The 144,179-nt window shown below is 41.7% G+C and overlaps 1 protein-coding gene and 1 pseudogene across 10 annotated transcripts; one reads left to right on the forward strand and one right to left on the reverse strand.

Moving 5' to 3' along the window:
- Positions 1 to 5,031: 5,031 nt before the first annotated feature.
- TRAF3 (TNF receptor associated factor 3) lies at positions 5,032 to 103,801 on the reverse strand. Of its 10 annotated transcripts, XM_075926521.2 has the most exons (15): positions 103,683 to 103,752; positions 103,184 to 103,250; positions 97,449 to 97,574; positions 84,405 to 84,548; positions 59,902 to 60,015; positions 52,196 to 52,451; positions 49,734 to 49,785; positions 46,234 to 46,338; positions 44,941 to 45,108; positions 39,558 to 39,638; positions 35,012 to 35,086; positions 33,113 to 33,205; positions 27,325 to 27,465; positions 16,180 to 16,354; positions 5,033 to 14,868 (listed from the first exon to the last, which is right to left on the reverse strand). In XM_075926521.2, exons 6-15 carry the CDS (start codon positions 52,432 to 52,434, stop codon positions 14,297 to 14,299), a joined length of 1,701 nt encoding a protein of 566 aa, XP_075782636.1. In that variant the 5' UTR covers positions 52,435 to 52,451; positions 59,902 to 60,015; positions 84,405 to 84,548; positions 97,449 to 97,574; positions 103,184 to 103,250; positions 103,683 to 103,752; the 3' UTR covers positions 5,033 to 14,296. The 10 variants fall into 10 exon arrangements, with proteins under 10 accessions (XP_075782645.1, XP_075782636.1, XP_075782635.1 ...); XM_075926520.2 differs by lacking the exon at positions 97,449 to 97,574 and having other exon boundaries at positions 103,683 to 103,755; XM_075926522.2 differs by lacking the exon at positions 103,683 to 103,752 and having other exon boundaries at positions 97,449 to 97,514; positions 103,184 to 103,239.
- A 36,412-nt stretch (positions 103,802 to 140,213) lies between these two features.
- The window catches only part of LOC149524296 (uncharacterized), a 7,022-nt pseudogene continuing 3,056 nt past the window's right edge, over positions 140,214 to 144,179 (forward strand).

Below are 144,179 nucleotides of genomic sequence, written 5' to 3' on the forward strand. Positions count from 1 at the left end.
GCTACGAACTCTGCATTTTGTCCCAAGTTTTTCTTTTTTTACCCCCTTTGTTTGGCTGGCCTCTCCGTGATAGAAACCCTTTCCTTGGTTGTCTGGCCATCGCAGGAGCTGTGGCTATGGGGGGGTGGGGGGGGTGAAGGGAGGGAGAGGGTGAGTCACTTCTTATTCATACTCCAGACTGGTCATCGTAGTGGGTTTTTTAAAATTATGGATGTAGAACTTTACCTCTGAGATTCTTCCCGTTCTTGGTGGCATCTGAGAGTCGTCTGCCTGTGAGAAGCATGCCAGTGGCATTGGGATGTCTGTCTGCTGATTGTGCTGTTAGGAAGGTTGGGGAGATGGGTTGGAATTATGGTCCATGTGTGGTTTTGCCATTTTGTTAGTGTATTGGAGATATTTCTGGGGTGTCAGAGAAGTGAAGGAGGGAGGCAAGCTGGACAACAGTCGTCTTTAGGCTGTCCTGATTCTCAACAACATTATAGTGAGACAGGTATTGTATGATATTCTTATTGATAAACTAGGCAAATATAACTTAGATAGGGCCACGATAAGGTGGGTGCATAATTGGCTGGATAACCATAGTCAGAGAGTTGTTGTTAACGGTGCTAAATCCTGCTGGAAAGGGATAGCAAGTGGAGTTCCGCAAGGGTCTGTTTTGGGACCCATACTGTTCAATATCTTCATCAATGATGTAGATATTGGGTTAGAGAGTACGCTTATTAAGTTTGCAGATGACACCAAACTGGGTGGGGTTGCAACTTCTTTGGAGGATAGGGTCATAATTCAAAATGACCTTAGCAAGTTAGAGAAATGGTCAGAGGTAAACAGGATGAGGTTTAATAAAGAGAAATGCAAAGTGCTCCACTTAGGAAGGAACAATCAGTTCCATATATACAAGATGGGAAGCGACTGTCTAGCAAGGAGCATGGCGGAAAGGGATCTAGGGGTCATAGTGGACCACAAGTTGAATATGAGTCAACAGTGTGATGCTGTTGCAAAAAAAGCAAATATGATTCTAGGTTGTATCAACAGGTGTGTTGTAAGCAAAACTCGTGAAGTCATTCTGCTGCTCTACTCTTCACTAGTTAGGCCTCAGCTGGAGTACTGTGTCCAGTTCTGGGCGCCACATTTCAAGAAAGATGTGGAGAAATTGGAAAGGGTACAGAGAAGAGCGACAAGAATGATTAAAGGCCTAGAGAACATGACCTATGAAGCCAGGCTTCTTGAACTGGGCTTGTTTAGTTTGGAAAAAAGAAGATTAAGGGGGGACATGATAGTGGTTTTCAAATATCTAAAAGGGTGTCACAAGGAGGAAGGAGAAAATTTGTTCCTCTTGGTTTCTGAGGACAGGACATGGAGTAATGGGCTTAAAGTGCAGCAGGGGAGGTTTAGATTGGACATTAGGAAAAAATTCCAGGCTACGTCTACATTGGCCCCTTTTCCGGAAGGGGCATGGTAATTTTTGAAATTGCAATAGGGAAATGCACGGGGGATTTAAATATCCCCGCGGCATTTAAATAAAAATGTCCGCCGCTTTTTTCCGGCTTTTAGAAAAGCCGGAAAAGAGCGTCTACGCTGGCCCCGATCCTCCGGAAAAAGCGCCCTTTTCCGGAGGATCTTATTCAAAGTAGGAATAAGATCCTCCGGAAAAGGGCGCTTTTTCCGGAGGATCGGGGCCAGTGTAGACGCTCTTTTCCGGCTTTTCTAAAAGCCGGAAAAAAGCAGCGGACATTTTTATTTAAATGCCGCGGGGGATATTTAAATCTCCCGCGGATTTCCTTGCCCCTTTCGGAAAAGGGGCCAATGTAGACAAGCCCTCTGGGTGGTCAAATATTGGAATAAATTGCCAAGGGAGGTGGTGGAATCTCCCTCTCTGGAGATATTTAAGAACAGGTTAGATAGACATCTGTCAGGGATGGTGTAGACGGAGCTTGGTCCTGCCTTGAGGGCGGGGGGCTGGACTCCATGACCTCTTGAGGTCCCCTTCCAGTCCTATTATTCTATGATTCTAGGTGGCTAGAAGGCAGAGAACAGGCAAAGAAAAAGAGAAAGAGCAACCTAATAAGTCAATTATTCATCAGGATGGTCCCCCAGAAATGCCACTGAAATAGAAAAAGCCTGCATGTTATAACTAACGGGTGGAGCGGCATGTTGCTACTCTGTGACAACAGAAACAAAATCTAGTGATTTCTCAGTCTTCAGTTCTGTTCTAGCTCCTCTGCAGGCATGCAGAGGAAAATACATAGGATCTTATAGAGATTGTGACCTACCATGTGTATTACAGGGTGTTCGCACCTCGGCAGATGAGTACTGTCTGTGACTTAATAGGGTAGGCAGTATACATTTATAGCAAGGCTATCAATTAATTAAAAACTAATTGTGATTAATTGCACTGTTAAAATAGTTGAATATATGATATTCTGATAGAAATGTAGCCTTGTTAGTCTGGTGTAGCTGAAGCAAAATACAGGACTATGTAGCACTTTAAAGACTAACAAGATGGTTTATTAGATGATGAGCTTTCGTGGGCCAGACCCACTTCCTCAGATCAAATAGTGGAAGAAAATAGTCACAACCATATATATGGTATATATTTTCATATATTTTCTTCCACTATGGTATATATATGGTTGTGACTATTTTCTTCCACTATTTGATCTGAGGAAGTGGGTCTGGCCCACGAAAGCTCATCATCTAATAAACCATCTTGTTAGTCTTTAAAGTGCTACATAGTCCTGTATTTTGCATATGATATTCTGTTATCTTGGATGTTTTCTACATTTTCAAGTGTATTGAAATCAATACAACACAGAATATAAAGTGTGCAGTGCTCACTTTCCATGTTTTGAGACAGTTGCACTCTAAAAAAAGAAGTGTTTGTTTCATTTAATGCAACTATTGTAGTGCAATCTTTTTATCATGAAAATTGAACTTACAAATATATAATTATGTACAAAAATAACTGCATTCTAATACAAAACAACGTAGAAACTTTAGAGCCTACAAGTCCACTTAGTCCTACTTTTTGTTCAGCCAATCACTTAAACATATAGCTATCTTTGGAAATTTTCATTGGTACCTTCTTTATGGTTTTTCAAATCTGAGTGAAAGTGTTCTTTAAAAAAAAAAAAGCCTGCTGGCTCATCATCAGAGACTGCTATAACATGAAATATATGGCAGAATATGGGTAAAAAAGCAAGCCAGGAAAAAATAGAATTCTCTCTCTGAGGAGTTCAGTCACAAATGTAATTAACACATTTAAAAAAAAAAAAAAAGTAGAAAGCATGTCCCCTGGAATATTTTGAAAATGTACAAAAACATCCAAAATATTTAAATGTCAATTAGCATTCTATTAACAGTGGATTTAAAACAGCAATTAATCAATTTTTTTAACCATATGAGTTAACTGATTAATCCACTGCCCTAATTTATACCGCACACACTGTGAACACAAAGAATACTTTTCCTGTATCCCCAGTGCAGTAAACTGTTGAATTTTGCATCAGTGACTGCTTTTGTTATTTGGATCTTCTAGGTGAGGTAGCAGGTCAGGCAGCGAAGAGATTGCAGCTCTGCCAAGCTGGTGGTTGCCATTTTGAGACAGCAAAAGAGGGCCAGATGGAGTTGCCACCAGTCAGGAGAGATGAGATAATGGTGTAAGTGCTGGAACTAGAGGTGCTACCACATCCCCTGGCTTGAAGTAGTTTTCATTATACAGGGTTTACTGTTTGGCTTAATGATTTTCAGCAGCCCCATTACACAGTTCCAGAGAAGGGGAAAGGAAAAGTAGCAGATAGGCAAGGTCCCTCCATACCATGGCCCAGCAAAGCATGTTGTGTGGCTTCCACAGTGCTATTGTGCTTGTATTACAAAAGTGATGCACTGTAATCCAGCAGCAAATGGGAAAAATCTGGCCCTGCACCAGCTTTTAAAAGGGTCATCTTGGGAACTTGACACTAAAACATGGAAGAGCACACATGTACACAGACAAGTCGAAACAGCAAAGCACTGTGGGATAGCCCTTGGGAGCATGCAAGTAGTGAGCAACAATTGTGTCCTCACAATTAGACCAGACTCATTCACTTAGAGTGTGCCTAGACTACGGGGTTGTTGGGTTTTTTTTCCCGGAAAAAAGTGGCCTTTTTCGAAAAAACTTTGCCGGCGTCTAGACTGCTGCTGCGTTCTTTCAAAAGTAAATCAAAAGAATGCAGCCGTTTTTTTCGACCGCGGAAAACCTCATTTTACGAGGAATAACGCCTTTTCTCAGCAGTACTCTTTTCAAAAAAGGCGCTATGTAATGCAAACTGTACTTTTTCAAGAGCGAGCATGCAGACTGCCTGGGTGCTCTCTTTCGAAAAAGCAGCTTGCTTTTTCGAAAGTACTGGTTGTAGTCTAAACGCTCTTTTTCGAAAGAGGCTTTTTCGAAAGTATCTTTCGCAAAAGCCTCTTTCTAAAGAGGCTTGCGGTCTAGACATAACCTTAGAAGCAAAAATACTCCACTTTGCAAGAGGACTCCAGAGTTCGCAATAAACGAGGAGTTAATGTGCAGCAATGAATCTGTGACATTGGTATACTTTCAAATTGGATTAACTTGATGTGATCAGGTTTAAAACCCCAGATTGTCAAGCCCCAAGTTCCACTGAAAGTCAATGAGACTTAGGGTATGTCTACACTACCCCGCTAGTTCGAACTAGTGGGTTAATGTAGGCATACCGCACTTGCAAATGAAGCCCGGGATTTGAATTTCCCAGGCTTCATTTGCATAAGCGGAGAACCACCATTTTTAAAACCCCGCTGGTTCGAACCCCGTGCAGCGCGGCTACACGGGGCACGAACTAGGTAGTTCGAACTAGGCTTCCTAGTTCAAACTACCGTTACTCCTCGTGAAATGAGCCGCGCTGCACGGGGTTCGAACCAGCGGGGTTTAAAAATGGCGGCTCCCCGCTTATGCAAATGAAGCCCGGGAAATTCAAATCCCGGGCTTCATTTGCAAGTGCGGTATGCCTACATTACCCTCCTAGTTCGAACTAGCGGGGTAGTGTAGACATACTCTTAGGGAGTGAAGTACTTTTGAAACTGTTGCCCAAAATCTTTTAGACAAGACCACAGACCAAGTTATTAACAACTTCCTAATAACTCTTACAGGAAGAGGGAATGATTCCCTGGCCCAATTCCAATGGAACAACAGCGTGCACCCTGTGTGTAAAAATGAAGATACTCTTAGTTTCCTTTTCTAAACTATAGTGTTTAACATTTATTAAAGAATTTAAGAGTATCCAAAGGGGTATCATCAAAGTGCACTGGACGCCTGTAATCTAGCCCTCACAGCAAGGGAAACACTTTATAGCTAAGCACATTGCAAATGTTCAAAAAGGTTAATACTTTCACCCGCCTCCTCAGACACGTTCATCCATCCCAACAATGTGTCCTTTCAAAATGAGCTTTGTTTAAGAGATCTTTAATAAGGGACTCTACCCCCAGATGGAGCACTTAGTCATACCTGTCATACTGATGATGCATCTGACCAGCCTGTTAAACTCCAGGATGTTTAAAAGGCTGATCTGTTAAAAGTCTCCTGGATTTGACATGGGTCACTCAATTTCAGGTGCCACTTACTTGGATCCTGAGCATCCACTTCATACTCTTGGATTGGGAGAGCTAGAGTCATGGGGGGAAGCTTTCTAGTCACCATATAGGACAGGAGGAGCAAGAGAGATGGATGCAGCCTAAAGCACAGCCCTACCACCAGAAATGTAACTAGACACACATTGGACAGTGAAACAGGGTATCATTCTACCCATATTTCTACAAGCAGAGGCAAACCTGAGGACTAGGCTAACAAAAGTGAAAAGAAAATTGGAAGATGGAGAAAGAAGGGAGTGGAGAAAACTGGAGGCCAGGAGACAGAAGAGCTAATTGCAGTTTAAGAAGTTTGCATGGTTGACAAAAATCACATGCTATACCTCTCACTGTTGGTAAACATAATTCCCTCTCTCATTCAATTGAAACCCATGTGTGAATGAGCAACACCATAATTTACATGATTTTGAGAGAGCATGATACTTTGTATGGACTATCTAAATGAATTACAATATTTACATGTCCGTAGGGTACATCTCTGCTTTTCTTTTGGTTACACGTTTAGAACTCAAAACTGTTGTTAGGATGGGAAACAATTTTCTGGAAATTCAAGCCATGCACTCTACCTTCAGTAACCTCCTGGGGAGGCACATTCATATAAAATGTATGAAAACTCATCTTAATTGTTCCTACCCTATCTGCCAGGAAACTATGCTATTGTTTTGATGTCAGACTGAATACTAATTTCCTACTTAATTCTACTTATGACTCATCACATGGAAGTTGGGATTCTATTAAAATCAAAGCAACACATCTTGTGGATGAACAAGGTAAATGTTGTAATAATAATGTGATACAGGTCTATCAACTGTAATCATAGAGCCCTAACTAATCATATACATGGATACAAAGGAGGTGAAAGGTAACATTTTTACTCTGTAAATAAGTTCCAGCCATTCAAACTCCAATACACCAACTTGTTTTTAAAAATATGGTTTCCTACTTATTTATTTTTCCTTTAATAACAGACAGTTTAGCATTTCATAGTTTCGCATTCTATACACTCTTATACACACTGTCCTTGTATTAGCATTAAAACACAAAAGACATAGCAAGACCTCCAAACACAAATAAATACCAAAACACACAGTATACAACAAACTGAAGTACAACATATAATAATGCTACTGGAAAATTAAGACATGTTGCTTCATTATTATTATTATTAACAACAACAACATGGTTATTGCTGAGCAATAAATTATACATTTTTAAAGTCTGTCTCCCCACCCTTAAAAAAGTACGAATACCACTGGTTACCAGATCACTTGCACTTTATCCTTACAGCTATTTATAATTAAGACAGGCAGAATATACACAATCAAATGAGGTTGGCCTTCTTTGGTCTTTGTTTTTGGATCACAGAACTGAACATAACAGGTGTACCATTCACTGAAGAGTATGAGATAAAATGTAAGTTACAAAAGTTTTGTAAACATTAATTTGTACACTTCTTGAATACTCATGTATTTTCTACAGATATTTCTTAAGAGAATTTCTTGGAAATGTCAGCTTTTAGTTTTTCCAATTTGCAGAATGTTTTGTGTGTGTTTCAAAGGTTATCCTACTTGTCTGAGAGGAATGGACCTACCTACAGCCCATTGTTTCTGAATAGGATATTAACATCCACTAAAAAGTTATTCGGGAGCTTTATCTCTCCTAAGAAATCCTGAATTTTCCCCTTTATTCCCCTGTGAAACTGAAAAGTTATATTAATCCCTAAACACAACAGCTACAAGGAAAATAAGTGTGTGAATCACATGGTGCATCAGCAATGATGGAAGCTTGAACTTTTCCATTCCACAAGTGCAGATTATACAACTCTCTGCCAGTGAGACAGGTCATAGTTGGTAAATGTGTCCTTTCAAAAACGAGCTACAACTGAATGCAAAGCTCAGAACACTCTATGCAGGAGAATGACCTTTACGTGTGGCACTGCTGGTTTATCTCAGTAACCCTTACACAGAGTCAAATTTCTCACTACGCATCCCACTGCTAGCAATGGTGCGAGTGAACACTGGCATTGATAAGAAGTTAAAAAGTCCTCGTGGAACTGGCTACCAAATTAACAATTTAGTTCCAAAGGACCAAAAGGTAAAAAAAACCACCACGAATAACAAGCCATTGCTTAAGAGATGATGAACCAAAACCACAGTTAGGATCCTGATCTGGAGGTTGGATCAGGTGTATCTCTGTGAAATTTAGATATGAACCTTAGGAACTAATACTAACTTGGAGAAAATGTGGCCTAATATAGACACTAAGATCATGAAATGGAAGACAAAAAGCTACAGTCTTGCCAATAAATTAGAAGAGAAATAGGATTAAACAGATCCCTTGTGTGCTGTATCTCTCAACTCTTCCAAAATTTAAGAATGCCTTTGAATGTGCACCCAAAATTTCTCCTTTGACCTTCCTCCATTTGGCACTGTCTTGAAGGCTCAGATTAAAAGGCAGGAAGTAACACAGTTAAGCCCTCAATTTTGCTGCTCAGCTAAACTGATTAAGAAAGGGTCACAGTAAAGGTTGCCAAAACTCAAATCAATCCACTTCTGTTTTTGGTCCCCCTGCCTAAACGAGCCCTTAAAATCTACCCCCAAAACCAGGGCATCATAAAAGGATCAACTGAAAAGTACTTTGATTGGTGACCTGTGCGCGGTCATATGCACGCCCCCAAATCATGACAGCTCATATTTTTAATTCTAACCCTTACAGGCTTGACTGTGGGTTTTAAAAATTTCATTTCTTTTGTTTTTCAGTTTCTTCAAGGGATAAGCACATGAAAAGTTGAGGTCCAGTGGTTTGAACATAGGACTAAGAGATAGGAACCTCTTTTCTAACCTTGATTCCAGCACAGGCTCCTTTTGTGGCTCTGGGCAAAGTCATTTAACCTCTCTACCTCCGTTCTCCTGTCTATAAAATGTGAACACTTCTTGTGAGGATTAGTTCTTGTTTGTAAAACACTTTGTAAATGAAAAGCACCGGGTCTATACAGAAAGCACCAGGCCCACCGTTGGGAGGGGGGAAGAAAGGGGTAGTTGCCCCAGGGCCCAGTGATTCAAAGCAGTGACAGCACTCAGAGCTCTGAGCCCTTTAAATTGCCGCACTACATGCTCCAGGCAGCTCGCAAGGCTGCCTGGAGAGGCGGGGGTGCAGTGCAGTGCACTCCAGGCAGCACTGGAGGGGGGAGCATGCACTATAGTCCAAGTACGCCATGGTTTAAATGCCCTCAGCTCTGCTTCTTCCACTTGAAGCTGAGGCATCCCCCCATACCTTGTCCAGGGGCCCGGCATGGCTGTTGGCTCCCCTGGTAAGCACTAAGAATCACTATCAAATACACCACAGACCAGGGTAGATTTTTTTTTTTTGAAGTTACCATTTCGAGGTCAACAGAAGTTGAGAGGTATTGAAGAAGCTACAGGAACGGCAGGAAGAGGCGGGCAGAAGACTAGTTGTTTTTCCATTTTCTTATCTTAAAAAAAAACCACTGTAATCTTTTGCCCCACCTCTTTGTTCTGAGCTGCCCAGCACCAACTGTTTTTTTTTAAACCCTGAATCTCCTGATTAGCTGAGTGAAAGGATATGTGAACTAGATGCCACTCCATGAAGCATCCATATAGTTTTTAGAAGGATCCAGCAAGCTACCCACTTTCTATGAGACAAAGCAGTTTGTGTGTGCAGTGTGCTGAGTCTTCATACCTGGAGTGTGGGAATTTAGGGCTTGCTACTATCCATGAATCTCCCTTAACGGTAGCAAAAAACCCATTTGCACTCGTCAACCAAGACTGATTTGGGGGCTGGGGTTATTTTGATAATTTCCATATGGTCAAACAATTCTTTGTCTGACAACAAACTCAGAATAAACATAGAACGTTGTAACAGTGAAAACTCTGATACTAGGTTTGTAACTAAAATTCATTAGCTAAGATTATTTTTCTCCCTCCACCTATTAATATATTTGCATAGTTAAACATCAAGGCATCAAGACTGCAGTAACATTTGATATAGTCAGGAGGTGCAGAATACTTCTCTTATCATTGCCTACAGGCATTTCTGGCTTGCACCCAGAGCACCAATGTTATCAGAAACTGCATTGTTGGTGAAATGCCTATTCAGCATGATGGACTATAGTTTACAAATAGGTGGATTTTAAACTCAGTTGCAACATGCCATAATCAGGGCAAGTTGGTAGCAACTTGAGCAGTATAATCGTACCCTAACATTCATGGGTTCAATACTTTAGAACTACAACTAAAACAGATCTCCATTACCTTGCATTGAGAGATTCATCAGGCACATTTCACATCTTAGGGTTTGTCTCCACTTACCAGGAGATCGATGCTGCAGAGACAGATCTTCTGAGGTTCGATATAGCAGGTCTAGTAAGGGCCTACTAAATCGACTGCTGATGGCAACCCCATAGACTCCAGTACTCCACCGGGTCATGAGGAGTAAGAGAAGTTGATGGGGAAGTTTCTCCTGTCGAACTCCCGCAATGGGGACCACAGAAATTCGACCTAAGGAACGTCGACTCCAGCTATGTTATTCTTGTAGCTGGAGTTGTGCATCTTAGGTCAGCTTTCTTCCCCAGTATAGACCAATTATTAAACTTTCCTTTTCCAAGTAGGAAAACCAATTTGGAAGAGGAATTAAACTGCATTTTAATCTTATTTTAAAAAGATAGCTAGCATGTTACCCATTACATTTCATTATCATTTGAGCTACCCCCTTTCTGTTTTCCTATTGCACATTCTCTTTGAGAAGAACAAATTTACAGTAAAAGGCTGAAATCAACATTGCATATAAAAAGTCAGCAGTTGATGTAAGTTGTGAATGTGTACATGTAGACAATAGCTGAACAAGATCCCTTTAAGATCAACAGAGAAGTAATACAGACGCGGTCATGCATAAGGATCACAGATTGGTCGTTAAATGCTGAAAAATAGTTTCATCCTGTTTAGAATTTGAGACTTTTTAAAAACAACAAATACACACCCCTACTGTACGTATTGTGTACAACAGACAAGATCCACCTTCTGGTAGACTGGAATCTTTTTGCTAGATGTACCAACTGAGGAGGAGATACATATACATACAGTTAGAGGGTCACTACTGTGAAACAAACTGCAAGAGCATATGGCTATACAATGCCAATGAATACTAAATAGCAATTACAAGGCTCTAGTATGTTTATGGTAATAATTAGCATTAACTCAAATAGCATTGGCCTGCCACTGCATTCATGCAACTCCACTGAGACTCATGGGGTTTCATGGGTATGCCCTATGAGTTACTTTTATAGTCTCCAGAAAAGTTCTGAAATACCTGGGAAGAAAAAAACCTCAGTGTTTGAAAAAAGAATGTTTAATAACATTACCTAATCCATAAAACAGTAAAACACAAGGAACCTTTACCGTAAATTTGGATGACATTTCATAACATTTCTCTAAATGCTACATAGTTTCATTGCTGGGATGCTAAGGGAACCCAGTTACACATAGCAAAAATCTCACAGTCTAGGGATATTTGGTGAGTTTGGCAGAGGTGAATATTATAATTCAGGCTTCATGTACTCCATTGCAGGATTTAGTTAAATTTCGCATAAGATTGTGGGATTCTGCAGAATTTAGAGGAGCAAACTGGAAACTGTTGTAGCTTCCCATTATTTTTAAAATGAAATTATAGTCAATATCACCTTGCATATTGATTTGCCATTAAAATCAATGTATATGCCAAAATATTTTTGTATTGACAATACATTCCTGTGTTCTAGAAGCTAATCAGAATAAATCTAGAGGTTTGAGTAGCTAGGGCTTCTGGAGTCTAAGTACGGAAGGCAGTTTGGAGAATTATGGATTAAATACATTAGTTGATGTTTCTGGTTAACTAATCAAACTACTGTTGACATTTAAATTTTCATCAAGAGGTTTCAGAGTTAACACCACATTGATATGAATTGGTGATTCAGGCACCCCAGACCTATTATTAACTCTATGCAGACTCAAGAGGACTATGCTGTAAATTTATACTTTTTCTTACTTCATTTTTTGTTTAAGAGCTTGGATTCAGAAGCACAATTCTGCTGCAAGACCTGGAGTCTGCAGCTATAGAACTGCAAAACACATGGGGACTGATGATAATAAACTCTTACCTAAATTAGTCCCAGATTCAAACAGGATAAAAACCGTTCTTACGTGACCATACATTTTTCACAATACATATATTAGCAATGGGAGCAGAGCCCTTTGGACATTTCCACTTGGGAATCCTGTTTTCAGTAAAATTCTGTGATGCACATACACAAAAGCTCAGCTGCCTACATTCATGACTATTAGAATGGTATGCAAGTTGAGTGAACCTTTGCCCTAAAGCATAAGTGATGGGTTTACTTAGGCTACCTGCATAAAACTGCAAGTGCCATATAGATCTTCTGCAGGAAGTCCTCCTTCTGTGCTAGAAGTGAAACATTAGCACATGCCTCCTTACAAAAGTTGCATCTGTTGTCACCCATGTACCATGAAAGGAATATAGTACCTGGACAGTGGGAAGGCAAGAACAGGAAGACTGATTGCTATGGAATGGCTTGGATGCCAAGAAGCCGGCAGAATTCTAGCAGGTGCCTGGAAAACCCATGAGGACCACTTAGCATGCACTGTATATTTGTAACAGGAAAATACTTCTTGCAGGCACAGTTTGTGAAGGCACAGCCATAAAAGACAATGGCAACAGAGACAAGCTGAACTATAAAGGCATGAATTCAACTGAGCCCTAGGTAAATACTGTGGCTATGCCCCCAAAAGTAGGAAACTGAATGGGCACCACCTGACAATCAAGAAGAGGGGTTCAATACCCTCTCAGGTGCACAAAGTTGTACTAATTAGCTTCTCTCATTAATTCTAAGCAGCACTCAGATTTTAAGTAGCACCCAGATGGCTGGTATATAGTTAAGCTACGCCATTGGACTCAATATTTCCAGACTATCAAGCAGAAGTAGATAAACACAGTGGGTTGCAATCAGCATGTTTCAGGGTTGGGAAATGCTTTCTGCTGTAGCGCAGGCAGTTATAACAAAGAAACCTGTGCATTTCCACGTTGGGATGCTTGTCACTCGGCCTTGAACAGATACCCGTGAGAATATACAGCAGAATTCTCAAATTAGTCAATTTAAAGCGCTGCCCCCTTCCATACATAGGATTGGGAGGAAGCAGGACTCCTTCCTTCATTTTAGCCTAGAGGCACTGTCAAAGTCCATGCTCCATAGGAGCAGTGTGCATACAATTTTGGCACCTGAACATGATGGATTCCATGATAATCAAAGCATAGAAGCTCTTGCAGCCAAACCTGGACTTCAGATTCTGTTCTGCATGTTGCTAACTAACTAACTAAGGGCTCTGAAGACGAGTCTACACACTTTGCCTGAAGTCCAGTTAAAACTACCATTTTGGATATTATAATTAATCTAAATACAAAGCTATGGTTTATAAGCAGCACATCACATTTAAGGCACATGTATGCATGCAAGCCACCATCATCTTTCCATTGCTTTCTGATCATATCTCCTTAATAAGATGCAATGATCGCTAGTACAGAATGAACTCAGGGGATCATGACTGGCTGTGTTTCAGCACTAATCCTCCTCCCCTATGCTGAAAATATTAGGTGTTGCACATTTATGCTGTCAGCAATATATATAGCTTGATTGGAAAGCATGAGGCAGAACTTTAAAAGCGTACAGGATTCCGTTTAGAACTCCAAAGTTCAACAAATGCCCTATTTTAGGGTGAAAACAATTATAAATCTGATAATGATGCACAGCATCCATGAGTGATTTTTCCTAATTTTGAAATAGTGTCATTAACTACGACATATATTGTAGGTTTACATTTCTAAAGAGAAATAACATCAATAGTTGAATAATTTCTTTTTTATCACAAGTGATAACCAGTGTTTGATATCTTCTATTTTTCTTCCAAGAAATATCAGTCTATCAACGGCTTTAAAATAAAATGTTTTTTTCTGTAACAATTATTAATAGAACTTTAAATAAAAATATGATTCTGATATAGATACTTTCAAGAAGACCTGGATATTTCAAGGTCTTCTGACAAAGTAATTATTAAAACAGAGACCAGATGAGGCCTTAAAAAGACAATATACTGTATTTCAGACACGATTGCACTTAGTTTTTCAAAGTAATTATATCATAGTTGCAACATTACTTCATCATTTCTTCTTTTACTTAACATGCTGACAGTTTCCAGCTAACCCACAGATGAACTTTTTTGTATTCTAGTCTAAATGAAGAAAAGTCAGGTAAAATTTATTCAGCACATACTTTACATGTCTTTTCACCTCCAATTGACTAGATCACTAATAAGTTAAAAAAACCTCTCTGACTGTAATCATTATCCACATGAGGGATAAATAACTCTTCAGAGTTTAAGTGTTACTAGTTTTATTAGAAAATATACCATGGTATGATTTCTTAAATGTGTTGCTACTTTCACCATTGGACCCTATGAAGTTATGCCTTCAAACTCTTCCTTCTGTTCCACAAGGTGGTCCTTTGTGCTTTAGGACCTCTGATTGAAGACAAACTGATAGAAAACCCCCAAATGGAGTTGTCTTCTGTTTAATCTGTCTCCCCATTTGTATGTCAGGGGTCCGGTAGATCCGATGTATCCACTATGACTTTAATAAAAATAGTATCATCTTTAATATACGTTCCATTTTCTAGAACTGTTTGAGCCACAAAGACTGGGCAGCCAGATGCAATGTTCATTTCTCCAGTAGGCTTCTTGAAACTACTGCTGTTTGGATCTGGTTTGAAAGCATCGCCTAAGTGACGCCGCGAAGGTCCCTGATCCATTAGCATCAGAGTCACTTTCTGTTTAAATGGCCAGGGAAGTAAGGCATCATATTCTCCACGCATTATGACGAAAAACAATGACAAGTGCGTCCCTTTTCCCATGCCATCTCCATTAAGGTAAACTCTGGCACACATCTTATAGCCAAAGTATCCAGTATAAAAGGGCTGGCTGTACAATGACAGAGTTTTCCCCATGACGGCCTCTTGTTTCCGACGTTTATAATCTCGAATTTTCCAAATTAATACACCATTGTAACTGGCAGTTTCTAACACCTGGAATCGGAGGTCCATGTCAGCCAGCCGAATATCATGAACACTGAGCATTTGATCGTGTCTACTTAGCTGTGTCTCTAGTATGGCTAGTAGAAAACAGAGAGAGGTTTGTGGGGGGAAAAAAAGAATAATTTAACTTTTTAAGAATATATGCACAATAGATACTCAACAGCACAAAATAAATACATACCTCAAAATGCAATAAAGTTAAGAACCAAGTAACATCGAGCCATACACAATTTCCACTGCCAAAAAGTAGTTATATTCACTGGCTTTTGTATACAGCTGATATTTTACTATGTTTAGAGAAAACTGTGAATTGTACTACATTTGGTAGAAATTTCAAGCACTCAAAAAAATCTAACAAATATTGTTCAAATCACAATGCGACAGAGCCATAGTTAAACAAAATCTGCCTAATCAGCTGTTTGCCAAGGGTCTAACAATATTAACTCTAGATTTCTCATTGTGGAAGCCTTTGAAAATGATGACTGAAGCCAGGATATCCCATTTAAAGCATCTTGGGTTATTTCAGAATCTTCCTCTTTTGGTGCTGCTGCTCCCTTATGAAGGATCACGCAACATATTATGAGTAAAAGCTGAAAATTCAAGCTACATCTTATTACAGGACGAAGTATTCCCTCCACCCCAAGGTTCTGTTTATTTTTAATGGGTCCTTTCTTCCATGAGAGGGGAAGGTAATAGTCATCACTTTATTCCTTTGTATTTCGCACTTTGGCAACAACAACAAAAATTAGGCAGCCTGGAGTAGTAGAGGTACTAACAAACGGCTTTTTAGCTAAAATTATCTTTACATAGTAATTTGCCTTTGAACAAAACAATATTTCCTGAACCCTTAAGAATGGTCTATGCTGTACTGCTAATTTGTGTTTTATCATCATTTTATTCAATGTGTGAACAAACATCTCATTGTTTTCTTCACGTCAAACATTCTTCTCTACTAGACATAAAAGACAGTAAACTGACATCTTGGAAACACATTTTCAAGCAAGTAAAAGTGACTGATCTGTTCTCGGAGGCAATATAACTCCCAAAAGACTTGTTGATGCACTGAAAATATTTTATAAAGAAGCTACTGGAATCGATTAGCTTTCTAAGACCATCTGAGAAAATATTTGTAATTAAATTTCAGTGTAATTAATACTATATTCCTTGAGAACAAAGAAAGATAAGAATCAAGTCTAAGGGACAGGAAGGCAGAGAAGTGTAATTCCATTAACAAAAAGATTCAACTCCTAATTTCCTCTTCAGGAAACGGAAGTGTCACTTATGTTTTTAAAGGAAAATCACAATGGGAGTTGCATTCAAAATAGCTTATTTGGCTTTTTTTACCTAAAAAAGTGGGTGGTATTTTACTCCATAGTGCTTACACTCACCTGTATTTCGAGCTCCTTGTCCTCCAGTTTTATCAACACTTTCCAGCTCACTCACTCTATTCTGCAGGGACTCCACACTGCTCTTCATGATATCTGCCTCCTCCCAATTCTGTCGGAAGGGGCGGATCTCTTTGTCCAGCTCTTTCAATTTCTCTGCTTGATTATCTATTACTCGCTTTATAAAACAGCAAAATTTAGTTAAAATTAACCAAACTAAATTTGGTAAAAAAAGACAACCACCTGGAAGAGCTGGAAATATGAATGTTATACACGGATTGTGTCTGTGACAAAAACCATTTAAAATAAACTCACATCAGTTAACTGAACCTTAGTGGTAGTGTAACCTAGAGGAACAAGGATGGGACTAAAACCAGAATGGCTTTATTACTGATTCTGTCTCACTGATCTTCCTGGGAGGCTTTGGGTAGGACACTTAAACTCTCAATTTCCACCACGTGTGAAACAGATAACTACTTAAGCAAGGGTTTTGTGACAAATGAACATCTGAATAGCATTTTTAAATCAGAAAGTCCTCTATCTGTGCTAAATATTATGACTGAAGGACAATCAGGATCTCCAGTTTAAAAAAAAAAAGTTTATAAAATTATATTTTGTTTGTTGATTACAACAGTTTGCTTCAGTATAAGATCTTACAATGAAAGTTGTATTCATTTGTTGAGTTTCATTTGGAAAGTGTCTAAGTGATTTAAGCACCAAAACTCAGTAGAACACATGTTTCTGCTCACTCAAGCACCCTTTGCTTCTAAATTTAAACAGGTCATGTATCCTGAAGGTGCTCCCAGGTTCAGCTTTATTTTTACAGCTATTCATCATTTTAAAAAGCCATCTCATCTCTGAAGCAGGCACAATCACTTCATTTCTCACTGCTCTATTTCAATAAAAAAAATTATACTAGGAAAGAAAAGTGCACCCACCAGATTGCTTCAAATCTAATACAAAAAATATGGAACGTTTTACACTGTCACAGTTAATTTAGAACAGCAGGAATTTTAGCCAGAACCATATATTCAATTATAGAGTTCAAATGATAGTGAAACCATTTGAGACAAGAAACTACTTGGCTACCAGCTACAGTTAAATTCCAGATCTCAACCGACACTTTCATATAATTTGCCTTAGCAAATTTCAAAATGTTTTATTTATTTATATTTTGTATTTTAATACAAAAACAAGTTCAATTTATTCTGTGTCTGCTTGCTGGGCAGATAGGCCAAATAATCAATATTCTTCATGGGGATGACTCGAATGTGTCTCACTTTATTCACTTCCCTTCTGATTGTGTATTTTAATCATTAGATTTCATTACATACTAGAAATCTATAACAATTAAATGAAGACTTCAAGTTTGACAGTCTGCTGGTACAATTATCGTATTCTATAGGTGTGTTTTATCTTGCGATAGCTAAGAAATTCTAAGCAAAATGGTAAATTTCACAAATATTCATTACTTTTTTTTTACACTGATGCTTCAAAATAAGTATGCGTGAAACCTGAAATGTGAAACAAAGCTCTGCACTAAATCAAATATATGGATTTGTGCTATCAAATAGATTAATGTTACTGTGCATTGTGATGCTAATCACAAAATACCAATAAAAAAAACCCTATTTCACTCTCACCTCTGGGGCAAAAGACAACAGAGGAGAATAAAGCAAAGAACGGCCTTCAGTTGTATAGGTAAAAGGAGCACAACAAGAGATGACCTAAACCAATTGTATAAGAGCATATCAGCTAACTGGAACCAGGAGATCACAGATTCAGAAGCACACAAAATTTAAAGTACTCCCATAAGGTGACACTTGACTTGTATTCATAACACTAGACTGCAAGCTCAGTGAGGCAGCAGCATCTTTTTGTCAAGTTTTGTATAGTGCCTCACACAATAGGGTCCTGATCTGTGACCAACACAAAGAAAAAAATTAATTTTCAGATGAACCAGGAAGTGCCACTATGGAAAAAAATATGGAAAAAGTTTGGGCCAGATTTTTCTTTGGAACAATGGTGGCAATATGGGTAAAATTATTAGACTATTTTTAAGACCAATTTTTCTCTACATCAAGCCATATTTAACACAATACATCTTAATACTGTGTTTGATGATAAAGCATACAAGTTTTACAAAGAGTTTTGTTTGTTGTCCGAAAGTGTATTATTTTATCCTTCATGGGTTGTAATCTATTGAAAAGTAGGCACTGGGACCTTATGCCTCTTCCCCTACAGGCAAGCAGAGGACGTTCACACTGAGAATACAGGCAGTCCCCGAGTTACGCGGATCTGACTTACGGTGGATCCTCAGAGCAAAGCCGCAGAGGATGCGGGCGGGACCGCGGCGTGTCTCGGCGGTCCCGCCACCTGCATCTCCCTGGTCTGCTGGGGGGCGGGGGTACGCGCAGCTAGTGTGCCCCCCCTCCCAAGCAGACCAGGCTTTTCTCGCCGCCGACGCCTGGGGTACAGCAGCTGGGGTGCTGCCAGGTTGGTCCCGCAGTGCCACTCTCGGTGCTACTGGACCAACCCGGCAGCACCCCAGCTGCTCTGCCCCCAGGCGTCCCCAAGTCAGCCGCTGCTGAAACTGACCAGCGGCTGACTACAGGAAGCCCGAGGCAGAGTTGCTCTGCCCTGGACTTCCTGGAATCAGCCGCTGATCAGTTTCAGCAGTGGCTGACTTGGGGACACCTGGGGTGCTGCCGGGTTGGTCCCCGCAGTGCTGAGTGCGGCTCTGCGGAGACCTACCTGGCAGCGCCCCAGCTGCTCTGTCCGAGGCGTCCAAATTCAGCCGCTGTTGAAACTGATCAGTGGCTGATTCCAGGAAGCCCGGGGCAGAGCAACTCTGCCTCGGGCTTCCAGTAGTCAGCCGCTGGTCAGTTTCAGCAGCGGCTGAATCTGGACGCCAGTTCCAACTTACATACAAATTCAACTTAAGAACAAACCTACAGTCCCTATCTTGTACGTAACCCGGGGACTGCCTGTACTGACAAACTAACCCTGAATTTAATATAGCAGTGGAGAATTATATTTTCTCTAATTATGTCATTAGTCACCATGCAGATGTCTCACATTGTACTCATAAATTTTCAAACAGACATGAATTTTCTATTTATGACTTTCTATTTCAGCCACTGACTTCTCCAGATTATTAACACACACAGCTCTATGACTGCATTAAGCCACACATGCCTTTTCTGGATACTGAAATGGGTGATTTTTAATCTTTCTGAAGGCAGATACTCATTTGTTATATTTTATCCATTTATAAAAATTGTACACATTATTTCAGGACAAGTCCTGGCTAGTAAAACTAAGCCTTCTCCAGAACTTAGACAGTAGAACTCCAAAAGGATCTCAGCAGCTTTCAGGAAGGAAGGAAGGGATAGACAATGTGGGCAAGGCAAAGTCTTTTATTGGACCAACTTTTATTGGTGACACACACAAGCTTTAGGACTGCACAGCGTTCTTCCTCTAGTTTGGAAGATATTGCGTGCCACTGCTAACTACTAGGTGCAACAAATAGTTTAGCATAGCACATATTCTAAGGACAGAACTATACTATACTTACCGGGATATTGACACTGTGGCAATCAAGCTGGGAGGGATTGCAAGGGATTTAGAGAGTCATAATTCAAAATGATCTGGACAAACTGGAGAAATGGTCTGAGGTAAATAGGATAATGTTCAAGAAGGACAAATGCAAAGTACTCCAGTTAGGGAGGAACAATCAGTTTCATACATACAAAATGGGAAGTGACTACCTAGGAAGGAGTACTGTAGAAAGGGACCTGGGGGTTATAGTGGACCACAAGCTAAATATGAGTCAACAGTGTGACACTGCTGCAAAAAAGCAAACATGATTCTGGGATGCATTAATAGGTTTGTTGTGAGCAAGACATGAGAAGCCATTCTTCCACTCTACTCTGCACTGATGAGGAGCAGTGTGTCCAATTTGGGGCACCACATTTCTAGAAAGATGTGGAAAAATTGGCAAGAGTCTAGAGAAGAGCAACAAAAAATATGAAAGGTCTAGAAAACATGACCTATGAAGGAAGATTGTGTTTGTTTAGTTTAGAAAAGAGAAGACAGAGAGGACATGATAGCAGCTTTCAAATACCTAAAAGAGTCCTACTAGGAGCAGGGAGAAAAACTATTCTCCTTAACCTCCGATGATAGAACAAAAAGAAAAAGGCTTAATTGCAGGAAGGGAGGTTTAGGTTGGACATTAGGAAAAACTTCCTGTCAGGATGGTTAAGCAATGAAATAAATTGTTTAAGGAAGTTATATATCTCCAATGATGTAGATTCCACAAAAGCAAGTTAGATTAACATCTATCAGGGATGATCTAGATGGCGCTTGTTCCTGCCGTGAGGGCAGGGGACTGGACTTGCTGATTTCTTGGGGTCCCTTCCAGTTCTAGTATTTTATGATTCTATGAGAATCCCTGCAAGTTGATTTAGCAAGTCCAGTAAAGATCCGCTAAATTGACTGCTGATCACTTGTCATCAACTTTGGTACTCCACCAGAATGAGACTCATAAGGGAAGTTGATGGGACAGTTTCTCCTGTCGACCCCTTGGAGTGTAGACCCTGCAGCAACTTGACCTAAGGTAACTCCAGTTACATGGTCCGAGTTGTGCACCTTACATAGACATTGTCCTGTAGTGTAGAGCTACACCCAGGGACCATTCAAGGGTGAAGTGGTCTGTTAACACCCTAGTAATTACAGAACAAAAAGAAGAGTTAGCAGGCTACAACTGTTGTAATAAGCCACATTAAGCTTTATTAAGACCATGATTTTCAGTATTTAGCAAAGTTATGCATTTAAGATGCCAGTCAATCATATCAAGAAGCAATAAATGGTTCCTTCAGGATAACTCTTCTTTTCCTTGGATAATACTCTGGGTGCGGGTTAGAGGCTAAAAGGAAGTACTCTGTACACGTAATGATCCTGACCAAGGGAAAACCTGAGGAACTGTCTATGGAGGAATTGTCTACAGGCTGGATCAATATATTCAAGTAAAAGCAACAAGGAGTCCTGTGGCACCTTATAGACTAATAGATGTATTGGAGCATAAGCTTTCGTGGGCAAAGACCCACTTCGTCGGATACATGTAGTGGAAATTCCAGAGGCAGGTATAAATATACAGGCATAAGAAAAGAGTACCAATCAAGAGTAAGGCTAGAGATAATGAGGTCAATTCAGTCAGGGAGGATGAGGCCCAGTTCTAGTAGCTGATGTGGAGGTGTGAACACCAAGAGAGGAGAAACTGCTTTGGTAATTGGCTAGCCATTCACAGTCTTTGTTTAATCATAAACTGATGGTATCAAATTTGCAGATGAACTGTAGCTCAGCAGTTTCTCTTTGAAGTCTGATCTTGAAGTTTTGGTAATATACAAAAACCTGTAGGAGAACACTTCAATCTCCCAGGACACACAGTAGCAGATTTAAAGGTAGCCATCCTGCAACAAAAAAACTTCAAGACCAGACTTCAAAGAGAAACTGCTGAGCTACAATCCATCTGCAAATTTGACACCATCAGTTTGTTTAATTCTAAAGACTGAATGGCTAGCCAACTACAAAAGCAGTTTCTCCTCTCTTGGTGTTCTACACCTCCACATCAGCTGCTAGAAGTGGGCCTCATCCTCCCTGACTGAATTGACCTCATTATCTCTAGTCTTACTCTTGATTCGTACTCTTTTCTTATACCTGCATATTTATACCTGCCTCTGGAATTTCCACTACATGCATCAGACGAAGTGGGTCTATGCCCACGAAAGCTTATGCTCCAAAAAAATCTGTTAGTCTATAAGATACTACAGGACTCCTCATTGCTTCTGCAGATTCAGACTAACACGGCTACCCCTCTGATACTTATATTCAAGTAAGCATCCTGGATGTCAAAGATTGAGAACCAATCTCCTTGCTCTAGAGATGGAATAATTGCTACTAGCGTGACCATCTTGAATTATCAGGAGGGAGGGATAGCTCAGTGGTTTGAGCATTGGCCTGCTAAACCCAGGGTTGTGAGTTCAATCCTTGTGGAGGCCATTTAGGGATTTGGGGCAAAAGTTTGTCAGGGATGGTACTTGGTCCTGCTGTGAAGACAGAGGACTGGACTCAATGACCTTCAAGGTCCCTTCCAGTTCTAGGAGATAGGCAATCTCCATTAATTTATAACTTGTTTAGTACTCTTAGATCTAGTATGGTGTTCCAACCTCCTTTTCGCTTGAAAACCAGGAAACTTTGGGAATAAAAGCCTTTTCATTCGAAGTGCACAGGAACAGGTTCTTTGGCTCCTAAGGAGATGATCTATTTCCTCTCTTAATAGTCTTGCGAGAAAAGGTCCCTGAAAAGGGATGGGGTGGGAGAGCAGTAAACTGGACAGAAGAACCTTGGAAATTACCACCACAACCCATCTGTTGGAAACTAAGTACTCTAGCACTGGAGGAAAAGAAAGAGGTGACATCCAAAGGAATGTGAAATCCATGTAGGTTTCAGCTGTTGTGGGGAGTGGTCTTTCAGGGCCTCAAACCAAGGCATTCAAACTGCTGTTTCAAAGTGGAAGGCTGATGTACCAAGGACTGAGCAGTGGTTTAATGCCTTTGAATACTAGACCTCTTTTGCTGTGGCTCATAGTAATGCTGTGAGGGCAGGTATTGGAGTGGTCGGTACCTATGGGATTATGAAGAACTGAATTTCCACTCTTTTTCCTGGTGTGGAGATCTGTAGTGAATGCAGTGTGGCACCGGAGTCCTTAAGAGTTTGGAGTGAGTCTTGTCTGACAAAAGTTTGGAGCCTTGACCATTCCTGTACCTCTTCCGTCACTCTTGAGAAGTGACACCACAATGCCCATCACATCACCACCACCGATATCACGCAAACTGCTGTATCCATCTTCCTGCTACTGACTGGTCCTTGAAACTGTTCCTATAGTGCTTCTGGAAAATGGTCAATAAATATATTAAGTTTAGCATAGTTCATGTGGTCATGCTTTCCCATTAAGACTTGATAATATGCAATCTTGAAGTATGCCTTCCTACCAAATAAATCAAGTCTCTTCTAGTCTCTCATAAGGGGTGGATTTAGTATGATGCTGTTGATGGGAATTCACAGCAGCCATAATGATGAAGATAGGCGAAGGTTCTGGAAAAAGGAATTCTGCATCCTTGGAAGGCACACAGTACTTTTTATTGGTCCTTTTACATGCTGTTGTGATAGAGGATGGCCTCTTGCTCCTCAAAAGTTTCCTCTTAAAGTTCTGGGGCTCTGGCAACAGAGGCTGAAGGAGACGATCTTATCAATTTTTGGTAGGAAACACCAGATGTCCAAGAAATATGATGTTTATAGGCTACCTATGGGTCTTAATATGGCTACTGGGGTGGGAGAAAGGGCATGGGTGGTGGAATCCACCAGTGGTGATAACAGGAGCGTTGAGGCTCAGACCAATGATGTACAGGGAGTGCCCTGGTTGATGTAGATATGAGCCATGTGTGAGGGTTATGAGAGGATAGCATCATGGTCATTATTTAAGTTCTTGCTGTATAGTAGTGAAGGAGACAAGAAAAGGTGAGCATGTCAGCACTAGCAGTGATTCTAGGGATCAAGATGGGTTAGGTACTGGGGCCCTGGCACCAAAGCAGCTGGGACACTGGAGTCTCAGCCACCATGAAATCTCAAAAAAAATTTAACTCCTGTGGTACCGCAGTGATCGGTGCTGAAAGGGCTTGTCCACGCTGACGTGCCAGTACCGAGGAAACTGGCAGAGATCTTGTGCGGGATGACTGTGGGCTGTTTGGAAATAGTCTGTACCACAGATTTCCACTTCAGCAGCATTTTTGCGGAGATGGTATTATCTTTCCTTTTGCCTTTGACAGTGAGTTTGACAGTGCTGTTTCAGAGTTTGTGCCCTGCAGATTTTTAGGTTTATAGGCAGCGTCTGCAGTAGAGGACCCATCTGTCCTATGAGTACCGTGTTTTGGAGCAACTGGTGCAGAGGTGAACAAGTATGCTGGGGATCTCCACCAGCCCGAGAGCTCAGTTTGAGGGCTTGCAGCCCTCTTTTTGGCAAATTTGTGAGGGAAATCAGAAGATTTTCTCCTTAGCTCAACCTTAGAGGCTGACAGATCTGTGAACAATCTTCACCACAGAGGGGATATGGGACTGGGGTCAGACATCAATTTAAGAGCACCTTCCATAGGAGGGGTTTCAACTTTAATACCTAGTTCTTTTGGGATCTAGCCTTCCATTGTTGCCAGAAGGTACACTTTTATGGAACATATGAGCCTCTAAGGCAGAGAGCACAGCAGCAGTGTTCATCTTAACCGGTATTGCCTCCCTGCAGAAGAGATATCATTTAAATCCAGAATAGACACAAACATACCTACAGTGTAGCACCCATAGGGACACTACTCAAAGTAGTTGTTTAAAGTTCTAGGAAAGACATAGCTTTTCTAGAGCATTACCATCCATTGATAATGGAGATTTACCAATACATACCCAGTCTGCTTCTATGAAATGGTGGGTAAGAAAACAGTTTGTGGCCTCCTTGTCAAGGTTATGAAACTCAATCAAAGAAAGTAATAAAGTTTACCTTAGAGACTAGGACAGAGAAAATCAGTCTGAACAAAAAAGGTCTCAAGTGCTGAGGTTCCTGCCAGCACCCGCTTGTCTTTTAATGCCTTTATACTCAGAACTGTTAAGATCACTGTTGCCAAAGTGTCTTGCAAAGCAGACAACAATTAACAATTGTAATCAATGAAACAGCTGTACCCAATACAAAGGAAGCTTGCACGGAAGCTAATACTGATAGCCTACTGGAAGTTATCAGTATGCATAGGACTTTCATGCTGAGCAATTAATGCCTGTTCAAACAAACTATGCAGCACTATACTACAACTATTAGTGGCTTTGGTACTTCAACAACGTAAGAAAAGTTATTTACTTACTTATTCCCACAGTGTAAGAACTAGGGGTCACCAAATAAAATTAATAGGGAGCAGGTTAAAACAAGGAAAAAGAAGTTTTTCTTCACTTAGCGCACAGTCAACCTGTGGAACTCCTTGCCAGAGGATGCAGAGAAGGCTAGAACTTAACAGGGTTCAAAAAAAGAGATAGATGGATTCATGGAGGTTAGGTCCATCAATGGCTAGTAGCCAGGATGTGTAAAAATGGTGTCCCTAGCCTCTGTTTGTCTGCAAGTGGGAGATGGGACGATCACGTGAGGATTACCTGTTGTGATCTTTCCCTCTGGGGCATCTGGTATTGACCACTGTTGGCAGACAGGATAATCACCTAGATGGACCTTTGTTCTGACCCAGTATGACCATTCTTATGTTCTTTACATGGTCTGGAAAAAGAGCAGCTCACAATAGATAATTAATACTTTCTGTCATCCAACAGGTGTTGAGACTGGCCAAACAGTTCATAGGAAATCAAAATATATATTCACAGACTGCCCTTGCAAATCTGATAGAGACCGTGATTTCAGCACATGAGAGAAATCAGACTGAAGTAACATTAAGGGCACTATTTGGTTTGGAATAATGTATGTAGGAGACGGAGATAAATAAACGATGGGGGGACAAACCTCTTCAATCCCCATCTGCCATCAAAGGGACATCTATTTCCTTCTGATTAAAATGTGTTAAAATATGTTCTTATGTTCCAAATAGAAGCAGAACACCACCATGGCTTAAACAAGTTAAAAAAATTATAGTAAGTTGCCAGTACCTCATTAAACATTGTTCTCTCTTTTCTTATATTTCCTTTCCCACCATTAGTGATTAAAAGAGAGAACTGGATGTGAAAAATTTTCAAGATAACTTACTTCAAGCTAAGTTCATTCGTTCAATGAATACAGAGGCACACAAACGTAAAGCACACCCTTAAGTTTGTTATGTTTGGACAGCGTTTCACATAATGGGGCCCTGATCTTTGATTGGGGTCCAGAAACAGAATGCAAAGAAAAATAATAATCTTCAGATGAACCAGGAAGTGCCAAGATACAGAAAAAAATATGCTGCTACCCTGAACTACTTTTACAGTGCTGGAATGCAACATTGCAAGCATGCTACCATATCTTAGACCACCACCTATGCAGGGTTTGTCACCATCACAACTTGAATAGGAAAGGCCAAGAAACAGATGCTATGGAGTTAGTTCTGATGTTTCAAATACATGGGACTTCTAGATGACACTGAAGTAACAGCCCCAGCATACTAGTTTTGGGATACAGTTCTGCTGAACATGCCAACTTTTAGAAGGACAAAACTGAACCCATGTTATACTTTTGTTTGGGTAGTGACATACTGCTTAAAATACCTGCATTTCTCCTGCAACATCAACTGAAGAGGACACTGTTACTTACATCCTTTTGAAAACTGATGTATACTACTTCAGCATACTGTTAAAGCTGCTTATGTTTCACTCGAGAGATGGAGATGTCTAGATGTGTCAGAATGTTGTTTGCAACAATACCTTTATAACTTATAAAGAAATTTTTGAGGGTGAAAAGTTCTATATAAGCATATGGTACTATTTTCTCTGAAAAAATCAGGCATAAAGTCACTAGATATATAGGAGAAAAATATATACTCAAATGCAGTGCAGAGACTCATGCTGACTCTGTATAAGGGTGAATTTCAACCATGATGAATACCTTCATTCGTAAGTACCAAAAAGGAGAAAGAAAATACAGAGTGAGCATAAGACAATTTAATGGGATTTAACTGGCCTTTGCTTCTAACTTGGCAGTGGTCTGGTTAAGCAGACTTTTTATTTATAAAGCAACAAAAAGGAATTACATTCTTAGGATTACAAGTACTTTTCTGACCAGGTACAATTTAGCTTTACACTTTTTTTAAAAAAAAATAGGCTTTTCGGGCAAGTCAGTTTTTTTAAAATAGTCCAATTAACATTTTAGTGAAAACTTTTAAAATCCATCAAAAGATTTACATATGAAAAACCAGCTGCTGAGCAAGAAAAAGGGTACATTTAAAAGCTTTGTTTTATACACTTCTTTTTTAGTATAATGGTTTGTTGTTTTTTAACTAGACCCCCTCACTTAGCAAGTGTAAAGGCACAGAACAGAAGCTACTGTCATTTTTTGTTTTAATGGGGAGAGTCTAAAATTCTTACCTGTAAATGATGTATTTTAGATTCATTATTCCGCAGCATTTCCTTCTGTCTTTCAATTTCTATTTCAAAGCTACAAATCTGATTATGTAAAGTTTGTATACTCTTGTTCTTTTCCAAACTTTCATTCTGGAGCATGGCCACCTGGAAAAAATTCTACAATTACTCCTGCCAAAACTGATGAAAATACCTATAACTTCATTTTTTAAAACTGTCCTACAGATTTCCCCTTAAATTCAGAAGAAAGATCCTAGCAAAATCTCTTTCCATAACTACCAGAAAAATCTGAAACTTCTAATGGCTTTTTTGTCCTCCTCCCACATAATTGTATTGATACCTCTTGGCCTAAGAAACGAGAAAAAGGGATATGCAAAGGCAGCAATAAATATTATCTCTAAACACAACTGTTTAATTGGATTCGTATTTAATAGGTCAGTGTCCAGGCTTTCAACTGACTCCCTAGCATGGAGTTGGTTAGAAGTTCAGAGGAAGCAGCCTATTTAGCTCCAGACTGGGTTTGGTTTACTAATTTTACTTAGAGAAATGCCAAAGAAAAGTAGCATTAAAAAGTTCTATGTAGGAAGGATGAAGTTTAGTAAATACTATTCCCCCATGCTAAATCCTAATCTAAACAAATTAATCAAGTATGGTAATTCAGTGGGATTGGGATGGCTGGGCACTAAAGAAAGGTGGTCAAAGTAGCTGAAATCTGTGAAGCCAGAGAAAATCCAAAAGGGTAGACTAGCACGCAAAGAGGATGCTAATGAGGATAATCTTTGTCTGTAGGGACACACCTTTTTATACATACTATTCATTTGTGACTGGTTGTGATTTTTAAACCATCAGCCATGTCATTGGAATACTGTGTGGAACATCTTTCAGGAGCCACAAAAAGCTTTTACATAATTTCCTTCTGGCAAAAAGCACGCATTGTCCCTATGAGCAAGACACAGTGGGTGAAGTAATATCCTGGGACCAACATGGCTACAACTATTGGTATGTTCTTCAACAATAAAACTAAAAGTATTTGACATCTAGACAAGGTTTGACTCATTACATCTCAGCAGTGCTTCTGACAGAGAATACAAAACACCATTTTTGATCCAATAAAACAAATGGGAAAGTCCCTCAGACTAATTAATTATAACAAATTTAAACAACAGAACTAAGCAACGCCAAGACAACTTTTTGTGCAGAGGTCACCAACCAGTAAATCAGGATCAACTAGTTTATCTTTGAGCCTCTGACAGGTGATCCTAACTGGTTTGGCTGGGAGGCTATCAAGTGCCAGCACTTCAGCTATCCCTCCCCCCCACTGCTTTTCCTGCCCCGCTGCCTTAGAGCTGCCGCCAGGAGCATCCTGCTTGCTGTGCAATATGGGGGAGGAAGAAGTGGGGGAAACTGATGTCAGGGTGTCCTCAACCCCACCACCTCTATACCCCATCTCCACAGAGAGGGGGAATACGACAGGGTTCGGGATGGAAGGAGCTTGATGGCAGCTGCTCCTATGTCTGAACATGCTCAGCATCCTCAAAGGAGAATCTCTCTCATTCTCCTGGAAGTAGCTGGCATGTCCCTGTAGCCCCTGGAGGAGGCAGGGCATGGAGTTACACATGCTGCCTTGGCCTGCCAGCGCCACCCCTGTAGCTCTCCTTGGCCAGGAATGGGTAACCATGGCTATTGGGAAGTGTAAGGGTGGTGCCTAAGGATGGGGGACAGCATGTGGAGTCACTTGCTCCTCTGCCCCAGGAGGGCTGCTGCACATGCTAGCCACTATCAGGAGTAGTGCAGGGCCAGGGTGGGGCTGAGCCTACCTTACCCTAGTGCACCACCGCCTGCGAGCCAACTGAGGTAAATAGTATCCAGCCGGAGCCCACATTATGAACCCCTGCTCCAGTCCTGAGCTACTCCTGCTCCCCTAGCCTGAAGCCCCTCCCACACTCCGAACCCCTTGGCCAAAGACCAGAGCCTACATGCCAAATCCCTGTCTTTGCATAGTGAAAGTGAGTGAAGATGTGGAAGGGAGGGGGAGGAAGTGAGCAGGGCAGGGCTGCAGAGAAGAGATCAGGTGGGACGGAGCCTTGGAGAAGGGGCAGGGAAGAAGGCAGGGCAAGAGTACTTGGGTTTGAGATAGATCCTGGATTACACTTAAATTCAAGACATGATCTTGTGCTTAAAAAAAAGCTGGAAACAACTGCTTTAACGCTTATCTGATTACGACAACCTTGACTTATAGCGAAGTAGGCACAACTCTTGGTGCACCATCATTTTTGCTGTTTTAAAACCTTGCTCAGTATTTTCTGTGTTGTTACTTCACTGCCAGTATCAGAGTCAAGAACGAGATCTTTACAAGGTAAGGTTAAGGAGTAGTGATTTCCATCCCCGCAAAGTGCAATCGCTGAATACCCAGACAAATTAAGAGTGCTCAACAGCACTAAAAACTTAAGGGGACATGATCGCACCACAAGCAGATCATATACCTCATTTCTAGTATAACACAATAGAAGAGGGTCTAGTAGAAATAAGGCATGAAGCTGATTTTTTTCTTGCATTACAGAGGGATAAAACTGCCACCACTGAAGAAAAGCATACCAAGTGTATTGGGGATATTGTTCAAGAACAGTTAAACCATGTGAAAGATTTCCTTCTGAATAAAATCAGACCTTCTGGGTAGCTACTCTAAATTGTGCATCCAACTTTTCCTTAATGAATCAGAGTTTTTACTTGATTGTGAAATTTGCCATTCTCTTTCTCTCATTATTTTCCTCTCCATGTCTCCTGATCACAAGCCAGCTGCATCTGTGCTGCAGATATTATATTTCCATTTTTAGGTAAGCTACATTGTATGGCCTGCCTTGTATTGGAATTTTCTATGCAGTTATAGGGCCATATCCTATGATCCTTAGGTCAGACAAAATGCTACATTTGGGTGTGAGAACAATGAATCTAAAAGTAACTCATGCAGGAATAGAGATAAATAGACAGGAATCACATTTCATTTGTCTGAATTTGATTACATTAATCAGAAAAGGGAGCACAAAAGGAAACAAAACTATTATCAGCATTTTATGTACTGTACCTGAAATCAAATAAATAATTTCTTCACTTGCTTGCCATATTTCAGTGTTATTATGTTGTTGTGTTCCAAAAGCATTTAACGAATAAAGGCATTATTTTGCAATTTCAGAATTCTATTTTAGGAAACCAATTCACACTTCCAGATAAGAAATGAAAACATTTCTCATCCCCTACAAGATTGGATTAAATAGTCAATCTCCACATTTAAATCATATGGCATGGCTTTGTATTTAAACATACATAGCAGGACTTAGAGAAGTTACACAATTTTGAGTGAGTCACGATTCCCAGCCTCCCAAAATCCCAGAGTATTTTGATTCAGGCTTCTATAGTTTGAGCCACTACAAAGAATGATTTAAATCATGAAATTCAGATTCCCCAACATCCAAAGTTTTCATTGGCTATACATTTGTTTCATCTCCTTACTTTTCTGTCAACAACAATATTCACTCACTGATGTTATCATTTAGCAAATACTTTGGAAGTGACAACAGACAGCAAGCCTGAAGGTTTTCAGTTAGTACACCATTTAGGTGTTATGTGACATCAAAAATTTATTCTGAATGGGAGCAGTTAACTTCTTTTATTTCCCTCCATACCAACCCAGTTAAGTACACAGGATGAACTTCTGGCCTCACTTAAGTCAGTGGCTAAACTCCTGTTGGCTTCAGTGTGGTCAAGATTTCACTTATATTCTTCAGAAGTTCTCTCTTCACCCTAATGCATTCAGTGCCATGAATTACTTCAACTGGAAGAAGGTCCTTAGGCTTTGTTTACATGCCTAAAAGTAAAGCACAGCTGTGGCAGTGTTTTAAAGCAAAAGTCTGACCATGGCAGGAGTGCTGGGAAGTTGTTCTCCTATCACTCTATGTAAGCCACCCGTGTGAGGGGAGTAATTAACAGAACTGGAAACTTGTTTACACTGGTGCTTTACAGAGCTGTAACTTGTGCTCAGGGACAGGAGTGGAGTGTTTTTTCAGAACCCTGAGCCAGAAAGCTGAAAGGCAGTAAAATGGCAGTGCAGACTTGGCCTAAGTCACAATCCAATTTGTAACATCTCTTGACAATAAAAATCACTGACATGTGATATGTGGTTAGCTATTCTGGTAACTTGGTACTGTCCTGGGATTTCCAGTGATTCAACTCATTCATTATGAATAGGAAGAAGTCTACAAAGCAGGAAGTGCAAAAAGACAACTGTGATAAACACGTATGCTCTACAACTTGGTGAAAAAAAATCATACCAAGGCTTTAATTTTCTTACTACTAAAAACAATAAAGAGAGACAGAATTTCTCAACAGCTTTTGAATGATAACATGCGTATCAGGGCAATTATTTTTAAGTGCAATATGTAAGAAAAATATACTGTAAATCAATGGAAGAGGTTTCTTTTAATTATGTAAAATAAATGTTATATCTTGACTCAAATTAGGAAGAGAGAAAATCAGAATATAAAACTGAATCTGTTAAAGCTGAAGCATTTTGGTATCTACATTACCACTAAAATTATGGGAGTTTCTTAGATCGAAAAGGTGAGGGTAAACTGAGATGCTGTTCTTCTTTGCAGCGAAACTAAAATTTACACAAAGAAATACATCTGACTAAAACACATTAGAGTCCTCCAGAACAGGAAAAATTGTTTTCTGAACTTCTGAGGGGAAAAAAATGCTAGCACAGCAGAGAAATTGCTCTCCACCTAGTTCAGTGAAATAAACTTCTGTAGATTGACTAAAATCATAGGATTATGTCTCTATTTGCCAATGGGCTCACATGTGAATTGCTTTATGTTGCGCGTTATTTTAATATATATATGCCTTCACTTGACACTGCCCACCTCCTCCAAAACAGGCTAATGATTCTGCAGACTTTTCTACTTTTAGATTTAGGAGAATTTGTTAAGAAACACCAGATTAAAAGTAATTTGATATTTGGTTAAGCTATCAAAATAATGCTTTATATAAAACACTGACCCTTTTAAGACCTGTCACTTTAAAATATGTTGACTCATTACACTATTGATCGGGTGCAGCACTGAAACATATCGTAAAGTTGAAGACTACGAAAGTCTGCTTTTTAAACACAACCTAAATGCCCTAAAGGACTTGTAGCTGTTAGTGAGGTGATCTGCAATGATTGGTCTCACAATAAATTCCCCCAATATCCCAAAACTCTTTAAAGACAAGAGTTCCAAGGGAGCACTGTAGTATGTGAACTTCAAACAGACCCAGCATCAGAACAGAAACCAGCTGGCCTGAGAGTAACAGCATGTTGATTAATAAAAGTCTCTTCAGGCCAAGAAGCTTGGAGGGCTCTTGATAAATTTAAAATAAAAATGAAGCCGGTTCAGTATGTGCAGTTTTCCAGGATCTGATCTCCAGAAAAATACACAGGTAGATGCAGCTCCTAACACCACAGTACTTTCCCTAACAGCACTTTCATAAGAAAAAAGACTGAAGGGAAAATTTAATGATTGCTGGTTTAATAAATTAAATATTTAACACTAAATTCATAGTAGCAAGTTAATAAAAATTTACATATTTACATGTGAAGCCAATTTTATTTTCTTGTAATACAAATGTTACACTAATTTACAGGGTTTTGAACCTAGGGGTGCTTTAGCTGTATTTCAAAACAGCTTCTGAACAAGTCTTTTTCTCTGTTTTTATAGAATTTAAAGAAATCCATGAAAATTAAAGTTAGTAGAAGATATACCTTATTCTCTAGAGAATTACTCCACTCTTTCAATAAGTTAACATGCTGCACTGCTGAGCTGGCTTCATGTGCTTTAATTTGCTGATTTGTTCCCTGTGACAACAAAGAATTTATACATTTTAGCCAATTTCACTTTAAAAAAAAACCCAATAATATAACACAAGAATATAAAACCAACACTACATATATTTTGGTACACGAATGTACTTTGCAAAAATATAGAGGGGAAATCTACTTGGGAACTTATAAAAAAGTGAGAAATACATTTAGTAGAGCTTTTTAATCCAATTGCTGTATATGTCCAATGTGCTTATTTTATCAGATGCAATAAAAATGGAGAAAAGACGTACAAAATGAATGGTTTTAAAACCATTTCTATAACTTTTATCATAAAAAATAATAAAACTCAAGTCATGTAACTCAAACATCTGATTCCACAAATAGTTTAACCATTTTATAAATTACTGTAAAATTACTGTAAAATTTCCATTGATGTAAATATAAAAGAGAAATAGTAAAGGTAAATTTATCATCACTGGAAACTGCCAACTGTGTAGAATCTGTTAACTAAAACAGTTTAGAGTGGCTAATTTATAGGAAGTTAGAAAGACATATCCACTGTTGCTTTATGATGTTCAGATTTCCTGTCCCTGCGCAGTCTGCAAATGTTGGTACAAATAACCACTTTAAGTTTACAAAACACACATAGATAGTATACAGAGTACATAAGATGCAGATCATGTTATCTTTTACTTCACGCCATACTTCAGCAACTGTTTGCAAGGCAATTTATATTTATTTTGAATCTAGATATGTTGCCAGCAACTGGAAAAATTTCAATGATCTTCAATGTATATACTCTATATAAAATATTCAAAAATATATATGTGGATATATGTACATATATACACACATATACATACATAAAAAGAATGAACAGTGATACATAAGACATAACAGTGGGCAATGCTATATCATTTGTTATTTCTACAGTTGAGAAATCAACTGTATTTTTCTGTTTAAATTGCTGAATGTTTTATTTGTTCACTTGCAGAATATTAAAGGCCTGATCCAAAATCCTTTGGCATTAATGGGAAAAATACTTCAATGGGACTCAGAACAGGCTTTAAGGTATCAGTGGAAAAGAAAGTTTATAGGAGAGTTGCTACACATAGATCTGATTTCATAGGTTACCATGAACTTCAAAATTATTGCATTTAATGTGATCAACTCCTTTTTTCCTGTCAGCAGCTTTTGAATTTTTATGTAAATTGTCAGAATTCGCTGACATGATCAAACACATAGTATGAAAAGTAAGATATTGCATATAGGGAAAAACTACACTCAGGTTTTTTCTTGCTTTGCGGTGACTTCTAGGATTTAATCTGCAGTTTTTATTAATTCTATTCTGTGGTTCAACTATGCACACGCGCGCGCACACACGCACACACACACCATCTATACATTCTGAGTGGGCCAATCTATTTTTAATCATGTATATATTCATATTTGCCAACAGAAGAAACTAAATTTAAATCAGAAAAAAATAAATACTGTCATAGAACAGCAGAAATTACTAGATAACTTGTGGTGAAAAAAAATGACTCTCCTATTTCAAAGAGGGGAAGTTAAAATTTTTAATATAATATCTTAAGATCTAAGACATCTGTAACTGGCTAAATGAATCCCAAGACATTGCCAGTGTGTGTGTATGCTCTTTATAATTTACATAAAAAGTATGCAAAAACGAACACCTGCTGCATATAGTCTTAACCACTCATGCAACTGGATCAATGTTTCTTAACCAAGAGCAGAGAAGTTGCAACTTTCATGTCAAAATGTTAAATTTTCTTATTGCAGACTTTCATCATTTGGGAAGTATAATTGTTATATACTGACCTGAAAAGTGCAGCCATAACGCTTAAAACTACAGGTACTTGGGGCATTAATACATTCTGACAAATGTGCATTCAACTGCAATAGGAAAAAAATATGAGTTTTGGCAGAAACCGTTTGCATGATAATGCTCAGAACATATAAAGGGCACAGATTATCAGGTTTGTATTGTGTTCCATTTGTAAAACATACAGTACATGTATGTATATTATCTCCACTCTGACTCAGAGTGCATATACACATGTAACCACACGCACATTCCAATACAATATACAGAGAGACACATTTATTTACAGTGAAACCTCCACTGAAGACCGTTCCTATAGGCAACCCCATTAAAAACACTTTATAGAAATCCAAGACTTTCCATACATTTTTGTTTGACTTAATTAAAGGCCAGTATTTACTTACAAATGACTTTTGCTGGTCTGTTGGATAGTCACTTAAGACCAGTTTCACTGTAGTAACATACATCTTTTCTAACTCTAGTTCCATTAGGAACAGACTGTCAAAACATGACATGCAGTTCTCAATGCCAGAAAAAAAAACTAAACAATGAAGACTGTAAACAAATACAGCATGAAACAGACAAATACTTTATACCAAGGTGCAGTTGAGTCACAGGTATAACATAGCACACAAGAGTGAATGTTCGTAAGTAGGAAAAGGCCTGCTTTTTACACAGGTTCTGATTGATGATAAACACAGAAAATAACTTGTGCTTTAAAATAAAATCACAGAAGTGTATACAAAGAGCCCTAATGAAATGCAGCCATTTTTAGGGGACAAAAAATGCAAACTGCTTAAAAGCTGGAATGAAAGGCCATTGAACACTATGAAAAATCTTATCCCTTCTGACAAGTGTTTTAGAGCTTTATTTCTTTAGAGAGCAGAGAGGACCTATAGGCCAGATCCTCAACTAGTGTAAACTGTCATAGCTCTACTGAGTTCAAGAAACTTAAGATCTTACTTGAAAGACCTGCACAGTAAGCCCTGTGGTACTCAACTCATCCACCTCCAAAAAAGGCCTGAATTGATCCTGCCTGCATATGAAACTGTGGCCCTACAGAGAAGCTTAAATAATCCCTCTTTGGCATACACAACATTTACTTTGTTTTAATCACGTACTGCAGAAATTTACAAAAGAAACATTTCAGGAAAAAAATATTAAATCAAAGAAGAAAAAGTACATGTGCTACACAAGACTTCAGTGGGGCACTACTTCTTCCATTTCCTCAAAACTAAGCACTGTGCCAACCATTTACACATATTAAGAGTAGTTCCTATCTTATAATGAAAACACCATGTTCACTTTTTGTGCACTCCCAAGAATGGCACAACACACACAATTTTCTCAAACTGTTAAGCAGGCATTTGCCTACATCACTTTAGAACAGCTTTCCCTAATAATCCAACTTGGCTTCAGATTCATTTTCTTAATATCAGAAAAAAAATTAATCAGCAGTCAACAAAACGATGCCAGAAATGATGGCAGCTGATTAAAGTCAAACTCTGCCAATCCGTATCATCAAGCTTCACACTTACTGATGTGTGTTGACCTCTTGTTTTCAAATGGGACAACTCACAGTTGTAAGGACTAAGCACTCAACTCTTAACTCCATCACTACTCAGGAGAGCATTTAAGCATTTCTTACTGATGTCAGTGGGATTTAAGATCATGTATAGGCATTATTCTGAAGAGCAGTGCTTTCCTGAATCAGTAATTACTGGCAGAATTGAGCCCCAAGGCTGCCCTCCACTTATGTAATTAGATGTATACATCATCATCTTGTAAGTATATCTACTAATGTGCACAAGACCTAATACAGGGTGTCCCCACTATAAGTTACCCCTGTAAATCCATTCCGCACTAAAGTCATCAATGCTTGTAGGAACTGATGCATTATAAGACCTCCCATTCCCTGCTCTTATGTCATGCCAAAAAAAAGTTTTTTTTTTTTTTAAATGAACAAATGGAAGTCAGCCACATGGGAAAAAAATCCCCGCTTTAAGCTGTTTCACTAAGTCCACTTTTTTGGAACATATCTTGGACTTATAGCAAAGACGGGCCTGTATACATTTTAGGTAGAGATGTTAAAATGCGGGTAATTGTGTAAACATGTAACCACTGAAAAACTTAACAGTTACAAGTCTCACTTGTATCAGAGGTAATAGCACAGGGTGCTCCCCAGGAGTTGGTGTTCGTGGGGAACCAGCTTTTAAATCCAGCTCCCCACGCATACTGGCTCCCAGGGAGCTGGCTGCTGCCCCCACAGTGCTGCCTCAGATACAGACGCAGCAACATAGGGAAGCAGCCAGCTCCCCAGGTGCCTGGGTATAACTATGATTGTTAACTGATAAGGCCAAGCTAATCAGTTAATCTTTTACACAGTCATATGCTCACATCCCTAATTTTAGGTTGCACATTTCTTGGGCAGATCCAGTTGGAAAATGCCTGACACTTTGGGCACTAAATATGATTATTCACTTCTTATAATCCTAAAATGATTTATTTCTATATCAAAAGAACAACAGTCCAAAAAAATAAAAAATCTAACCGAATACCAGTGAAAAGTAATTCAAAGTGATGAATTTAAAGTATGACAATATGGCGTGCGGGAAACAAATATGTGCTCCTCATTCTAAATTATACAAAAGTATTTATTGTTAGGAAAACATGCACATCAGCCTTTATAGACTCTAGTAAGGTATGATTAAATTAAGGAATACATTTAAATATCGCAAGATACAAAAGGCAGTTATTGGCTCAAAATATTAACTGAATTTTCTACATATGTTAAAAGCTTTAGAAGCTTGTTGGTCCTGATCACAAAGAATGTCATACTGGATTGGTCTGTCTACACCAGTATCCATTCTCTGATCATGACCAATGCTGAAGGATTTAGGGGAAGGTTCCAACCTTTCATGATGCAACTGACAAACATAAAGAAGAATTTTTTTCTTAATCTCAGCTGTTAATAAGTTTTACTTCAAAGCAGTAATGTTATCCCAATAGTGTGGAATACAGACATTAAATATTGAATCCTCTCGAGTAAGACTGAACTATTTACTTAACTTTTACCCTGTGGCAGTGAGTTTCACAGTGTTTCCTTTTCGACATTTACACTTGGTGCCTATTAATTTAGCCAAAAGTGCCTTCTTATCCTTGTACTGAGTAAAAAGAAGCATCAGAATTTTGTATATATAGCTAATTCTTTTTAACTTAAATATTTCTAAGGCATCTATAATACCATGATATCTAAGTGGCAGGCATTTTATTCTCCTACTTTCTAAATTTAAGAGTCCTAATAATATTTTTAATCTCTTGCATGGACCAACTCCACACAACAGCTATTCATTTATATACTTCTCTGAACATTTTCAATGCCTGCTTTGTTCTTTTCTGATATGAAGAGAGAAAATCAAAACAGCATTTAAGGTCAGGCTATACCCCTGACATATACCACTAAGCAGATGAGACCCATCACTGACCAGGCAAAGTCATTTTGCATGGATTGTGTTTATAGGAAAGTTCAAGAAATTAAATAGATGTAAAAGAATGTTTTATTAAGGTGCTTACAAAAGGGAAGTAAAAAAACAGTTTTACATTTGTAGGATTTCAACTTCAAACATTCATTTTTATTGAATAATTACCATACAGAATAAATTGGAATCAGAAACTCAAAGTTTCCATTACTCTTTTCGAACTAATTTAATTTTGTGATTTAGAACACTAAAAATTGTCTTTGCACTAAAATGGAGGTTGAATTGGGGACTCAATTTTAATTTTGTTAGCAAATATTTTTATGAACTCTAGTCATAACAGTTATGACTTTTTTCCGATGAAAAACAAAAATAATGATTTAAACCTTTCATCCAGAATATTCTGGTGTAGTGCATTCAGCTAATTTAAGTGGCAGGATTGTTTATGTAAAATTTGGTATCTGTACGTAATCACTAAGTATGACCTTATTTTGCACAAACAAATCCACAAGCTCTTCAAAATAAACAATAGATTTAAGGCATCTCTAATGTCAGATTATAATGCTATATTTTAGATTTCTCATTCTATTTGAATACTGAAATGGAAGAACATGTACTGCATAACACTATTCAAAAGTTCTGCTCTACTGGACTCATTAAGTGCTTCTAACTCAATTTCCATTGAGAAAGCAGGAAAGATAAAAGCTCATTTTTTGGTTGGGATTGGCCCTGCCTAGAGCAGGGGACTGGACTTGATGACCTTCTGAGGTCTCTTTCAGCTCTCTGGTTCTATGATTTTGACAAGCCGTGTATAATAAACACAGAAAATTAGGAAAGGAATTTCTGAAAGATATTTTATTAACAAATAACTAAAAAAAATCAAAAAATTATCACACACTTAACTGTAGTGGTAGATAAGCCTTTACTTTAGATCTCACATAGTAATAAGGAAATGGCTTCTGGCAAAATTCTTGCGAGATCTTATTAATCACAAAGTTCTATCCTGAACACTGTTGAATAGGGTTTTATTTAATTTTTCAGCACAACTTTGGGCATGACTTCTTACCTCACTCCTCAAGAGTGATGTAACACTGCATTTATGAGGACATGAAACCACGACACAGGGACAGTCTGTATCTTCATGTTTCTAAAAGGGGAAAAAAAGCAAAGCAAATTATAATTTATACATTATATTTAAAATTACAAACCATTTGGAACAGCAGTTATATGGAAAAAGTAGTAACTTACCATGGTATAATTAAAAATATATTCACATGGATATAGTGAGCAGAACAGTGAACATTACAAATTTATTTGTACAAAGTTTAGAATGAACAAACATTGATGTTAAACTTTCAATTTATGTACATTTATCAACTATTTATTATTCAGAAAAATACGGAATTTATCATATTTCCTGTGCGAAGAACAGTTCAAATAATCCTTTATCAAAAAAATCTCAATAAAAATAAAGTTCTCAACCCCATTAATCATCTGGGAGGAATATATTATTGGAAGAGAGGAGAATTGCCAGGATGATAACCCTTCCAATATCACCATACACTGTACTGCAATATCTTCAGATATTTATGTTTCTGAATGCCAGAGAACACTGTAAATCCACATGCTCGTATTCACTCTCTTGATATCCTTTAATTTTTAATTTCATTGCCATTTGATACTGAGTTCTTGCACTACACATCAAAACACTTAAAACTCATTTAAAGCTCTTTATAATCAAACTACAGTGCACTTTTTGTGTTCATCTCCTAATTTACATCCATTTCTCACTATGTCAGACAGGTCTGAAAGAATAAACTTAAAAAACAACAAATAGTCTGGCAGCACTTTAAAGACTAACAAAACATGTAGATGGTATTATGAGCTTTTGTGGGCACAGCCCATGGCTTGCTGGTCATCTGAAGAAGTGGGCTGTGCCCACGAAAGCTCATGATACCATCTACATGTTTTGTTAGTCTGGTAGCACTTTAAAGACTATTTGTTGTTTTTTAAGTTTATCCTGTACAGACTAACTCGGCTACCCCCTGAAGGTCTGACAGATTAAGGGATACTCCTGACGGACAGTAAAAGAAAACTTCTGACCATTCTCTCTCTGGTTCCTTGTGTGCTTCAGGGTCCAGTCCCAGTGGCCTAATGGACCAGGCACTGGCCTCTAGAACCAGGGGTTGTGGGTTCAAGTCCCACCTGGGGTATAGAACTGTGACCTTCTGAGGCTTGCTTGGGAACCCCTGACTTGTGTGTTTCAGGAGGTAAGTAATCCACTACTAGTTCAAGGCCCAAAAGCATTCTCCTTGAAAATTAACAGGAGCCCTTCTAGTGACTTTCAACACATATTTGATTTTCATCCCTATCCTAGCAACAGAACACTACTACTTCCATTTTTGACCAGCAAAACTCATGTCTTGCTTCTGGGCACCCACTCTCTATAGAGGCTGCTTTTAATTCTTCCATATGATGTGAGATGCAGGTTACACATAATCTAGTTTTAAAATTAAGTTAGGGTAACACGGTTTCCAGAATAGAAAAAGCAGTATACAAACCCATTTCACAGCAATTAAATATTTTTCTGCATAGTACTTTGATTCTTTAATAATAAAATAAAACATTCACTTCTGTTTTTGCTTTGAAGAATGAGCAATTTTGTCTGCCAGAAAGACACAGTGGAGCGTGGATAGTGGATTGTACCAAAAGCTTTATGTATGCTTCAAATAAAACAAAACTGTGTACAAAAACCAATCTCACCTAGCGAGACAAAGCACTGCATAAGACAAATGCTTGTGCTTTTTAAAATTTTAATTGTAAGTCCACATCGCTATCTAAATAGTCTACCAGCCACAAAGGGGATTTCCTAGGCTGTAGGGCAGGCAGATTCTATGAAGACATGAGCTGTACATGAAACAAGAAAAATTATTTTTGTTTCCATTTGCATACCTTTGGTTTTTTCTTTGCACCATCTCAAAAAATCATTGTACTGATTCTCATTTTCTGTTCAAGTCCCTGAAATGCGTGTCTGACTTATTAATGTACTTTAAAACCTGATGGTCTGCACAGGCCAACAGAGATGAACTGAAGCTTAGAGTGAGCAGACAGACTGCACAAAGCAAATCTCTCTTTCATCTGACTGAATGGTCTGGTTACAAGCAGGCTGAGTCTTGGTACTCAAGCAGAGTGAGGTAATATTCTAATATAAACCCCAAATTAACAGCATTTGTATAATCTCCCAGATTATATTTTCCCAGGCTTTTAAAACAGTGTAGGCACAAACACATTTACTGCTTGATCAGTGGCTGATCTCTGCTCGTCCTGGATTTTAATGTTGTGGATATTTTTGCACCCCTGAAACACCAAAGACACCATGACCAGAAGCTGGTCCTACCAAGAGAACTACTAGTTTTGTTAATATTTTGAATAAAGGAACACTTCATACTTTTCATCTGCTTAACTCCTACAACAAGCTGGCATTGGTCTAACTCTATAAAGGTTCCTGCTCTTTCCTTTTTATGCTTCAGTGATTCATTTTAATCACATTTTTTAACAGAATTCAGAAGTTTTTGCATTCGCCTAGTCACTGAACATTTGGTTGGCATCTATAACACCATTTTCTACATCCGGACACTCTTGTCGCTCTTCCTTAACTTTCCAGAGCCCCTTTCAGTTCTGCAGGATATGGTCTTACAGTTTTAATTTGGGACCTATATGTTGATTAAATAAAAAGTTGGATGAAAAGCAAGAGAAGGTTTTTCCTATCTGTGCAATTAGCCTGCTCCAGCCATCTAGGATCAGACCAAACTAGAAAGTAATCCTTAATGACCCTCATTCTCATGGGGACAAGAGACTTCTCGGGGACATCCTAATGTCCAGGCCAGTAGCAGCTGGTACAGAGACAGGAAGGATAGCACATACAAACTTGCTCTTGTTGAGATGCTTATAAAGATGCAAAATATGAAAAGCACTGGCTAATACTTCAGATTTTTACTACATATAAAATGACTGACGTCTTAGTATACAACTCAGTTTAGTATGAAGTGCCCTCACTTTGCAGAGCCTGAAAAAATACTATTGGTGCAGATGAAGTTATGCTTTTTAGAATGCCCCCAGTTTACCCAGTTTTCAGGAAAATCTTTTCTTAAACTTTTTTTCCCCTCCCAGAACTATAGGAAACAGCGTGTGTAAATCAAAAATAACCATTGCTCTTTCTAGAAATATGAATTAAGATGTATTTTTATATCTTTTCAAAGATTAAACTCTAATAATTATAGGCAAAATGCACAACTAAGTTGTTTCAGGAAATGCAGCAAGAGAAGCGGAGAAACTTCCACTTCTGTTATTCAAATCTTACTTTCAGAAGACCAGATCTTTTTTTTCTTTTCATGGAGGAGAAAAAATGTAGAGATATACAGGCAGTAACCCAGTGTGAATTCAGTAAGAACATATTTAAAGGATTACTTAAGTCTACAGACAATATTTAACACCTAAAAATTAAATGCAAAATAGCTTTAGAAATCTCATTTTGACCATATCCCCAACAACTCCAACCCACAGATGGCAGACTGTCAAGTTTTCCTTTAACATACAGTTTGGTGAGCTGAGTGAACAAAAGAGATGATCAGAGGTATAAAACTAAGTACACCAAAACTGTAATCTTCTTCTAACTAAGGTCAGAGGTTATAATAATGCACTTAAGGTAATAATCCAATCAACGTATACGCATAAAATGAGTGTATGTTTAAAATAAGATGAAACCTTTCATACTTTTCTCCTTCCAGATTTGCAATTCAATCATTGCACTGCCACAGCTTACAGGGCTCCCTTAAATGTACTGGACAGATATGCAAAGACAGCTGCACCAAAGATGAACCTAGTGCTCAGTCACTGTGAGATAGGCCCCTGAGTATTTTAGAAAGTCATCACTGGTTCGTATCACTTACGAAACCTTGACTAATATAGGAGAAAAGGCAGATATAGATACTAGAAGACTTACCCAGTATTGCCGAGGGGCAGGCCCAGGCTGGAGCGGAGGATATTGTGCAGGCTGCCTGCCCGGATTCTCCCCAGGGGAAGGGGGGAGGTTGGCAGTCTTCAGAGCCACTTGAGGCATGAGAGTGGTGCTGCCAGGGTAACAACAAGGACTCCCCAGGGCACTCAGCTGCTCTGCATATTTGGGTGCACCTGCACAACCCTGTGTGCTTGTATGCCCAGAGCTGCTGCAGGGCTTCTCCCTTCCCCCTCCCACACATGCTGCGGTCAGCCAGCAGAGGGCTCCCTGCTGCCAGACTGGCTACAAAGAAGTGCTTCCAACCTCTGCAGCTCAGCTCCAGCTCCAGGTAAGCCCTGGAGTCCAAGTAAGCTTCTGGGGAGGGCGGAGAGGCAGAGAACAGAGCAAGGAAGAGCCAGAATTGACCTCCTCTGGTCCAATAAACTCCTTCATTTGGAACCTGACACGCTCTGGAGGGTGCCAGCCCAGGGAGGTACAACCTGTATACCTATGTGAGCTAAGAACATTATTACTAGAACGGTCTAGCCATTCTGCAAGAGGCCCAGGGAGTTGTAGACATGGAAACATTGCACAAGTATATTAAAAATGAATATGGTGACTATATTTCAGAGTGGGGTCAATATCATAAGATGCAAAGTGGGATGACATACAACATAATGCCACCCAACCTCCACAAATTCTGCCACAAATTACTAGAATGGCAGCAAAACTCTCTCTCTTATACTTCTTTCCTGGGTCTGACAACACACTACTTACCAGACACCATACTCTTGGGCTAACAGTAACAATGTTTTCATAATATGATTGCACTTGGCACATGATATGCAGAGACAGTAGGCATTACTGAATTTTATATGTTCATTTTCTTCCTTGCCAGCTTATACAAGGGCATGTAATTCCCTGTCACAACTGCAAAAGTGATGTGAAGCTGTTTTGGATGACACAGGCACCCAAACAAAGGAAAATATATTGATGTGCTGTTCCTCAGAAACACATACCCCTGTGTGAGGGTACATTGTTATGATGGTAGATTTGTACAATATACCAATTTAAATAGGACGGAATAGCAAAAAAAAAAATTGCTAAAAATTTCCTTTGGATGCTATTCCTTGCATCATTTGAAAACTATACTTTAAAAAACAGCCAACCAAAATTACCCCGACCTGCTGAAAATTAGTTCTTTATGTTTCTGGCATTCAAATGTTTCATGTTCAATTTAATTTACAGTTTGGTCATGAATTTCCTCAACAGCAAGTACTTCTCAACAACTAGAATACTTTCTTTTGAAATTTGACAGTGCTAGAGAAAATGGTGTGTTACATAAGGCTAAAAGCCTTATACCACTGAAAGCTGCTAAAAAACGAGCATTTGAAAAGTTGTCATTCTACATTAAGGTAAGATCTGACTTGAGTGATAGAAGAAAACACTGCACCTGTAATGTAATCATTGGGACTTGGTTTTTACAGTATTTACATGTAGTCTCCCGATAGTTACAGGTCTTTTCTATGTGGTCTGGCAAGTCTTTCCGCAGGATTTTTTCTTTGCAATCAGCACGAGGGCATGAAAGTTCTTCAAACTGACAGTCATTTCTCAAATGTATCTGTAATATAAACAATCAAATTAACGAATTTTTACATTTATCATCATCATACCCATGAAACATAACTTTCCCAAAGTAAATTCAAGACCAGAAACTAATCTTAGATGTACACCATGTTGTACCTCAGAACATCTGCTGCTGCTGCGCATGACTACACAGTAAAGACACGTCTACATAGCAGAGTTAAACATGAAATAAGCGACGCAACTTAAGCCACGCAATTGATGTAGCTTGTTTCAGCTCTTAATGCTGCGTACACAGCTAGAAGACCAAGAAAGAGTACTCTTCCTCTGACTTTCCTTATTCCTCATAAAATGAGGGTTACAGGAGTCGGAGTAAGAAGTTCTCCAGCTCAACATTTTGACATTATGTCGAAATAACGGCTTGCTCTGAAGATGCAGACTATGTTATTTTGGAATAAGGTCAGTTATTCTGAAATAACAATGCCATGTAGATATACCCTCACAGATTTACTGTGTAGAACCTAACCCTTGGATGACTGCTATATTATGTCCTGAAAAGTTAAGATTTCAGGTTATCTTAGATGTTTGGTGATACCAGAATATTACAATTACAAATATAAGCAGAATAATCTTTATATTAGAATCCCAAAACTGGTACCAATGAAATACCAAAAGATATTCAATTCAAATTCAAAAAAGAAAATATGCAAATTAGAGCAAAAGAGAGTATCACGAAAAACAACATACCTAATAGCCTTCCAGATCTGCAAAGCAGCTGCATATTACAGGTTTTCCGAACAAGCATCTAAGTCTTGGTTTACTCTTACAATGTCTGAACATTATAGCTAAACTTTTCCAAGTGGAGAGCTTAAAAGTTAGGCACCTAAATAAACAGCCTGATGTCCATAGACGCTAAGAACACATGTCTCCTACTGAAGGACTTTTAGGCACCCTAAACCAAAAATTGTGACTATTGACTAAGATATTTTATAGATCTATTAAAAGTGGAGTTTCAAAAACACTATTTATAATAACTTCTATAAACAGGCAGACTAGCTCACATTGCTGATTAATCAGGAAGTAGGCAGATGAAAATTAAATTTTGTAGATTTTTTCATTCTTTAGTTTGAAAGAAAGAATGTGATGGCATCACGGTACTTACCAGTAATTGTGCCAGTGTCAGCAGTTCATTGCAGCCTTTGCTTTCATTTCTGCAGTAAATCTGAAGGGCAAGAAGCTCTCTCCTACAGCAGTTATCCTTAAATACCTGAAATTTGAAGCCACTTTGTTTTAGATTTAAAAACAGTTTAAGAACATAAACACTTCAAATAAAGTAGAAATACTTTAAGACAATCCCACAATAGCAATATTAGTTCATTCAAGGTATGAGTGCAGGGAGCTGACTGATACTGCAAACTAGAAAAAAAAAAAACCACACAGTTTTTCTTGATTGTGCATTCACAGCAATGAGACTCTCATGGCAACCTAACAAAGAAAAAATAAATAGGGCTTGCCTTTAAAAATCTTTCTGGTTTATAAAGAGGACTGAAAGCCTCCTGCCAATCCCACTTTTTGAGTTTTAACTATTTTTCTGATTGTTTCTTACACTGATCAATTTCCATGGGTGAGAGAGATGATGGCTCTGTTTAGGCTTGAAAGAATTTCTCTCACCTATAGAAGCTATCTTTTTAATGGGAAATTAAGTCACTCATGGCTTGGGGAAAGACTAGGAGAAACAAATTTTCACAAATGAGGAAAGAATAAAGTGATTAACCAGGCATAAAGGAGAGCAACCTGTATGTCGTAACAAAGTGTGCATCAGAGCACAGCATGCCTAGCAATGATATATGGCAGGACAGTGATCAAATAGCGAGAACAGCACTAATCAGACATTGTGAAGCAATGTCTAAACATTTCAGCAGTACTTATGTATTTAAAATCATAGTATCCAAATTAATCTTTTTTTCTTCCATCCTAGTCTATTGAAGCTATAGCTTCCATTGAGTGTCCATATATTTAACATACAAGTCCATGGACTTTGTTAAAGAAGATGACTTTTGCCTTTAGTTCTTAACACAGTGCTCTTTCCTATTTTTATAGATATGAATTTCACAGTTTAGGGTGGCTCTTGCGTAAGGTCAATATTGTGCGCCTGCAAACATCTATTTATTGGGCAACAATTTCATATTCCCAATGGAATATGGCTATTTTGTAGAGGTCATGGAAGCAAAGGTGACATCTCAGCTAGCAGGAACAATTCCATCAAGGGCTTTGATCATCAGTACAGAGACTGAAGTCTGTATTCACTGGGAATAAAAGGCAGAAAGAAAGCAGCAGAGTAATATGATCACTGCAATCTGCCTTGATGAGAAGTTGCCATTTATGCCATGGAAGCTTTTTTTTTTAAAAAAAAAAAAAAAAAAACCCCAATGTGTAGCTTAGTTCCTAGTTACAAATTGCAATAAAGCAAGTCTTGATGTCCTAAATACATGGATAATTATGCCTTGTTCTGAGTTCAACAGGAAAGAGTACAATTTTTTAGTCAGTTGTAGTTTGCCAACCCTCTTGCTTACTTCACTGGGAAAGCAAGCATATAATGCTGTCAGCACTGCAGAGACAACATACAGCAGAACCTCAAAATTACAAAAACCCAGAATTATGAAATAACCAGTGAACCACAACCCTCACCCCTCATTTGGAACGAGAAGTACGCAACCAGGCAGTAGCACAGATAAGAAGATGAAAAAAGCAAATACAGCATAGTGCTGTGTTATATACAAACTACTAAAAAAAAATAACGGGAAAGCTACATTTTTCTTCAGCATAGTGAAGTTTCAAAACTGTATTAAAAGTCAGTGTTCAGTTATAAAATTTTGAAAGAACCACCATAATGTTTTGTCCAAACTAGGGATGTAAAATCCCGTTTAATCGGTTAACCAGTTAACTGATTAAATGGAACGGGGGAGGGAGGGAGGAAGCAGCAAGCAGCCCCCACTCTGCAGGCAGGGACTGCTTCAGCCTGGCTGCTGCTAACCCCGTATGGGCTGGGAGTCTGCAGCCTTGCACAGGGAAAGAAGCAGCAGTGGGGCAGGAAGGGCAGCCAACTCCCCGCCCGAAAGCCCATGCCATCTGGGAGCTGGCAGCCCTTTTGCCCCATCCCCACCCCTGTCCCTTCTGCCCCTCACCAGGCTTCTAAATTCCAATTACCCAGTAAGCATCATCTGGTCACATCCCTATTCCAAACATTGCCGAGTTACGAACAATTTCCGTTTCCACAGTGTTCATAACGCTGATGTTCTACTGTAGTTACATGAGAACTATTCAGCCTACTCTAACAGTAATAAAATTAAAGCAAACTTCTGATAACAGAATCTTCACTGTAGCTGTTAGATGATACAAAGTGTTCTGCATACTTTTCAGACACCAGGTTAAGTTTAATGAGCTGGCACACAAATAATCTATGGAACATGGACTCTATGAATTATTTTGGGGGGAAAAAAGGCCAAACAATTTAAAGAGACTGCAGTTTTGCATATCACAGAAAAGATAATGAAATGAAAGTTTAAAAAAATATACAAGATGTTTTTAGAGTTCTGTAAGACTAATGGGATGCTCCATTTTGTGGGAAGCAGAAGTTAGTGTGGCTTGCACAGTAAGTTTAGTATTCATTCAGTAATCCACATTGTACTTAATTTCCTCCTCCCGTATTGGTAGGAAAAGTTGAAGGTATTTGAAGTTTCCCAGCATATACAGTCACGTGTCTTTTGGGGGCGTTTAGGCAGGAGAAATAAGCAATGTCCCAGATGGATATTTTTAATTAATTATTATTTGTCTGTTGGATCTAGGAACCCCAGCATGGCAAGCACATCAGGACTCTCCTGTGTTTGGCACTGTTCAGAAAAGTATAAAAAGATGACAATCCCCAGACACCTTATAATCTGCATGGTACACTAAATAGAAAGACTGCAGGGATGAGGCAACAAGATCAACAGAATCTAGCACAAAAGCTATTTTTAAAATAAAAATAAAAATCTGATTTAATTTATAAACACAGGGAACTGGCTATAGATGCCATTAAATGGGATGAAAGCCACTGCAGAAGACTTGAACCTAAGTGCAACAGATGTGTTTCTATTAAGAGATGGATGTGGTAAGATAATATCATGTACAGGCAATGCAGCTCAGTACTCTACAGGGCTCTCTGCATCCTGGAAGAGAACATTTTGCTTATGTTTAACAGGCACCACCACCAACCGCCTGCAATTCCCAGTGGCTGCTCTTTACCATTCCTGGCCAATGGGAGCCGTGGGAAGCAACAGCACATTTCTGCAGCCCCTTAACCTGCAGATGCTGCCTCCACAGGTCCCATTGGCTGGGAACAGTGAACTGCAACCACTGGAAGCTGCAGGGAACAGTCCTTGCAGATGGTCAATGTCGGCAAAATGTCTCATAGCCCGCAATCAAATTACCCTGATGGGCCACATACTGACTCCAGACAGCAGGTCACCCAGCATGGCTGTAGGACATACTAGATTTAAGTTGTACAATATTGTTTTCCCCAATAAAGTGTATTACAACACTTTAAAAAAGATTCCTGCAAAAAAAAAGCACATTTTAAATATATCATAACTGAATATTAGAAATAAACTATTTTAACAATACCTTATCTTTAACTATGTGCTCTTGACACGCTGTACATTTTGGGTTAGGTGAACTGGGGAAAGAAAATGACACATTATTTTCTATCTCACTTTGAATTTTTTGTATTTATCAGATTGGTGCTAGTAAATCAAAGATGCCTTTTTATTTATAATTGCTCAAAGTATTTAAAAAGATTAATGATTAAGAAAGTATGGCTCAATGCAAGTCAGTATAGAATCAAATAGAACAAATGCTAACATTAAAGAAAACAAAATATAAAGTAATCTTATAAGAGAAGTTGAAAACTAAGTATATAGTTGAATTCAACTTCCACTTACTATGGAAAATTCATTTTAACTATTTAAAAAAACCTTTATTTAATAGCAGCATAAAATGAAGTACAGGCTTCCTTGGACAGAATTCTTCATCTTTAAAAAGTATCGCAATAATACTTTGTTGTGATGGTCTTGAATGCAGTCATTTTAAACATCTACTTATTTCTACATAAGATACATCAGACCAATATACATGTGTTTATACACCATATTATGGAAACAATATGAACAGTAGTAATGGATGAAACCATTGGTACATTCAGCCTAGGGGACTGTGCCAGACATTCCAGAGGAAGAAAAAAAACTACACCATCATGCTTCCAAAAAATATTGTTCAATGCATTAAATGAAAAAACAACAACTATTCCTAACTTCTACAGCATACCCTGGGTTCAGCAGCTTTGGTTGCCCCCTCAGTATTCCAGCATGCATAGACAGAAAGATTATTAGGATCTATTACATATCTAACACTAATGCACAAAATGTTTAAAGAAAAAAACCCCATCTTCCCTTGATTATTAACTTCTATTTCCTCCTTATATGAACACTTGCCTTTACTTGTGTTTGAACTATAATATCTTGCACAGCAAGTAAATTATTCTATTTTTATAAAGTGATTTGTACAGTATAAATAAGTTGTTGCTGTTAATAATATGATGGGTTACTGTAAAGGAACAACTGATCAACTGTCACTGTCATGCACAGTTTTAATATTCCAATCAAGTCCCGCTCTGCCCAATTAATCAATCAACCCCATTCCTTGTAATTGCACATTGTAAATCTCAACATGCTTCTCAGTATCTTCATTGCTTCGCAGCTTCAGGATCTTCACATTTTTCTGAAGGAAAGGTGAGCAAAACTGGTGATGTTATTCCACATGAGGGTATAGACTGTGCGATACAAATGTCATTTTCTAGCTTTTATTGAATGCACTCAGGCATCCTATCTGCTCTTTTAAACTACTGCTGCATACTGAGCAGATAGCTTCACTGAGGCTTCTCCTCAAATGACCCTGAGAATGCACTTCTCACTAGCATATAATCAGCATGTACTTAAACGTATGATGCAGTGGCTGTGAAATTTTTGTAACTAATACTTATCAAGCACAGAAGACTGCTTCTCAAAAATGTATATTCAGAAAACTTACTAGATTTCTTAGCACAAAGAGCACGTTATCAGAAGACAATAAACATACCAGAACAACTCTGTTTTCCCTATTATAAAACTGATGCACTGAATAGGAATCAGAAAAAGATTTAATATTTAAATGTATCTAACTCCACTAGCTCTGCACACTCAAAATAATGCTATATTCCCACAATGAAATGCAGTTTGTTGCATATACTGAGCCAGAATGGTGATGAGAAATAAGTAGAAGGAAGGAAATTCCCAAATTCTATCCCCGCTCTGTTCTTGAAGTAGGGTGTTACCTTCTTTTTTCTCCTGCAGCTTTCCCATCAATAAAGAGAGGATATTACTAAATATCTCCCCACAAGTGTGTGTTTAGATTAGTTTACGCAATATTTTGAACACACTAATTTCTTTGCGTTTAGTGTTATTTCAAATCTTGAGCTAATGTGTTCTGAATGCCATCAGCAGTAATGTATTGGAGATGCAAATGAAAAATTATTTTAAATGGCCAAGTATTACTAAGCAGCTACAGGGCGTCCCTGCTATAATTTGCCCCAGTATACGTTGGTTCCGCTTGTGGGAACTGTTCTAAATCCTCCCAATTCCCCACTCTTCCTTCACTTAAAAAAAAAAAAAAAACCAATTCATGCAAAATGGAAATTCCCCGCTTTATATCTTTTTTGCTATATATCCACTTTTTTTGAACATATCTTGGAAGTTTAGTGAGGATGCCCTGTAGTGATTTAGTGATTTCTTACCTTTTTAAAAATAAGTGTCTGCATTTTTATTCTCATCTATGACCATGAACAGCTGCATAATTTGGTATTTTTGTGAAAAAATAAAGTAATGAAAAATTAACATGTCTTGCAATCTCTCTCAAGCCCTATATTCTTCATTTTTTTTTTTTTTTTGTAACATGCAAGACAAGATGAAACAAATGTCTATTTTTCAACATGGTTCTGCAGGTCAGAATTTTTCTATCATATTAACATGTATAACATAGTAAGAAACACACACCTTAACAATGCATTAATGCAGGTCTCACAGAATCTGTGTCCACATTCCGTCTGTTTAGGATTGCACAATATGAGATGACATTTTTCACATTTATACTTGTCCTCCACTGTGTTTACAAATTTCTCTGTGTAACCACCTTGTTTTGGAATATAAATTGATCCAGGAACGTGATCAGGGTTTGCTCTTTGTTGCAACATTTCCACAGACACAGGGGGTTCTGTCTTTTTACTGGTGTCCATATTGTAATAGGAAATTTCTGTAAAAGAAAAAAAAAAACAAGACATTTCTCTACTGCTGTAACTTGAGACATATATGCACACACACACACACACACACACACACACACACACACACAAACTCATTTTCTACAAACACCATTTGTAATAGCTGTAAAAAGGAGTAGTTTCTCTATACACATTTACATACACAAATATAAAAATGCAGGTGCACATATGACCACTGATAGGCAAAGTTAGCATATTTGCATAATGTCTTAAAATGTGGTGAAATTATAGAAGTACTGTTCCTTTTTCAAGGGCTCTAGAAGGCTGACACACAAATACTGGTCTTTTGAGCAAAGCCTTAATTATTTGAGGAAAACACGATGGGGCTTGGGCAGAGGAAGAGGTAGAAGACACATTCCTCCTTTCATTCTGCAGAAAAGGTCTCTGGTATTACCCAGCTAAGCCCCAATAATCACAACAGGCTGGGGCAAGAACCAGCAAATAGCCTGCCTCTGTCCTCAATGTAGGAGTTTAGGGACAGCAGATCCACAACGTGCACAGAACCACTTGGCCCCACACCGTTGGTCCATCAACATTACCCCTCTGTGATGAGCATCACCAGATCACAACAGAGGGGATGCGGAGTCAGGTTGACTCCTCCACTGTTTCAGTTGCATTTTAGGGGTAAAGTACAAGCCAGAATTTGTTTGAATACAGGTGAAAACCCATATTTTTATTATCTCAAACTCCTTCTAAGCTTTTCAACCTGCATTTCCATAGGGAAATGATCAGGTGGTACAAGTCCACTTTTCAGGTGGAAACAGATCCACATTACATGACTACTCTGTGAATGCAGCAGAACCCAGCACAAATGACCTGTTCAGGAAAGAATTAACACAGTTGACGACTGAATTACAGTGTCTATTATGGCAGAGATTCTGATATCTTACGGTCAGTGTATAAAGAATTGGAAGGACCACAGAAAGGAAAATTTATTAATTCAATTTAAAACAGCTTTAAATAGTTTTCCAACCTATCCTGTGCACCAAAAAATCAAGAGTTCCTAATAGAGAACCTACACAAATACAGGAAGGAAATTAGAATTAATTATGTACCCGAGAGAGTACCTGCTTATTTACAAGGAATGGTGTATATAGTTATCAACATGGAACCTTTCTATCAGGCAGAATCAGAGTGTAGAAAATATCCGAGGGGTAAGAAATACAATTCATTTGCAAATTTGACACTATCAGCTTAGGATTAAATAAAGACTGTGAATGGCTAGCCAGCTACAAAAGCAGTTTCTCCTCTCGGTGTTCACACTTCCATATCAGCTGCTAGAAGTGGGCCTCACCCTCCCTGACTAAATTGACCTTGTTATATCTAGCCTTAGTCTTGATTGGTACTCTTTTCATATGCCTGTATATTTATACCTGCCTCTGGAATTTCCACTACATGCATCTGACGAAGTGGGTCTTTGCCCACGAAAGCTTATGCTCCAATAAATCTGTTCGTCTATAAAGTGCCACAAGACTTCTTGTTGTTTGTTTAAATTCAAAGGGGCCCAATTCTCTTCTCTTATACATTAGTGTATCTCCATCAACTACTATGGCAGTATTACTGTCAATTCCAAATATATCATACTGAAAACAACCCCATGAAAACAAATTTACTTTATAACTACACATGCTATTTATGATTTCCTGGTTCCTTTTGTAATTAAACAAAAGGTTCTTGTATTCACATGTCAACAGGGTAGCATCAGACACCTACATAACTTTAGTGGAGAATTAAGCAGGAGATTGCATGTTAAGGGAGGAAGAGCTCTTATTCTAGAAACTAGTGCTTCAATAACTGGAGTATAAATAAACCAGACCAAGTCTGCTGCACTGAAATATTCTTCAGATATCAGAGGGCCCTGTGTCTTGGTAAACATGATTTGAAGAGATATCGAGGAGGGGAGTGTTAGATGAGAACGAGAAGACTTGCACCAGAACTCTACAGAGAGCAAACATGGATTATCCAACACAGTGAACAGGGCAGCTGTAATCAAGCCAAGAGATCAACAAGGCCTGGACAGGGGTGTAAGCGGCAGATGTAACAAAGAGTAAGCAGACTGTGGTGATACTGAAAAGGAAAGTGCCAAGATTCCATGATGGTGGTTATGGGGAGGAGATTAAGAAGCAAGTCAGGTAACTGAGGTTAAAAGACACAAGAAGAACTGAAGATTCCTCAATGGTGAGAAAGTTGTTCACTGTTGGAGACTGTTTCTGAATGTGTGAGCAGTATAGCTGAAGGCGCACAGCTGGACAGTGGGGACAATATCAGTATGAATTTAGGACCCATCTGTCTGGAGGTGGTTGCTGAAATCATATGAGAAGATGAGATCACCAAGAGATAAGAAGAGGAGAGGGCTGAACTTTGGCTGAAGTACGGACGTCTAAAGGAAAGTGTCTAAAGTGGGGATATTAAAATGTGTTTAAGTAATAATGTAATTGATGAAAAATTTCAGTTGTTACATTGTTACACACAGGGCAGAGCAGTTAGCTCCATGGGCGCCTGCACATAACCATGAACATTAATTGATAAGCCCAAACTCATGAGTTAACCGTGCACGGGGTTACACTTTCACATCTGTAGTCTAAAGAAGGACCTGAATGAGGTAAAGAGTTGTGAAAAGGGGCCACTTCAAGCCACTGCTGAAGGAGCAATCTGCCAGTTAGAAGGCTCAGAAGAACATACCACTCCACAAACTGGAGCAATAGAATGGTAAAGAAAAACAATGGAAAACAGCAATTCCAGAATTACTGGACAAAGAAAGTTAGCAAATTAAGGGAAGAAATAAACTAAATGAAGATGTTCTAAAACCTCAATGATAATTTTGCTTCACCAAGAGCTGAGCAATTAGCTGTAACAAGGGCTCATACTCAAGATTCGACCAGAAACACATATTGAACATAGAACAAGCAGCAGGTGACAGTTTCATAGAGATATGGGATCTACTTAAAGACTGGATTGTCAGCTGGCAAATGAGACTTCATACTGATGTATCTACACAAGGCCCCACAGGAGTCCACTTTGTGAAATGACATATATTGGACATCTCAAAGAAAATTTTCAGTAACATACGAATAAATAGTATCTTCCTAGATAACTCTCCTGACAACTATCTTTTATCTTCAAGAAAGTGTGCCAGACATGAAAAATGAAAAAAAATGTGCTGGATCTGGTAGTCAAATGGGTGAAGAACTCTCTTCTGTAACACGCTAGAAAATTCTTACAAAGTAAAACAATTGAAACCAACCACAAAGCAATACAGTAATAAACACAGAACAGTTTTAAAGGTATATAGACGTGCACTTTATTTACTATGAAGGCTGTATTACAAAAGGGCAGGGAATTTCATGTACATGAATACTTTACATTATGTGCTCAAACTGACTAATTTGCATGAATGGGGGTACCAGCACGTGCAGATGCAGGTGAAACTAAAGGTAAAACACAAATTTAAAAGCCTAGGAAGGTTGTGGAATCTCCATCACTGGAGATATTTAAGAGCAGGTTGGACAGACATCTATCAGGGATGATCTAGGATGATGCTTGGTCCTGCTGTGAGGGCAGGGGCTTGGACTTGATGGCCTCTCGAGGTCCCTTCCAGTTCTAGTATTCTATGATTCTATGAAATCTGGGTTATGCACACACCTCAGCTTTTGAAAATTTGGCACTACATTTTCATGTGCCTTTTTTTTCATTTGGGTGAACTTTAACAGAAGAACTAAAGTAACACCCTCTAAGCACACTTCAAAATCCCAAGGAGATGTAGCTTTAAGACACAAGGTTCCACCTAGATACGTTTCTACAGCACCCATAGTACAAAGAGGCTGATTTTCAGAAAACAGAATCCCTGAAGCTCAGAACAATAATAGATCAATGGATCTCTCAGTGTTCAAGTGCACCTTGTCACTCAATTAAAGTGACAGCTCTTTCAGGAACAAACTCTTAAGGATTCAATAGTAGATCTCCATTAGAAAACACAAACTGGAATCCTGGAGCATGCCTGTGAACAAACAGAACAGTATTTTTCAGAAATTAACACAAAGCCACTAGTTACTCTATGGCTTAATCATATTTTGCTCGCTAGAGTTCTGGTGCAAGTTCCATACTATAATGATTTTCATTTTTGTTCCCATCACAGATTTTACATTTTGTATATACTTGCAGCTACCATGATAGCATCAGCTAAAATTAACATGAAAAGGTGATGTACAAATAAAACCTTTAGGAGTGGGAGGTGCTTGACTCAAAGACAAATATAATTTTAAGTCAGCAGTAAAGATCTGGGCGGACATGACTCCCATCTTTTGAGCAACAGTGCTCAATCAATAATATAAATACTGAGTGTTAAACTAGATTTTCTAATATATAAGCGTATGTAACTTGTAAACTGTTGGTTAGTGAGTAGGACCTCAGCAGAGAATAAACCTGGAACTTCAACTCATGCCACTCACGGTGAGATCAAACCATTCATAAAAACACCGCCATGTGTGATGAAGTATTCAGTCTGGCATGTATAGCTGAGCTCAGCTGGATGACTCAGGTGGCTCAGTTTTGGAGGGGATCATTAGGGTCTCCAAAAGGGAGGGCAGACTGCCCACACAACCACAAAAATCCAATGGTATGGTTCTTGTTCAATAAACCATTTCTTAACACAAATGTAATCATTCTCTATTATCCAGCCTATAACTTCCCTTTTCTGGGAAAAATAATTAAGATACGGGGTGGAAAAACTTTCAATTCTTTTAACATCAAGAAATCAGGTTTCAGACCAGCTCAGGTATGGAAACAGGTATTATTTCAATGACCAGATATGTCTGCTAGCTCCATGACATCTTTCAGTAATCTTTGATACCATCAAACTACAAGGCGCTATTTACATCTCTACTGGATTTGGCAGTGGTGGAAGTAATTGCCCTAGAATAGTTTTGCTTTTCCCTCTCATAGAAATATTCTTCCTCTTTGAGGCTCTCCTTTGTGGTGTTCCACAGGGTTCTCTCTCGTCACTCCTCTTACTCAACATGTAGATGAAGCCTTTGGAGGAAGATAACGAAACATGGGCTACAGCATCTTCAATGTGCTGAAATACTAGACTGTTCTCGCTTGAACTTAAGGTTAAACAACACTAAATGCCTTAACTTTTAAAAAGTATGTAAACAATCTATAAAGGCTCACTTTGTATACTAAACTTAGAAATGTTCTATACTGGACTTTGACTCCTACTGTATAAGTCCATGGGAACGGACAACCATGCCAAGACCATGGCTGGAGGGGGGGGGGGTATCAGGTCAACTCCCTGCCTCTGGAAGGCTTGGGGTTTTAGGTGGAAGGGGCAGGGCTGAGGGCAACCAGCTCTCAGTGTCACCAGGACGGTGTCACACTCTTCCCACTCCACACAGCATGCTGCCTTGAGTGCAGCGCACAGTGCCCCTGTCTCTCCAGGCAGCTATAATAGCCGCCCAGAGTGCACTGTGCAGAGCTCTGGAAACAATTTAAAGGACTTGAAACTTTGAGCACCACTGCCTCAGCAGCAGCAATGGTGACCGGAGCCCCAGGCTCTTCTGAATCACTGAGCCTCATGGCAGTTACCTCTTTTACCCCGCTGCCCGCTCCCTGTCGGCAGGCCTGTATAAATCCATAACTGCAGTGCTTTCAAAAAAATTGAGAGGACAGTTTTTGAACAGTAACTTAATCATTTAAAACTCTAATTTGGGAGATTCTAACTCAAAGCTAATTGCTGAGCACTATAATTTTATTGCTCAGAACTATAGTGCACATTATAGGGCCAGCTTCAGAGTCCTTAGTTTGAACCTGTCCTAGAAATCATCTAGCATAGATTTTATTGCTTATCTGTGTAAGGTTCGAGTTGCAGACTGTTAAAACAAAGAATATGACTGGTGAGAGCAAATTGGACTCTCTTACTGAACATACACGAGAAATATACTTTTATAATTTAATTCAACTGTATTAGCACCAGTGGCTAGAAACTGGAAGCAAAAGTAAATCTGCTGACACAAGAGTGTTCCAAGAGCTAGAAAGCACGGGGATTCCCAAGCAAGGAACAAATGGGTGAAATAAGGAAAATAGTTCTCACGCGTAAAATGAAAGCTCTATTAACAGTTAAAAAAAAAAAAGATTACACAAGGAATATTTGTTTAAAAGACCAGACGAGATGATCAACTTGGAGGCAGAGTTATTTAAGTGACACAAACAACTCTCAATCTTTGAGTAAACCAACATCTATGGGCAAATTCTGTAATACTCATTTGAGACAAGACACCCATATATGAGCAAGACTAAAACTACAGGATTCCCCATCCCCCCAGAGGTCTGTATGAAGATCAAGTGTACAATCGGGTACTTTGGTTGCAGAGCATATTGGTGGATTTTAAAACAGAAATTTTTCTATGCAGCAATAGTCTATACAAAATGTCTTTGTGCAACATGCTAGCAATACTAAAAAAAGTTTCAGTGTAAAAATATCCATTCTGCATTTACATCAATACTAAGCTTTAATCATATTCTTTATTCTTCATACACACAGCCTCTTAGCCATGAAATATTAAAGAAATATAGTGTATTCCTATGATAATCGCACTCCGAAATATTATCCTATTATAGTACTTCCTGAAAACCTCAAAGATTTGGGCACCAGTGCTTTAGGCAATGTATAAGAAAAAATTATTTGCAGAATGCAGTAATAAACAGAAATACTGCAGATACATGTAGCTCTAAAAGTCCCAGTCTTACTACTCATGTCCCTTTAAAGTGTAAAAGGAGGTAAATGTAATACCCAAACATCTTATTAAACAGTGTAAGGAAACCATAATTAGTTGCACTAAATATGAATAGTTATATTTCCAATATTTAAAGGAAATGTTAACTGTTTTTCTTAACCAAGCGGCTATCAGTTATAAATAAATGGTTACAAAAGTAGATTAAAAAAATTAGATGCAATTATGTTACACTACTAAGGAAGAGCATGAATGTGAAGATAGATTTTTTTTCTGCCTAAAAAATAATTTAGTCTACCAAAATCTTAAGATTCGTTCTTGGACCAGAATACAATTTCTTCGGTGGTTTTCCAACTTTTTAGGTTGCATAGCCCCTTTCCTAATACTGCAGTCTATTGTGAATCACCATCTGAGACAAGGTCTTAATATATCTATGAGGAAAAAGGGGGGGGGGGCAGAGTTATGTAAGGAATAACACAATGTTGTGTTGTCCTGGTTATTATAATTACTATAATGAATAATTTTACTATATCTACTTTCATTTTGGATAAGGTTAGTGCCTCATAACAGTTCCTATTTGTTGATCAGATGCTAAGTCGTAATATATAAAAAGTGTTGTCACCATTACAGAATTTTTCTTGCTTACTTGGACAAGAGCACCCCAGTTTGAAAACTACAGAATACAGTAGCATACCTGTATATCCAAACAGCAAAAGGACATCTAAGCTTGGACAGGGAGCAAAAGACTAGAACAGAAAAATGAGCAGTGAAGCAGTATTCTTCCAAACAATGATGGGGATCCCTTCATCTACAAAATAAGCAGAACACACACCAGTTTAACTTCACATCAAAATGGGTTGTTTACAGTGGTTTTTTTTTTTAGAGTACTCTCAGATGATCAAATGGCTAGATGTTTGTTTAGCCTTTTAATTTTGTTGACAGATGTCAGTCATCTCAGTCTTTAAGAATTACTCCTAGTTTGCTTCTGTGTAAGGGAACCATGAACAAGCCAAGACATTTCCCATTTAAATTTCAGAATTCCTTATTTTAATCAGTTATTTTTGTTATTTTGTATGTCACTGTTATACAGTGCTTTAAGGGCACTTCATTCACACTTTTTATTAAACAGAACCACATATTTTCTTCCCTGTTAATTTCAGAAGCATAACTAAATAGGGGACTGCATATTTTACAGAGGTATTTCCAGGGCAGAATATGCTTTACAAACAACTAATTACACTGAAAAAGTGACAGGAACATTTCACTCAGAGAGATGCTTCCACCAGTCTAATCAGTTCAGTACATACAGCAGAATACATATTTTTGCATATTGTTATTCCTCTAGAATCCTAAATCATAGGCAAGGAATATTTTTGTTATAAAGATTTCTTAGTGTAGATGACCATTCCTATGATAGCTACCACCATTCCAACACACACACAATAAAAGATTCTTGCATTGTAGCATAAACATGTCTAGATGACGATAGATACATCACAGGAAGATAGTCCCAAAGCCAAAAAAAGAACTTCCACTGAGGCTGCATAGTCTTCTTTTAAAAATCTTTAAGTAAACACCACACATAAAATAGAATCAGGAATTAAATCCAAGGACAACAGTAAGTATATTCAATTGCAACAAACACCTGCCATATGACATGACATACAGTCTCCTAAACCAAGGGTGAGGAACCTAAGGCCTGGATCTGGTCCCTAAGGCTCAGTAGCGCCCAGCATTGGAAAGCCTGTGCTGGGACTCCACCCCACATAGGGGAGGAGCGCACATAATCTACTATCTTGGCCCCCATAGGCTCTGGTGTGCGAGGAGAATGTGGGGAGCGTCTTTCTCCTTAATAGAGGGCCATGTCAGTGCGTTTTTTTATTTTGGTTTTGCTTCTCACTTGCGTGTGGGGGCCCCTGACAGATTTTCCTGTCGGTTGGCAGCCCCCGACCCAAAAAAGATTCCCCACTCCTGTTCTAAACAGTGAGGTCATTGTTCTATCTTGCAATAATATTTATAGAAGCTCAAATATTTTCCAACGGATGGACTATAATCTTACACTAAACATACATTTTTGAAGTCCATGTTCTTTTCAAATCTATCGTCCTGACATATCTAATGCAATTATGTTAATGTACTTACACATTAATAACTAAATATAAATATATGTTAAGAAGATTTTCTCTACACTTGTTTTCCAAGTATTAGTGAGGAAAAAGACAGAAGTTCATTTAAGACAAAAAATTCTGATTTTTAAAAATCCTCAGGCTTTTGGTGGGAGGGTTCCCTTAGTACAACATTTTTTAAAAAAATCTTTCTTTTTAAATCAAAATGTTGGGAAACTACCATATTTGAAGCATCATTCCCTATTTTTATGATGTAGGTAGTATAATGGAATCAAAAGTAAGAAATCTGCAGCAACTGATACACTTAAGTTTTGGGGGAAATAGTATTTTTCCTCTTGCTTCCAACCATCTGAATTTAATATTAATTCATTTTATATTAAAAAGAGGGTGGATTATTTCTATCTTCCTCTATTCAAAACATGAACTCAAATTTCTTTAGACAGGTAAAACTACACCTGGATTTACTGCATCTTTTTTGTGGTGTTGAGGAATCCTTGTAATTTAATAATTTAGGGTGAGATTTTCAAATGTGCCTAAACTATTATAGGCATCCAATACCTATTCAAATCTTAGTGAGTGTTAGATAGTGACTGTGAAATGCTCAGGGATGTAAGAGCACCTGTAAAAAGTAACAAAAAGCCCTCAATAATAATGGGGGATTTCAACAATCCCCATACTGACTGGGCATATGTTACCTCAGGATGGAATGCAGAGAAAGTTTCTGACACCTTAAATGACTGATTCTTGGAGCAGATAGCGCTGGAAATCATAAGAGGAGAGGCAATTCTAGATTTATTCCTAAGTGAAGCACAGGATCTGGTCCAAGAGGTGAATACAGATGAACCACTTGTTAATAGTGACCATAATATAATTAAACTTAACATCCCTGTGGTGGGGAAAACACCACAGCATCATTTAATTTCAGAAAGGGGAACTACTTAAAAATGAGAAAGTTAAACAGAAATTTAAAATCCAATGCCAAAAGTTAAATTCCTGAGAGTTGCATGCAAACTTTTTGAAGATACACCATAAAAGAGGTGGATTTAATACATACCCCAAATTTAAAAACATAGTAATGGAACCAAAAAAGTGGCACTGTGGCTAAACAACAAAGTAAAAGAAGCAGTGAGAGGTAAAAATGGCATCCATTAAAAAATGGAAGTTAAATCCTAAAGAGGAAACCAGAAAGGAGCATAAACTCTGGCAAATGAAGCATAAAAATATAATCAGGAATGCCAAAAAAGAATTTAAAGAATACCTAGCCAAAGACTCAAAAAGTAATATAAAAAAAATATTAAACATCAGAAGCAGGAAGCCTGCTAAACAACCAGTGGGGCCACTAGATAATTGAGATGCTAAAAGAGCACTAGAGGAAAATAAAGCAATTGCAGAGAAACTAAGGCTACGTCTACACTTCAGGCTTCTTGTGCAAGAATGGCCGTGCTTGCACAAAAACTTGCAGTGTCTACACTGCACGCACGTTCTTGCACAAGTAAATTTACAGTAAAGCATCAGAAGAGAGGGCTTCTTGCACAAAAGTTATTCCTCTCCCCGTGAGGAATAAGCCCTCTTGCACAAGAAGGCAGTGTGGACGGGCAAAAGGGATTTCTTGGGCAAGAAAGCCATACGGCTAAAATGGCCATCAGAGCTTTCTTGTGCAAGACAGCATCCACACTGCCATGGATGCTCTTGCGCAAAAGCACATCTCTTGTTCAAAAGCACATGGCAGTGTGGACATGCTCTTGTGCAAGACCTTTTGCCCAAGAACTCTTGTGCAAAACAGTTCTTGAGCAAGAAGCCGATTTTCATGGCTGAGGATGTGAGGGAGATCCCCAAACATGAGCCATTCTTTTTAAGAGACAAATCTAAGGGGAATGTCCCAGGTTGAGATGTCATTAAAAGAGAAATTTGAACAAATTGATCAACAATAATAAGTCACCAAGACCAGGTGACATTCACCCAAGAGTTCTGAAGGAACTCAAATGTAAAACTGTCAAATTACCAAATGTGGTATGTAGCCTATTATTTAAATCAGCTTCTGTATCAGATGACAGGAGGATAGCTAATGTGATGCCATGTTTTAAAAAAGGCTCCAGAGGTGATTGCAGAAATTACAAGCTAGTAAGCCTAGCATCAATTCTGAAGAAACTGATTGAAACCATGGGCAGTTGGTGAAGTCACAACTGGGGGAAACAAGCCCCCAGCCCTGCCTCCACAGGGCAGCGTGCTGTGCACGCGCTCCCCCTCACAACCACAGGGAGAGGAGGGAAGCAGATGGGTGAGCACTCACCCCAACCTCCCCAGCCCCAGAGAGAGCAGAGGATGCACGGCACGGCCCCAACCTCGGAGGAGGTTGGAGGGTGCACAGCATGGCCCCAGCCTCCCCAGCCCCAGAGGAGGTTGAAGGGCGTGCACTGCATGGGAAGGCCCCAGCCTCAAAGGAGGGCGCACTGCGTAGCCTGGCTCCGTCCTGCCTTTCCAGCCCCAGAGCACAGGGAGAGCGGATGCTGGGGACAGCAACATTCTACTGCAAGCATTCTGGGGGCAGAGTGTGGGAGGGGCTATGCCTGGGGGTTTAGGAAGACAGAGCCTTCTCCTGCCTTACAGACCCAACACCCATGATTGAAACTACAGTATAGAACAGAATTCTCAGTAAAGTTCTATGCTAGAGTATATAACTAGAGTATAGATAAACATGATTTGTTGGGGGAAGAGTCAACATGTTTTTTATAAATATATCATCCTTCATCCATCTACTAGAATTCTTTGGGCCGGGGGGGGTCAACACGCGTGAGGAAGAGGGGGACCAAATAGATAATGCATATTTAGGCCCCTCACCAAAGGCTCTTAAGCAAAATAAGCTGTCATGGGACAAGAGAAAACATAATCCCCACAATACATGTACAAACTGATGGGGTCTAAATTAACTGGGCACCACTGTGAATAATTCTCTGAAAAGAGCCAGTCAATGTGCAGTGGCAGTAAAAAAAGTGAACAGAATGTTGGGATTCATTACGAAAGGGACAGAAAATATGTTTTCTCTATAAAACCACAGTACGCCCACATCTCGAATACTGACTGCAGATGTAGCCACCCTATCTCAAAAATATATGTTGTAATTGAAAAAAGGTTTAGAAAATGGCAACAAAAATGATTAGGGGTACGGGACAGACAGATTAATGATTCTAGGACTTTTCAGCTTGGAAAAGAGATGACTAAGGGGGTCAAGGATAGCAGTCTATAAAATCATGACTGGTGTGGAGAAAGTAAATAATGATGTTTTATTTATTCCTTCACATAACACAAAGCTTAGGGGTCAGTAAATGAAATTAATCATCAGTAGGGTTAAAAACAAACAAAAGGAATTAATTCTTCACATAATTCACAGTCAACCTGTGGAACTCCTTGTCAGAGGATGTTGTGAAGGCCAAGACTATAAAAGGGTTCAAGAAAGAACTAGGTAAGTTCAGGGAGGATATGTCCATTCATGGCTATTACATAGGATAGGCAGAGATGTGGTGTCACGAACATCTATTTGCTAAAAGCTGGGACTGGGCAACAGAGGACAGGATGATTCCCTGTTCTGTTAATTCTCTCTCATGGACCTGACATTGGCTTTGGTCTGACTCAGTATGGTGGTGATTATGTTTTATGTTACCTCCCCCCCAAAAAAAAAAACACCCACAGAATTTTTCCTTTTCTGAAAAATACAAAAAATGATGAAGATCAATAGAAAACTTAGCTATAAACTATACAAGAATTTTTAATATATAATGCCTTATATATTAAAAATGAACACACTTGGAGTGAGGTGGAAATGGACATAGGAGACAGAAGTGTTGAGAGTCTCTGGGTTAGGCTAAAAGGGATTAAAAACGAGGGCGATGTCACGCAGGAGTCTATTACAGGCCACTTACCCAGGTGGAAGAAGTGGATGAGGCTTTTTTTAAACAACTAACAAAATCATCCAAAGCCCAAGATTTGGTGGTGATGGGGGACTTCAACTATCCAGATATATGTTGGGAAAATAACACTGCGGGGCACAGACTATCCAATAAGTTCTTGGACTGCATTGGAAACAACTTTTTATTTCAGAAGGTTGAAAAAGCTACTGGGGGGAAGCTATTCTAGATTTGATCCTAACAAATAGGGAGAAACTGGTTGAGAATCTGAAAGGGGAAGGCAGCTTGGGTGAAAGTGATCATGAAATCATAGAGTTCACAATTCTAAGGAAGGGTAGAAAGGAGAACAGCAAATAGAGACAATGGATTTTGGAAAGGCGGATTTTGGTAAGCTCAGAGCTGATAGGTAAGGTCCCATGGGAATCAAGACGGAGGGGAACTACGAGATCTTGCATGATCTCAAAATAAAAAGGAGTCATGTAAAAAATGAAAACTAAGACAAATTCCAAAGGATTAATATAGGCAAACAACACAGGAATGCAGGGGCAAGATTAGATAGGCAAAGGCGCAAAATAAGCTCAAACTAGCTACGGGAATAAAGGGAAACAAGAAGACTTTTTATAAATACATTAGAAGCAAGAGGAAGACCAAGGACAGGGTAGGCCCACTGGTCAGTGAGGAGGGAGAAACAGTAACAGGAAACTTGGAAATGGCAGAGATGCTTACTGACTTCTTTGTTTTGGTCTTCACTGAGAAGTCTGAAGGAACGCCTAAGATAGCGAATGCTAGCGGGAAGGGGGTAGGTTTAGAAGATAAAATAAAAAGAGAACAAGTTAAAAATCACCTAGAAAAGTTAGATGCCTGCAAGTGACCAGGGCCTGATGAAATGCATCCTAGAATACTCAAGGAGCTGATAGAGGAGGTATCTGAGCCTCTAGCTATCATCTGTGGAAAATCATGGGAGACAGGAGACATTCCAGAAGACTGGAAAAGTATAAGTATAAATGGGCAAATATAGTGCCCCATTTATAAAAAGGGAAATAAGAACTACCCAGGAAACTACAGACCAGTTAGGTTAGCAAGTAATTAAGGAAATCATCTGTAAACGCTTGGAAGGTGGCAAGGTGCTAGGGAACAGCCAGCATGGATTTGTAAAGAACAAATCATGTCAAACTAATCTGATAGCTTTCTTTGATAAGATAACGAGTCTTGTGGATAAGGTAGAAGCGATGGATGTGGTATACCTAGAATTTAGTAAGGCATTTGATACGGTCTCGCATGATATTCTTATCGATAAACTAGGCAAATGCAACTTAGATGAGACTACTATAAGGTGGGTGCATAACTGGCTGGATAACCATACTCAGAGAGTAGTTATTAATGGTTCACAATCCTGATGGAAAGGCCTAACAAGTGGGGTTCTGCAGGGGTCTGTTTTGGGATCAGCTCTGTTCAATATCTTCATCAACGATTTAGTTGCTGGCATAGAAAGTATGCTTATTAAGTTTGCAGATGATATCAAGCTGGGAGGGGTTGCGACTGCTCTGGAGGATAGGGTCATAATTCAAAATGATCTGGCAAATTGGAGAAATGGTCTCAGGTAAACAGGATGAAGTTTAATAAAGACAAATGTAAAGTGCTCCACTTAGGAAGGAACAATCAGTTTCACACATACAGAATGGGAAGCGATTGTCTAGAAAGGGATCTAGGGGTTATAGTGGACCACAAGCTGAATATGAGTCAGCAGTGTGATGCTGTTGCAAAGAAAGTAAACATGATTCTGGGATGCATTAACAGATGTGTTGTAAGCAAGACACGAGAAGTCATTCTTCCGCTCTACTCTGAGCTGGTTAGGCCTCTGTTGGAGTAGTGTGTCTAGTTCTGGGCACCGCATTTCAAGAAGGATGTGGAGAAATTGGAGAGGCTCCAGAGAAGAGCAACAAGAATGATTAAAGGTCTAGAGCAGTGGTTCCTAATGCGGTGCCCACGGGCGCCATGGCGCCCACTGGGCCATTTATGTGCACCTGCCAAACAATCTGGGCCGGCCCTACCCCCGGGCGCGTGGCACACGTGCGGTGCCAGGCCTGGGTGTGTGGGGCATGGGCGGCCCCTGTCCCAGGCACGTGGCACAAGCTCGGTGCCGGCCCCTGGCGCATGGGCGGCCCCTACCCTGGGGTTGCAGCACATGTCGGTGCCAGCCCTGGGCGCCTGGCGCTTGGGCGGCCCCTTCCCCGGGGTCACGGCACATGACAGTGCCAGCCCCGGGTGTGTGGCGCATGCGCAGCCCTGCCCCCGGGCGTGTGGCCCGTGAGCAGCCCCAAAAGGTTGGGGGACCACTGGTCTAGAGAACATGACCTATGAAGGAAGGCTGAAAGAATTGGGTTTGTTTAGTTTTGAAAAGAGAAGACTGAGGGGGGACATGATAGCAGTTTTCAGGTGTCATAAGGAGGAGGGAGAAAACTTGTTCATCTTTGCCTTTGAGGAAAGAACAAGAAGCAATGGGCTTAAACTGCAGCAAGGGAGGTTTAGGTTGAACATTAGGAAAAAGTTCCTAACTGTCAGGGTAGTCAAACACTGGAATAAATTGCCCAGGGAGGTTGTGGAATCTCCATCTCTGGAGATATTTAAGAGTAGGTTAGAGAAATGTCTATCAGGGATGGTCTAGACAGTATTTGGTCCTGCCATGAGGGCAGGGGACTGGACTCGACCTCTCGAGGTCCCTTCCAGTCCTAGTATTCTGTGATTCTAAGACAAATTATAGTACAAGAGAGAATTAACTAACCAAATTTTCTTAGAAAGAGACTATGGGCAGGTTATTTCATAATTATTTAATATAATGATTCTTGAATGATCTTCTGGTACTGGTCATTGTTTTAGAGTGGGTACTAGTCTAAATAGATCCAGATTTTCTGGGACAGTCGCAGTTTCAAATATTCTGTCCCCTTGTCCCCATAAACCATTGAAATGTCCTGGAAATTCCAATATTTGGCAAATATTTTGGTGGGGGGAGGGGACAGAGAAAAAGCCATGAGGCTCCCCGCTGGATCCAGCTCACAGGGAAGAAGCCCTGCTAGAAGCCGCTGCCTCCACTCCTTCCCCTGGCTGGGAGAACTGCAGCGCAGACACACACTTCCTGGAAGTTTTCCCCACTGCTCTAGATCTGCTCTGGAATCTGGCCAATAGGAGCAGAGGGAGGCAGTACCTGGGGCTATGTTAGGAGCTGGGCAAAAGCAAGTGGCCTCCCTTCCCCTTATGCCCAGACCCCACTCACCCAGTCCATTTACTCACTGCCCTGCTGAGACCCCACGCCTCTGGTACCTTGCTCGCCGCCTCCATCAAACCCTGCACCCACTCACTCACCACCCTATCGAGACCCCACAACCCCAGCCCAGTCACTCACCATCCTATGATTTAATTATATGAAAAACCATAATATATATATATATAATTATGGTTTTTCATATAACTAAATTCCCAAATCAGAAAAAAATCCTGTGTCAGATCACGTGTCCTCATTTTTGGTTTGGAAAACACAGTCCCCATATGTATAGCACATGGTACGTTCTCAAGTGGCCAGGTTATGTATCATCATGATGTTTAAGAGCCCAATTCTGCACCCATTTAAATCAACACCTAACTCCTATTCCCTTAAATGGTGTAGGATCAGGCCCCAAGAGGCTCTTCCATGACTTGAAAAACACAAGAACTAAGCAACTCATACACCCACTGTACAAAACAGAATCAATGACACAACAACATTGTAATAGGATTTCCATATTTCAGATTACAAGAAGACTGAAAAATGAATAGGGAGATTTAAAGAAAAAAATTGGCAGAGAATTATGTTTATTTTTTCATTTTCTTGCTTAAGTCATCTGCAGATGTATTAGCTGAATGATCTGAAATGATTAGTAACAATATTAAATAAAAGATCACCACATTGTGAAGAGCTGTTCTTGGCAAGCTTATTAAACTGGGTTTTCTGTTGACCAGGGAAGCTGTCATTTCCAATGTACTTAGAGGCATGCTAAACAAGTCTCATCATTTTGATACTTGAGGGAGTAGCCGAGTTAGTCTGTACAGGATAAACTGAAACAACAAAAAGTCTGGTAGCACTTTATAGACTAACAAAACATGTAGATGGTATCATGAGCTTTCATGGGTCCTCTGAAGAAGTGGTCTGTGCCCACCAAAACTCATGATACCATCTACATGTTTTGTTAGTCTATAAAGTGCTACCAGACCTTTTGCTGTTGTTTAAGTTTATCGTTTTGATACTTTTTAAGAAAAGAAAGCTTGCCACTAACGTGTCCATTAATAACATTAAAAAAGGGATAGGAATATGAATAGTTATAAATATTTTATTCATTCTATGAGGTATCTAGTAATCCAGAAATTATATAAGACTGGACAGTTCTCAAAAATATAAGTACAACCCTGGCCAGCTGAGATATCTCTCTTAATTTAAGGATTGAAAAAAAGTGGTAGATGGACTAGCAATTTAATGTGATTTAGGAAAACTCACTTTAAAATACTGTCTAAACATTAGTGTTTAAAAACAGTTTACTTTTCTTGTAAATGATGGCATTTGCAATGCAAGAAAACCTTACTATACTAAGATTTTGCCTAGGGCAATGGTTAAAAGAATTTTTTTTTGTATTTCAAGTTATCTTTGCTAACTACAAACCTTTATTAATCATTATTTCATCACTACATAATCTCAACGGGCTAAATTTTTTGAAATGCAAGAAATAAAAAACATTGTTTAAAAAGAGACAAAGATCACTCAGTTTGCATATCTGAGTCATGGTACAAATACTCATGGATCAAACATCTGTCCTAGCCAACAAGATATTGCCTTCCTCAGTAAGCTGAATTCCAATTTGTGTTCTTGTTCATAAAGGCAATAGAGACTGAGACACAGCTTCACTCTCCTAAGAGCTTCATCCAGAGTTGGAATTCAGAATACTGTAGAAGACATTTATTTGAAATGTTTAGCTAAAGAATTGGAGAAGTTAAATCTCATCAGATTATCACAAGACTAGATGCATTATAATCTCTACCCCTGCTCTCTTCCGGGGAAAGTCCATGATTGAGTCATGTCTGAGGAAGTGGATGAGTGCATTTAGCTGTTTAATCTGCTCTTTCACTCTAAAGGAAATACTTCGCCATTGTGAAACAGAAGAAGAGTATTATCATTACATATATTTACAGAGGCATTCCTTAAGTATCTAGGCACCATAACAGACTAATGACTATTTCAAATCGAAAAGTTTCCTGTGACCGAAGTAACAATCATCAATTTAGGGGAAATAATAGCAATTTCCTTGTGTTCTAAATCTATTACAGTTCATACTTCCTCAGTTATCTGTCAGATCCCATAAATGTATTCCTACTGCAAGCTAAAAAATTTTCACTGTCTTCACTGTGTAGCATACAAATCATTAACTAGTGTACCAAAAAGGACAGACTTAAGTGATACACAATATCTAAGAGAGACTGGTAGCTATGATTTGTGTAAATTCATGCCTTCTGTGGCAGGCAGACGGTAGTAAAACCTGAACTATTCACAAAATGACTGACTATCCTCAAAAGCATCAGCCTCTTATGGGCTCAGCAAAGGAATTTTCTTTCTAGTTTTCCAGAAAGTAATTAACAGACTCAGACAAAAGTGATGGGGCACCTCAAGGGCGTGACTGTTTTAATGGTCCGAGGCAACGAAGCATCATTTAAGTGGCTGGAAGAAAGTCTGGTTCTCCTCCTGAGGTGAACCTCCAAGATATTAGGGATTGAATTTATATAAAAGCCTTGCTGTCGAACCACATTAATTAATTACACCAAACTCCATGGAGTTACCAGCCTCATGCTGTAATGAAATCTCACTGTAGCCGAGTGCTCCCAAAGTTCCTGCCCATTTTTTATATTCTTAGTCTGGTTATCTTTTTCACTGAGACTCGGTGAATGAAATTATTTTTCTGTTCAGCAAATTGGCTTTTAAGTTTTCATTCTCTAAAACAAAATTTAATTATCTTCTCGTTCTGCCTAGTGAAACAGTAATTGAGATAATATATGATTAATTATTACTATTAATTCCTTGAACATCTTGCTCTTTACATCGCCTGGTGGTATACATAGAGAACTACCTCTGCACTGAATCAATCCAGTCTTAAAGTCCACCATGTAGTATCTTGGTCTTCTCGGAATTCTTTTGTCAACTTAGGGATATTTAAAAATATATACATACCAGACATAGTACCTGAAACAGGAAACTCAGCACTACCATAGATCACACAGCAAGACCACAGAAAAACAAAGAACAAAATACTGCAGAGATACAACAAACTCATTCCTGAGATGAAAAGTTACAGGAAAATTGTCTCTTCTAATGTGCTCCAAAATATAATTAATTTTAAAATGCAGATGTTTAACAGAATTGTCCTCCTGTGGAATTTTAATATTGCACACTGTGGGGGAAGCCAAAAATCACACAAATATTCTTCAACTACATATGTGCATTTCTTTAAATTTAAAGTTTAGATGAAATAACATGTATTCAAATATTCATATTAAACCTAAAGTGACATAACCACTGACTTACACAAAGGGTCACTTCTTAACCAATCAATGGTACAAGTAAAGGCTTTTTAAACCTACCCTCAAGAGCTCAGAAAACAATGTACTGTATTATAGTCCCCATAAGGAAGACTGATTGATTCCCTCTCTCCCCAGGAAACATGATGTAGGGCAGCTCACGTCCCCCATTTTAAAATAACTGGTTACTGAAAACCATGAGCAGAAGATCAGCAACAAGAAATATTAATTAAAATGAATAATTTGTTAAGCAAACACTGACAAGCACAGCAAGACAATTACTAAAATGTCTTCTTTACATTAAGGTGGCTACAGAAAGTTCTTTCACGCTCCATTTCCATTAAGACTTCCCCACAGTATCTTTCAGGTAGCCTTTTGTATGATTTTCAAGAGGTCTTCAACTTGGCCTGCAATAACTATTTCCACTTTCTCTGGTGTCCTACAGATATAAATACATCCAACATGATACATTCTAAGTTCTGAGAAAGAAAAGGATAGGTAAAGCAATTTCCCATTTAACTGATTGTTTACAAAATAGCAGTGAAAAAACTCTTATTCATTAATCTAGCCTGAAAAACTTCCAGTCTCATCTCCACTACCTTTCAGTTTATCTTTCGCCTATGCTGCCTTCAAAAAATCAGTTTTGATTCAGTACTGCAAACTATCACCAATTTTAGGATTAAGAGAATCTGTGACTTCTTTTGTGGGTATTCTTCTAGCAGAATCCAACTGAAATATATTCCTGGTCTGTAGCGGGTGGGTAATATCTTACCTAAATCTCCCTTGCTCCAGGTTAAGCTCATTACTTCTTGTCGTACACTACATGGCCCTGAAGATAATCGCGGTCTTATTTTTAAATACAAGTCCTTAACATATCTGAGGACTATTATCAGGACTTCCCTTCTTTTCTCAAGAAGAAACATGCATAGCGTTTAAACCTTTCCTTGTAGGCCTCTGCTGAAGTTTTTGAACATCTCAAAAGTTATTTTCAAACAGTAATTAATTAAATTTCACAACCTCCCTTGGAGTTAAAAATTATCCCAACTTTATGGTAGGGAAACTAAAGCACCAAAAGGTGCTTTATAGATGACCATGCAGTCTCAGGCAAAGTCTTTCATTTCTGAATCCCAGTCCTTTGACAGACACAGGACCATTCTTATTCCACTCCCTTGTAACTGTACTTGATGAATTAAAAAAAGTCCTGTGCATCTATCAATGCACTGAGACAAGAGATTACAGGATTTTTCTTCTACAATTACCACAGGAAAACACTGCTCTTATCCTGAGGAATTTCCTGAAGTGTTTTGATTATAATAATCCATCTTTCCATGTAAGGAATTAAACAAATACAAACATAATGGTCATGACAGCAGTAGCCATAAAAAGGTAAGCATAAGTAAGCCATATCATCCAAAAGAAAAGATTATAAAAGCAAGAAAGAATAAGTGGCCCAATGTAAATCTGAGAAATCTGACGACTTGTGAAATCATGAATATACATATAAACATTATGCAAAGTCTATATAGGCCAAGTAGTCCATTCGGCTGAGGTCTGCTTGGGTAAAAATTCATCCATATGGAATAAATTTCTTCCATTTCAGGACCCAGAACATATCAGTAATGGCGGATGTTAAGCATGATGGCTGGATTTCTGCCAAAAATGCTCATGAAAAATTGTTTCCAGAATATTTCACCGCCATTGCTGACAAACTGTACAGGGCAAGTCAGTCTGCAGAAGAGAAGAATGAAGGATTTGCAGCCCTCAATTACCTGAAAGAGGATTCCAAAGAGAATGGAGCTAGGCTATTCTCAGTGGTGCCAAATGACAGAACAAAGAGCAATGATTTCAAGTTGCAGTGGCGAGAGGTCTAGGTTGGATATAAGGAAAAACTATTTCACTAGGAGGCTGGTGAAGCACTGGAATGGGGTACCTAGGAAGGTGATGGAATTTCCATCCTTAAGAGATTTTTAAAGCCCAGCTTAGATTGGTCCTGCTTCAAGCAGAGGGCTGGTCTAGATGACCACCTGAGGTCTCTTCCAACCCTAGTCTTCTATGACAACAAGGCCACAGACAAATCATTCATCCCTCACTAAACAGCCATCCTCATAAGGCACAACATTTTATTTGTGCCTAAAGCTACAGGGCTCTTCTACTAAAACTAATGACACTGGTATTTTCTGCTAAATGAATACTGATCAGAGCAATTTTGTTTAACACACTAATGGCAATTTTGCATTTAATAATGCATTTTTATTTTTAAAGCTCTCAAACCTAAAGGTCATAAAGCAGTCTGACAAAATCATTACTGCGGGATTTCGAGATTCCTTGCGGATTTATGTTGACAGACATTTGTCCACTAGTACTACAGAGATCCATACAAGGATGCTTCAGATATGCAGGATGAATATAAACAATAGTCAGAGCAAATGCCAGATTAAAAGGTATTCAGAGGATTCCCACCATTTTATGACTTGTAAGTCCTTAAGGCAAGACATTAAAGTCTGTAGGAATGGAGAAGTATTTAATTCATGCTGCCTCAGCTGTTTATTCTGACACGATTCCCGAGCTTTGCCAAACAACCTGCATTATTAGTCTGGGCAGAAGTGCTGTGTAGTGTTAGTGCAGGGAACTGGGGTTTTGTTGCAAATTCAGTTGATTGGCTTTGTGACCTTAGAACCTCTGTTCTTTTGCTTTCCCCATCTGTAAAACAGGAGTAGTAATATTAATCTTTCACAACATCCTCATATGAAACGTGCTAGACAAGTGTGAAATATCAATTATTTCTGGCATGTTTTCCTAGTGAGATTTCAGCATGAGGAGCTGCCCAGCCGAAATCCACAATCTTTTTGAACTGAAGTCTGTCTAAGGGGGGAAGGGGGGATTTGTTTCACTCAAGAAAACAGGAAATTTTCTGTCATGAAAATTCTGTACATGATGCTGTATCCTGAGATTCCGCAACTTATGTTAAGTAACTTGAGGCCTCTGGCAACATTTGGTATGCTGACGCAGCAACTTTGAACAAACCAAATGCTCTCTCCTGTTCTTGAAACTGTCACTAGGTAAACAGATGCACCTTTTCTCTGCAATTTACAGGAGTTCTTCTCTAAGGCCTTGTCTGCCACAGTGGCATGCCCAAGTACAGCCATTACTGTCCAGTGTCCATCAGCACTGCGAAAACCAGCAAGGCTGCTGTTTACACAAGTGAAGGTTGTTCCTCTTTAGAAATAGCATAAACCCCAACAGTGTAAATAGTTCTCTTGTCTGTTCACAGCAGGGGTTCACAACAGTGCAGCAACATGTGGTAGATGGCCAACTATGGTTCTCCTTAACCTTCTGGTGGCAGTGTGGGAATATCTGCAGTCCCAGGCTCAGCAAATCTGGGTTCTGATCCTCAAGTTCTTATATTCAGCAACTGACTTCTTATACCTCCTCTCCATGAACAGGCAAGCTCAGGTCTGTCCTGGGTGAAGCAGTGTCCACTTCAGACACTCTTTTTTTTTTGTAAGCAACAAGTACTCACCCTATGGGCATGTAGGATGATACACAATTCCCATGTGTATCACATCCTATATACATGTCCAACTCAGCACCAAAGCTCCTTTACTCTGATGTAAGCAGGAAGTCTCTCAAATACTCAAGAAATTAAGATTCAAAGACACAACATTGACAAAGAACTCCTCCCATTACAGCCTCACAAAGCAGAGAGCACCTATCATTTTCTTAAAATTATGTTTTATTTCAGAACCCCATTGGCAAACTGTAGAGAAATCACTGACTTGAAAACACTAAATGCAGATTCATCCTACTAGTACTTATACAGCCTCCTATAACCATGTATATTTTTTCGGAGTAGTAAATTCTCTCTTCAACATGGGTTCCCTTGAGCAGGGGGCCATAGGAACGCCTTTTTAACCATTTACACTTCAATATCTCTTTAGAGGCAACTTCATGGCTACCATCAAATCAAAGTGTCTCTATGATCTACACAGCATTGCAGTCTTTAACCTAATTTGTCCTTTTGCATCCTTCATGCACCTTCCAATTCTTCTATCTGGAGTCATCTAGCTCCTCCTTCTCCCTTCCCTTTTCTCCCATTTCTTTTCCCAGTCATCTCCTCCCTGTTAAATGACTAAATACCCAGCTGGAATTGTCAAAGAATTTTTTTTAAATAAGCAATTCCAAAATGAGGAGTTAAAGATCCTTTCCCCTGTCCTCTTACAAAGATAATAAAAATAGTTAATTTTACTAAGATCTAATTCTAGGCTTAATGGATACTCATTGGTTTTCTGGAGTTACATGGTGCTAGCTGTACTAACCTCAATGACATTTCTCTCCTTTGAGCGCCTACCAGCCCATTTCTGTTTGGAATAATTTTCTTCTTGACTGCTTACATTTTCCTAGCTTTAGTTTCATTCCAATAGATATAGGGGGTTTCCCCATCTCTCTTTAACACTTTCTTTGATTTCCCAGAGTTTGCTCATTTAACACTGTAAAAAAACAGAAACTGGTAACATTGCCTTGATTCAGATGCCTCTGAGTAAGCTTTTCATTACCTTTAGGAAAAACTAATGGAACTAAGGAACTATCAGACAGACTGCTAAAATCCAGGCATGGTGAGCTGCCAACATACCACCTCACATGATCCTTACTCCTAGGGATATCAGTCATTTAAATCCAAAAATTACTCTCATCCCACTAAAATTTGGTGTCTCCTCCCTTTTATTGTTGAAAATTATTTATATAAGAAATAATTATGAAACTGGGGTTATATAAAGACTTATTTACTCTAAATGAGTTAGCACACAATTTTATGTGTCTTAAACAAATCACTTTGTGTTTCTTTTAATATCTTGAGTTTTTATCATACATCACACCTTATACCTGGGTCTTACCAGATAGAGATGTATGGTTACTACAATTAACAAAGTATCAGTGATGAATTGGGTTGACCAGAACCACATTTAGAACAAGTCATGCCAGTAACTGATTATGCTATAATATTTAACTGAGTCAGTAGACAGAGATATATTAATGCAAGCAATTACCAGTTTCATACTGGGATTGAGATCTATTTTAAAAGAGCCAGATATATGTAGCCAGACAGACCGCCCCCCCTTCCCCCCGCCCCCTTCCCCCATCTCATCCATCTTATTTGCCTCTCTGAGGTTCCTGAAGCATACAGGACAGAGAAGGAGCAATAAAATCAGCATAGTCTATGCTGGCTCATCTGATCCTGAGAAGCTGAAAACATAGATATGAAGAGAGAACGATTAAGGCAATAAGCTGGCCTCGAGACTGCGAGAAGTACCCGGCTGGCACCCATGTTGATACGAACACACAGTCCCTGGAAGAGGAATTTCCCACTGAGAAAAGAATGCCCAGTACTTCCAATTTAGTTATCTCTCTTACAAGTGTAAATTAAGTTCACAACTCCCTTGTAAGGACTGGTCTCACAAAAGACAGACCAGCACCATTTGTCATCACAGATAAGAAAGAGAAATATGTGACCCCATGGGTATAAAGATGGGTACAGCAGCACACTCACTTTTGAGTGTCAGTCTACCCTCTACCTGCTGGTCAGGTTAGGTGTTTGACCTCCCGAGGTTCTATGGGGACGCCCACCTCGTATTTTCGTCTTTCCTAGGAATTGAGGGACCGGCCCTGGCCTGACACGCTGGAGTCGAAAGGCACAGAAGGAGGTAAAAATTGTACATGGATGTGGTCCTCTGTCTTGAGTGTGCACATAGAAAGAGTAAGCTGTTACTTGGTACCATTATTTCTATTTTTCCTATCTATCTTCTTTGTAACCATATTTAAGATCTATATTTTGCTAGCAGTTAAGAAATAGAACAATAGCCATTGCAACCATATGATTTATAAGCTTCCTCAATAAACCTGTAACTGTTTAAGCTTTAACCTGACTCCTTCAGTTGCCATAACAGAACCAGGCACAATTTAAAAGAACTTCAGCCGGTTTTAAGGGATAGATATAGGGAGAGCTTGGGCGTTTGGATTTGTGTCACTCCCAGGTGGCAGATCCGTTGGGGCACTTCTCAGCCTCCCCCAGGCTGCCCGCTGCAAAGGAATCACAGATTCTAGCAGCTAAAATCTGAAGTGTAATAAGCTCTCCCTGCAAACTTATTGGGGCGCTCGTCAACCTCCTCCAGGTTGCCCGCTGCAAGGGACCCCGGTCTCAGCAGTTGACATCTCAGGTGTATAGCACACACACACACCACTCACTGCCCTGACCGTCTGCTGACAGAATACTAGCTTGTTGTTGTTTAAGAATTAAAACAAGTTTATATAAAATTAAGACATCTGTTTACAGAAAACTTTTTCTAGCCCACAGTAACCCCCCAAAAAAGCTTTATGAATGGCTCATCCAGAGTAGAATTTTCCTGAACTAAACACTAATGTAGGATTTTAGCATGAAATCTAAATTTGAAAGTGTTTAAACCCCAGGACCAGTTCTGAGTCATACATGTTCACTGTGAGATATACAGCTTCGAATTTCCCTACTGTTGTCCATTCAAACTCTGCTATATCATTGAATTTAATGCAGTGTTTTGTTTGGAACTACCAACTTTTGATTCTGGCTATAACCATTGGACAGCTGGAAGTGTTATAGAATATACATATAACCACATTAACCTAAGCAAAAATTCTTATTAGAAAACAAAAATCAGTAAGATTATTAGCTACATAGTTTAACAGTAAGAAAACAATTTATTGTTTCCAAACCTATTCATAAATTCATTAATTAAGAATTATTTAATAAAATGTTATTAAAATGACAGAAAATGAACTTTATATATTCAAACGTGGAGTTCAGGTACACCTAGATAATTACAGAAACTGGTTCAAAGAAAATATATTTGGTGTATATTTGAGATAAATGGCTAGATTTGTGAAAGCTGAAATTCAATCTACTAAATTCTATTAAGAAACATTTTAACTGGTTACTAGCAACAAAAGAGATTACGTAAAAAAAAACTTTATCTTCAGTTGTTTTGTAATTACTAGCTAAAGTACTATATATAGCATGTTATTAAAAGTTGCTTCCATTACCATTATAAATTGTGCACAACAAAAGGTACCTTACCTTATTCTCCACCATCTGAGTACAGAGAATTAAAAATAAAATATTGTTAGACACAAATTGCAAGATTTTTTCATACAAAGCAGATATCCCAGAACTAACAGGCTGCATAACATGCACACGCTAGCAACAGTTTACAGAAAACAATTTAGGTTTTTTTTGGTAAGGAGCCAAACCTTGAAACTTTGAACCTGGAGGCATCACTTCATTATCTCCTTCTTTAAAATGCAGACCTTGGTCAACAACTGCATAAATGGTGGGGGGAAGAATTACCACAGCTTGGTTTTCCCTACTAATAAAAGCCCTTGCCAATTAATGCATTGCAGTCTTTCTTATAGGCTATACAATGGATATAATAAGGGAAAGAATGCAAGAAAGAAACACAACATTACAGTAAGCTTTCTGTTCAAGACACATCTAAAGAGAAATGACTTAATGGAATGCTGCATATAGCTCAGTAGAATATTCATGATTCTGCCTCCTCCTCTTCCCCCCTGCTCTTGACATCTCCACCCCCATCTTTCAGATTGTTTTTTTGGAGGAGGAGGAGGTGGGGAAGGGAAATATTGATTGAACTCAAAGTTGTTGGTTTTGCTTTTAACACAAACTGGTTATTTTAAATTAAAATAAATAAAAGTGAGCTCACCACATTGATTAGTTTATAGAAATTTCTTTTGTTTTTACTAACATCCTATTTTTAGCTAAAGGCAAGATGAAACGTCACATATGCAATATGCATATGGCAAAATCTAGTTTACAATACTTTTTAATTATAATCAGCAGCAGTACATGGCCTGCTGATGAGTAACATCACCACAAGTAACATAGGAGACCAATTAAAAGATTAGTTACCTATCTTAAAAATGAACACGCAATAATCGGAACAAAAAACTTTAAAAATTAGGCACTGTCAAGTTAAGAGTCTTTAAAAATACATGTCCTTGTTGTTACTAATATTTAAACAAGGGTTTCAAAGTCAAATCTACTTTTCTTTAGTCATCCTTATTTATTTCGTCTGAATCAGGAGATGCAAAAATGTAGACTAACTGGTTGTATATCTAGATCCTCATCTACTCTAAAGGAATAATCATGCTTAAATGTGGGTGTGAAACATAGCTGTGGGAAATTCATATTTTAATTCTATACTAAAATATATAACTTGACTGCGTACATCTCCCCCCCCATTAACAGCACATGTAAAAGCAATGTTAGAGAACTACAATTTGGTTTAGGGATCTACCAGTCATCACCTACACTTGCCTTGTTTCCTCAGATTCCACAGTGGTGCACCAGTGGCAACAACAATGGAAGCATTAATGTAAAAAAGTCAATTGGCAGCTAGTCAATACTCACATAACTTCTTTCAGTCTCTACCCCTTAATTCATCAGCAGGGATTAAAACCAGGACTTCCAGCACTGCAGCATAGACCTCTACTCAACTAGGCAAAAAGAGTAACCCCTTGAGTTGGCAGAACCAGCAGGCTATCATCCTCCAATTAAACAGAGATGTGACCCTTTCTTTGCCAGTGTTTCACACTGACATCAAAAAAGAATTTATTTTGTTTGAGAGAGAGAGAGAGAGAAAGGCTAGCTTTGGCATAGACTCTGAGTTAAAAGAGCATTCTCTAACATTGTTATAACTTGTTATTTGCTACCCACACAAGCAAGAAAAAAGTGGTAACATTACTCACAAACATGATATACAGCCATATGTGATGGGATGTCCACCCCACACAAGGCAGAGCAGGTTGAGTGAGGTCAATTAACCTAATAAGCTGTACCTGGGAGAATGCCAGGGATTGAAACACTGACTGATGATGGAATTCAGCTAAGAAGAAACAGGCAGGGCTCATATAAAGCCAGGAAGCTGGCAGCAGAAAGGGCCTACAGGGCTATCAGGCTGAAGTCACTCGTGGCAGAAGTGAGATGTGTTTAAGGTTACAGAGTTAACTCTTCTGCAGTTGCTTCCTGGGAGGGGAAAGTTTGAGCTGGTAAACCCAGAGATGGGGTAGCCAGAAGATAGAATAGAGACGTAGGAAGGAGTCCAAGTAATAGAGACTGAGAGCAAGGAGACCCTGGTTGATGAACACAAGCTCCATGGACAGGAACCTGTAATGGGTGGTTCTGGATGCCCCTATCAGCCACTGAGAAAATGGCATACAACCTACACTGAACTGGAAGACCATCTGGAGCATAAAAGGACAGCAGATCCAGTGGACTCTAATACCCAAGGAGGAAATAACCACAGTGACCCAGCTGGAGGGCCAAGCAACAAAGAGGGAGCCCCCTAAGTGACAAAAAGGGAATAATCTGATACCAGAGAAAGACTGACCATTGGGTGAGAAACAGGAGAGGCAGCTGACTGGTTCCCACAAGGAGGTGCCACAATGGTGTCTAGCAAGCCCCATTCCAGAATGTTAAATGTCTGGGGTTTTATCGTTTTCCTTTTTAACAGCACCCCTCACTATTCATGCACTAACACAGTACTGTAATCTTTACACCAGACTAGAATTTTTTAAAAATAAATCTTTCTAATGCACATCATAATTCATGGAAACTATTTCAAAATTATGTTTGTGCCTTTTTAAACAAAAACTCTTCAAAGATGGAGGATTCAGAAAATAGTTGTACAAATGTGACACTAGTGTTTCCCAAGCTGTGGTCCATGAACCACCAATGGCAAACAAATGTTCTGAAAAAGCAGCAGAAATAACAAAGAAGGTAAGACCACAATCGAATCTCACTCTTAGAAAATACTTAGCCAAATGACAGAATTAAAGATCCTCTGAACACTCGCTAGAAGACACAAGGCAGAACAATAATTGACCGTTTCAGAAGACAACAATCCTTGCCTCCCCTCCATTCCTTCCAATGCCAAGCCTAGATTATGATCTGCAAAAGCATCATATTAGGTGTTTGAATCAGCAGAAAGGCTTCCTCTATGACAGAAGTATGTACCCTGTGTGTTGGCTAAGTCTTGCATTTTTAAGAAGTTAACTATTAGCTGTTATCTATTTTCAAAAGATTCAATTTTTCTGCTACAACATCTCTAAACGGTATAATTTATTTTGAATTGTTTAATTTTTACCACGATTTTTCTGCTCATCTGCCAGGCTAATAAGAGTTTTACCTATACCTGAGTTAATTAGTTTGTTGTCCTGCTGCTATCATCAAGGTAGTGCTCAGAACCTCTAAACTTTTTAAGTCGTGCATAAAATGAACAGGAATCTCTAGCCATGCACAGTCTTCAGAAAAATCAGAGTATCACTTCCTGCAGTCTAATCGAGGTGTTACTTTTCTAACTGGACAACTATGGTTTTGTAAACTGGCTATGGCTTGGATGTTTACAACCAAATTTTAAAAATCACTCTAACTTCCCTTTTTAGGTGTCTAAATAAATATCTATATGTTGCAAACAAACAAAAAACAGATAAATAATAGATACACTTTAGTTAGAAACAAAACTTCAATACCTACATGTACTTTCAGAAAATAACAACCTAGGTTGCTACCCAGTGAGAGCAAGCAAAAGATGATATACTTGCTAACTGCCCCTAGTAAAAATTAGATGGAGAATAAACAGGGTCAGATCTACAAATTGGTCCAATTACAGAAACAAACATGAATCCATTTGAGCTTTGCAACCACCAATTTCAGTAACCTGTGAGCTTGAGCATTATGTTAATTGTCCACAAAAATGTCAGTTCACACACTGAAGGAAAGAACATTGAGAAAGTTTCATGCAATTTCGTTTTATCAAGCTTCATGCTTTGTAAGACTATACGTCCATATTCATCCTGAGTGCGTTTTAAATTCAGTCTGAATCAGGACATGAGTGATAAGCCCAAAGCACATGACCAAGGAGAAAATAATAAAAAGCTATTGTTTGTGTTAAACTTGTAATAACTTTAGAAATACCCGTGTTACCTTATTTAAAGGCTTAGGCTAAGAAATAGAAATAAATAAATAGTGTTATTTGTGTATCAGGTTAAATAATTCCCAGTAACTAGGGAAAAACAAAGTGAAGACAGACAAGAAGAACAAACCTTCAAGAAAGAGTACAACTTTGAACCATTTCAGTTAATATTAGCTAAGGTCCAATAAACAGCACTGACATCTCATTTGTTACAGTGCATAAAAAAAAAGTTTTCTAGGGTTCCTTCATTAGAGCTCCTCTTTACCCCACTGGAGTTATGCCATAATAAGATGGTAAATCTGAACTAACTGCAAGTAATTGGTAAATGCTTATAACTAAGGCAATGATTTAGTTACAGATATTTTTAGTGAAAGTCATGGATGGGTCAAAGTGAATACACAAAAATTCACTTCTGTTCATCTACTATACATTTGAGTTTGTGTGTCTGTCTGTCCATGAGTCTATTTGTTCAAGAATTCCTCCTAAACAGTAAGACCTAGGACCACCACATTTGGTATGCAGCTTCCTCTTATTATAACTTAAAGCAAAATCAGGGTTTGGTTGTGCCAGGACAATGGAATGTGATTGTTTCTCATTAAATGGAAAGGGAAAGGTCTGCTAACAGGGACAGTTACACTGTATAATGATCACAGGGAGGCAGCAAGGGGCCAGAGGTGGGGGACCAGGACAGCTATAACTCCATTGGAGCTGCAGGAGTGGAGAAAGAGACAGCTATCTACTACACATTTAAGAGAGTTTGTGTGTGTCTGTCCCCCAACTGAGGAACATGTACCCCTCCCCCAGCTGTGCCTGCTGTAGCAGCCGGGGAGAGGTGCTTCTCACTTGATCCCAAGCTGCTGCAATGAGAGAGGGATAGGGTTGTACTCTCTCCGAGGCAGCCTGAATACTGAACCCCTCCCCTCATGCCCAACCCAGAGCAATGATTTTAATGAAGAAGAAAAAAAACCAACACACACGCACACAAATTATTTCAGTTAAGGGCCTAAGCAACCCTGGGTAAATCCTCTAGTGACTTATACTAAAAATATCTGTGATTAAATCTTTGGGGAAGAAAGGAAAGGGGAGAGTGCGGGGGGGAGAAGAGGACTGTGGCTGCTCTGGCCACCCAGGGACTGCTGCCAGGTGTCACCAGAGCAGCAGCTGGTGTGGCTGTCCCATGGGCCAGCTGCTTGGGCCTTACAGATGTCACAGAGGTTGAGGAAAGTCAAAGAGTCCATGACTTCCACCACCCCCTGACAGACACGGAGCCTGACATATTCACTATATTATTGTTTGGGTGTTGACTGTTTGGGGGTTGCTTATTTTTAATGCAACCAACACAAAGTGGCCTTTGGACTAATAAAGAAACTCTTGTGTGGAAACTGAGTCATGGTAAACCTTAATAAACTTACTAGGAAAATTCCTTCTATGTTGTTGGAAATAAAACAGCATCAAAGTAGAAGACTAATACAAAATAAAAGCCTGGTGCATCTGTCATGAGGTTCCTAAATATATATACGGTGAAAACATCATGCACACAGAGTACTGTTTGCAGCTACCTACCTACATGAAAAACACCATTCACAACACAAACTGCAAAGTGATATGCAAGACTCCACTCTGTGTTTCCAAAGGATTAATACTTTGTCTCCCAATGTTGAAAGCTGGTCTTGAGTCTGCTGAAGCCTGAGCACTCCAGTCCCCCTGCTGGGAAACAAACAAATGAAGTTGGTTTTAAGTGTCTTCTATTAATATACTGAAACAATTCTCACAACCCTAGAGGCAGAAACGATAAATGGGATGCTGAGCTTGCACTAAATCATGTCAATGTTACCAATGTAAGAAGCTACATGAAGATTTACTAAATACACTAAATTTCATGGTAAAAAAAATAAAAATATAAATAAATAAATAAATAAATAAATAGAGATATATCTCCTGCAGGAAGAGACTCCTCCTTGCCACCATTCACTAAGTCAAGCCAATCTGTAAGATGTTTTACACAATGGGAAACACTGTATTAGCTAAGAGGTTTAAAACTTTCTTATTAAGTTTCCAGAAATAGCAGATGTAAAGATTCATAATATAAACAAACCAAAACCATGAAAAGAAACTATTTCGGATTTAAGCTCTGGTTCACAGTACAGCAGATCTAATTATGTACCAGCTACTGTACTCCAACTTAGCCAGAGTATGAAGGATTTACATTTTAATACCAAAGGGAAGAAATATTAATGTTGAAAATACAGGCAATGTTGAAAGAGTTTTTCAAATGGCATTGCCATATACTGGTCAGCATGATGGGGACATTTCCATTCAACAGTATTTAAATCTGAAGTAACTGAATTATCATTTCTGTTCTAATAAAACATTAGTATGAGTGAAACATATGGTATTGGTGTTTCAATATTGCCAGAAAGTACCATCTTAATTCTTCACTTTCCTGTGACAGAAACAGCAAACAAAAGAGCCATGAATCCCCACAGATAGTTGGTAAGAAATTGAATGGGGTATTTCTTTTCTTCAGCCAAAAACAAATATTTATATTAAAAAAATAGAAAAAACAGTTCAAACTAAATAAAACAAAACTATAGAATCAGTCCTCATTTCTTTTAAAGAGTTGACTAATCACCTTGGGATTACAGTTAGAAGTAGACACCTTAAAAAAAAATAAAACCTAATGGAAGAAATGTTCATATTTCACTGCTCACATGTAATCACATTTTATGAGAATCCTGCCCAGGTAAAAATGTGTCTCATGTCACCTTCTTCTGCTACACATATGGGGGATTTTGGAATATTGATGGATAATGATTCCTCTAAAACAAATATTTATTTTTACTGTGCACTAAAGCTCATTTGGATGAAGTTTAAAAAAAAAAACCCAGCAGCTCTTATAAAGCTAGGAAATGAGGGAACAGAGAACCTTAAATCAAACCAGCTTTAAAATTAAACCTAAAGAAATTTGAGTCAGGTCAAGTTTCACTATGAAACTACACTCTATTATGTATAGTGTCAAAAGAACATAGCAAACATTATTTTAATACTAAAGAATGAAATACAATCCTGCCACCATTTTAGTGCTATTTGAGATTCCTAGCAAATCCTAAAACTTTAACATACACTTATATAGAAGGTATCACTCACAATTTCAAGAAAGGAGAGTTAAACCTATCCTGTCAGACTACCCTCGCTCTATTTCAGTGGTGGGAAAGATGTGGCCCATCAGTTTCAACGTGTGTACCAGGAGACATTTTGGTTACTGTTATCCACACACAAGGTTGCCAGATCTCACTGGTTTCCATCCATGTAGGTTTTTATCCCCTCGCAGCATTACTAAAGTGACATGCACCTATAATAAGGACACAAAGTGAGGACATGCTGATTGAACACAACATTGACTGAGAGCCAAGTGCTCCCTTTTGGGCAATGGAGCTAGAGTTGTACTTGCAGCCTTTGGGGCTAAAATAAGCACCAGAATGTGTTTTATTTGCATGAATAATTCTTCTTCGTGGCAGAGGATCGCCAGACTTCAATGTGCATATCTGAGGCCAGAGTGTGGTACAATTTCTGACAGGTAGGTACATAGATACACACAAAATGCAGTGATAAAAACAACATTACAGGACATTTCGGACAAAAACCAATAAAAAAGTCTCTAGTCACTTGAAAAATTCATGGCCACTCCATAAATCTTCAGATAACTTGACAAGGAACAAACATCAAAATTTTTAAAAAAAAAAACCTTTAAAAATACAGTAATATTCACGCACACACACAAAAGGCATTCCCACCATGTATTTTAAATGTAACACTACTTCCTATTATGCCCATGAAAGCTCACGATACCATCTGCATGTTTTGTTAGTCTATGAAGTGCTACCAGACTATTCGTTGTTTTTAAGTTTATCCTATACAGACTAACTCAGCTATCTCCCCTGATGCTATTATATCCTGAGAGTTTTTTAAAATTAAACTGAAGTGAGAAGTAAATGAGCACAATTTGAAGTGCCTGTTTCACTCCAGATTGTTGATCTCTGGTACTACTCACAATTTACTTTACTTTTTTTTTTTTTTTTAAACTTATGAAGATTATGGCTTTTTTATAGTTGTAAAAATTTAGATTGGTCCCAGATTGCAAATATGAGAGGCTCAAAAATAGTAAGGGAGAGACTCATATCTCAGAATAATTGCTTCAGCCTGGCAAACAATGGGCTTTGAATTTTCTTTAAAGAAACAGTGTAAACGAGGTACATGCCGATTCTTTTTTTGCCCTGGATTTTAATATGACATCTGTGTTGGCTGCCTTATTCTAGATCCATGAAGACTTTGAGTTTAAGGTGCTTCAGACCCCTCCCCCCCATCCAAATCCAATGCCCCATCCCTCCCCCAGCACCAGGGATTCCCAGCCCCAGCCTCCCGCCCCCTCCCCTCCGCTCTAACCCCAGAGCCAGGTATTCCCAGCCCCTTTGATCTAACCCAATGCTCTCCCCATCTCCCAGAGCCAAGCACCCCAGCTCCCTACTCTAACCTTCCGAGGTCTCTTCCAGCTCTATGGTTCTATGATTCTATGAACCCAATCCCTCTCCTCTCCCCCAGACCCAGGGATGCCCAGCCAGCCCTCCACTTTCCCACCCCCCCCCCCCAGCTTTAACCCAATCCTCCTCCACTCCTCTAGAGCCAGGCACCTCCAGACCCCTCCGCTCTAACCCAATCTCCCTCCCTCCCCCAGAACCCGGCACCCCCAGCACCCACACTAACCCAATGCCTGGGTCCCAGAGCCAGAGCTACACACTTCCCCCTCCAGGCACTGGTGTGCGTGCACAGAGCAGCCAGCTGGGAACAGGCACTGGGGCACAGCTCAGATCTTAGCAAGAGCCACATTTCTTTAAACAAAGAGTTGCATGCGGCTCTAGAACTGTGGGTTGGCCACCCCTGCTCTATATCAAACCCCTGAGCAACAAAGCTGGGCTGACCTAACTTTTTTATAGCGACCTGGCCTAAATATTTCCCTTCTCCCACTATCATCACTTCCATCTTGTGATCCAAGAGTCAGCAGCTGAGGAATGGCAAGTTCACAGACAGCTAGATGTTGTCAGCATATTGTTGGCATTTAATCCCTTCTGGAGTTTAAGTAGGTGTGAACAGAATGAGGGAAAAAATAAAAGCCTGTGAAATACAGATGATATCTGAGGGCAATAGGCAACAGCACTTCCAAAGTCCTTTGGACACAAGTTTATGAGGAAGAAAAAGAACAATCCGAGCATCTGCCCAATACTTCATCTGCTAGGTCACAGACGGGAACCTGCAGCATCTCCATCAAGGATGAGGATGAATACACAATTGCTCGTGACTGGAAGGTGGTCCTCCAAAGCACTACTGCTGTTTCTCATCTTAAATCCCTACTCTAAAGCAGGTTAGGAAGGATACAAGATACTGGAAGTCAGATGGGCATGGTTTTTTGCTAGCGTCTCAATTAGTCAACTCAAGAATGGAAAATTACACATATGGGGATAGCGTAAGAGACTGTTTGCAACCGTTTCTGAATATTGCTGGATAACTTGTGGCTCTAAAAGTATGAGGTAATGCTCTCTGGAGTATATTGACAAATTGGTAACACAATTAGTTTTACCTGAGTAAACTCTCTTTCCTATCAACTAAATAGCCATAACAAAATGGCTCCCAGTCCATCATTTTACTTACTTTATGTGTTGTGCCCCATACAAACATGAAGGGGGGTATGTGTCATCCACAAGGATAATCTCTCAGTAATTCTCAGTCTGATTATTCTGCATTATCTTTGTGAAATCAAAGCTGAAACTGGTTCTGCAGCAAGTTTTGGTGAGTTCTTCCAACACATTTATCACCCAAGAGTTCTGATTAAATGTAGTGGAACTGCTCCATTTTATTGCTGCTAAATTCAGTAGAATTGGGAAGGACTGAGAGATTTCCAACTACACTGAAAGTTTCATCAGTTAAAGTCCATTCATTAAACTGTAGACTCATCTTTTCCAATTAGAAGGGACAACTGTGAGCACTGAGTCTGACCTTCTGTACATTACAGGCCATAGAACCTCACCCACACACTCCTGTTCAATAAACACAGACTCTGGCAAGCCAGCCAACAGATGCAGCCTCCAGAGTTGGCTTCAAGAAGACGTCCTCATTTGATAATGAATCTAGGGTTCTCTCTCAGTTCGCTTCCACATGGCTACAAATGAGGGGGAAAGGTGTTTTTTAAAAATAGTTAGACACTATGAATTTAAATAGTAATAAAGAGGTAGCCGTGTTCGTCTGATCTTGCTAAAACAAAAGGAAAAACGATGTGGCACTTGAATCACCTATTAAACCATCCTGCTAGTCTTTAAAGTGCTACATAGTTTTTCCTTTTGTTTTACTATGAATTTAAGTGACTCTTCTTTTTCACAACTTCATCCAAATGTATGTGAAATCTCTGAACCTTTTGTTTACTAAAAATTGTGGGGGAAGGGGACATTTACTGGAAGACAAATTCTATAACCATTTCCATGACTACTTCAAGTTAACATTTGCACTGTGGAAAGATCATGGTTCAGTCAGGGTTAGCTATCCTTGACCTTTCAAGACAAACACTTTTTAAAAACACCTGATTTTCACTCTTCTGAACAGGGCCTCCATGGTTTAGGAATAATCAAGGATGCTACTAATCAGATATTTCTATCTTGCTGCCTTCTGACGCAGAGAGAGGCTCATGTATAGACTTGGAATCGTGTGTTTATCAAATGTATTGTTAACATGTTTTAATATATTTTGAGCACCACCTCATATAGACAAAGTGTGTTTTTAAAAATATTAGTTTTTATAGTCCACTATAGGGGACAGTTTAGACCAGTTATTGTTGTAAAATGTTTTAGAGCCTGTCTACAGTAGATGTCAAGCTTTATTTTAAAACACAAGTTAAACAAATGTAGCAACAATATGATATATGCTTTTTTAAAAAAGCCTTTTTTCCCTTAGCATAGATAAAGGGCTGATTAATGGGGTATTAAATATCTAGATAAACTAGACTAACCATTACCTTTGGATATTTAATCAAGGATTTCTCCACAGCTGACCCCTCCAATATTGCTAACGTCTTTCAAATTCATGGTAGCACAATTTCCAAGTAAAAAACATCATTATTTAGATGAGAGGTATATTTGCTAAGACCTAAGTTCACCTGCATAAGGAACAGCTAATTTACTATTTCTCCTAAAAATTCTGGCTGTTTCAAAAATGATTTGGTCAGATATTAGACATTTTCTCCAAATGTAACAAAAATCCTTGCAAGTCTGCCTACCTATGAAAACTGTTTAATAAATAAAAAGGATACTACTTCATTAAAATGCCATTATCTATAAAATAAAGTCACAGGAAGTGGCCCATTTCCATTTGCCTGTGCAAGTATTTTAATCCCAGCAGCACCATCTAATGGAGAGCTCACCAAATTTTTTTCCTGTATGTGACAATGTATTATTGCAGAGACACAGCAAGAGATATTCTATATAACCGATTCAATACACCATGTCTAGCTGATAATCTTTCTTTAATACAAGGCAGGCTATTTCTACTTGGTAGATTGTATTCTCTATGGATAGTTCATGAACATACATTCGCATGCAGATTTATTAGCACAAAAATAGATAGGCTTTAGTTGGAACAGTTTTAAGTTTTAAATGCAGAAGAGACAAATTTTAAAGTACAGCAAACATAAGTTGCTTGAAATGTTCATACTTACTCCTCCACAAGCAACCAGAGGGGCATTTAAGTCCAAATATCTCTAAACGACAACTGTCCCAGCTAAGAACAAGAGATTCAGAACCCTGGATCTTATCCATGTCAATTCTAGACAGTTTTATTTTCCGTTAAAATAAAAAAGTTAGCAAAACGTAACTTACATTTGCTCTCCTGCTATATAGGACACACCAGATAAGATAAATATCAGCACACAAAGTTCTCAAGAACAACAGAGCAACAGGGCAAGATAGCTGACAGTGACTTCCTAAAGTTATCCTCTTTACATGTTTTTATCTTATGAAAACATGTAAGCCTGATTTGAAGCCATACAGTACACACATTTTCCTAATTGCTTTTTCCTTTCATACTACCTTCCCTGCTGCTTTGTATTGTTATACCGCCATTATTGTGACAAATTTAAGCCTGATTCTGCAGCTATTTAAGCATATGCTTAATTTTAATCAAGAGTCCTATTCCACTAAACACACTCACGTGCATGAAGTCACACCCAAACACAAGAATTGCTGCTTGAGACAGTAAGATCTTTAGGACAGGAACTGTCTTGCCATTTTGTATACAGCACCCAACACAATGGTGACCAAGCCCAGTAAGTACTACCATAACACAGATAGAATATTTACCTGGCTTGCAATCAATACAGTCAACCAATATCCTTCAGACTGCTTATAAAAAGTAGACTCTATGTAGTCCTGCAAATGACTGCAGAATAATGCCAGATTATGTACTCACCTACTAGTGTGTACGGGCACAGGTGACTGGTGCCTGTGCGGGGAGGGGTGTAGCAATAGCCACCCAGAAAAACAGGGAGGGAGCATAAGGGGGCACCACATTTAGCAATTGAGATTTTTGGCAGGAGTTTAGGGGGGCGGTGCACCTCCCAAGTGCTACCAAGAGTCACCCATGAGCGCAGGCATATATGTAAGAATTGGGTGAAACCAAAACTCCATCTAGCCCAGTATCCTATGTTCTGACAGTGGCAAATGCCAGCTGCTCCAGAAGGAATGAAAGATCAGGTAATCATCAAGTGATCCCACCCCTGTCACCCCTCCCCAGCTTCTGACAAACAGGGACTAGGGACACCATTTCTACCCATCGTGGCTAATAGCCATTTATGGACCTGTTATCCATGAATGAATCTAGTTCTTTTCTGAACCTTGTTAAAGTCCTGGTCTTTACAACATCCTCTGGCAAAGAGTTCCACAAGTTGGCTATGTATTTGTGTGAAAAAAATACTTGCTGCTCTTTGTTTTAAACCTGCTACCTATTAATTTCACTTGGTGAGCCCCTAGTTCGTGTGTTATAGGAACAAGTAAATAATTTTTCCTTATTTGCTTTCTCCATGCCAGTCATGATTGTATAGGAATCTATCACATCTCCTCTTTTCTAAGTTGAAAAGTCTCAGTCTTTTTAATCTCTCCTCATATGGCAGCTGTTCCAAACCCCTAATCATTTTTGTTGTACTTTTCTGAACTTTTTCCCAATGCTACGAAGTTTTTTGAGATGAGGCAACCACATCTGTATGCAGTATTCAAGATGTGGGCCTACCATGGATTTATATACAGGCAATAAAATATTCTCTGTGTTATTCTCTAACCTTTTTTAAATGATTCCGCACATTCCATTCGCTTTTTTTGGTATCTGCTGCACATTGTTTTCAGAGAACTATCCACAATGACTCCAAGATCTCTCTCGAATGGTAATAGCTAATTTAGTCACCATCATTTTGTACATATAGTTGGTATTATGTTTTCCAATATGCATTACTTGACATTTATCAACATTAAAATTCACTTGCCATCTTGTTGCTCAGTCACCTAGTTTTGTGAGATCCTTTGAAGCTCTTCAGTCTGCTTTGAACGTAATTATCTTGATCAGTTTAGTATCACCTGCAAATTTTGCCCCCTCACTGTTTATCCCTTTCTCCAGATCATTTATGAATATGTTGAATAGGATTGGTCCCGGTACGGACCCCTGTGGGACACCACTAGTTACCTCTCTCCATTCTGAAAACTGACCATTTTTTCCTATGCTTTGTATCCTGTCTTTTAACCACTTATCAATCCCTGAGATGACCTTATCCCATGACAGCTTACTTTTCTAAGGCTTTCTGAAAAATCTAAGTACACTATAGTCACTCGATCCCCCTTCTCCATATGCTTGTCAACCTCTTCGAAGAATTCTAGTAGATTATTGAGGCATGATTTCCCTTTACAGGACGATGTTGACTTTTCCCCAACAAATTATGTTCATCTGCGTGTCTGACTATTCTGATTTTTTAATATAGTTTCAACCAATTTGCTCAGTACACGCCCCAGAGTACCTATTTCTTTTCTTCCTAAATACGATAGCGAATCCCATAAGGGAAGCCAGCAAGAATATGTTGTTTAGAACCAGCAAGTATGTGTGTTTAGAACAAACCTTGGACATTTATGCCCACTAAACAAATTAAAGCCCCAGAAACTACCTCAAACATTCCCACATGAAATACCGGATGTGAAATGTATAAATTCTTTACAGCTTTTCAAAATGAAAGTGAAGTTTCATGCATTTGAAAAACGAAAAAGTCCAAACAAAGGTACTTTATGGTCCCAGATCCCTGATATCAAAGAACAGTTGACATAAATCCCCGTGTATTTACTAAAGAATGATTTACGATAAACTCTTCATTTTTCCAGAGATTGCCACAGGCTTTCTTCTACGTATGTTCCAAAAGAAAAATTCAAAATACTTCATAATGTGTCCCTGACACACACATAAAAGGAACTACTAAATAGTAAAGGCAGCATTGTAGCAACATCACTAGCAGAATTACAGAAAAGGATCTCTTGGTATTTCCATTATAAATCCATCCCTTTAAAACTGGGTATTTTTATCACTCACATTGCACTGTGCTGAAGTTTAGCACAAGCAGGTTCTCTATATAGAAGAGACATGATCCAACTCACAAGCTGCCCATGGAAAGATCACTACTAATCTTTATGCAAATCACTGTGGATATTCTTTGACTTATAAAGATGGGGAAAACAGACTGAAGACTGAAGTACAGGCAGTCCCCGGGTTATGTACAAGATAAGAACAAACCTACAGTCCCTAAGTTGAATCTGTATGTAAGTTGGAACTGGCATCCAGATTCAGCTGCTGCTGAAACTAATCAGTTTCAACAGCAGCTGAATCTGGACGCCAGTTCCGACTTACATACAGATTCAACTTAAGAACCCCAGGCGTCCCCAAGTCAGCTGCTGCTGAAACTGATCAGCAGCTGATTCCAGGAGGCCCGGGGCAGAGCAACTCTGCCTCTGGCTTCCTGTAGTCAGCCGCTGGTCAGTTTCAGCAGTGGCTGACTTGGGGACGCCTGGGGCAGAGCAGCTCGGGTGCTGCTGGGTTGGTCCAGTAGCGCGGCCGCTCCTCGGCGCTACTGGACCAACCCAGCAGCACCCCAGCTGCTCTGCCTCAGGCGTCCTGATTCAGCCGCTGCTGAAACTGATCAGCAGCAGCTGAATCAGGACTCCTGGGGCAGAGCAGCTGGGGTGCTGCCGGGTTGGTCCAGTAGCGCCATGGAGCGGTGCTGCGGGACCAACCGGCAGCGCCCCACCTGCTCTACCACAGGCCCGGGCTTTGCTCCACATCTCCCTGGTCTGCTGGGGGGAGGGGGAGGCACTAGCTGTGTCCCCCCCCAGCAGACCAGGGAGACGCTGAGCAAAGCGGCGGAGGACCCGGGCCGGACCCGCGGCGCTTCCAGCTGATCTGGAAGCGCCGCGGGTCCGGACCCGGGTCCTCCGCGGCTTTGCTCAGCGTCTCCCTGGTCTACAGACCAGGGAGACGCTGAGCAAAGCGGCGGAGGACCTGGGCCGGACCCACGGCGCTTCCAGATCAGCACCGTGGGTCCGGCCCGGGTCCTCCGCCGCTTTGCTCCGTGTCTCCCTGGTCTGCTGGCTCCCCCAGCAGACCAGGGAGACGGGGAGCAGCTTTTCTCGCCCCGGAGGAGGCGGGCGGCAGGACCAGGCGTCCCACCGCTCCAGTCCTCCGGGGCGAGAAAATCCCCGTTCGTAACTGCGGAGTCAGAGCCGCGTAACTCGGGGACTGCCTGTATTGAGATACCACTGCAGCACTAGTTCACAAGCTACCAGAGAGAGTGAGATATGAGTTAGAAGATGCCATAGCCTTCAACTATTTAAGCAAGTGACTACATCTTTCCAGCCCAAGTTAACACGCACATGTTGGCATCTTAAGAATAAGAGTATTTTGCAATCCTGTACTCAAGCTCTTTATTCTTGTGCAGGGGCAAAGGTAGCCTCCCAGTTCAACAGGGTGGACCCAGGGGTAAAAGAAATAATAGGGGAATAGGGATCAGAGAGGGCCTAAGCCCATGGGGTTGCTTCCCTTCCCTTATTTGGGAATAAGGGGGTTCTGTGTGTCCAAGTCCCACCTCTTCCTGAACTTGAGCCCCACTGCAGGTAGGAACAGGATCCCCAACTTCATTCCAGCCTCTGGGCTCACTACCTGACAGCCAGATCAGCACTATCAATGGCAGGCAAAAAAAGCTGATTGTCATTGCAACCACAATACTAGACCACAATACTAATCACCGTGCCGTTCTAACACCCTCTTCTCCCCCACACAGTGCACATGAGGAAGGGATGTCTGGGCCAAATTTGAGCAAGTGGCATTGTGACCCTGTATACCAGGCTGTGGTATCAGTTCGGTTTGACCTGATTTATTTGGCTTGATTTCTGTGGGTGCAATTCCACTCAGGGACTCCCAGTAACACCAGCTTTGTTCTTTGCACCTACTGAGGCTAGTGTTGGCAATCCTAATCAAGGTAAATCAAAGCAGGAATAACAAAGGCACAAAGCTCCTCTATTATGGATACTGGGATAAGCAAAGAGAGGAAAGAAACAAGAAACTGTATGTGAGGGAAAGACCACAAGTGTATAGATAATATTTAGAGCATGGCATGAGTAGGGACTGATGTTGGATTCTGACTGTAGTAAAATGTTTAATGATCTTGAAGAGCAGAGTATGTTAATTAACTCTGAAAATGATAGTAAATAAATAGCCACTGTGAATATCAGTGAGGTTAGAGAAAAATGGATTTAAAGGTTAGAAATATCAGCAGGTGGTACATAAATGAGTATAATCCTGGAAAAGCAAGCATATCTGGGGAGAAATAAGCCAATATACAGGAAGGAAGGTACTTGGAGAGCAGTGAGTCCAAGAGACAGCAATAATATGACAGCGGTTCACCAGGGTTAGCCCCTGGTGGGCCACCACTGCTATATTTACTTGCACAGATGCTGGTACCAGTGGTCACAGCTCCATTGGCCACGAATCACTGTTCCTGGCCAATGGGAGTGTCAGGAAGTGATGCAGACCAGGAAACCGCTTTCTGCAGCTCCCATTGGCCAGGAACAATGAACCGCAGCCAACCATAACTGCAATTGCTGGTAACAGAGGCTGCGCAGGTAAATTTAGTGGTAGGGGCCCACCACGAGCTAACTCTGGTGGACCAGATCCAGCCCACAGGCTGGTATTTGTCCACCCTGCGCTACCACATTGGAAAGTCCTGTGATTGCAGGGGACAAAAAAGATTCTGCATGACTAAGTTTTCAGAGAGTCACTATTTGGAAAGGTGCACCCAGTTTCTCTGTTTAAAATATGAATTGTATCATGTATTACCGCATTCTTAAACCATTTTCTCATGTAAATGACTGCATGTATAAAACCAAGGTTCGTCACGCTGCCAATTTTCAGCGGGGGGGGGGTGTTCAGGAGGCGTTAAACTTGATTTTAGGAAAATTGATTTTGTTATGGATTATGAAAATTTATTATCACTCTAGAAATTCCAAACAGAAATTTAGCAGAAAATCACAGTGTTAAGAACCAAAACAGATAGCATTTTGACAGATATTATACAAACAGCTACATAATGTTTATATAGCACTGCATATTACACTGCACAGAACAACAGAAGAACTGCAATCAACAACAGGCTTCCTGCCCGCACAGGGCTTACCATTTAGAGGCAGAGACTGGCATACCACCATAGACAAAGCATGGCAAGAGGTTACTATAAACTGAATGAGTAACAAAGCAGCTCTATCTGCATATCTATCTAAGGCACTTTGATGGCCTGCATAATACCAAGCACCTTGCACATCTTCAAGGTATTTATCCTCTCACAACCTCTGTGAAGTAGAGACTCTATTATCCTCATTTTACAGACGGGGAACTGAAGCAGACACACTCAGGTCACACCTACACTATGGGGACTTCAGAGCTAAAGCTACAATACTGTAGAGATAGCAGCCTAACGCAATAATGTTGATACAGGTTACAGTGACAAAAGGGTTTTTCCACCAATATAAAAACCCTTCCTCCTTGAGCAACGGAAGCCAAGTTGAGAAAAGCATTTTTTTTATAACCTAGCTGAGTCAACTCCAGGGTTAGGTCAGTACTGCTTTGGCTCTTGGGCATATGGTTTATTGCACCCGATGGTGCCGCGGACTACGTGGATGTAAATGTTAAGTATAGTTTAGGCCTAAATGACTTGCCAAGATCACACAGAGGTCTAACAGAGCAGGAAACTGAATCCCAGGTTTAGGCTAGCACCAGAGTGACTGGATCCTCCTTTTTCCTATGATGGGATATCAAGGAGTTTTGCAAGTGCTAACTAGGAAATCACTGTGGGCATGAAGTGGCAACATGGAACAATGCATCTGTATTATGGCAGTGCCCATGATACATTAGTTAAGACAGAACAAAGCAAAGCAACTATTTTGTTAAGTGACCAAGAACATTGGTGAGAACAACAATGTTAAGTTTTATACATACCTACTGCTCATGTCCTACTTTTCTTATTGTATTCACTATGCTTTGTTTTTCATATAAATGAAGATACTATGAAGAGAGACACGGTCAGTATGATAGTTTCAGAGGGGTAGCCATGTTAGTCTGTAACTGAAAAAAAGGTCAGTATGATGCTGAACTTGTATAATTACACATTCTAGTGACATAAAAAGCTAAGCACACAGTACTTACAGTCCACGTTATTAGCCTCGTTTAGCACGGACACTCTAATTGACAATATTTTTTTCCTTCTCTTTCCCTCCCCATCACCTCTCTTTCTTTGCTATTTATTTGTACCCTGGACCCCTTACTTCTTTCCTCTGAAGAAGTGGATTGTACCCACAAACAGGGGCAGATGACCGTTTTGCGGGGTCCCGGGCAGCATAATTCTGCGGGCCCCCCCCTTTGCCACGGCGCATGCTCAGCGACGCCATGCGCATGCACAGCGGCGCCACGGCGCATGCGCGGGGCTTTCTGAAGCGCGGGGCCCGGGGCGGCCGCCCCATTCGCCCTGCCCTATATCCGCCCCTGCCCACAAAAGCCATGATACCATCTACATTTTTGTTAGTCTCTAAGATGCTACAAACTAAGATGCTGCAGAACTATTTGTTGTTTTAAGTTTTTTTTTAGTTACACATTAACACGTCTACCCCTCTGAGACTTGTATAATTACTAGAAGTCTCAGTATAGCCATTATTACGGTAGTGAAGAGACCTATAAAGCTTGCATTCATGAGTATTTGGGCTGGAGCATTTGCTGTGCAGATCCATTAAATGGATACATTCACTTTAGAATTCATACCCTATATCACAGGAGCACCAAAGTTTTGTTCTCGACTGCACATGGTCTAAGACCCGTTATCACAATGCATTACAAAGAAATCTGTTTCTTAAATGAACTTATATTAACACTAAACCTATAAGAACACCACACTAAAGCTAACATTCTAAATTAAATACAAACTTCATTAATGACTTGGATAAAAGAGAGTATGTTTACGACACCAAGCTGAAAGAGGTTGCAAGCATTGTAGTGGACAGAATTAGGATTCAAAAAAAGACTAAGAAAATGAAGAATTGGTCTGATATAAATAAGATTAAATTCAATAAAGACAAGTGCCAAGTATTCTACTCAAGAGAGGGGGAAAAAATCAAATACACAAACAGAAAATGGGTAGGCAATAGTACTGCTGAAAAGGATCTGGGAGTTATAGCGGATTACAAAGGAATATGGTTTATATCATTCTGGGGGGTGCTTTCCCGAGTGTTGAGATCTCAGCTAGAGTGCTATGTTCTGTCCTGAGGAACCCACTTTAAGATATGGGCAAATTAAGAGTTCAGAGAAGAGCAATAAGAGTGCTCAAAAGTTTAGAAAACCTGACCTGTGAAGAAAGGTTAAAAAAAAAAACCTGAATATGTTTAGTCTCGAGAAAAGAAGAAGGGGTGAAGAACTGGAGACCAGTCTCCAAATATGTTAAGAACTGTTATAAATGGTTTTCAATTTTCTCAATGTCCACTGAACATAGGACAAGAAATAATCAGCAGTATGGGAGATTTAGGAAAGATATTAGGAAAAACTTTCTTACTATAAAGGCAGTTAAGCTCTGGAATAGGCTTTCAAGAGAAATTGTGCAACCCCGGTCATTGAAGGTTTTTAAGGACAGGTTGGACAATACCTGTCAGGGATGGGCTAGGTTTACTTGGTCTAGCCTCAGTGCAGAGGCTAGACTCAATGACCTCTCAACATCTCTTTGAATCCTACGTTTCTAGGATTTTAAGCCTGGTGCAGTTCTTATAGTAGGATGAGCTGTAAAACGAATGTTACAGAATAAAACATGAGAGATGTCCCAGGAACACAGCATGAGGGAGGAAAATAATTATACATCTCCCATATAAAATATTGATCTCCAGAAACATGTTAAAGGTTTTGTCTTTCCTCTACAGCCACTCACTATATTTCTTCCCATATTATTATTTCTGTCCCATCTTTATGCTTCAGAACACAAGATTCTAGTAAATGTAAGTTTTTTACTCAGCACACACACGGCACAAGAGCAACAGCATGGAACTCTAAGGCTTAAGTAACCTAGTTATAAAACCAACAATAAGCAGCAATTCAATCTCAGTCACAAACACAAAAATATTGTACCATCCGTGCTTCTCTCCACATCTGTCCAAGTTGACAGTACAGTGGAATACATTCCCAGAAAGAATGCAAAGGCATGGAGGAACTTAGAAAAAATGAACAGACTCAACAATGAGATCTCTCTTCTTGCCCTTGTTTCTCTTTTCTTGTCTCCCTCCATTTTCAGCATACAAAGCCTCCCATTTCAGCTTTTTTTTTCCTTTCTATTTTCTTTCCTACTCTTCCAGTTTTTCCCTATGTTTTTCCTCCCTCTTCCCCCTGTTTCTAAAAGACAGCACTACATCTTCTAGTCCCTTTCTACTGCTTCTTCTCCCCTCTTCTTGTCTCCATCTTTCTTTCTACCTCCTTCAGTTTCTCTTATTAGTTCTGTCTCATTCTCCAACTTCTGTATTCTCTCTCTTTCCTCTTGACATCCCCATTTTTCTCTCTTCCTTCTTGGTGTTCTTTATCCATATTCACTGACAAACAGCTTCAGCATTAAGAATGAGACTTCTTCCCTCACTCCAACCCCAAATTCCTTTCCCCCAGCACGCATTTGCATGTGCAGTTTATTTTCTACCAGAAAATAATTTGATTGCCTTCTAAATTTTCTGCCACACTCAGATACAGTATTGTATTTCCCCAAAATAATAAAAAGGCTTTGAGAGAGGCAGATTGCAGCAACATGGATGTGTTACTTTCAGCTTTCTGCCAAGGTTGGGTTGGGCTGAATCCTAAAATGTCTCATAGGGTCGGTCAGACATGTTCAATGACCTTAACGTGTCCTCTTGACCCACACACATCCAGCTGGTCATGGCAGGCTAGCAAACCCCTAGGACATGCATTCTTATGAAGCACACGAAATTTCAGACAATATGAGCAAATATGTATTTTTGAATACTTAGAAGAATCAATTTTTAAAACAGAAAAGCATTCTCAACCTTAACAATAGCACAGATGGTGCTATAGTTCAGAGGCCAAAAAATACCTGGAAGTTTCAAGCATAGATACCCAGCTCAAAATCACCCATCCCTAGGCATGAAAAAGAATGTCAAATTCTTACAATTCTTAAAAGGAAGTATGTAGGGGGATATTGACCTCCAAAAGTGATGGATCTTGAGCATTCCTCAGACATCATAAGACTCAAGAGCTTGAGTTTAAAAGCTTTAATAAATCAACAAAACTCTGAGAAATTCAGCTATTGACTCACATGAGATGTATGAGAGCACAATGTCCTGGTATCCCTGCAGTGTCTATTCACCACAGGGCAAATAAGGACAGCAGATCAGCTTATTTCATTCCTCTGTTTTATTGGTTTAATTCACGTTTCCAAAACTTGGAGGAGGAAAGGGTTGTATTTTCTCTGGTAATTTAACAATAATGTAAATGAAAAAGATTTTTGGCTTTTACTATTTCATCACAATATTCACATCCATTAGCAGATCAAATATCCCCCTCTAAAAGAGGGCTCCTCTTTCCTCATTTAAATGTAAAATAAAATAAAATGCAGCAGGATTCAAAGCCATTTTGAAAGTCAAAGCAGCTACTTCTATCCATGGAATCTCAACAGTCACACGAAAGAATATAGTATCATCAATAGGAATTGAACGGGTGAAATTTTTATACACTGCTTCAAGATATTAACAACAGTAGAGATGTTTAGAAGATTATTATGAAGAGAATCCAAATTACTGGTCTATTCCATTATCTATTTGCACTGGAATTCTGTCTTTCAAACCAGCATTAACACTAATCTTCATTTCAGATCTTCAGAAAAGCACAGGGACAGAGACCTTTGACATTCACTTTTAATAAGGATTAACTGCTTTCTTGTTACATGTATGGTTGCTTTTCTATGTTCTACATCCAGTGCCAACTGAAGCTTCCAGGAAGCTTCCAGCCAGGTTGGGTTTCAGTAACACATCTTACATTTTAAAGAACAAGACACCATTTATAACATTATATTGGTGTCTGATTGTGCTGCCCAAGCTCAAGATATGTCAGTGTCTCCATTATCAAGCTGTATTATAAGGGGTTTCCCAACCTGACCATAAAAACTCAGATTCGGGCTGAAACATGGTATATTTTATCTCAAGCTAGGAACCTTCTTTCTGTAAACCCATTAAATGTGTTATGCACACAGTGTCATTTTTACATTCCAAACTGTAAATAGAACTGTACATAAATTGCCACACTTGGACAGTTTTAGACTCCTGCGAGTTAAAAATGGCTCATTTTATAAAATAAAAGGTTGTATGCTGCTTCACACATACTGTAGTTTGAAAAAAAGATTTGACTGTCAATATACAGTAATTAAAATGCAGCTCCTGTGTATAGACAGTAGCTATTTTAAATATGGATTTTTACTAAATTTCAGCAGTACGATATATGATGTGCCCAGGCTTAGCACGGCTCATATGCATTCACAGCATACACTGAAAAATAAACACCTTTTTCTGGTGTATGAATGTGAATTAAGATTAGTACACAGCAATGTTAAATACATTCTCTATATAACAGACCTATAATACAAAATGCATACCAGTTATATTCAGTAAGGTGCTTTTGATTAAAACATACACTATATGCAAGATTCAGATAAATCTTGACAATCTAGTGAAACAACTGAACTGAAAAGAGCTTACATTTCAAAGCATATCCTTAGCACCAACCCACATCTTACTACTACAGAAACACAGGAGGTGATACAACAATGTTCAAATACATGCTGAGCAGCCAGATACAGGAGTCTATATAGCCTTCCAAACCATACATGAGCAATAGCATGGCATAACATGACTACGCGCTAGAACAGTAGACATAATTATAATTTTTTTGCTTTTCAGAAGTTTATTTAAACCCTCTATATTATCTGAAGATACAAATAAATCTCACATATGTAAATGTCTTGCCTTCCTATCTTACAAGCCACTGCAGTTCTCTGATTATGAGTCAAGCATAGGTTCATCTGCAGAAGAATGACTCAGTATAAACTTTTAAACAATAGTTATTTTTCCACTAACCTATCAAATGAAATCATTAAAGCATGGTACTGTCAATAGTGCACACGTTTACTAAGTATTAAAATCATGTAAAATTAATTGAAGTTTTTGTTCGTGCTAGAAAGATCATTTCATAAAATAAGGCCTTGGTGTGTATGCATTGTAAAAATACGGCTGAAATACTGAGATAGTCCCCAGAGGGACTGATGAAACTCACATTAATTGAATTTATTTTACATCCTTCACTAGAGAACCCCTCCTTGCCCGCAACACACACACACTCACACACACACAATATGGTAAGGGTTTGCTAAAAGCCAGCTCAACATAGATATTTCTGCATGGTTAACGAAGCAAAGCAGTCTTTGGGGGACGCAAAGTTAGCAAAATAAGCGTTCGCCACAAGTGAAAAGAACAGCTCGAAGCACACAGACACTGGCCCTTTAAAGCATATGGCCCGCCCACACTGCCTATGAGAGCCAGAAATTGAGAGAGCTTTCTGCATTCAAACAACACATCAAATGCATGCAAGAACCCTTAAGCACATCGCCTAGCAGAGCGACAAGAGGAAGGGGCTTTTGTATCAACACTTACTGATCGGCTCCTCTCTAGGTAGGGAGATGCCAGGCGGGCTTGAGCCTTGCACGTACGTCTCCCCCACCTCAAAATACAAAAAGAGGGAGAATAAAGCAGCAGCCCGGAGGATGAATGTATCTGGGCTGGGTCTGAGCAGCAGCCGCCCTGAGAACGAAGCTGAGCCCCCAGTAGCAGGCGCAGCCTGAAGCTGAATCAATCTCTCGGCGCAGCAGCGGCCAGATCCCGGGCAACAGGCTGAGTCTGATGTGTCTGTCCCTGGCTGGTGGCTGAAGCCGCGTCCCCGCACAGGAGCCAGGCAGCAGTTGCCGCCCCGCCGCCTTGCCCCCAGCAGCCGGCGCCGAGCCGCAGCGGGTCCCTAGGTGGACGCAGGGGCAGCAGCGCGGGTCGCCGCAGCAGCCCTGCCCCTGCCTACGAGCCTGAGCCCGGGCAGCAGCCGCCGCCGCCAGCTCGCTCAAGCCCCTTCCTGCAGGAGCGCAGAGCCCCCCGCCGCCCCTACCTGGTAGCAAGTGAGGGGGACCCACTGCAGCCCGGCGGAGGCGGCCGCTGCCCGGCTGGAAAGTCCCTGCTGCTCTGCCCCGGCTCCCCCCGCCCCGCACTTCCTCTCCCGCCCGCCTAGGCTGGAAATCCCCGGCGCGGCGCGCTGCTCTCCTGCCTCTAGTCCTCTCACACACCGAGGGGCGGCTCCCTCCAGCCGGGCTCCTTAGCGCGCAGGCGAGAGGGGGCCGGGCCTGGCCTGTGGCCCGCCCCGGCTGCACCTGATGCTGCCGCCCCCCGGCCCCGGGAGGGGGGCGTCTGTGCCAGCAAGCGGAGCGGGCTCGGCTTTGGGGCGCCAGCCCCGACGCCCGAGGAAGGGGAGGCCCCTGCGCGGTGCAGCGCTGGGGCCGAGGAACGTGGCCGCTGCCGCAAGCCTGGCTCAGTCGCTGGCCCCATGAGCTCAGCCGCGGCCGGCTGGGTAGGAGCCGGAACGCCCGGCCTTGCCGCGGGGCCCCTAGCCGGCGCTCGAGTCCGCGCAAACGCACAAGCGCCCCGGTTAGCTGGACGAGTGGCTGCAGGAGATCGGGGGCCAGACGAGCAGGGCCGGGGTGGGCGAGAGGGGCCGCTGACCGCGCTTTAGTCCGATTCCTGCCTCTAGATTTTCTTCAAGTCTGTAGGCTCCGTTATACTTTCTGCTGTTTGCTTTTCTCTCCCCATACTCCTCCCCCCCCCCCCCCCCCACACACACACTTTACAGGATCTAATAGAATCACACACAAAGTTCTATGTTGGCACATATTCCCTTCCCCTGGGAATTTCTCAGAAATGATGCCCCAGAGGAAAAAAGGGAAGGGGAGATGGAGTGTAAAGATGGAGAAAAACAAGGGGAAGACTAGAATGGGAAGAGGGAGCATAAGGAGGAAATGGATTATCACACATGAAAATACCCATTTTTACATAATATCACTCCATCCTGGGCTGGACTAAACTCCTAACCAGTGGGGATCTAAGAACCCCACCCAAAATTGAATGATCTTTGGGAGAGGGTGACTAGACCAAACCCTAAAATACCAGTATACAAATCACTGAGCTACTTCTCTGCACAAAACTTGCTTCAATGCAGAGGAAATTGCAAAGCTACTGCCTGCTCTCACCAAATACAGTCAGTAAACAAACTAGAGGTGGCAACAGAGTCACACCACTGTGCAAACCCAGAAAGAGTGTGCAACCACTGTGACAAGAGAACAGATTGAAAGCAGGAGATATTTTCTACTCTGTGTCCAAAAGAAAAGGAAGCACGAGAACTGTATTTACTCAATTATCAGAAATGATAAGAGACTTCACATTGAACAGAAGGAAGGGGGAAATGATACATAACTCTGGGAAAATTGAAAAAGATGGCAGCAACAATGCCATGTTATTTAGAGCAAACTACTACTGAATCAACAGTGGATAAGAGTTAATTAAACAAAAGGGTTTAACCCCCCAACATAACGCTAAATCCTGTCTTAGATGCTGACAGAAGATTCTCTTTTCACATGGACAATTTTGTATAGTTTGTCATGTCAGTAAAATATAATATTGAACTAAAAGGAAGTGAGAGAGGTGGGGAGGGTGTTGGAAGAACAGACCATTGGGGCCCAGTACAGGTTTTTACTGTGAACCGCCTGAGCCAGCAGCACCACCTGTAGCAGTGAGCATCCCCCATTCTTTCCCTGGAACGGTGACTTTAGCAACTCCTATAACCCATTAGGCTGAGCCGAGCACCTTCACTGACCCTGACTGCTGTGGTTCCTGTGTCCTCAGCGGTGGCCCTGGCACCATGCTCCAACCTGGTGTGTAGAGTCACAGTGCCACTCACATTTGGCCTGCCCAACCTCAAATGATGGAAGATCAGGTCTGCCAAACCTGAGGGTCATTGTGACTCTGCACATCAAGTTGCAATGCATGGGGTGCCAGGCCCTGCCTCGCAGGATACAGGAGCCATCTCTGTGGAGTGAGTCATGGACACAGAAAAAAGTCAGGGATAGATCTCAGAGAGGTAGCCGTGATAGTCTGTATCTGCAAAAACAATGAGGAGGCCTGTGGCATCTTAGATTAATCTGTTAGTCCGCGAACCCCTGCCTGCTGGACCGAGGCACTCAGCCAGGCCACGCCCCACAGCTGTAAATGAGCCCCATCCACTGGGGTTCACCATAAGGTGTACAGCTACATGCTCACAAAAAATTCTCCTCTTTCCCACATCCCACCAGCAGCACAGTGAGTGGTGAGGTGAGTAGCCACGTGTGCTGCTGCTGGAGCAGGGGCCATGGTGAGGCTGTCCCTAAATGGCACAGCCTCACCGTGGTCCTGGTTTTAGTTACAGCAGAATGCTACGTGGCCCAGCTGGCAGGACTGTGTGGAGGGCGGCTGCTCCAGCGACTGGAGCTGAAGCCAGCACCACTTGGAGGGGGGCTGGGGCTGGGGCTGGGGCCGGGGCCAGCTCTGTGTGGAGGGTGTCTGCAGCAGAGCAGCTCACAGGTGCCCCCAGGCCATAAGCCTCCATTTTCAAAGCCCTTCTGAGCTAACTGTACCCTTGTCTCCTAGGCCCAATCCTGCACCACTGAAATCACCAACAAAGCTCATTAACTTCATTGGTGCAAGAACAAGACCATAGATTGGTGAGTGCACTCCCCCAAAGTTGGTGGAAAGGGCACTTAACAAGCATTCAAGACAGCTGGATGCAATTGCTGACTCTGCCACTGACTTTGCCTTCCCGTAGGGCAAGTCACTTCACCTTTCTGAGCTTTGGTTGTCTTTTCTAGTGGTAATGTAATCTGCACAGGGCACAGGCTATCTCCTGGTCCATATGCGTGCACTGCATAGCACACAATGGGGCCCTGATCTTCCTTCTTCCATATTTCCTAAGTACTGTTGATGAAAGAACCTTCTCTTTTGCACCCCCTGCCAAGTGGAACAACCTTCTTGTATCTCATTGATGCTCCATCTTTCATTTGTTTAACTGGGGATCTATTTCTCCTTTGCTTATCGCTCTGAAATAATATCTCCCTTTTCCCCTATCCCTGTCCCCTCTTCCTCTGTCCCTGTCCTATTAACATTGTAATGATTCGCTATTTAATTCCACCAGGAGTTCGGGAATAGAGTTTATATGAGAAATCCTAACATAAAATACTGAGTTGTACTGGGTATCACTAGAATATGATTTTTAACAGTGGTGGAAATAAAATACTTTGAATAGCTACTGATGTGTTATGTATGATTTTTAAGGTGAAAAACAAATACTTTTGGGCGGGATAATTTTAAAAAATCTGTAACAATGACATGTATTGTGTGTGTACAGATGCAATGTCAAATAACACATGAGTGCTTGCAATTAATTACAGCCGGTCCCCGAGTTGCAAACGGTCGACATAGGACCGTTTGCAGTTACGACCAAAGCTGTCATAAATGGCGGACCCCAAGTTATGAACGTGATCCGGGCTTATGAACAGCACGGTCGTGTGTAACTCTATGGGGTCCGACTTACGAACGAACCGAGTTACAAACAATTGCTTGGTCTGTAACCGGTTCATAAGTCGGGAAGAGGCTGTACCATAATGAAATGCAAATGTTTCTGTGCCGGTCCTCCAAAAGCTTTTGAATGAGTTTGCCGGTCCGCGGTACAGAAAAGGTTGGGAACCACTGTTTTCATGGATACATGTTATCTGTGACTTTTCATGTAATGACAAACCTTGAGCCTTAGTAATGATACAGACTTGCACACCTTTCAGGGCCTTCTAAGGTACTTTGCCCTATGCACCTGCACTGGCTAATTCTCTGCCATGGAATGGAGGTTCTGTGGCCTTTGTCTATCCTGGACTTTTCTCAGAACTCTCACCATTACACAACTAACAGGCTCCTCTCCTCCCCCAGTGGTGAGGAATGGTGGCAGTACTGCTATGCACTAGCCACCAATGGTTTGGGAACATTATTTAGATGGACTGATCATTAATTAGATGGTACAGTGGTAAAAATGCCCACCCATATTAGATTCACACAATCAGTGCCATTTATGGAGCTGCTATTGTAAAAAGTACTGTAATCTAAGTTGTCCAAAGTAACAAAAGTCCAACTCAGATGGTTACGTAGAGTTGTTCATGAATGTCAGCAAAACTAATGGGCAAACAGACTAATAAAAGATTCTAGAAAGAGGAGAAAATGTTTATAGTTGAAAGCACTGAAACATGTTTTGACTGGTTAATTTTAATGAGCTGGGTTGCTGCTGCTACCTGGACGTTGGGTTATTGTGGGGAGAGCGGGAGTTTTAAGCACAGGAGGAGGGCAGTAGCTGGGAGCAGCAGGGGAAGTGGTCCGGACACAGCAAGCTTTAACGTCTTGACTGACATGTCACCCCCTCTGTCTCGGCCATGGAATTTGCCTCAACATCCTTAGCCTTCATGCTCCAGATCCCAAATGTCTATCCAAGAAAAGTCTGGCCTATCTGCCAAGACAACTTACACCTTATTCAACAATGCTGTGAGTCTGTGACCAGAAAGGCAAGCGAAAAGCAAAACTTTAAACAGCCCCTATGCTGGTACAAATGTACCATGTCTCAAAAGGGCTGATAAGACTATTTGCTGGGCCTGTGTTTCTTTAGTAAAAAGTTGCAAATAAAAGTCACCGCCTGTTTTTTCTTATTATGCTACTTTTTGTCTTCCCTTTTGTGAGTGTGCTGTCTTAAAGAAAATAGATTCAGACTCCCAACAGCTCTGCACCATCTAAGCTATTTTTTTTCCTTTTCCCTGAAAAAGGGAGTTAAATACCTTTACCAGGACTGTTTGCAGTGTTGCTGTTGCCCAGACCTGAAAAAAAGCTCTGTGTAGGTTCAAAAGTGTGTCTCTTTCACCACCAGGAGCTCGCCCAATAAGAGCTATTATCTCACCCATCTTGCGTCTCTAAGGCTATGTCTAGAGTACAGGGTTTCTTCAAAAAAAGTGGCCTTTAAAAAAAAAAATTCACCTGCATCTAGACTGCCTCCGCGTTCTTTTGACAGTGGTAAACCTGATTTTAGGAGGAAGAATGCCATTTTTTGAAAGAGCTCTTTCAAAAAAAGGCATTCTTGACCGCAAACAGGGCTTTTTCGAAAGAGAGCATCTAGACTGCCTAAGTGCTTTCTTTCGAAAAAGTGGATCACTTTTTCAAAAAAGTTGTGGCTATCTAGATGATCTCTTTCGAAAGAAGCGTGTACCCTAGACATACCCTAAAAGACTGTCAATCAAAGAGTTTCCCTATTTAAGAAAAAAACTTTACAGCTGAAGAGAGAAAATTTTTACTGAAATGAAATCTTTACTTAATACTTCACGTTGTAAATGCATTAGCTGTTGTACCTTTTTCTGCATGTTTACAGTAAAAGATTAGTGACGGGTGTTATAATGGGAATGATAACGTGACACAAAACCCAAAACCATGTTTATCTGGTTAATGTGATAAATGAACAAGAGATTTGTTAACATTTTGTCCCTCATTGGGCCCATGACACCCTTTGCCAACGCAACTCCAACAACAACAACGCATGATTTTCTTTTCTGAAGCTTAGAGCAGGCTACTGAGTGTGAGAAAAATAAGGAAGAGAATGAGACTGTTGCTATTTACAGTAATTCATGTGAACTGTTGTAACTTCAAAGTACCGTGTGTCCAACCCTAGTGCGGCTGTTAGGGGTGCTTTCTTGCCCTGCTCCTATACATAGCACTCCCTCCAACCATTGCAGCCCCATGATTTGTGTATGCCTATCCCACAATTTCTATTCCCAAAGAAGGTATATGAGTTTTCATTCCTAACTGACTATTGATTATTTGGATAAGTCTTAACTGAGAGAACTCAGTTCCTGCATTTTTTTTTTTAGCTACAAAATCTTCAGGCCTCTTTGCCTTGTTTTTATGGCACTGCATGCATATTGATATTAGGGGATTATGAATTTCTCTCCAGTTTGATAATTTTTCAGTTAAGAAAATGTTTCCAAATTTCAAGGTTGGAACACATCTACAGTATAGTTTCTCAGATACTCATCTTTATGGCCTTTGGGACTTTCTGTTTCATCTTCCTGATATGCATTCTGATTCCCATTGTAAACAGCATATGCTTCAGAGTCACATTATGAAGCTGCAGCTTACAGCACTTCATTACTGCTGTGGAAGAGCCTGTGTTCCCAGCACCTTGGGAACATGCATTCATTTTTCGCATCCCAGGAATGGTACAAGGATTCCTGTGGGCTCATTTCAACTGCTACAGGACTATAATCTTGGGCATAAAAGCCTTCTTGCTCGAGAAAAAAAAAGCTCCCCATTTTGGTCTTTCTAGTTTGAAATTCCTGGAAAGTGATGGCCTCCTAGGTGACAAGAATATCTGAAATTAAACTTTCTTCAAGTTCTCTGGAGGTTGTTTATATAAGCAGCATCAGGGGTATGATAAGTGAGGTTCCCTTTTTAAGCTGATTTACTTCCTGGGTCACCTCAGAAATGGTAGTTGCCATCCTGCTGAAGATGATCTTGGGACCTCTCTTTATTACATTAACTAGTTAACTAATCATGGCAGAGTCTCTAATGTCCTGAGACTATTGAGAGAGGTGATGAGCCAGATCCCCCTCGCTCCCAACTTCATGGCTGCTGGGCTTGTTTAGTCCCCAGCATAACTTAGCACATGATCCATTGAAATCCAAACAAGTCTTTCCATTTATTTCAATGGACTTTGGATCAGGCCCTTGGAGATTCTCTAGATTATAGCTGGCTCGGCGTTGGTCTCAAGAGGCAATTCCACAACAGAGTACTCAATGGAGCACAGCAATGTTCCAGCCAAACCTCCTCTGCTCAGCCCATCCCATAATCTGGGGTGAGAGGGAGAATGGTGCAGAATCAGCAATGCTTTCTCTTTCCCAGAGAGTCTCCTATGACAGCTGAACCTGCGTGTAGCTGGCAAGAGCATTTGAAGGCTGCCTTGTGCTCTGGAGCAGCACAAAAGACCCTTAGCTGGAACCAGATTTGGCCCAAAATCTTTCCACACCTATATCATGCCTGTTGTACATAATTAACAACAGCAGTGACTCTACTAACCACCTGGCAGAGGAGAAAGGCTGGACAGAGCATAACAGACCATCTCTGTATCCATATTTATTGATCCTGATTTACTTATTTCATGGGTAATACACCCATCCTTGAATAAATCTTCAGGATATGCTGTACATCAGCTGACACAAAGCCTTAACTAAAAGCAAAATAACTTATCCAATAATGGCATAAAGATCCTAGCTATTAACTGGGTATATACTCAACGCTGATTTGTCCATTCAGGTATTATTATGAATCGAATAGGATCAATAGCAACATTTATCTACTGAAGTTTTTCTAGAAACCTGGTGGGAAGTAGTCGATATCTCTTCCCTTCTCAACTCAATGTCCTGAGAGTGACAGAGTTGTTTTCACAATGGAACCCAAGTCCCTATTATTGAATATTGCACTAAACTTGACTTGTATACTATAGGGAGGTCATGATCCTCTTGGGGAATCTTCCACTCCCAGGTCAGTTTCTCTAACAGGCTGTGTAGGAGCTTCTTTATTAAGCTGGCCCTTCCTGGTCAGCTTTTGAGAGCTTTGTAGCTTGCAAGTTTGTTTCTTTCACCAACAGATATTAATCTAATAAAAGCTTTTATGATGTCTAGTATTGTCAAGGCTTCTGGACCAATTCACAAGTGTCTTATCCAAGACTTGAATCTGTGCTAATACAAAGGAATACATTTTCTTCTGGCTATTTGCTTCATAGTACAAGTCTTGTATTGCCCTCTATTTTGGGACCATATGACCCTGCCTCTGGCCATTCAATATTCCCCATTCAGCCACCCACCTTCTATTGTGGGTTGCAATTCACAAAGTCACCATGTTCTTTTGGATACAGCCTGTCCTGACTTGTAGTTTCATGATCTGATTAGGGCTAGGATTTAGAGAGATTTCCCCTCAGCTGTTAGACGCCAAAGAATATATGCAGTTTAGAGGGATAATTACAAACTGGCAGCTCTCTGAAGGTGTCTTTTAACTGCATTCTACTACAGAATTTGGAGGGAAATGTTTTCACAGACTGATTTTCTTATTCCACATGATCTCTCCCTAGCATAGAAATGTTCCATAATAGTTTGGGGAGCTCTCTGCTTCTTGCAGATAACTCAAGGAACTGAAACACAATGCGGCAGAGGGCACTGAGGCACTTGGCCTGAGACTGAGATACCCATACATGTGCCAGAAAGGGCTAATAATCATGGAGTGCAATAGTTCTAGTCTCTCAGCACTGGGGAGCTGAGACCCAGCAATGAGAATCCAACTGTGGGGAACTGAGCTCCAACAATGATCTTTATAGCACATGTGCTCAGTTTACAAGTAAATACTTTTTTAAAACCTACCTGACAGGCTTGAGTCTGACAGTCACGTTGGTTTCTTTCCTTCTCACTAGTTAAAAACATTTGGCAGATCAGAGAACACCCTCACTAGCACATGTGCAATCCCTGGGTCTCCCATATATAGCCCTAATTGTCTTTTCTACTGCCCCACTAGCCATCAGCAGGGTTGCACAGCTGTAACTGAGGGCATCATCATGCCAAAGAAAAAGGTCCAAAGGGTCAAGTCAGGGATTTCCCTCCACCCCACTCCCCAAACTCTTCCATTATTCTCCACCCACCACTCTGTGGTCAAACCAACCAAGATGAATATCATACCAAGAATCAAGACGATACCACATGCCACCTGAAGGTTCCAGTATCAACATATGAATAGTCCAAAGCACAACTACAGCTACCTACTGAAAACCTGCCTCTGCAACCTATATTCAGTTCCTGATGTTTGTTTGTCAAGCTTGTCTCTTTTATCAAAGTTACAAAAGACAGCTACTGGTACACCTCTTGCAAATAAGCTTATGAGGAAAGAAAGCTCCATACTACTACAATAGGTAAAACTAGAGGAGCATTTTTTGCCAGATTGATCAGCAAAGCCAGTGCTCACATACTAGATGGAAAGGCTACAAAGCATCATGCCTCTGGACTTTATCAACATGCAGAAAGCCTTATCAGCCAGTCACTGCCAAAGCCAGTTTTAGAAATAGTTAACCAGGCTGTTAATAGTACTGAAGACACAACACAGTTTATATGAAGCAACATGGCTGTCACATCATACTTTCTATTTAAGCAAAAGATACAACACTCTACAAACTGGAGGCCAACGTTCATTGCATTGGCATTCTTTAATCCTGAACTGGACACTGGCTCCGAACAAGACTGGTGAATACTCACCAGGTTTCTGCAAGAAATTCAGCTGACTAGTTAGAAGCATGGGATGCAACAGTGAAAGACTCAGCAGCTGAAAAAATAAAGAATGCTCTCACCCCTTAAAATGTACTTACGTGGCTGATGAATGCACCCATGTAAATGTGCATCGAGCACTAAGTCAATGAGTACATTATCTAGATGTCAGAGGTAGGCCAGCAGATACATTTCTAAATGTTTAGGTTATAGATGACATGTTGGCTGCATCTGTGAGAAGCCACATCTTAGAAGAGTTAATTGCTTGTAAAATGGACCCATGGCTGCTTGTGCATTTGATGGAGCTGCAAACTTCTCTAGAAGACATGGTCAGAGAAAAATGTAACCCTAATCTCTCCTATACACACCGAAGAGGCCATCCTAATGTCAATACCTGAAAGGATAATAGAGCAAATAATTTAAAACAAATTGCAAACTTTGAGAAGATAATAAAGTGATAAGTAACAGTCAGTATGAATTCATCAAAAAACAAAGCATGTCAAACCAATCTAATAGCTTGCTTTAACATGGTAACAAGCCTTATAGTTAGGGCACAAGTGGTAAGTTTTGACTTTAGTAAGTTTTGTGATATTCTCAAGATCTTCTCATACATAAACTAGTAAAATACAACCTAGATGGAACTACCTAAGGTGGGTTCATAACTGTTTGGAAAATGGTTCCCAGAGAGTAGTTACCAATGGTTCACAGTCAAGCTAGAAGGGCATATCGAGTGGGGTTCTGCAGGGATTGGTCCTGGTTCCATTTAATGTCTCCATCAATGATTTAAATAATGGGGCATAGAGAGTACACTTATAAAATCTGTGGCCTATACAAGCTAGGAGGGGCAGCAAGTGCTTTGGGGGATGGGATTAAAAGTCAAAATAATCTAGACAAACTGGAGAAATGGTCTGAAGGAAATAGGATTAAATTCAATAAGAACCAATGCAAAGTATTCCATTTAGTAAGGAATAATTGGTTACACACATACAAAATGGGAAATGACTACTATAAAGGAAGCTGGGGGTTCTAGTGCATCCCAAACTAAATGAGAGGCAACAGTGTAATGCTGTTGCAAAAAAAGCGAATATTATGTCATGAGTGTTGTAAGCAAGACATAAGAAGTAATTCTGATGCTCTACTCCATGCTGATTAGGCCTCAAATGGAGTATTATGTCCACTTCTGGGTGACATTTCAGGAAAGAGGTGGACAAACTTGAGAAAGTCCAAAGGAGAACCACAAAAATTATTAAAGGTCTTGAAAACATGATCTATGAGGGAAGACAGAAAGAACTGGATTTGTTTAGTCTTCAAAAGAGAAGATTAAGAGGAGGCATCATAAACATTTTCAAGTACATAAAAGATTTTAACAAGAAGAAGAACTATTGTTCTAGTTAAGCTCTGAGGGTAAGACAAAAAGCAATAAGCTTAAATTCCAGCAAAGGAGTTTTAGATTGGACTTCCTAACTGTCAGGGTCATTAGGCACTGGAATAAGTTGCCTAGGGAGACTGGGGAATCTCCATCAGTGGAGGTTTTTAAGAGCTGGTTAGAAAATCACCAGTCACGGATTATATAGGAACTACTTACGCTGCGTCTAGACTACATCCCTGCCATTTTTGAAAGAACCGCATCTAGACCGTGGTTTTACTTTCGTAATGGCACTTGTTCAAAAGAGTGCCATGACGCAATTATGCAAAAGCAGCACGGGATATTTAAATCCTCGCTTCATTTGCACTTTCGAAGTGCCTCATTTACATCCCTCTGCCGACAGAGGAATGTAGTCTAGATGCAGCATTAGTCTTTATAAGGGTCTAGAAGAAGGTTTTTTTCAGTCCTATGGTTCAATGTTTCTGTGATCTATTCAGTTAGCATTAGTACAAGCTTCAGAATCTTCAAGAGACATTAAAAAGTCTTTGTTATACTCTTTTTTTCTGTGTGTTCAAAAAACTAAATAGTTCAGAAAAAAATAGATGATGCTGCGGGACTGAAGTTCAGATTAGTCCAAATTAAAGGGAAAAAATGGTTTTCTTATCCTAGATCCTTGGCTGTTGTCTTAAAATTATTCCAACCATTATTACTAGCTTTGTAAAGTATTTACCAAGTTGGGATGACTCTTAAGTAGTGAGACTGATAGACTTCTATTGCTACTATGTTCAGAGAAGACAATCCCCCTTCTCCCTCTTATAAGTTTACTTTTGAAATCACTTGGCATCTGGTACAACAGAAGTAGATCCTTGTCTAGCAATAGAACTTCACTTCAGTTAGAGAGCTGGCCATTGAAAATGTAGTAGACGAAGCAAAGACCAGTCCAGAGCTGCAGGCGCTTAACCGAGAATCCTTAACTGAAGAAGACATGAAATGTTTGTTAAGTCAATTGAAAAAGTATACTACTTGATATTTACAAACCTGCAACTGCAACTTCTGGATTCTACTCCACCTCTACGTAGCTTTGACTGATGCCAATTAAAACACAAAGCTTTTAGAGAGGCCGGTCTTATAATACACTGACACTTGTGTGGTGTGAGGCACTACCAACAGTGGAGCTACAATGTGATCAGGACAGAACAGAGAATTTGAACACAGAGTGGAACATCATACAACAAATAAAAGTTTGACTTCAACTTCCTTTTTTGGCTCACTAGTGGCTTGACATGCTCTTTGTGCTATATTTCCTGGGATGAAAGAAATAGGAATTAATCTCTCTCTACTCCCAGTTACACAAGCCACAGTTGAGTGCTTTTTTTCCTCATTGACTAGAATTTTATGTTCTGGAAGAAGTCAAATTCTGCCTTGTCATATGACTGAACTAATAAGCATATCGGTTGAACGGCTGGAAGTACCATACATACAAGAAGCCACCAAAGATGAACACATTGCAATCAGAAGTACATTAACTGAGTTATGCAAAATTACACCATGAAACCAAGCAGGATGTTGATACAGTGCTTTGCAGAAGGCTTGAGCAGCCAAATTTAATTTGATGATTTTAAAACATGAGCTAAATTTAATAAAATGATTATGAAACATTTATCGGGTTTTCTTATGGTGTTATATAGCCCACATTTCCTCCCATGGTCTCATCACTTGGCCTTTGCTCCCCAAGTTCATTTGTACTGCCCTTCCCCCGCAAATTTCAATTTCCATGGAAAATACTGGTCAAGTTCTTCTCTTCTGCCCTACAGTATACATCCAGAGTTTCTTCAGATTAAATGTCTAGTGAGTTGACCTCAGTGAAGTCCCTCTAAATTTAAAGCAGTGTAATGGAGAACAGATTTGGGCCTCAAAACCAGACTAACATATAACAAACAGTAGACAATTTTATAGAAATCATAAACAGAGTCTCCAAATATCCCTTGGGTATTTGGGCAGGTTCTGACCTCAGTTATATAGCAGAAATCTGGAATAACTCCACTCACATTCATGGAGCAGCTCCAGATGTATATTGGAATAATGGAGATCATCATCTCAGCTGAGATTAGTTTCCATTAGCTGGGCTTCTCACCACAATGGTTGCAGAGAATCTTTCACTGAATGAAGACGACAGGTTCAGGCTCCCTTTGGTTCTATCACTGAGCCTGTTTTCCCTGTCAGCTTGGGTCCCCAGTAACCTGTCTTGTTGAGTCAGATGTGCTAACCTCCTGCAACACAGACAAAGGGGCAGACAAAGGAAAACAAATCCAATCACAGATCATTGTCCTGAGTATTGGGCCATTAAGGTCCTTGATTATTACTAATGGTCCTCACATAGCATGACTACATTAGTTGCAAAGGTTTATGCTTCATATTTCTAATGTCAAATTCAGGAATGATACATACCTACAAATGACAATCATATTCTGTAGATTACAACCTTTCCAATGATATCTCACATGAAGTATCTTGCATAAAGCATATTTCATTTATGTCATATTCATATTCGTAAACACAGTCCCACAAATAACATAGACTATCCCATTACCGAGTTATTTCCAACATTATTCTTATGGAAGTATATATCTCTTATCTTTCACACATTTCAAGATGTGCTATCTTTGTAGCAAGAAGGCAGCTCTTAGAATGGAGCACCTTTTGGGAACTACAGATACTACAGGTATCCGGGGAAAAGCTCTGCCGCATCCAAGGAATGCATCTGCTTTTCCAAAAAAATTTTCAGAAAAGCAGACACATTTTTTGGCATCCCTGTAAACCTCATTCTATGAGGAAGAAGGGATGTTCTGAAAGAGGGTTTTTTTCCAACATTTGGCCCCATGTAGATGGGCCAAATATCGGAAAAGCCTCTTTCAGAAGAAAAGCAGGAAAAGTTATGCAAATTGCACTTTGCAATTTGCGTATCTTTTTCTGACTTTTCTTTGTAGTGTAGACATAGCGAAAGAAAAAGAACCCAGAACATACTGATTTAAATCTCATGGTTTTTCAATCTTAATTTTTTTCAATATTTCCAATGCTGGGGAGGCAATATTGTATAGATCATTCTTAACAGTGGATACAACTTTTCCCCATATTGAAAAACTGAATGAAGCCAATAGTAAATGCACTAAAAATGAATCAAACATGCTGTACACTCTTAACTGCATTGAAATATCATCTGTTTACTAAATTTTTATAGTACAGTCAGGACTAATGGAAAATCATAGTTTTCATCCTGCAGAGACCTATATGTGACAAATGTAAGAAGTAAGAGGCATAACAAAAATAGAAGCTAATGACATGTGAGATAGATGGGATTTATCTCTATATCATAAACTTTTCTAGATCCATGGAGCCAAATTCTTGTTTCAGTCTATGATGGAGTAGACCAGGCCCTGAAGCTCTCTGCTATAGGCTTGTGGCCTTGCCACACACCACCCCAGAAAAGAAGCCATAGAGAAGTCTTCCAAGGAGCTTAGAATGGCTGCAAAGGAAACAGCCAATCAGGGGCCACTATGGCCTACAAAAAGAACTAGGGAGCAGAACATCAGTCAGTATCTCTGGAGCCCTGAAGGTGTGCATACCAGGGATTGGCTGGCTGAAAGAGTAGCAGCAACCATGGGCAGATCTGTGTGGAGAACTATTGAACATGAATTATAATGAGCCCTGCTAGATATGTAAAGCCCTAAGGCAAGGGTGAGGACATTGTCTCCAGGAGGGGAAGCCCTGGGACACCACTCTGAATGAGAAACAAACTAAGAGAGGCACTAGCAGAGGGCACTGAGATGGGCCCCTGTTAAATGTGTCTCTCAGAAGGGGATTTGTATGATTTGTGCACAGTGGTATGACTTAGTTGGAGGGCTAAGTTGCTAAAGAAGCTTTTGTCTGCAAACTGAAAAGAGTGCAGGCACACACACTTGGCCAAGAGGGGACACTTGCAAGAAGTGAGTGCTGCCTGCCATCCATTCCAGTCATACAAGTATAAATCTATAGTAAATCTACTTAGGTCTAAGTGTACACTGGCACTTTACAGCACTGTAACTTTCTGCTATGGGGGTTTGAAAAAGCACACCCCATCTGCCCCCAAGCACAGCAAGTTACAGTGGTGTAAAGCACCAGTGTGAACCAGACTACACTTGTGGGAGCTGCATGTCCAGCGCTATCAGCTACTCCCTTTGCAGAGTAGTTTACATAGAGCGCTGGGAGAGATCTCTCCCAGTGCTCATGCCATAGCCACACTTTCAGTTTAAATCACCATGCTTTAAACTTGTAAGTGTAGACAAAGCCTAACTCAATTGATGCCATTGTGGCTATCTATGCTAGAATTAATTCATACTCTTTTTAATTGAGCAAATTTGTCTCTCAGTTTCAATAGCCAGCATTCTTCTTATAGTCAAATCTGGTAATTTAATATGAGGTGGGGGAAACCACCGGTGCACCAGTTCAGATGGTCAACTCTGAACTGTGGAATGTGTCTTGTGTCTGTTATGTACAGCACCATGGTAGATTAAGGCACTAAGTGTTTTAAAACAACAAATGTCCTCATATTTGTGCAAATATAATACTTTGTGTGTGTTTACATTGCTAAAAGAATATTAAAGTTGGAAAGGCACGCACGCAAAAGATAGGAAATGCCAGAATTAAGATTGCCTGAATATATGCCTTATGATATAGTCTTTAATCCTACAAGCACACTTTGTCCACAGGACCTTTGCCTCATTCTTTTATTTTTTTTAACATAGTATGTGTGTGCTTACATAGACACAAAAATAAACTACCTAAATTTAAAAAAAAAGCTACAAAAAAATCCACCATGTGGAATTATATTGACACCAAGAGGGTACATCAGGTGTGCTGGAGCATTCCAATCCACCACACAGAACTTCAGCACATCAGGTAAGGAGTAACTGATAGAGCCGGCAACCTATCATTGCACTAGGAAGAGATATGTCACAGATTTTGCCAGTGGGTTTCCCAGATATTTGCTGAAAGCTGAGGAATGGTGAGACTCATCAGTCATGGGGTATAGTCTGGGCTCCGGATAGTATTCAGACTCTTTTGCCCACTCCTATCAAGCTTGACCCCTTCAGCCTCAACCCATTTGTCCCAGTCCTACCTCTTCTCCTCCTGTGGCTAACCTCATCCAACCCCTTTTTGCTACTCCTCATCCCAACCCCCATCTCCTTATTCAGTCATAAGAATGGCTATACTGGTCCACTAAGCATAGCATCCTGTCTTCTGACAGTGACCAGTGCCAGATGTTTCGAATGGAATGAACAGAACAGGGCAATTTGTCAAGTGATCCATCCCCTGTCATCTAATCCCAGCTTCTGGCAATCAAAGAATAAGGACACTCTGAGCACGTGGCTGAGTCTCTGACCACCTGGGGCAATAGCCCTGATGGATCTGTTCTCCAAGAACTTATATAATTAGTAGTTTTTGACCTTCACAACATCTGCTGGCAATGAATTCCAGAGGTTGACTGTACATTGCATGAGGAAGTACTTCTTTTTTGTTTGTTTTAAACTGCTGCTTATTAATATCATTAGATGAGCCCTGGTTCTTGTGTCATATGAAGGAGTACGTAACATTTTCTTGTCACTTTTTCCACACCATTCATGATTTTATAGATCTCTACCATATCGCTTCTTAGTCATCTCTTTTCCAAGTTGAAAAATCCCAGTCTTTTTCATCTCTCCTCATACGGGAGCTGTTCCATACTTTATCATTTTTATGGCCCTTCTTTGTACCTATTCCAATTCCAATATATCTTTTTTGAGCAGGGGGCAACCAGAATTGCATGCAATATTCAAGATATGGGCATGCCATGGATTTATAAAGTGTCACTGTGATATTTTCTATTTTATTATCTATCCCTTTCCTAGGGTTCTAGCATTGTTAGCTCTTTGGACTGCCATTACCCATTGACTGGATGTTCTCAGAGAATATCCACCATGACTCGAGGATCTCTTTCTTGAGCGGTACAGATAATTTGGATCCCATATTTTGTATGCATGATTGGGATTATGTTTTCCAATGTGCATTACTTTACATTTATCAACATTGAATTTCATCTGCCATTTTTTTTTTGCCCAGTCACCCAATTTTGTGAGATGCCTTCAGAACTCTGTGCAGTCTACTTTGGACTTAAGAATCTTGAATAATTTTGTATCGTCTGCAATACCGATCCAAGGAAGACACCACTATTTTGCTTTCCATTCTGAAACCTGACCCCCCACACATCTTGGCTATGTCTACACTGGCCCCTTTTCCGGAAGGGGCATGTAAATTTCACCAGTCGTCGTAGGGAAATCCGCGGGGGATTTAAATATCCCCCGCGGCATTTAAATAAAAATGTCCGCCGCTTTTTTCCGGCTTTTAAAAAAGCCGGAAAAGAGCGTCTACACTGGCCCCGATCCTCCGGAAAAAGTGCCCTATTCAAAGTAGGAATAAGACCCTCCGGAAAAGGGCACTTTTTCCGGAGGATCGGGGCCAGTGTAGACGCTCTTTTCCGGCTTTTTTAAAAGCCGGAAAAAAGCGGCGGACATTTTTATTTAAATGCCGCGGGGGATATTTAAATCCCCCGCGGATTTCCCTACGACGACTGGTGAAATTTACATGCCCCTTCCGGAAAAGGGGCCAGTGTAGACGTAGCCCTTGACCCTAATCCCTTGCCCTGAGTTCTGACACACCCCAATTCCCCTGCCCTGAACCAGCACCTCCTGTCCTGTACCCCTCACAACCTAACCCCCTTGCCTGACACCTGCACCCCTGGCATCCCCCAGCCCTCATACCCTGAGCTCCCCCACACTTACACATACCCAACCGCTTGCCCTGATGCCTCACCACTCCATCCCATACTTACATTTCTTACAGGTACTGTTGTAACTCAACTCCCTGCCCCGAGCCAGCCCCTGGAGGAGTTGCAATAGGACAGTACCTGTGAGAAACGTAAGTTACTTTCACCTCTGCTTCAGTCCCAGTATGCCACCCCATCCAATCTATTTTCCCCAGCCTTTTGTCTCAGTCTCCTTGTCCAACCCATCCTAGATTCCCCCTGTGCTTTGTCCAGTCTAAATGTTACTTCTTCTACCAACTTGCTCCCAGGCTCTTTGCCCAGTCAATCACAGTCACCCATTTCCCTGTTCCCAGCCCCAGCCTTCCCTCTACCTTTCCTGGGCAGCAGGGGGTCATTGATATCGCAGGAGGATTAGGCTCAGTTCTGGTCCCTGGAGCCATCCTGAAACCACTGAAAATATGGGCTTTCATTCTGTGGGGATGGTGCATGTCAGCACTAGGAGCTGTGAAGGGAAGGATGGAATCTGTGGAGAATGTATCTAATAAACTCTATGAAATTTCCATTGAGCATGTGTAAGATAAGATTTGTCAAAGGCCCACAACTTGGCTAAAATTGGCTGGGTTTTCAGAGCAAGAGAACAAGGCACATCCCCCTAAAGAAAATGTCACCCCCAGCCAAATTTCAGGTCCCTGCTCTGAAGTATGCTAGAGCATCTCCAAGAAAAGTGTGCCTCTGCATTTTGTTAACATTGCAAAACAACACATTTTCCCCGAGCTTCATTCTCGGAAAATGTCTGAACTATTTTGGCTGAAACTTTCAAAAAATGTTCAGCCTGAAGCCAACACCCAACACAGAAAAAGATAACGTTCTACCTATAATGCATGCTTTAGCATGTACATGCAACTTAGCCAAGTTGTGGTTGCCATTTGAATTATACATTTGAATTCATTTTAATTTAAATTCTAAGTAATAAATATTCTCTTCACACTTTCTTCCTTTATATATGCATTGATAGTTATAGGTGTTGTAGTTATAGTGTATCTAGCTGGTAAAGTAGTGGACTGGGAGTCAGGATATTTGGACTCTATTCCATAATATGGCACTGTAGTGAGACAAGGTGGGTGAGATACTATCTTTTATTGGACCAGTTTCTATTGGTGCAAGAGACAAGCCTTCAATCTTACACAGAGCTCTTCAGGTCTGTGAAACATACTCAAAGTGTCACAACTAAATCCAAGACAGAACAAATTGTTTAGCATAAATAAGTAACACACATTTCAAAGGAACAGTCACAGTGAAGCGGCCTGTCTCTAGTCATGAAAGGGGGAAGGTATAAGGAGGGGGAAGGCAGCTTGAGTCGGGGGACTTTTTAGTGGGCAGGATAGATTAGGGTTTTCACCTCTTCCACCTGAGGTCCCTCTTGTTGCCCCCCATTGCTCCTGCCAGGGAAATGGGGTTGGGCACATGGGCTTACCCTGCTCCACCTACCTGGTCCTTGAGCTAGGCAGGCAGAGCAGGTGAGGTGTCTCTCTCTTCTCTTCTGCTTCTTGCGTGTGGCCTCTGACAGATTTTTCTGTGGGTCACTGGCCCACAACCCAAAAAAAACTCCCCGCCCCTGAGGTAGACGTTAGTTCTCCTGCCTTGCTAAACGACTAGAGAGCAGTCACTACATTTCTTGAAACATATCTGAGGCGCTGTCCTCCTTGGGGAGAATGTTCACAGGAAGTCTGGAGTTCTAAAATCAGTCTACCAGAGTTATGCAGATGCAAATAAATCTGCTTTTCCCCTGAAGCATTAAAAACATAGAATTGTACAATTGTAGGACAGAAAGGGACCTCAAGATGTCATCTAATTCAGTCCCATGCACTCATTGCAGGACTAAGTATTATCATAGAATCATAGGGCTGGAAGAGACCTCAGGAGGTCATCGAGTCCAACCCCCTGCCCAAAGCAGGATCAATTATCCAGACCATCCCTGAGAGGTAATTGTCTAATCTGCTCTTAAATATCTCCAGTGATGAAGATTCCACAACATCCCTAGGCAATTTATTCCAGTACATAACCACCCTGACAATCAGGAAATTTTTTCTAACATCCAATCTAAACTGCTCTTGCTGTAATTTAAGTCCATTGCTGCTTCTATCCTCAGAGGTTAAGGAGAACAAATTTTCTCCCTTTTTCTTGTAACAATTTTATGTGTACTTGAAAATGGTTATCATGTTCCTTCAGAGTCTTCTCTTCTCCGAACTAAACAGACCCAATAAACACACACTACTGAATAGTTCAGAATAAACATATGGTACATTATGCATGCCTTCAAAGTAATGAAAGGCAAATAAATTGAATAACCCATTTAATATATTAGTGTCAAACTCATATCCTTGGTGTATTCCAATAATAATAACCTGGACCAAGTTTACTAAAGCTGATTTTTTTCCCCCCTCTTATGGTAAGTCTATACTGCATGCTTTTTTCAGAATAAGCTATTCCGGAATAGTTATTCCGAAATAGCTTATTTCAAAATAGCACGTCTACACTTCAGAGAAACCTCAAAATTAGTCCGAGGCAGGCTTCCCTAATGTAGACGTGCTATCATGATTTAGAGCCCCAGGAAATACTGAGGAGAAATAACTTAGAATGGCCCTGGTGAGGGGCTATTTTGAAATAGCAGCAGTGGAGTGTCTACACACGCCTTATTTCAAGATAGCTATTTCAGAATAGGCGTTATTCCTCACAGAATGAGGTTTACAGATTTCAGAATAAGTTGTCTTATTTCAAAATTATTTCAAAATAACGGAATGGCTATGTAGATGCTCGCTTTATTTCAAAATAACACTAGTAATCTCAAAACAACAGTGCAGTGTAGATGCTCCCTTAGTTTCTAAGTCACTTTTTTCCTATTTCAGAAAAAACAAACTTGTCCCCATCCATTTTCCTCCACAGGTGGTAATGACAATTCTACCTCAATAACTAGCTGCAGGCAATAAAGCCTTAAGTAATATATTGGTGGCCCATTGGTTTGCGTTTCAGCTAGTATTTGGGGCCTTCCCAGTTGTTTCTGTTCAGTATCACCTACTTCTCTTCCTGTCGGGTATTTCTTTGGTGCAAGCCTGTTCATTTACAAAGAGCAGACACAACATAGGTGATGACAGCATAGCTGCTTCAGGGCTGGAGGAGAGGGAACAGGGTACATTTGGAGAAGTGGCTGGAAAGATATGGAGCGGGGTGAGGGTGGCACACAAAGAGGCAGGGCAGAGGTGGAGGTTTGGAGGAAGGGGACGGAGGAGGGGATGGTGTATTTTCAGGGTCCTGAGGAAGCTAACATCTGTAGTACACACAGTCCTGTTTCCTGCCATCCCCTCAACCTGCCTCCTAAAGAACGCTGAAAAGAAGAGATAATGTAACAAGCAGTGGGGCCAACAGATTCACTGGGCCTCTGGGCAAGGTAGGGAGGGCCCAGCTCCACCCTCCAGAAGGAGTATGGCCTCAGGTGGAAGGGGCAGGGCTGCAGCTAGTGTCCCCCAGGCTGCCCTCAGCACCGCCTGGAGCACTCCAGGCTTCCGCCAGCCCCTCAGCACTATCCAGAGCTTGAATTGACAGGCCCAAGGGCAATTATCCCTTCCAGTGCTCCCTCCCTCAGTCAGCAGGGCTGGTCACAAGACATATATTCACAATTATCCTGTTCAGCTTGCCAATACGTTATATCTGTTCCCCAGGCTTTCTAGATTTCAAGATCTTTAGCCCAGGCATGTCTTCCTGAGTGTCTGTAGCACACCTGGCATAATAGGGATAGAGAGGAAGGCAGATCCCCTCTAGAATGTTGGCAATTCCACACTCTGCCACAGACTTCCTGTGTAACCTTAGTCAAGTCACTCAGTCTCTCTATGGCACAGTTCCCCATCCCTAAAACAAGGATAATAATACTTGAAACATTGCCTATTGTCCTATGTGCTTTTCTTGCTAAGCCCCTAAATAAGCTGGGTAAACATAATTTTTCCCCCAATTCTCTTCATTCTATTGTATGACTGGTTGAGTATTTTGAAAGACCTAAATTCCTAAGTTTTCTACCCAAGAAACGAAGGTTACTCATCAGTAACAGGAGTTCTTCAAGATGGTGTCCCCATGGATGCTCCACACTTGGTCCTAGTGCCAGCCTGGTGCTTGGATCGGACATTTTGAAGCAGTCTCTGTGGGGACCATGCATGCGTGACACCAGCCAGCGCGCACCATGCCGGTAGGTACCACATATGTGCAGCCTGAGACCTCCAGTTCCTTGTCTATCCCAGAGGCCCTCCAGGTCCAACGCAGAGGGGAGGAGGGTGGGTTGTGGAGCATCCACAGGAACACCATCTCAGAGAACTCCAGTTACTGCACAAGGGGAGTAACCTTCATTTCTTCTTCGAGAGGTCCACATGGATGCTCCAAGCTTGGTACTAGCAAGTAGTTTCAGCCCATGGTGGCTGGGGCTTCAGAATATTGCGGTAAGCCGACGATAATGCTGTGGAGCCCAGCGAAGTGTTGACTACACAAGAAAGTGTGTAGTGCTTAGCAAAGGTAAGTTGTGATGCCCAAGTACCGCCTTGCAAATGTCCATCAGTGGCACATTGTGCAGATACGCAGTGCAGATACGGCCCTGGTGGAATGAGTTGTCAAACGTAACAGTGGCTGTAGCAGAGTTTTATACAGTCAGTAATCCATTTGGACAGCCTCTGTTTCAATATCGGTAGCCATTTAACTCAGTTGGTGAATGCGAGGAAGAGATGAGGCATTTGTCTGAAGGACTTAGTTCTTTGCAGGTAACATGCTAACTCATGCTTGACATCGAGGGTATGCATGGGAGCCTCAACTGTATTTCCATGTGGTTTTGGGTAAGTTCACTGGTTCATTCATATGAAATGAGGACGCAACCCTGGGTAAGTACTTTGGGTGTGTGCGAAGGGTAACCTTATCCGAATGGAGTATTGTAAAGGTGGGGCGCCCATAAATGCCACCATATCCCCCATAAGGTGAGCCAATGTGATGGCCCCCTAGCAACACAACCTTCATGGAAAGGTGTGAACAAGAGGCAAGAAGCTAGAAAAGTGGCCTGGTCAGGGCTCGCAGTACCAGACAGGTCCCTGGAAGGTACGGGTTGTGTGATATCAGGGTGCAGGAGATGCAGCCCTTTGAGGAATCTTTTAGTTGTAGGGTGAGTAAAAACAGACCATCCCTCAATTTTGTGGTGAAAGGCCATAATGGCCGCCAGGTGTACTTTGATGGAGCTAAACGAGAGCAATGATTGCTTTAGAGAGAGTAGATAGTCCAGGATAAAAGACAGGGCACTGATATCGGGTCCTGCCCCTTCGAGGTGCACCATGCTGCGAAGCATTTCCACTTGTAGGTGTAGGAGGTGCAGATGGAAACCTTACAGCTGTGGATGAGGATTGCACATATCTGCTTTGTAAGCCCTACTTCAGATTGGAGGCATGCTATGCTATGCTGTTAGATGCAGCTTGCTTAGGTCTAAGTAGGTTTGTGCTGTCTGACCCAGAGTAATGAGATTGAGCTGAAGAGGGAGGGTGATGGGTGTGACATCCTGAGCAGGAAGGGATACCACAGTTGTCTCAGCCAGTGGGGGGGAGGAGGGGAAGGAAAGGGCTATTAGTATGATTGTGGACCTCTCTGTCCTGACCTTCTGAATGACTTTGGCGAGAAGTGGTATCAGAGGAACTGCGTAAGCGAGCTCATAATTCCGTAGAATGACAAAGGCGTTTCTGAGTGATCCTGTGTCGATGCCCACTTTGGAACTGTCATAACCATGAAGGTTAGCTAACAGCCTAAGGGGTTAATTGTACCTAGCCAGGAAGCAGTCAGCCAATAGGAATGCAGGTACGGATTTCAAATTGAGACAAAGGAATGTTTGGGTTTTCCCTTCTTTATCTCTGGTCAGTTGACTCTCAAGATACTGAGGGAGGACAGACAACATGTCCCTCTCCAAGAAAAGACTCTTCACCATCTGTAAGTAGGGCAAAGTCTAGATAAATCTGTTACGTTTTATTGTTTTATGGTTTCGGAATGGGAATCTGATGTCTGTGCATTTAGAAATGGGGTTTCTTCTCCTTTTGTAACTAAGTTTTGGCCCGCGGGAGTCTCCCATGAGTATATTAATTGGTAACTTTTCCATCTAGTCATTATGCTTGAAACAGGAGTATTGTTTTGATAATAAAAGTTCTTTATTTTTTATTAACTTGGTATTGGTTCCATTCTGTATCCTGGAAAATCCGTCTGTGGGATCTGCATGCCTGACTAGGGTATAGCACCCACAAACTGCAGTTTATATTTTCTCTTTTCTTTTTTAAGCTCTTTGGGGAAAAGAGCTTGGGGTACTCTGGGGTGGGTTTCAAGTATCCACCCCTGTTTGTGGGTTCAAAAGCACTTGATGGTGGCATTGGATTCCCCCGTTAGGATTTTTGGGGGAAGTTTTATACCAAAGCCTGAAAAGATAAGGTTTTGGGGTACTTTTGCGGGCCCCCACTTCTGCATTCATCGTGCCAGAGTGGGGAATCAGCCTTGACAGGAACAAAACTGTGTGCATTTGCTACTGGGAGGTGTTGCAAATATTTATTGATGGGCAACTCCATTTGTGGAGCAGGAAGTATGCTATGGAAAAATCAACACACATTTGTGATGCTGAGGGAAATGTCTTCTGAAAGCATCTGCTGTTACATTGGTGACATCTGGTATATGAAGTGGATGTTGTGGCTGATGCAAAAGTTACACCATTTTATGGCCTCGATGCACAGAGATCGAGACCTGGCTCCCAGTGGCCTGTTGATATAGCATACACAGGCAGTGGTGTCTGTAAGGACACAGACGGGCTTGCTGGAAATGGCAGGCAGGAAATACCTGCAAGCATTGCACATGGCGTGCAATTCCAACAGATTTTGCACATTTAAGTCAAGTGTAGGGACATTTCTTGACCAGAGTCGCTGGGTGGACTGGTCTCGGAGAGGAGTGCCCCAGCTGGTGAGTGAAGTGTCTGTTGTAATTGTGCAGGAGGGGGAATGTTGGGGAAATGAAACCCCCATTCACAGATTGGCTGGTTTGGTCCATCAGCGGAGGGATATCTTGACCTCATGAGATATGGTGAGCAGGACTGACATGGCTTGTATACGATGCCAAACCAAACCTGTACGCAGCACGTGTGGAGTTGGGTATGTGATACCATGAAGGTCTTAGCTGCCATGTGGCCAAGAAGTTGTAGCCAGTCCTTGGCTGTAGCGCATGTTGAAAAATAAATTGTTGAGACCAGCGTTTGAATGGCGAGGAATCTGTCATGAGGTAGGTAGACTTGTGCTGCTGTGGAATCCAGGCAGGCCCGATGAATTGTATGATCTGGGAAGGGTAGATAGATGACTTTTCCCAGCTATTCAAAGCCCAATTTTTGAAAGCACTGTATGGTTGATGCAGGATTGTGTTGGAAGGATCCAAAATGGAGGGCAATTTTGGATGATGGTTAGGCTTGTTGAATATCAGTGAGCTTGTGCTGAGGTTCGGAGACTTTCTCCGTAGCTATTTTAAGCTCAGCTACAATACTCTTAAAGAGCTCATGAAGGCGGACAAAGTCACCTGTGGCTGAAGGTGGAGGCAGCATCACAGCCTCCTCATGTGAAGATGAGGAATTGGTAGGTGGTGATGCATCAGGAGGTGACTCCCCCCTTTCCTGAGGAACTTGAGGGTCTGGCTGTTGCATGGATGAAGTTGTGCATGGTTTATAAAAACTAGCCTGCTTGTAGGGACTAGGCTGCAAACTATGGTGCCTCCTGTACGAACCTCAAGAGTTCCAGTAAGGCCATTGTGCAGGATGCGGTACTGGACGGGGCATCCAGTGGTGTCCATTCCATGGGGGAGTGACTTGTGGGTCATAGTGTGGCTTATAATATTGTGTTGGAGGAGTACAGTGCAGAGAGAAGGAGGCCTGCATAGCATCATCTTCATTGCTGGAAAATTGCAATGGCACCGGAGACAGCGCATGATATGTGTTCAGTACCAGTGATGCATCGGTGCCAAAAAGTGATTAAGGAGCAGACGTCACCACAAGATTAGCATATTGCATATACAGCAACGGTGCCGCGAGGATCGGTGCTGGAGACTGGCGTGGTCAGTATGGATGGTAGTGACCACTGGTATGTTGGCGGTACTGAGTACGTAATTGGTGCCACTAATGTTGTTGGTGCCACAGTGCCAATGAGCAAGCAGGTGCTGTTGGTGCAGAGATGGTCAACAGTGCTGTCAGTACTGTTGAATGTGGCAGCAGTGCCGATGGTAATGGCAGTGCCACAGTTGTCATTACCATTGCAGTTGTTGGTCCTGATGACGTATGTAGCAGAGATGATGTAATAGTTGGCACCATAACTGGTACCTGTACAGCTTTAGAGCACTGCTTGGACTCTTTGTAGTCAGAGCCAGCTGAAGCTGACGGTGCTGTCATGTCTGGGGTACCTGGATCGTCATAAGTACTGATGCGTGACCTCTGTGTCGACAGTTTGGACAGAGACCATTTCTTGGAAGAGGGCTCACAACGAGTCACTGAGGAACCTTTTGTGTCCTGAGGAGAACCTGGGAGTGATTGTACCTTCCAGGTTCTGAGGTTGTGCTCCTGGTTCTGAGGTAGAGTGCACATTCTTTTCCATAAGAATCAGCTTCAAAAGGAGATCTCTGTCCCTGCAAGTTCTGGCCTTGAGTTTGGCACAATGTGGACAATCCTGGGATGAATGATGTTCCCCTAAACACCAGATGCATTGTAAATGTCTGTCAGAAATTGGAATTGCCTCCCTGCTAACAACAACTAAGAAAGAAAGAAAGAACAAGAACTATAACTGGCTAATAACTGAAGACAGCTAGAGAAATGTCGAGTAAAGCAGAGAACTGTGAGCTCAGTCTCAGGCCGAGGGTGGTTGAGAAGGAATTGGAGGGCTCAGGCTGGGCATGCACAGGGCCTATTGGCATGGCATGTGTCAGCTGGCACTGCGCATGCATGGATCCCACAGTGACTGCTTCAAAATCTCCAATCCAGGTGCCAGGACAGCACCAAGACCAAGCATGGAGCATTCACAGGGACCTCTTAAAGAAGAATTTTATGCTCGCAGCACCAGAAATGGACATTTGCAAATATAAAAAAAGCAGAAAGGTGAGAAGTTAATATTTTGACCCTGAAGTATTTGATACATCAAGAGATGCCAGGAAAAGCTGACCTGGATGTGTATTCCAGACATGGAACTCAGAAGTATAAGGCTACATCTATACTACGAGCCTCTTCCGCAAGAGGAAATACAAATGATGCACTCATTTGCATATGTCACGCTCTCATTTGCATTTCCTCCTCGGATCCCTTTTGCACTAGAGATTTTAGTGCTTTTTGCACAGTGTAGACAGCTCCTTTTTGTGCAAAAACTCCCTCTCAGTGCTTTTTTGTGCAACAACCTCTTGCGCAAAAGGGATCTGAGGAGGAAATGCAGATGAGAGTGTGACATACGCAAATGAGCACAGGATTTGCATTTCCTCTTGTGGAAGAGGATTGTAGTGTAGATGTAGCCTTTAACAGAGGGAATTCTCTGTCTTAGTCCTGACATTGCCAGTAACTCTGCTCTAGAGTAGAGAACCCCAGTGAAGCCACTGGGGCTTCACATGGGGGCACAGTGGCCCATCTTCAGGGAATCACCTGCGGAACTGGAGTCTTAGAAGTTAGTTTTACTGTAAGCTTCTCACACCTTGTTGCATGCTAAGAGAGCTGAAAAGCTGCTGAAGAGATTTTCCCCTCTTAAATTAGGGTTGTGGGCAGGGCTGGCTTTACCATGAGGCGAACTGAGGCGGCCGCCTCAGGTGCCAGACTGGGGGAAGGGGGGCACTAGGACCCAGAGTGTAGAAAATTGTGTCTGCTGCTGATGCATCTGTATTCTCTCTGCAGTACCATGAGAGGAGTAGAACACGAAGAAGGCAGAATTGAGACCTTTCAAAGTTTTGGCCCAAGCGAGAGGATATGGAGGCGTCATTTGAGCTCCCCGCCTCAGGTACCAAAATGTTGTGGACTGGCCCTGGTTGTAGGGAAAGGGGTCCCTTGCAGTAAAGAAGAACTGAAAGTCATGCTGACCAGAATATGCTGAATTCCGCTAATAGTACATGATTTGAAGGTGCCAGTGTAAAAAAATAATATAAAAAGGTAAAGAAAGTTACACTCAAAAATTTCTGAAATGTGACTTTGACCGGAGAAATGTTGCAATTACATGGAATCTTTTTAAACAGGGTTTTGTTTTTCTAAGAGAAAATCAGTGTCCTTGCAGACAGCTGAAGGACAGGTCTGTTAACAGAGCTGAGAGTTATGGATAGTGGAACAGACGACAGACCCAAGAACAAGATGAGTGACACTGGAAAAAAATAGTCCAATTGGAGCAGAAGCTCACACAGATAAATAGCATAGGTTTTGAATTGTTTTTCTTACGTATACAGCTCCAAATTTGAGAGAATGTTTTTTGTAGCTCTGGCTTTCCACCTCTAGGATTTCCCCAAACCTGCAGAGAAAATAACCTATGATCTGGGATTTTAATTGCAAGCTCTCACAAAAAGATATCAGTCTATCCTTACACAGTAGGATCCTCAAAGTTATGAGCACCTCAGGAATGGAGATAGTGTCAGGGCTGTTCCCCACTCTGGCACTCCGAGTGCAGAAGGTGCGGGCCTGCAAAGACCTTAAATACCTTCCCTCTGTAGGCTCTGCTTATGAATAAAAAAACCTCCCCAAAGTCACAGATGCACTGGCTCTGAGAAAAACAAAAAGCTACCACCATCTAGTGATTTCACCCTTAAAAAAAAAAAAAACAGGAGGGGAAAGGAATTCCTTCCTCAGGAGTACCCCAAGTTCTTTTACCCCAAAAGAGCTTGAAAAAAGGAAGAGAGAGAAACAAGTCACAGTCTTTGGTAGCTGACCGCCCTGTCTTAGGCAGGCAAATACACACACAGACCTCCAGTTATTTTCCAGGACACAAGAATCAAAACATCACCTTAAAAAAAGTGATTTTTATTAACAAAACAAAAGATACACTTGATAAAGCATATTTGACTGCTAGGTGTGTGTGACGGGCCAGCGGCGGCCCGCACTAAAATGGGGCGGGCAACAGCCCCGCCACCGACCGAAGCCCCGGGAGGGACGGCTGCGCCGGCACACCGGCGGGGAAACGCGCCCGCCGCTCGCGGTGGGGAGCAAAGCCTGGTGGCTGGTGCAGGCAGCTGGGGCCAGCGGAGCGAGCTGGGTGTGTGCGGCCCCAGCATGGCGTGCCGAGAGACGGCCCCGCCCCCTTCGTGCCGGCGCGGGGCGCCCACGCCACCGAGGGCGGAAGCGGGGCATTTAAAAGGACGCCGCGGAGACGATCCCTCCCGCCGCGGTGGAGCCGGAGGAGCAGGACAGCGGGCAAGGACCCAGCGCCGCGGGTGAAGAGGTGAGGTCAGGCGATTCGGGGGCCAGGGACGACCCCATGGGGGCGGCTAGGAAACAGCCCGGGACAGGGACCTTTTGGCACCCGTGGGCTGACGCGCTACGGGTTGGAACCCTGTCAGCCGGGTGAGGGAGTGGTAATCCCCAAGCCCTTAGGGTCCCGGGCTGGGACCCGGTGGAGAGGGCGGGCCCAGGTCCCTCTAGCCCCCGCTCGCAATGCAGCACACTTCCCCCCCCCCCCCCCCGGGGGACTAGAGACAAGGACCCGGAGTAGGAAGTGACCCCTGGGAGGCGGGACCGACACCTCCCGGACCGAAGGGGTGGACTAGGGCTCGCTGGGCCGTGACTCTCGGGGCGGGGTACGCGCTCGCGCCCATAACGGACCCCGTCACAGTGTTACAAAGCAACTAAGTGAAGCAAATTAAAACACAGAGAATATCTCTGGGAACAACTCTTAGTGAAGGAGGGAGAGGAGGCATGGATTCACACAGAGAAGTTCAAACCAAACCACAAAAATAAAGAAAAATACTTTAATTGCGACTAAATACATGTTTCCCTCTACTCATGATCCATTCTGATCCGTATTTCAAGGTCCAGTTACTCCCACGTCCAATATTTCTTATAGGCATAATAATTCTGCTCCCTACCTCTGCTCTCTCCAGCCCTTACTTAGACTACATAAAGGAAGAGCAAACCAGGTAGCTATATCCAATTCAAATTTCAGCACTGTATCCCCATTGGTTCTTCTGGACCCCTGCCAACTCCCTTGCTAGTTACTTGAGTTTAACTCTTTAGTCACTGAGTGCTGGCCAGCACTCTTCCTATCCATCACAGTTCATAATTCTGAAATGTTTGTAACTTAGAACAAAATGCTATGATGCTTCTTCCAAAACTTTACAACTGAACATTCACAGCTGTATTAAGTTAAACTTTATTATGCAAAAGAATTATGCACCTTTAACCATCTTAATTTAAATGAAACAAGCACAAAGCAATTTCTTTACTTTGTCAAACCTTTCCTTTGTTTATTAATAGTATATGTTTAATACATTAATGTATTGTATTGCTTTTTTTTTCCAGTCTTGTCCTGCAGCCACCTATTTATGTACTTCCGGTTCCAAAAGAGGTGTATGGTCGACTGGTCCGTTTCCAGTTTGGTGTTTGTAACTGAGGTTCAGATATATTTCATCAAGCAAGGAGAATTCTTGCCTCAGAGAGCCTGGTTCTTATCCTCACATGGAAATTTAATTTAAATATCGTCTGCTTCCTTCCCTAATACTATTCCTAATGCCTAAAGAGAAAGAATAAATGATTGTTTCAGAGAACATGGTGGAAGCTTAAACCTTCCCTTTGGAATGTCCAACAATAGGGGAGAACAGGGTCGCCACCCCAGCATGAAGGGATTACAACGAAGCCATAAAGCCTTCCTGGAAAATTATCCCAGTATAGGAAAACTCTGCCACCAGGTGCAGAGCTACTGTAGCCAACTCTCTGACAGCCCAGGTGTGCCTATTGGAGTCTGAGAGGTGGGTGGGTGTTAGCCAGTTCACATCTAAAGGACCTCCCCCCAGCCTATGGGGAGGGTCCACTGAGCTCAGAGAACCAAGTAATTACTTGGGACAAATAAAGAAAAAAACAGGGATGGGTATGAGGGTCAAAGGGGTGTGAGGGTCAAAGGGCTAAAACAAGGGAACTGGATGGGGACACCGAGCAGAGAACCCCAGACAGCGCCCACTGCCCCTTGAAGGTCTCGAGAGCACCAGCGGATGCTGCCCAGTGGAACTCTGCCTGGATACCTGAGCAGATGCAGGAATGGAAATAGGCCCTATAGTCACAGGCCCCTCCCTCGGCCAACCTCTGCTCCCTAGTCTTATAAATTACCATCTTCGCAATAACCCAGAGTGGGTTGACCAGGGGGTCCCCCACTTTGTGGGGCCACTGATGGGGTGTGTGTAAATTAACAGGTGAGGGGAGAAGTGCAGCCAGAACCTCAACAAGAGGTTCTGGAGGAGCTGAAAGAGGGGCTGTAACCTGGCACACTAGAGGTAGACATACACCAGGTTCTCCCTCTCGCCATAGAAGGGGCAAGTGTCAGGAATGGGGGTGAACTGCGCCAAATACACGCCCTTGCTCACAGCTCCATGCAGGATTCTCCAGCTGATGTCCCCAGTGGGCCGTGGAACCAAGGTGGAATAGAGACTGGCCCACCGGGGCTCCCCACCCTCTATTGGTGGTAGGAGGTCCCACCACTTGGTGTCTGGGTGGGACATGAGGGTGGGAAGTGGAGCATATGAAGCACGAGCATGTAGAAGTGACTCTTTGGCTCGGTTCAGAAGGGGATCAGTTGCAATGCGTGCAGCCAGCTCAGGTGACGAGGGGGAGGCGGTTGGGGAGATACACGGGGCTTAGGGCCAATGGATAGATCAGGCAGGCCAGGGGTGAGGGGTGGGCAGGGTGCACCCTCTCGCAGGACCTTGTCGAGATAAACCCAAGCAGTGGGCAGCAAAGCGTCCTTCACCTCCGGAAGCATGCACTGGGAGTACATAGGGTAGAGAGCCCCATGTGCTGGGTGAGCACCCGAGGATCCACCCAGTCTCTCCTGTCGTAGTCCAGGAGGTCTCTGATCCTTGTGACTTCTGCCAGGACCAGCCTCTAGCGCACCGAGGGGGACTCCGCTGCCTGCGCACGTAGACGGGGATTGTGTAGCAGGGGCTCCGTGAGGAGGTCTGCCCCCACGGTGGCTCCTAAGGACCTGGTTGCCGCAAGCAGCTTCCACACCTGGAGGAGGTACTGGTAAAAGGCCGGCAGTGGAAGACCTCTCAAATAAAGGAGCTGCTGGTCATATTGGAGCCCTCAGAAGCGGTGAAAGAAAGTGTGCACCAGCGTGCTCCATGCCAGCCTACCTGCATCATATATGAGCCTCTGCAGGGACGACACGGACCCACTTGCACAAACACATCAGACCTTGCCCTTCTCCAGGGGAAGATGGAGAACCCCTGCAGAGACCCACTGCAGTCCTGACCAGAAGAACCGCAGCATCAGCTGCTGGATCTGATCCAGGAAACCCGGGGTCGGAACCAGGGTGCTGAGATGGTGCCAGAGCATGGACAGGACTAGTTAGTTAAGCATCAGACCCCTCCCATTCAGGGAGAGGCACTGGAGCAGTCCTGTCCATTTCCGCAACCGCTCAGCCGCCCTGGACTCTAAACCTTGCCAGTTCTCCAGTGGAGATGGATGCGTGGCAGAGAGAAAAATGCTGAGATAGAGCAGCGGACCTGCGCTCCACCTGATGGCCTGAAGTGTGGGTGGGAAGGAGCTTGTCTGCCACCCGGCCCCTACCACCAGGCCAGCGCTCTTGACACAGTTGATCCGGGCGGAGGAAGCCGCCAAGTAGATGGCTTGGCAGGCCTCCACCAGCACCAGGTCTTCTGGGTCCTGGACCACGAGGAGCCCATCATCCATGTACGCCGACAGGACCAGCCGCATCTCTGGCTCACGAAGCACCAACCCCATCAACCTCTTGCGAAGGAGACGGAGGAAGGGCTCGATGGCCAGAGTATACAGCTGGCCTGACAGAGGGCAGCCTTGACGTACTCCCCACCCGAAGCTGACCAGTGCAGTCAGGGTCCAGTTGAGCTTGACCAAGCACTCTTTGGAAGCATACAGCACCTGGAGAAACCCCACAAAACGGGGCCCGAAGCTGAAGGCCTGCAGAGTGCCCAGGAGGTACCTGTGGTCCATCCGGTCGAATGCCTTCTCCTAATCCAAGGACAGGAGGGCAAATGACAGACTATCCCTACACCCTAGCTCTAGGAGATCCTGGACCAAATAAAGGTTGTTGAAGACGGTACAGCCCAAGATGGTGTAGGTTTGGTCTGGATGGACCACATCTGCCAGCACAGACTTGAGTCTCAGGGAGATGGCTTTGGCGATGATTTTATAGTCCATGCTGAGGAGTGAGATGGGACGCCAGTTCCTCAGATCACGGAGGTCCCCCTTCTTGGGCAGCAAGGCGAGCACGGCTCGCCTGCACGATAAAGGGAGGACCCTGCTCTCCAAGGACTCGGCCCAGACGCTGGCAAGGTCTGGGCTGAGGACATCCCAGAACATGCGGTAGAACTCCACGGTCAGCCCGTCCATGCCCAGGGACTTATTGGTGGGCATGAGACGGAGGGCTTCCGACAACTCGGCCAGAGAGCAAGGCAGCTCTAGCCGGTCCCGGTCACCCATGCTGACTGTCGGGAGTTCATTCCAGAGAACTCTGCGTGCGTTGGTTGGATCCGGTGAGAAAAGGAAGGTATAGAAGGCATGAGTCCTCTCACGCATCTCTACCGGATCCATGAGGGGAGTGCCAGAAGGCAGACGATGTGCTTTTTAGCCCCTCTCTTTTTCTCCAGGGCATAGAAGAAGCGGGAACCATGATCCATCTCCCTGAGGAGGTGGATGTGAGAACAAACAAAGGCACCCCGGGCCCGAAGGTTGAGGGCCCAAAGTTCCTCCTGCTTCTCCCAGTACATTCAGCTGAGGGGTGGATCTCTGGGGCCGGTGACTAGCCACCTATCTAGCTCTAAAATCTCCCATTCCAACTGCTCTATCACCACATCCCTTCTCTGGCTGACCCCCCTGGTGTAGTCATGGCAGAAGAGCCATGAGCGCACTTTCCCCCATCCCACCACTGCCGTGCCGAGGGAAAGGCACGTTGCCACCTGCGCCAGGCCAGCCAGAACTCCCGGAAGGATGCTACAAAGACCATGTCCTCCAGCAGGCTGTTGTTGAAATGCCAGTAGGCCGGTCCCGGCCTCTCTGAGGAGAGAGAGGCCATCACAGCCACCAAGTGGTGGTCCGAAAACGGGGCCGGCTGAATGCTGGAGGAGTGGGCTTGAGAGAGATGAGGACGTGAGAGAGAAATGCGGTCCAACCAGGAGTGAAATGACCGTTGACCCTCCACCCAGACGAAGGTAAATGCTGCATCCTCACCCAGGTGGAGGTCACACCAGATGTCCATCAGGGAGTGTTGGTATATTATCTCCCTGAGGACGTCCGTGCAGTCCTCTTCCTCGAGGGTGCAGTTGAAATCCCCGCCCAGGACCAGGCACTCGCGAGGATCCAAAGAGCCGAGGCCACTGGTAGAAGTGAAGCCTCTCTGGGCCAGATGTTGGGACGTAGATTTAATATTAGCCCCTCTACCCAGACCCGGAGGTGCAGCAGGTGGCCCTGCACAACGTCAGCAGTCCTCAGCACCTCGGGCTGCAGGTTCAGGGAGAACAGGGTCGCCACCCCAGCTTGATTGGCCGACAGGTGGCTGAAGTACACCCTGTCTCCCCACTCCAGCCGCCAGCTAGCTTTGGCGGCTGACGCGGTATGGGTCTCCTGCAGGAAAATGACAGAGTACCCCCCCTTCCAAAGGGAGGAGAGTACCTGACACCTGCGGAGACCCAGCCTGCAGCCCCGGGTGTTCAGAGTGACAACGACAAATGGCAGCATCGAGAGGGCTGGAGAAGATCCTCGCTGGCAGGAATGCTGGCAGTTCCCATTGAATCCTGCAGCAAACCGTGACCGTGCCCAAATGTAAGCAGGGCATCACGGAAGCCATGGGCCTTCTGGTAGGCCACAGCCTCCTGCCGTCCAGTCCCTTTACCCTCCCGCAAAATGGCCCTTACAGTCTGGAGGATCAGATGGAAATCCCCCCAGTGCCAAAGGGCGAGAGCCACTTTGTTCTTGGAGCCATGAATATCCTCCAAGAAGTCACGCATCTCGCCCCTCAGCACGTCGGGTGTCAGGGCCTCAGGTCAGACCCCTCCGTGTGCCCCGCAACCGAATGATGCAGGAAAGCAGGGACTCGGAGTCCCTGCTGGGATGACAACAGGGGTAGTGGCGGAGGGAGAACAGCCCCAAACGTGCTAGGAGCAGGAGAAACAAAAACCGCCTCCTGGGGGCCAACGTCTGAGCTGAACGTGGCAGCCCTGTGGGCAGCAGTAACAGTGTAAGGGGAGGAAAAGATGTCAAGGAAGGGATCAGGAAAAGGAGGAAGAGGAGGAAGGGGAATAGGGGGAGGAAAAAGTGGGGGATTAGGAAAAAGACAAGGAGGAGGGGGAGCAGGAAGAGGAATGAGAAATTTGGTTAGGAGAGGGGCTGAATAGGGAGCCGAGTGGGGCAGGGGTTAGGAGCAGGAGCAGGATCAGAAGCCTCAGCAGAAGAGGCACCAGGATGCAGTGTCTCCTCGCAGGGTGGGGGATCAGTGGCAGTGGTGGGGGAAGTTAGTATCTCCCCAGCACCAGGCTCCAGCACCACTGAGAGGGCAGGGGTAATGGGGAATGAGGGGAACTTACGCCCACTAAGATCCATCAGGGGTTCGGTGGCCGAAGTGCTGCCGATGTCTGGGCAGTTGGTTAGACCTTGGGGCAACCCAGAGGCAAGGAAAAGGGAGAGGGGGGGGCTAGAAGGGGAAGGAGAGGCCAACTGCTGTCCCTCCAAGGCATGTTGATCCCCCTCTGAGGGAGCCGGGATTAACCCTAAAGCCTCCACCTCTTGGGAGAGGAAGGCAAGCCCGCTGCCTGCTGCCACATGGTTGCCCTTGTCAGCATCAGGGTCAGCGGTCGCCCTCACAGTGGAGGTGGAGATGGTGGGAGCTTCCCCCGTGGACACTCCCTCTTGCAAGGACTCCAGGAGGGAGGCATTTACCCCCTGTGCAACTGCCACAGCCACCTCAGCTCTGTGAAGCGTCCGGGGGCTCAGAAGGAGGGATGGCTCTGACATCCACACCTAGAGGCATGAGGAGGGCATCCTCCCCTTCAGTAGATGGGGTGGAACGCCGGGCTCGTTTGCTGCGCCTCCCCATGGCAACCTTCCAACCATCAGAGGAGGAGGGCTGGGCCCGATTAGGAGAAGAGCCACGGGACAAGGGCAGTGGTGGGAGGGCAAGGGAAGACAGGGGCTAGGCAGCTGGGGAAGGGGAAACCTCCCCCTGAGGTAGGCCCTGTCCGAGTCCCGTCTCCGACCCCGCCGCCCTCTCCTCCACAGGCCCGGCCTTGCCGCTTTTGGTGGTGGCAGCGGTGCCCGCACGTTCGTGGCTTCACTGGGGTTCTCTGCTCTAGAGCAGAGCCCAAGCAGGAATGACGACGGTCATGGTTGGAGGAGGGATGACCCCAGGGTCTAGACCATCAGGGCTACCGGCGATGGTAAGGCCGGTGCCCTCCTGGGCGTCAGGGGTCCCGAATGCACCTCCAAGCCGGGCCAGAGGGCAGTCCCTTAGGACGTGCCCTGTTGCCCAAGAGAGAAAGCACTGGGCCCCTTGATAGGGTACTGGGCCCCTTGATAGGGCACCAGAAATGACCCTTCTCAGGCTTCTCCACCACACCCCGCTGGCAGGAGTTGGATTTGCACCTGCCGGAGGAAAGAGAGAAAGGGTGAAGGGTAGGGTCCTTGCAGCCCAAAGGAAGGGGACTTAGGACTGACAAGAGCCTCCCCAATGTGGAGAGGAAAAGCAATAGGGAGGCATTGGGGAGGAAGGGAGGAACGGAGGAAAATACCACCCATATGCCCAGGTCCTCCAAAGACTCAAGTGGGACATGGACTCCCCCCACCGCCAAACCCTTCACCAATTCCTGGGCGGCAGCCTCCACCGCCAGGAAGAATACCACCTTCCCGAACATCTTGGAGGCTGCCACCATGGCTGCAGGCCCCACCGCATGGGCCAACGCCCTCATGTAGCTCTCCACATGGGGCGAGGCCAACACCAGGAGACAACGGACCCCGTGCGCCCTGCTCAGGGTGGGGAAGAGGCCGCAGCTGCCGGGGATGGAATTCCAGAAGGTGGCTTTGGTGGACCAGGAGGCAGTAGGTGGGAGGGAGGGGGTGGCAGCTACCTGGGTGTACGCCCTGGGGTCTGGGACACCATTGTCCCCAGAGCTGGTGGAAGGAACAGGGGGACAGGAAAGAGGAGAAGCCATGGCCGAGGCTGTGGCAGGGGGGTTAGCCTTCACCACAGGAAGTTTTGCCTTCCAGGCGGGGCTCTTTCACTTCTTGGTCCCCTGGCCCTTCCTGCCCTTCAGGGAGGCTTTCTCGGTGGTGACACTGGTGGCAGAAGGTGCCACGGCAGGAGCAGTTGGGGTTCTGGAATCCCCACCCATGTCCACCACCTCTGCTGCACGAGTGGGTGGCCCGGCAGCCTCAGAGGGTTCAGTGTTCATAGAGGCAGTGAGGGGCGGTGGGCATGGGCATCGCACGACTGCCCCTCCATTATGTTCATGGATGGAGGGGCGGAGGGGGAGGGGGAGAGACAGGGACAGACAATTAGGGGAGCTCAATAGTGCCAAGGAGCAGGGGAGAGGGATGGAGAGAAAGGCTCACCACTCCCCCTGCTAGGCTGGAAGCAGGGTGAGAGGGCAGCAACGCACATAGGAACAAGGGGTACAGCTCCCAGCACAGGATGGTAAGAGCCGCTCCTCTGGCTGCACGGGGAATGCGAGAGGGTCAATTATTTGAAAGACACGTGGGAAGTGAAACGGTGCGTAGGGGGAGGGTAACTAAAGAAGAGTGGGAGGCTCCGGCGCCAAACAAGATGACAGAGGGGGGCAGGGGCGGATATAGGGCAGGGCAAGCGTGGCGGCCACCCCAGGCCCTGCGTTTCAAGAAGCCCCACGCATGCGCCGTGTCAAAGGGGGGGCCCCGAAAAATTGTGCTGCCCTGGGCCCTGCAAAATCGTCATCTGTCCCTGGAGGGGGGCATGGGCACACGAGAAGAGGGGAGGGGAATGTAGGCTGCGAGGAGGGGCCTGCTCAACAAAGCAGGGTGGGTAGCAAGACACCGCTGGGGGGTGGGAGGGACTAGTGTGCTCACAGGAGCCTGAGTGGCAGGCTCACAGCACCTGCTGCAAGACCCAACAGAGCAAGGGAGGGGTGGGGAGGCAAGCAGTGGGGCCAAGGATGGAGATGGCCCCTTCAGCACCTGGGGCTGGGACAGGAGCAGCAGCAGCTGAGATGCAGAGGAGCCAGCGGGGGGCAGAGGGAACCACCCCCCTTGTGGAGGGGAAGGAAGAACCCCAGGAGTTGCTGTAAAGCAACCCCCTTACCTCCTCTACTCCAGAGGGTATAGAAGCCATAGGAACGGTAAGGTCCAGGCCTGCAGCAGTGAAGAAAGGGGCCAGGCAGTCCCCAAAAAGATGGAAAATGGGGGTCCTCCTCCCCCCACCCAGGGTGAGGGCAGCAGAGGCCCCCCTATCCACCACCACACCCCCAGCAGCTTCTGCAGCCAGCTGAGGGGTGGGGGGAAGAAGGCTGCCTGCAAACTGAGCAGGCAGAGAGACAAGGGTACCTGACCCAAAAGTAGCCTGGGCCTCCCTGGCACAACTCCAGTATCCCCCCTCCCCTCCCTCCCAAAAAGAGGGAAAGGGTGCGGGGGGGGGGGGGGGGAGGGGGAAGCACAACAAGCCCAGACCAGCAGCCTGCTGTGCTCATTGGAAGAGTGGTTCCTCTCGCCACCTCGAGGTCATGTGACAGGGCAGGTGAGCAGGCTTGATTAGAAGGGGAGAGAGGCAGCTCTGGAGAAAAAAAACCCAGCAACTGCCCTGGTTAATCAGGAGCAGCTGAGATAGGACTGACAAATCAATTAAGAACCAGTTGAGCTGACTTCAGGTTGTCACAGGACCTCTTTAAAAGCCTTCTCGGTGAGGAGGAGAGTGGAAGAGGAGTTTGAAGGCAGTGGAGGGAAGTGAGAGCTGATAAGGAAAAGGACAGAGAAGCTGAAAACTAAATGTCAGCACTGCCAGAACAGAGGAGGAAGGGAAGGAGCTCTGACTGGGAGCGTTTGAGCTCCCTTCCCCAAGCGGCCTGAGAGCCCTGCTGGTGACTGAGGGGGCCTAGTTACTCAGCCCAGGTTGACCAGGGCATCTGCACCCCATTAGCCAAGGGTTAGAAGCCCAAAACACTGGAAAAGGCAAGTGAGACTGTGGGGTTATAGAAAGAGCAGAGGTCTGGGACACAGGCGTGGGTCTGACCCTGCCACACCTGTAATAAAAAGTAGGAAGGGTATGGCTAGGACATTTCTAAACCCTGACAGTTCCTCCAGTGGTGGCAATAAGCAGGGGGCCAAAGCATCTGAGATGTAATGGAGGGCAGCCCTCACACTATTCTGAGTGTTGAGCTAGCCCCTCAGCAGCCCCAGAATGGAGAAAGTGTAAGGTGCTATCTTTGTGCCAGAAACACTGCACTAGCACAGGGATAAAGGGAGAGCATCCTCTCCAGGTTAGCTCCTCACAATATGATAGACATGCATGTAGCAGGAGCTAGGAGACAACACACAGGAGAGTTAGACAGTCTGTTCAGAACAGAACATATGTCACAGAACAAAAAACAAAACTCAGAGTCCTTGAATATCAAGAGCAAGGGTCATTGTGCTCCAAACTGGAGCCTTAACATTCTGATTTTTTTTGAAAGATAATATCTGTTTAAAAAGTAAGCAAGCCACACCTGGAGTCACTGACACACAATCAATGCAGACCACCACCATGCCATTTTCACAGGATCACTTTTCAAATGACCAGCACCATAAATATAATCTGGGATCTGATAAACAAGCTGGGTCTTCTCTGCTTGCACATCAATAGGCTAAATCCAGTCCTCAGTTACACTTATTCCGCCATTATAATTTATTGATTGCATTGGTGGATATCAATGCACAACAGCTATCTGGTTTTCCCCCTCTGATTTTAAGTAATGCATATTTCATCACATTACCTGGTAGAGGTGCAGGCCGGATGTTCTAGTTAACATGTATTGTCAGTACAGCTTTAAAATTTACTCTGGCTTTTAAATTATCAACAAAATTCTTTTTGAATTAGTGATAAAAAAAAACCCTTCCATTTCAGTTATCTTCTGTTAGACAAATATTTAAGGCCTGACCATGCAGTCCTAACTTGCAAAAGTAATTCTCACTTACGTGCGTGATGTCACTGAAATCAGTGGAACTACTTGAATAATCAGGAGTTCTTATAAATATCTGCAAGTAGCATTCATTTGGTGAACCAGTGCCACTTGAAATTTTGAAACAGGAACATTCTGAAAGGCCAAGGCACAGACATAAGTTTTGGGAAGAGAAAGTGTTTTCCAGGAAAAAGGCATTCTTTTCTGCCCCACTAGCTAAAAGTACAATTGAGTCTGTCTCCATGTTTATTTCACTATGTATGACATTTTAAAATTTGCTGCGACAATACAATTGGCAAGTTAGTTGAATTCTTGAAGTAGCTCCATGCTACTGGCTAGACCTATAAGCCAGTAGGCACTGTATAAAAATTTCTACACATAGCTCTGCCAGTGAAAGTGAATCTTGCCTTAGCTATGCCCTTCAAGAGGAATGAGGATGAAACCACATCATGGGCATTCTAAGGCAGAATATGAATTCGTGATTTAAATACTGGTGTTACAAGGAGAACACAAAGTACCTCATCGTGAATTTCACCATCTGTTACATTTTTCCTATGTCCCGTGTTTGCTAGACACAAAGACCTCTTGCCAGTTTCTTCCTCTCCCCATGTTTAT

Source organism: Pelodiscus sinensis, chromosome 5, assembly GCF_052426305.1.
Source record: "Pelodiscus sinensis isolate ZL-2025 chromosome 5, ASM5242630v1, whole genome shotgun sequence".
NCBI lineage: Eukaryota > Metazoa > Chordata > Testudines > Trionychidae > Pelodiscus > Pelodiscus sinensis.

What these genes read in the sequence shown, in the direction of transcription:
- TRAF3 (XM_075926524.2), bottom strand. Translation starts at nt 52,434, where the DNA reads ATGGACACCAGTAAAAAGACAGAACCCCCTGTGTCTGTGGAAATGTTG. An exon ending in TGCATTAATGCATTGTTAAG is followed by an intron (nt 49,786 to 52,195) that starts GTGTGTGTTTCT and finishes TTCTTTCCCCAG; the next exon opens with TTCACCTAACCCAAAATGTA. An exon ending in CATCACTCTTGAGGAGTGAG is followed by an intron (nt 35,087 to 39,557) that starts GTAAGAAGTCAT and finishes TTCCTATTGCAG; the next exon opens with TTGAATGCACATTTGTCAGA.